This window comes from Mirounga leonina, unplaced genomic scaffold, assembly GCF_011800145.1.
Source record: "Mirounga leonina isolate KUSES-001 unplaced genomic scaffold, KU_Mleo_1.0 Mir_150, whole genome shotgun sequence".
NCBI lineage: Eukaryota > Metazoa > Chordata > Mammalia > Carnivora > Phocidae > Mirounga > Mirounga leonina.
Genome location: NW_023270374.1, coordinates 24,198,164 through 24,338,888, shown reverse-complemented (window position 1 = coordinate 24,338,888; position 140,725 = coordinate 24,198,164). Strand labels below are relative to the sequence as shown.

The 140,725-nt window shown below is 47.7% G+C and overlaps 5 protein-coding genes and 1 pseudogene across 10 annotated transcripts in view; 2 read left to right on the top strand and 4 right to left on the bottom strand.

Moving 5' to 3' along the window:
* The window catches only part of CSNK2A1 (casein kinase 2 alpha 1), a 53,354-nt gene extending 7,886 nt beyond the window's left edge, over positions 1–45,468 (top strand). Inside the window, exons 2-13 of one of the 3 annotated variants that reach the window (XM_035006095.1) lie at positions 19,596–19,805; positions 21,922–22,033; positions 26,646–26,747; positions 27,262–27,312; positions 29,047–29,106; positions 30,583–30,666; positions 34,750–34,860; positions 35,795–35,896; positions 37,480–37,580; positions 38,399–38,547; positions 39,974–40,060; positions 42,027–45,468. In XM_035006095.1, coding sequence (XP_034861986.1) covers positions 19,705–19,805; positions 21,922–22,033; positions 26,646–26,747; positions 27,262–27,312; positions 29,047–29,106; positions 30,583–30,666; positions 34,750–34,860; positions 35,795–35,896; positions 37,480–37,580; positions 38,399–38,547; positions 39,974–40,060; positions 42,027–42,142 — 1,176 coding nt within the window. In that variant the 5' untranslated portion in view covers positions 19,596–19,704 and the 3' untranslated portion in view covers positions 42,143–45,468. Of the gene's footprint in view, positions 1–19,595; positions 19,806–21,921; positions 22,034–26,645; positions 26,748–27,261; positions 27,313–29,046; positions 29,107–30,582; positions 30,667–34,749; positions 34,861–35,794; positions 36,646–37,479; positions 37,581–38,398; positions 38,548–39,973; positions 40,061–42,026 lie in introns of those variants that run through there. The other 2 variants (XM_035006096.1, XM_035006097.1) reach the window with 2 other exon arrangements.
* Positions 45,469–54,030: 8,562 nt separating this feature from the next.
* TBC1D20 (TBC1 domain family member 20) lies at positions 54,031–69,651 on the top strand. Its single transcript, XM_035006094.1, has 8 exons — positions 54,031–54,237; positions 60,694–60,879; positions 63,143–63,223; positions 65,179–65,365; positions 65,538–65,639; positions 66,575–66,716; positions 67,686–67,873; positions 68,148–69,651. Exons 1-8 carry the CDS (start codon positions 54,168–54,170, stop codon positions 68,401–68,403), a joined length of 1,212 nt encoding a protein of 403 aa, XP_034861985.1. The 5' UTR covers positions 54,031–54,167; the 3' UTR covers positions 68,404–69,651.
* A 4,601-nt stretch (positions 69,652–74,252) lies between these two features.
* RBCK1 (RANBP2-type and C3HC4-type zinc finger containing 1) lies at positions 74,253–91,636 on the bottom strand. 4 transcript variants are annotated; one of them, XM_035006091.1, is made up of 14 exons: positions 91,585–91,636; positions 90,881–90,970; positions 89,630–89,774; positions 84,289–84,382; positions 83,955–84,153; positions 82,656–82,777; positions 82,350–82,523; positions 81,027–81,187; positions 79,898–80,009; positions 77,220–77,399; positions 76,388–76,486; positions 75,936–76,079; positions 75,358–75,542; positions 74,638–74,948 (listed from the first exon to the last, which is right to left on the bottom strand). In XM_035006091.1, exons 2-14 carry the CDS (start codon positions 90,900–90,902, stop codon positions 74,909–74,911), a joined length of 1,677 nt encoding a protein of 558 aa, XP_034861982.1. In that variant the 5' UTR covers positions 90,903–90,970; positions 91,585–91,636; the 3' UTR covers positions 74,638–74,908. The 4 variants fall into 4 exon arrangements, 3 of the variants coding, with proteins under 3 accessions (XP_034861984.1, XP_034861982.1, XP_034861983.1); XM_035006092.1 differs by lacking the exon at positions 91,585–91,636 and adding an exon at positions 91,472–91,570; XR_004679454.1 differs by lacking the exons at positions 75,358–75,542; positions 91,585–91,636 and adding an exon at positions 75,580–75,759 and having other exon boundaries at positions 74,890–74,948; positions 90,881–91,389.
* Positions 91,637–101,284: 9,648 nt separating this feature from the next.
* On the bottom strand, positions 101,285–113,013 carry TRIB3 (tribbles pseudokinase 3). The gene is made up of 4 exons (XM_035006090.1): positions 112,825–113,013; positions 110,724–111,008; positions 107,275–107,567; positions 101,285–102,541 (listed from the first exon to the last, which is right to left on the bottom strand). Exons 1-4 carry the CDS (start codon positions 112,894–112,896, stop codon positions 102,049–102,051), a joined length of 1,143 nt encoding a protein of 380 aa, XP_034861981.1. The 5' UTR covers positions 112,897–113,013; the 3' UTR covers positions 101,285–102,048.
* Positions 113,014–128,615: 15,602 nt separating this feature from the next.
* LOC118011043 lies at positions 128,616–130,852 on the bottom strand (annotated as a pseudogene).
* Positions 130,853–133,264: 2,412 nt separating this feature from the next.
* On the bottom strand, positions 133,265–136,006 carry NRSN2 (neurensin 2). The gene is made up of 2 exons (XM_035005679.1): positions 135,821–136,006; positions 133,265–133,690 (listed from the first exon to the last, which is right to left on the bottom strand). Exons 1-2 carry the CDS (start codon positions 136,004–136,006, stop codon positions 133,265–133,267), a joined length of 612 nt encoding a protein of 203 aa, XP_034861570.1.
* Between the last annotated feature and the right edge of the window lie 4,719 nt (positions 136,007–140,725).

Here is a 140,725-nt window from a genome sequence, read left to right as displayed (position 1 = left end):
TTTATTTTATTTTTATTTATTTATTTGACAGAGAGAGACACAGCAAGAGAGGGAACACAAGCAGGGGGAGTGGGAGAGGGAGAAGCAGGCTCCCGGCCGAGCAGGGAGCCCGATGCAGGGCTCGATTCCAGGACGCTGGGATCATGACCTGAACCGAAGGCAGACGCTTAACGACTGAGCCACCTAGGTGCCCCCCATGGACAATTTATTAACCTTCAGTTTCTTCATCTGTAAAATGAGGATAGTAGTAGTACTTGCCTCAGAGTGTTCTTGTGAGGATTAATAACTAAAGCACCAGCTAATGTTTTCTCAGGGTTACTGTGAGGGTGAAAATTTCATTTTATAAAATGCTGGGTGCCTGACTCACATGAATTCTTTCTCTTTGCTGTAGTGGAGACAATGTGTTCTTTGCAGTGCTGCTACTCTTTACTCTATTTTCATTATCTGCTGCCAGGAGTTCTTATTTTTTAATGAGCCCTTTTGATCTGTACTTCCTGTTTCTGGTGTGTCCTGCTGGGTGAGTGTGAGCTACTGAATTGGTGCTGGGTAGGGGTGGGTCGGTATATAAGTTACACCCAGTGTAGATTGCCTCAGTTGCTCAACTACAGTGTACCTTGCCAGAGTGGTTATCTAGTCTTGGTGAATCTAAGGTTCTCTTCTAGATAGCAAAGTGAATCTTCCCATCTCAGACTCAGGGAAAGTTCAAGGTTTGCTCCCCAAGAGCCGTGTGGACCTGGATCAGAGGTCTTATTCCCAGTGGTTCTTTGATCATAGTTTACTGGTGCTTGGTTATTATGTGTTAGGAATATGTTTGAAGAAGTTTTTCCTGTATTAACATTTTTATGTCCTATTCTCTCAGGTAATCCACTAACTTTCTTGTTTGCTCGTATTCTTAAATCAGACACCCTGTAGGCGGAGCATGAACCTATCTTTATCAGTACTTTAAAGTGATAAAGCATTCTTTGTATTTATGACTATATAGACTGAATACAAATAATCATCTGCTTTGAAATCGGTCTCCCATCTTTTTTTTTTTTTTTTAATCTTATTTACTTATTTGAGGGAGAGAGCACAAGCGGGTTTGGGGGGGTGCTGAGGGAGAGGGAGAAGCAGACTCCCCGCTGAGCAGGGAGCCCACACAGGACTCTATCTGAAGACCCTGAGATCATGACCTGAGCTGAAGGCAGATGCTTATGCAACTGAGCCACCCAGTTGCCTTGGTCTTCCATCTTTTAAAACCTAATTTTTAGGGCGCCTGGGTGGCTCAGTTGGTTAAGCGACTGCCTTCAGCTCAGGTCATGATCCCAGGGTCCTGGGATCAAGCCCCACATCTGGCTATCTGCTCAGCGGGAAGCCTGCTTCTCCCTCTCCCACTCCCTCTGCTTGTGTTCCCTCTTTTGCTGTGTCTCTCTCTGTCAGATAAATAAATAAAATATTTTTTAAAATGAAAAATAAATAAATAAAATGGGAGTTTACATTTCCTCCCATGCCTGGTTTATAAGAGGCATTCAAATGGAAAGCAGTAGTTATTACATACATAAATGCTGGATTATACTTTAGATTACTCTAGATCTCAAGTGAAGTTTTTGGTCTTTGTGTTCCAGAGGGTCATGGCCAGTGGAATTAAGTTTTAGATTATGACTTTATTTTGATTGTGTTGCCTGATAAAATGATACACAGATGAAGTCTTCTTTGCCCATGATTTATTATATTCTGTATTATTGGAGACAATACTAGACTTCAGACTTCTGTCAGGCGTTTGAGGGAGAGCTGTGTTATTTCAAGTCAAACTGCTTGGCTTTCTTTATAATACTTCCCTTCATTGGAAGACCTCCAACTGTTCTTGTTATTTACGTAACATTGACCCTTTGATTCCTTTTCTGGCTTAAAGGTAGAGAAATGAAATTCACACAGAGAGCCCAAATGCTAATGTTTTTTGTTATTCCATACTTACTTGTTTTATGGTAAAGCTTGAGTGTATTGCCTTTTAAAACAGGACTGTTGTAAATTTTGTAGATGGAAGTAAAGGCAGGAGGCCCAGTAATGTGTTTGGGTTGTAATGTCTTAAATATTCTGCAGGTTTATGTAAGCAATAATTTTGTGAGTTAATCAGGTTTATTGTGAATATTTATATTGCAAATTTGGACCCTTAACAGGACCAGAAGAAACTTACACTGTTGGGCTTTAAACGGGTAGTTCTCTGGCTTATTCAGTGTGTACTTGGAGTCTTGGGATTTGAAGGTCAGAGTTGGTTAAGGGGTCAAGGATCTAATTGTTAACCTTTTAACCTGTATATTTTTCCCCAATTTAAAAATAAAACACCATGACTTACATGGCATTAGTTTGATAGGTGAGAGAGAATATTGTTCATGACCTTGAGACAAAAAAGTAGAATCATTATAAAGTGGAGGGAGAAAGGTGATTTCACTTAATATTACATTCATGTTTTTCCGTTAACCTGTTTTCTTTTGGCTTATTCTTCCAAGTTAGGGTTGCGAGGCTTAGTTTGTATTTGTTGTTTGGTTTTTTTGTGTGTGTCAATTACGTCCATCCAAATAGATGGTCTCTCAGAGGAAATCATTGTTCATTAATGGTATATCTGGACTAGAAGGCTCAAAAGATGATTACATGCATATCCCTTGAAACAAGGGGAGTTATGAAATAGGTTTTTCAATCTACTGCACGGATTTTAGCAATTTCAGCTTGTGATCTCTGTATGTTATTTAAACCAGGATTTTTCAGCCAATGTCCTACATCAGCGGGAGTTACAGATGGGCTAAGGTACTGGTCCCCTCAACCCTCTAGCCATTTGTGCAGGCTACAGGGCATCCAAGCCAATGACCTTGGGTCCAAAAGTCTTGATCACTCATCCCAGTATACCATACAAATACTATTTTCTCTTGGTGTTTGACTTTTAAGAAGGCAGTAAGCACTGATTTAGAAAGTTTGGTAACTTTTTTTTAAACATTTTTAAGATGCAAAAGGCCACAAATCTTAAAATAATCTTGGCTTTATTTAGAAAAGACCATTTTAAAGTATCTCTCAGACCCTCAAGTAATTTTCTTTCCACATATAATTTGAGAGATATATTTTAGGGGCGTGTGGCTGGCTTAGTCAGGAGAACATGTGACTCTTATCTCAGGATTATAAATTTGAGTCCCATGTTGGATATGGAGATTGCTTGAAAATAAAATCCTTTAAAAAAAAGAGAGATACTTTAAAAAGTAAGACTATAGGGGCATGTGGGTGGCTCGGTGCTTTAAGTGTCTAGCTCTTGATTTCAACTCAGGTCATGATCTCAGGGTCGTGAGATGGAGCTCTGGGCTCAGCGTGGAGTCCACTTAAGATTATCTCTCCCTCCCCCATCTCCCCGCCCACTTGCGCACGCTCACTCTCTTTCAATAAATAAAATCTTCAAAAAAAATAAGACTATAAACAATTCAAATTTAGACACTTGTGAAGAAATTCAGGTTATTTTTTTTTTTACAGTGAAGCAAAAACTAAAGTACCCATGCTTAAAACTGTTGTCTTCACCTGAGTGACTCTGAATGCCACTGTATCTTTTCTGTAGCTGACATTTTGTTAATCATTTGTCAAGCTTCCTTCTCATGCTAGAACATAAATTGAAGCCTAGGATACATTGTCTTCCTCTATCCCTTCAGGAAAGAGAAATTTAATTGTTTAATATTTGTTTGAGAAACAAATTGTTTAATATTGTTTGAGAGGCTGCCTGGGTGGCTCAGTTGGTTAAGCAGCTGCCTTCAGCTCAGGTCATGATCCCAGAGTCCTGGGATCAAGTCCCACATCGGGCTCCCTGCTTCACGGGAAGCCTGCTTCTCCCTCTGACCCTACCCCCTCTTGTGCTCTCTCTCTCTTTCTCTCAAATAAATAAAAATCTTTAAAAAAAATATATTGTTTGAGAAATTTAATTAATATTTATGTAAATTATCAAGTTAACCTTTTAAGATGGATATTTTACAATGTTAAAAATGGGATTTTTAATTCAGCTGGGGTTTACAGATTCCTCTCGGTCTGTTAACAGAAGCTACAGACCTTTTCTTCAAAAAATGTACCTGCACAGGCCATTTTGTATATATTTACAGGGAGTTTCATGGACCCCTGATCTCATTGTTGGACTCCATTTTCAATGCTATAATTTATGTAGCCCAAATAATGATTTCCCCTTTTCATTATTTTCAGTACTGTAACATTTGCCTGATTTATCATTTGTCCCAGTATTATTCTTTCAGCAAACAATTCTGGACCATATGCATCTTCTGTGATAGGCTCCTGAGGGTACAGAGGCACTGTTCTCTACCCTTGGAATTTTGTCTAGCTAGAGAGACGGATATGTGACAGTACAGTGACCGTGCTAGATGGAAGGAGTAAACAAAGAGTGTTGTTGGAGTGCAGAGGAAGGGTCTTGACCGTTAAGAGTTTTTCTGTAAATCCATGTTTGTCTGCATTTCTTAATTGGCAAAAGGTATATTGTGAATTCTAAATAGTCTTAAATTGAGAACTTAAATGTGCTTGCCACTGCATGTAATGCTGGATATTTTCTTTGCCCATATTTCCCCCATTTACCTTTGTAAGGTATGTAGTATTAATTAATTAATTTTCTAATCTTACATATGTATTTAGTATAGAGCAGGGATTGCTAACCCAAATACCTACAGGAGTCAGACCAGTAAGATAAATGAACAGCCAGGTTTACCTATAGCATCTCCATTGGGTGGGTTCTAGAGCCCCATTGTTGGATAACACAGGTTAGCCGATTCAAACGATTTTTATCAGTGTAGGAATACAGAATTATTGTTACCTGACAGACCTACCTACTTTTTCTTCTTTTGATAAATTGAAGGTTAATTTTTTTTGTTTTTAGTGTTGGCAGCTAAGTCACACTTAAATATTTATAAGGAAAACTTTTAATACATAATTTAGCTTGATAGCTGATTCACTTTAAGATTTATTTATTTATTTTAGAGCAAGAGCGAGTGTGCACACGTGAGTTGGGGGAGAGGGAGAGGGGAAGCGGACTCCATGCTGAGCGGGGAGTCCAGCTCGGGCTTGATCTTACAGCCCTGAGATTGTGACCTGAGCCGAAACCAAGAGTTAGACACTGAACCGACTGCACAACTCAGAGGCCGTAAGCTGATTCACTTTTTAAAAACACTGTGAAAAACTTGTACATGAATGTTCATAGCAGCATTGTTCATAGTGGCCAAAGAGAGGAAACCGCAAATGTTTTATCAACTGATGGATAAACAAAATGTAGTATAGCCATCCAGTGGATTTAGCTATATAAAGGAATGAACTACCATGACAGAAACTACAACATGGACGAACCTTGAAAACATACTAAATGTTGGGGCACATGGGTGGCTCAGTTGGTTAAGCGACTGCCTTCGGCTCAGGTCATGATCCTGGAGTTCCGGGATCGAGTCCCGCATCGGGCTCCCTGCTCGGCAGGGAGTCTGCTTCTCCCTCTGACCCTCCTCCCTCTCATGCTCTCTGTCTCTCATTCTCTGTCTCTCAAGTAAATAAATAAAAAATCTTTAAAAAAAAAAAAAAACATACTAAATGAAAGAAACCAGACACACAAAGTCACATTGTGTGATTGATTCCATTTATATGAAATGTCCAGGATAGGCAAATCCATAGATAGAAAACACATTGGCAGGGGGAGGTGGAGCATTACGAATGGCTGCTATGGAGTATTGGGTTTCTTTTTTTTTTTTCTTAAGATTTTATTTATTTATTTTTGAGAGAGAGAGAGAATGAGAGACAGAGAGTATGAGAGGGAGGAGGGTCAGAGGGAGAAGCAGACTCCCCGCCGAGCAGGGAGCCCGATGCGGGACTCGATCCCGGGACTCCAGGATCATGACCTGAGCCGAAGGCAGTCGCTTAACCAACTGAGCCACCCAGGCGCCCTGGGTTTCTTTTCAATGTGATAGAAATGTTCTAGAATCAGATAGTGGTGATGGTTGCATGTTGTGAATATACTAAAAACCACTAAGTTGTGCACTTGAAAAGAGTGAATTTTAGGTCATGTGGATTTTATATGAGTTTTTAAAATTGAAAAAAAAAATACTATTGTGAGCCAAATGGGACATTGTTTGCTGTAGAACAGAATGAGTAGGCTGCGAATCTAGACAATAAATCACCACCTCTCTGTGACCTTACAGAGATTACTCCAATTTGCCTTCTGTAAAATGGGGAAGATAATACCTATGTCTTGGACTTGTTAAGTTTAAAAGTGGTAAATACAAATCCTAAGAAGCAGTCATTGACCCTCCATAGGCTTTCATGTATCATTAGAGTTGGAAGTCAGCCAGTGTTTGCTGCCCTAAGTTCCAGCCTGTTTTCTATTGTTGGCAAGTTTAGAACAACCGACCCTGTTGTTTACTGCTTATTGGTCACCTACAGGAAGTATGGTTGTCTCCTGTGTAACCTCCATGACAGTAAAGAGTAGGAGAGGGTATTAATCCTTATATTCTGCAGTTTCCTCATTATAATCCGATAAGTTAAATGACAGAGCCAAGGTCATACTTCGTCTCAGTGGTTCCAGTGTTCCCATTCTTTCTATAACCTCCTGGTGCTTTATAAATCCAGGCTTTATGTCTTTCAGTAATAACTTTCTGTGGCTCTGTCATGGATTGTCAGGCACTGTGCTGTACACATGGGTAAATCACATAGCCTCCTAAAAGCTTGTGGCTCCAGGGGCACCTGGGTGGCTCAGTCGGGTAAGTGTCTGCCTTCAGCTCAGGTTCATGATGTCTGGGTCGTGGGATGGAGCCCCGTGGTGGGCTCCCTACTCAGTGGGGAGTCTGTTTCTCCCTCTCCCTCTGTACTCCCACTCATGCTCTTCGTCTCTCTCTCTCAAATAAATAAACAAATAAATAAAACGAAGCTTGTGGCTCCAAAGAAACATCTCTCACACACATTGACTGGTTTCGTATCTCATTGGGAAATAATAGTATCACTGTTTTACCTCTTGTGTTGGTGATGGATGTGCTTTACATGTAAGACCAAAGAACATCTTTAAAATTAGCTGCAGATCAAAAATACCATCGTACAGCCAAAGTGCTTTTCTTGATTTTGAACATGAGTAGGTCTGTATGCAAGCCAGATTGATTTTTACCAAAATATTGTATATTATTACCTTAAAAGTCTGTCAGACATTTATGGAACACATCCCTGTGCTAGGCACTGTGATAAATACAGGGCATATACCAAGAGAAATAAATTACGGTTTAGCTCCTTGAGTTTATAATCTATTGAGGAGAGAGAATGGCATAAACAAAACAATTGATAATGTAATGAGTACATGGGAGTGCTTTGGTCCCATAGAGGAGCACTTGGCTTATTTTGGAGAGGTATAGAAAGGCTTTATCATGGATGTAAAACTGGGCTAATTCTTGAAGGGTGAGTAAAGTTTCCCCTAGCAAGATTATTGGAGGTCATAAAATTAAAGTCACAGAGAAGGAAAAGCATGGTCAGTACTCCTTTGCTTAATGTTTTAAAAGTTTAAAACTTTTTGAAGTGTTAGAAATGTTAATCTGTACGGTAGAAAGACATTAGAATAGAGCAGAGGCTGTAAATTGATACCCAATCACAGTACTGATTGAACTGGTTATGGGACTACTCAGGTTTTCATTTCTTCTTATGTTAGTTTTGGTAAATCATTCCTCTAGGAATGTCAAATTTACTGGCATGAAGTTAATTGTGTTATCCTGTGTTTAATTATCCTATGTTTTAGGATACAGCATATGATCATTTCCCCCTTAAAGTTTTTATTTTTAAAATTAATGTAAGTAAAATTGGTTCCTTTTTGTGTGCACAGTTCAGTGGATTTTAACACACACAAGAGATTCAGGTAACCACCATCACAACCAAGACAGTGCAATTGTATCACCTCCTTCATGTACCCTCATAGTCACACCCAGCCTCCCACCCCTATTCTCTGGCAGCCACTATTCTCTTCTCAGTTACTATAGTTTTATCTTTTCAGAAATGTTATATAAGTGGCATCAAACAATATATATTATTTTGAAACTGACTTTTTTTAAACAGCAGGTTGCTTTTGAGATTCATTGAAGTTGAATCAATGGTTAGTTCCTTTTTATTGCTGAGTAGTAGCATTCCATTGTATGGATGGACCACAGTTTATCCATTTAGTTAACATTCTTTGGTGATTATTAATAGAGCTGCTGTAAATATACATGTGTGGGCTTTTATGAACATCTATGAGTGGGATTGCTGGTTCATGTGAAAAATGTAACTTCATAAGAAACTGCGGAATTGTTTTCCAGAACAGTTATACCATGTTGCATTCCCATCAGCATGTGTGAGAGTGTTCAATTGTTCCACATCCTCTCTAGCACCAAGTATTTTCAGTATTTAACTTTTAATTTTTAAGTAATTTTAGATTAACAGAAGAGTTGTGTAGAGTCCTTATATGCTCTTCACCCAGTTTCCCCTAGTGTTAACACTTCACATAACCATAATACTTGATTGAAACTAAGAAATAAACACTAATACAATACTGTTAACTAAACTAAAATGGACTTTATTTGGATTTTACCAGTTAGGTGCTTTTTCTGTTCCAGGATCCAATCCAGGATACCACATTACATTAGTCACCATGTCTCCTTAGTCTCCTCCACTCTGTGATAATTTTTCAGTCTTTCCTTGATTTTCAAGACTGACACTTTTGGAGAAGACTGGTGAGATTATAGAATGCCCTTCAATTTAGGTTTGACTGATGTTTTCTCATGATTAGATTGTGGTTATGAATTTTTGAGAATACCACAGGTGACATGTCTTTCTCATCAGATTGCATCAAGGGTATATGATGTCAATGTAATTTATCTTTAGTGATGTTTAGGTTGTGTTTGCCAGGTTTCTCCACTCTAAAATTATTTCTCCCTTTACATACTTACTCATTAGAAGGGCTTTCCTAAGTCCAACCCGATTTGAAGGGGAAGAACATTAAGTTCCACCTCCTCGAGGGAGGCATACCAAATAATTTGTGGACTATGTTAAACCACCAGAGTAATTAATGAGGATTGGAGGAGATTCTTAGAAGCTATGCAGATAATTCTTGTTTCTCCTAAAAGTTTTATTCACCAAGTTTAGCATCTGTCAGTGGATCTTGGCTACAGCAATTACTGTTGCTGGTCTAACGGAAATTTTCTCTTTCTTTCTGCATGTATATGTAAGTTGGAATTCTTATGTAGGGAAGATTTTCAGAATTTAATTATTTAGTGTCGACTCACGGATATTTATTTTACCTTTAGGGTCACAATCTAATTCCATCATTATTACTCGGATTGTTCAAGCTTTGGCAATTGATGCTCTTTACAGTTGGCTCCCATGTCCTTTTGACTACAAGATTTGCCAGGCTATCTTGTATTTTTCCTGCCCCATTCTAGAATCAGCCATTTCTCCAAGGAGCTGTCATTCCTTTCATTGGAGAAAATTACTGAGAAGCCAGGATGTGGGCACTGGTTATTGTCATTGCTACTCGTTGACACTGTTTCTGGGTGCTCTCAGTGGACAGAGCTAGGAATTTGCATTCAGTAATATTCACTCTTCGTTGTGTACAGTTCTGTGGGTTTTGACAATGCTTAGAGTAACAAATCCACCTCTACAGTATTATACAGAACATTTCATTGCCGTGGGGCAATCACTCATCTGTTCTCTGTCTTTATGGTTTGCCTTTTCTAGAATGTCCTATAAATGGAAGTATACAATATGTAGCTTGTTGTTGTTTTTAAAGATTTTATTTTTAAGAAATCTCTACATCCAATGTGGGGCTTGAACTTAAAACCCCAAGATCAAGAGTCATGGTTTACCAACTGAGCCAGCCAGGCAGCCCATTATGTAGCTTTTTGGATCTGTCTTCTTCACTCAAAGAAATATATTTAAGATTGATCCATGTTGTTCAAATCAGTTGTTTGTTTTCCATTGGGTGCTTGTACCACCATTTGTGTATCCATTCACCTGTTGTACATCTTGATTGTATCAATTTTTTTTTTTTTTGCAATTACGAATAAAGCTGCTATCAACATTCACATATCGGTTTTTGTGTGAACATTGGTTTTCAGTTCACTTGAAAAAAATACCTAAGAGTGGGAATGCTGGTTTGATTGGTAAGTGTATGTTTAACTTTATAAGAAACAGCCAAACTTTTCCAAGATGGCTATATATACACCATGTTGCATTCCCATCAGGAATGAGTTTCTGTTACTCTGCATCCTCAGTATTCTGAGTTTTTATTTTTTAATTTTTAACCATTTTAGTAGATCTGTAGTGTATCTCATTTTTAAGATTTTATTTATTTATGAGAGAGAGCTAGCGTGTGCACACGCACACACGCACACACAAGCAGTGGGGGCGGCAGGCAGAGGGAGAAGCAGACTCCTTGCTGAGCAGGGAGCCCAATGCGGGGCTCGATCCCAGGACCCTGGGATCATGACCTGAGCCGAAAACAGATGCTTAACCAACTGAGCCACCCAGGCATCCCATCATGTTTATTTTAGTTTGACTTTCCCTAATGACTAACAATATTGTGCATCTTTTCATAGGCTTATCCACAGATCTTCTTTTGCAAAGTGTCTGTTCAGATCTCTTGCCTGTTAATTAATTGGGTTTTCTTATTGTTGAGTTCTTTCTTACACATTTAAGTCTTTTATCATATATGTGATTTACAAATATATTTTCCCGATCTGTGGTTTATTTTTCATTCTCTTAACAGTGTTTTTCACAGAGAAGAAATACTTTAATTAATGCTTTATGATGAAGTTCAGTTTATCAATTTTTGTTTTTATGGATTATGCTTTTGGCATTATGTTTTACGACCTCTGCCTAATCCTAATTCCAGGTCCCCAGATCACAAGATTTTCTTCTAAAGGTTTGAAAATGTTATATTTTATATTTAGATCCACCATTCATTCATTACTAATTGTTTCTTTTTTAGGTGTGTGAGGTTTAAGGTGAAGTACTTGATTTTGCATATGGATGTGCAAATGTTCCAAAACCTTTTACAGAAAAGATTACCCTTTCTCCATTGAACTGCCTTTGTCCTGTTGTCAAAAATCAGGCCATGTTTCTAAGGATCTGTCTCTGTATTCCCCATTCTGTTCCACTGATCTATGTTTTATCCCTTTGCCAATACCACACTGTTTTAATAACTGTGGCTTTGTAATAAATAACTTAAAATTAGTGTGATTCCTCCAGCGTTATTTTTCTTTTTCAAAACTGTTTTGATTATTCTAGTTCATTTGGATCTTTTTTTTTTAATCTAGTCTGACAGTCTTTATCTTTACCTGGATAATTTATTTCATTGATATTGAATATAATTAGCCATTATGTTCTTTTTTTTTTTTTTAAAGATTTTATTTATTTATATGACAGAGACAGCGAGAACAGGAACACAAGCAGGGGGAGTGGGAGAGGGAGAAGTAGGCTTCCCGCGGAGCAGGGAGCCCGATGTGGGACTCGATCCCAGGACCCTGGGATCATGACCTGAGCCGAAGGCAGACGCTTAACGACTGAGCCACCCAGGCGCCCAGCCATTATGTTCTTATGTTCTGGGGTTTTTTCTTTTTTTCTTACCCTTTTTAGGGTTCTTTTTATCATTCCATTTTCCCCCTCTTTATAGTTTTGAAATACATGGTATTTTTGTTTTATAAGTAGATAGCATCATAGATGATATAAGTTGGAGCCATAATTTACCAAAGTCTAATATTAATGGTCGATGTTTGCTTGAACTTTTCCATACATTTTTCTTATTTTGCTCTTTTTTTCTTCTTTCAACACAAACCTTCCAAATGGGATTATTGTTCTTTATCTTCTTTATTTAGAGATATTTGCTGGATATAGAATTATAATTTGGCAAATTTTTTTCCTTAGCACACTGCAGGTATTAAACTGTCTTCAAGTTTCATTGTTGCTTTTGGAAAATCAGCTGTTATGAGTTGCTTCTTTGAATGTAGTCTCACTTCTCTACTTGCTTTTCAGCTTCTCTGCTTTGATTTTTCTGCTGTTTTATTATTCTGTGTTGTGGATTTCTTTTTATTTATCTTTGGAATTTGTTGGCATCTGGAATGTGGTTGTGTTTGATTGCTTCTGGGAAATTTTCAGCTGTTATACCTCTTTCAAATATTGCCTTTGCCCTGTCCCATTTTCTCCTTTTCTTGTAGTCCTGATCAAAAGTATATCAAACCATTTCACAGTTTCTTTTTAAAAGTTCTGTTTTGTTCTTTTTACTTTTTGAAATCTAGAGTATCCTGTACCTGCATATGTTCTTAAAGCTTATCTCTCATTTCTGTAAGCACAGTCAGCATGGTTGTTTGGAGTTTTGAGTTTGATAAGATCAGAAGTCTCTGTAGGACTTTTCTTTTTCCTGCCAGTTCTCAGTCTTGTAGTCTTTTCCTTCAGTACCTAGTTATCTTTGATTACAGGTTGCATATTATATTTGAAAAATTATTTGTAGGAATCATTTGAGGCCCATAATAAGGTACTTTTTTTCCACAGAGAGCTTATTCATGTTAGTGATCTGGACATTACAGGTCCAGGGACCACCTTAAAACAAGCTTCATATCTCATACTCCCTCCATAGGGATGTAATTCTTTCCTGGCTCTTCCACTTTCTATTCACTCCCACCCTAAGGTTGTAACCCTCTGAAATCAGCTTATTATGAAGGTCTCCTTTTAGGCTCCTCCCCTTGTGAGGGTCCTGTGCTTTGATTTCCGTCAGGACAGAATTCTAATTTTCAGGGATCAACAAATACCCTTTGGGCTTCCTTCCTTGCTTCCTTCCTTCTTTGGGTTCTCATTTTCTTCGCTGTAGGCTATAACTGTTTTTCTGTTTTATTTAAGACAGAGAAAATGAGAATGTGTATATGTGTGTGAGAGTGAGTGTCTGTGTGTTTAATCTGTTCTGTAGCTGTTCTCAGTGGAAAGATTGACCCAAATAACCTACCCCACCATTACTGAAAACAGGAAAATTACCTGCTAAAATCTTGGTTTCTTACTTTGAAAACTGAGAAGCTCCAGTTACACTTTCATGGATCTACACCCCCTAGCTCTTTGTCCTTTCTAGGCATTTTGCTTTGTGACCTCTGTAGTAGAACTTGTCTGTATGAGTGGAGAAAGGAAGAGAATGAGATCTAAATTGCAATGGTTATGAGTTAATAATTTTTTTTAAGGCACACATTAATAACAGTCGAGTAGAGTGTACTAGTATTATCCAAATCCGATATAAAAGGGTTTTGCTGATCTGATGTACTTCTTAACGGGATGACGAGTTGTGCCAGCCTTTGGTAATTTTAAGGTATAATGTTACAGGTCTTTAAAATTCTTTTTTTTTTTTTTTTAAGATTTTATTCATTTATTTGAGAGAGAATGAGATAGAGCATGAGAGGGGGGAGGGTGAGAGGGAGAAGCAGACTCCCCGCTGAGCAGGGAGCCTGATGCGGGACTCGATCCCGGGATTCCAGGATCATGACCCGAGCCGAAGGCAGTCGCTTAACCAACTGAGCCACCCAGGCGCCCAGGTCTTTAAAATTCTTAACTTGTTTAAAGTCTTATGCTTTACAATTTCTTGTTTTACTGTTTTTCATCTGAATAGTTCCTATGCATCCTTCAAAATTAAGCTTTGATGTTATTTTTTTCCTGGCAGCTTTCCCCAAACATTGGGGTACTCCATTAATATTTATTGAATGAATGATGGTGGGTGGGTGACTTAAATTCCCTTCAGTGCCTGCAGAGCACCCTGACTTAATTCTTTCAAGCACTGATCACTTGAGATTGTGATGGACTGTTTTCTTTGTCAAGGGCAGAAATGGTTTCTCTTTATTCTCCAGGGCCTAGAGAAAGAATCTCTTCCTGGCAATCGGCACACATTTTCTGGTACATAATAATTGTTTAATAAATGCTTACTGAGTGAACATTCTGCTTTTGATTTGAAAGGAAGAGAGAATGAGGGATTAAGGGCAACTGTGGACACATGAAACAAGTAATTCAGATAGTATTAACTACTGTTTTTTTGTGTTCATTTGGCCTTCTAGGCAGTGCCACTTTGAAAGGGGGAAAGGTGGGGCACCTGGCTGGCTCAGTCTGTGGAGTGTGAGTCTCGGTCTCGGGGCTGTGGGTTCGAGCCCCACATTGGGTGTAGAGATTACTTAAAAATAAAAATCTTTCTTAAAAGAGAAATAAAGGGGAAAAGGCAAGTTTCTATGATTTGTCTTTGCTTTCACAAGGTGCAAGTATAGGTATGTTCTCTCTGAGTTTGTTCTATAAATTCTGTTTCTCTTGCCAGTTTATGCTACCTGATTGCTAGGAAGAATTCATTCTCTGCAGCAGTGCTGAGAAGGTGTTGTTTTCCTTATACAACTGCTTTTCCTCTGAACAAGCAGTCTTAAATCATGCAGTCTGTGCAATGTAAGCAAATTCCTCATTCTTGAGAAATCTTTGCCCTGTCTGGATTATGAGATGTTGTTCATTCACTGTGGTTGATCTAGGGATGGAAGGGTTTTTGTGGGTTTGTTTGTTTGTTTTTTAAGATAGAGACCCTAATAAACATTAGGGTTAAAAGAACTAATATAACTGTATTAACGTTTGAAATCAGACTTAACTTTTTAAATTTAAAGTTCGAGAATAATCTTTTCCGGTTCCACTAGGTAATTCATCTATAAAAATACATTGGCACAAATGATTAATCAGACATGCAGTTTTCTGGTATTGGACCATTTACTAAGCCTCTAATTTTCTTTTGAGTTGCTAGATTGAAAAACAGAAATACGGAGTAGAAGAGATTAGAGGGGGAGATTTGTTGAGGGCAAGAGGAGTTTTTATTGAAATTAATTAGTTCTATATTCCATTTATGTTGATAAATGTGATTTTGGCAGTATCCATTTTAACCTTATGGTTAGATGGAGTTTTCATTTCCTTGCATTTTATTAAAGAATAGGTCAAACAGAACTGTGTAACTGGCTTTGGTTGTAGGTGTGGTCTGACTTTAGTAGGGAAAATATTATTGACAAAATTTTTCAGTTGATTAATTGGCTTCTGTTAGGCTAAGCATTGAAGAAACAAAATATAGCCATGTCTTCACAGTAAGCCTGAAGGCTTTTTTGGGTAGAGGTAGTCATATGAAATCATTAACCTCCTTTTATGCAATTACATGAGAGCAGTAAGGATGAAGTTAGGTCACTTAAAGTGGAAATTATTGGGAAAGTTAATACTTTTTCTGTAAGTCAGATTTTCTTAAGGTATGCTTGTATTATAAACACTAAATAGGAAAATTGACCTTCAGGATATCTAGGACTCAAGACACCTTACCTAATTTCTAAATAAGCTGTTTATAAAAATTGCTAAAATAAGGTTTCTCCAGTATTCTCTTAGTTTTAACTCTTGTGGGGAGAAAAAGACAAATCTTAACTGTGGCCCTGTTATTTAACAGAGGAAGCTATAATGCTGGGAGAGAATGTGTGTGCAAAGGGGACACCTACTCCAGAACCCTTGAGTTGGTCTTCTGGTTCTCCTAGCTGCATACCACATGGCCATAATAGGGGCCCCTACCTTTTGGAGGCAAACTTGATTTTCATTTCATTTTTTGAAAATAAACAAACCTTGATTTGATCAACAAATAATATTTAGTGAACACCCTGCAAGATGCAGAGCCTTGAACTGGGTACTGTAAAGGCAAAAGATAAATCGGACATGGATCTTGACCTCAGAGAGCTAAATTTAAGGAAATAAGGAAATTAAGATTTGAAGACTGCTGTATATGAGATACAAAGTGGTAAGTTCAATAGCAATGAAAACACTTGAACCTTGTAGGCCAGCCACCTTGGCTTTGAATCCCAAATCTCTCCTGGATATTCATGGCCAAGCTACTGAACTTATTTAGGGTTTTTCTTATTTGTAGATGAAGGAAAGAAATGTCTACCTCATAGAACTGGACGGTTAGACATTTAAAGCTGAGAGGCTCTTTTAGCTCCAGACTTGCAATATCTAATTGCTTATTCAGTATCCATTTTAATGTCTCATCCATTTTAACCTAAGTCCAAAACCTGACCTATGAGCTATCTTCCAGAAGTTTTCTATCCCCATGAGTGGTATCAAAAGCCCTTCTAGGGGCGCCTGGGTGTCTCAGTTTGGTAAGTGTCCCGACTCTTGATTTTGGTTCAGGTCATGATCTCAGGGTCGTGGGATTGGGCCCTGCAGGGGGCAGTCTGCTTCTCTCCTCCCTCTACCCCCCCACCCCGCTTTCATGTTTGCTCACTCTCGCGTGCACGCGCTCTCTAAAATAAATAATTTTTTTTTTTAATCTCTCTAGTCAGAAATCTGAAAGTCACCTCCCAGTTCTTACCCCATTATCCAGTCCACCTGGAGCTATTGATTTTATACCATAAATTTTGTTCCTCAAATTTGTGCACTTATCTCCATTGCTACCACCGTAGGTCAGGCTTTCATCATCGCTCTTGCATATGCTACTGTTAACAGCCTTCTTCCTCCCTCAATCTATTCTGCTTGTCCCACACCCAGCCAGAGGGAACTTTTCTGCTTAAAACTCAATGAGTTACCGTTATCCTTAATTGCAGATAAAACCTTAAAGGCATATTTGTCTCACGTTTGTTCTGCCTTTTATTCCCAAGACCTAGCATAGTATTTTTTCATAGTAGATGCTCATGTATTTAAGGGATGGACAAAGGAAGTAATGTATGAAAGAACCAGCCAATAATTGAGAAATTTTAGACCATCCTTTTCTTTCACGTTAGGCTGTATATGAATATACATACACATTTACAGAGGTTGCAAGTGAAATTCTATTTCTGAATAAAATAATGTTTATCTTTGATGATTTCCCTTTCTTGTCTTTTTGCATCCCCCTCTTTATCCCCAGCCTATCACTCTCCCCGATCCCTCTTTGCACCATGTTATTTATCTGAGATTACTGAAGTACAGTTAAAGAACTCTAGCATTTTTTCTCCCTATGTAATGAAGGCCAACCATTTGACATTCATGTGAACAACTCTCTTATTATAAACAGATTGTTTGGTATGCATGTTAGTAGAGTGAAGCACCTCTTCAGGTGCTGCAAAACTTGCTAGTAGTCCTCCCAATGGGGAATCAAGTCCACCAGTTCATAAATTAGGTCCCAGCTGATGAGGCACAAAGCTGCCAGGGTCAGTCAAACAAGTACTTGAGAATCTCAGGAGTTTCATTAGTGAATAGTCTTGCTCTGCTCTTCACAGAGAATGCCAAGGCCTTAAGAAAGCAGAGGAACGCTGGGTGATAGCTTGATAGATACACAAACTAGTAAATAGGAGTTGGGGAATGTTTTCCATGTGACTCAGGTGATTTCCAGGAAAAAATAAAGTCTCATTTTATGATGTCATATCCACCCATGATTTGGCCCTCCAAGGCTGGGAGTTACAGCTCCTTTAATTTTTGTATTTATTTAAAGAAAATATGGTTAAATTGGTAAATTTTATGTTTTACCACAGTTTTTATGAATGTTTCAGCAAAAATGAGAGTGGTACAAAGAACATCTGTATCCCTTTTACTCAGATTTACCTATTATAATTTTTTTTAAAGATTTTATTAATTCATTTGAGACAGAGAGCAGGAACTGGGGTGGAGGAGGGACGGGGGAAGAGGGAGAAGCAGACTCCCCACTGAGCAGGGAGCCCAATGGGGCTCAGTCCCAGGATCCCTGAAATCATGACCTGAGCAGAGGGCCTGTGCTTAACCGACTGAGCCACCCAGGCGCCCCTACTATTTTAATATTTTTATTTTACCCCATTTGCTTGTGAGTGTACTCTTGTGTACACCTAATCTACCATCTAAATGTTCTGTCATTTGATCCGATAGTATTTGTGTGTGGGTGTGTGTGGTGTTTTGTGTTTTGGTTTTGGTTTTTAAAGGCAATAGGTTTTTTTGGTAAAGATTTTATTTGCGAGAGCGCATGCGTGCTCATGCACCAGCTGGTGGGGGCGGCAGAGGGGGAGGGAGAAGCGCGCTCCCCGCTGAGCCGGGATTCCCTACGCGGGGCTCGATCCCAGGATGATGGGACCATGACCTGAGCCGAACGCAGCCGCTCAACCCCCTGAGCCGCCCAGGCGCCCCTAAAGGAGGTAGAAGTTGACTGAATACACTGCAAAGTAGCAGCAGGCCGGACAGCGGAGGAGAGGCTGTCTGCCGCAGGGCAGGGGGTGTGGTAGTGCTGCTGCTTATATCCTTTACCCCCCGCTCCAGTACAGCCTACAGCCTAGGAATAGGACAGTGTATAGTCATGTCTCTTCTGTCTTGCCTGCCTTTTTTATGTTTTATAATATTGACATTTTTCAGTACAGTGTATTCCCCCCTCTTTTTTTTTTTTTTAAGATTTTATTTTATTTATTTGACAGAGAGAGAGAGCAGGAACCACAAGCAGGGGGAGTGGGAGAGGGAGAAGCAGGCTTCCCGCCGAGCAGGGAGCCCGATGTGGGACTCTATCCCAGGACCCTGGGATCACGACCTGAGCCGAAGGCAGACGCTCAACGACTGAGCCACCCAGGCGCCCTCCCCCCCTCTTTTTTTATAGAAGCTTCCTCGTTTTCTGTTTGTCCAGTGTTTCCTTGTAATTAAGTTGAGGTTACACAGTCTGGGCCAGAAAACTGCATAGGTGATGTGTTCTCAGGTTATGAAATCTGAAGACGCAATACATTTTTAATTAAATGCAGAGTAAAGGGAATCAACAAATGCTATAGGAATCGTTGAAAGGAGATAAATAGATTGGAACGGTCAGGAAGACATCACAGTTTACCAATTAGGTAGATTTAGTTTACTGATTTGGTAGAAAGCATGTTTCTAAATAAAATTCACCACTTTTCCTTCCGTGTCAAATTTTGCATTAGGTAATGCAATATGTATTACTGTCTTCTACCAGTTTTTATTAAGCTTACTCCTGTATTAAACAAATCAAGAGGAAATTATTTGTTTTTAAATTTAATGAAATTGTCTTTCAAATGGTAATTAAGGATCTGCTGATTATTATGCAAGGTTCCCCAAGTGATTTGGATCAATATAAAAAGACAGTAAACTTTAATGTATGAGAACAAGTCTTTATTCCCTTCCTGGTTTCATCAACCATTAGAGTCAGCCTGACGGTTTGTACTCCTGGCTTTGCCACTATTCTAGAGCCTTTTAATACTCCTCCTTGAGCTATAGAAAGCTGTTCTTGCCAGTAATTTCTGTAGATTGTGTAAATGGTAGTAATGTTGATGGGTCTCTCCTTGATGCCATTTTTCCCTTCCAAGCTATCTTATAAAGAACGTCCAGACTTTAGATAGGGAGGTAACAAGCCACTTTGCAGAGTACAATTAGGGCCAATTTAATTTTAAGTAAGTTTCTTGGGTTTATTATTATTTTCTTTCCAAGTTATAGGAAACACTGTGGTTAACACATTTGGGACCTAGTCATTGGTTAACAGGTAGAAGAGCCAGAGGTATATTTGAGGCCATTATTGTAAGATGATTTTTTTTCTTCTCATATGCTTTTAAAAAATAATTCCTTGGCCTTTATGCACTTTGTGTTCGCAGTTTAAAGAAAACAGGTCTGAAACAAGGTCTTACCCCCAGCTGCTTCTGAACACAGTGACCACCAGATCTCCAAACATCAAGTCCACCTTCGTTCGCCAACCTGTCTGACATGTCGGGACCCGTGCCAAGCAGGGCCAGAGTTTACACAGATGTTAATACACACAGACCCCGAGAGTACTGGGATTATGAGTCACACGTGGTGGAGTGGGGGTAATTGTTTCCTTTTACTTCACTGTCCTCACTCAAAGGGCTGACTCTTGTGGATTTGTTGAGTAATTTCTATCAGGAATCCTTCCTGACTGTGCATTTATAAACTTCAAGATTGAAACCTGATTTGTGTTTACTTCTGCAGTGGAGAAGCAAGGTATTGCTTTGGCAAATTAAGAGTTTTGATGGGTTTACCATGTAAAAATTATTTCCGTCTCTTACTCTTTCCTTGGACTTATATATTCTGGATAAAAGGCTGGTAACAAAGAGTTAGCTCTTAGCTTATCTCAGCTAAGGGCTTCACAGTTAGGTGAGAATTAATACTTGAGAGACTTTAAAAACACCAAACTCTTACATAAAATATCTTTGCGGTCAGAGAATGTTGTCCCATGATGATACTGAAGGATGAAACAGATCTCCACAAAGACGTCCTCTGTATGATAGAATTAAAATTAAACCCTTGTCAGCATTTGCCCTTATCATGAGGCTAGCCATTTGTAACACGGAATTCAACCCAAATTCCATTTTGAACAGTTGCAGTTTACCTTAACAGCTGTGTTTGCCCCTCATTCTCTATGCAGTCTCTTTTGGATGTTTGCATCTCTTGTCCCAACGTGTATGTAGTTAATTGATCAGGTCATACTTATTGTGATAAAAGCTTTTTGACATGAAATACAAAGAAAGCATTTGAAAACACACAAAGCTACAGCTCCCATATGCTATATTTTAAGTCTGTTCACATGTACATAACCTGCAAGTGGTTAAAGGTAGTCTCCCAAAATTGGCATAAGGATGTACTGTCAGCCTGATGGGACCAGGATTTTTAACAGTAAGTGCACTGCCTCTGCACAGAGAGGCACGGTGTGCTTCAGAGATACCATCAAGAACCAGTGGTATCGATAAATGTCATAATTGATATTCTGACAATTCCCCTCATATCCCAGGCTTCGGACTCTAGGAATACCTGTGTTTTGCTAAGGAAATTTCAACCACTCTCTTCAAATTGAGTGCTTTGCACTTAGTTGTGCTTAAGTAACACTCAACAACCCTTTTGAGTTTTGGGCATGGTGCTGTTTGCTTGCTTGCATTTGTTATCTGTGCCCACCCCACAGAATTCAACCAGAACTAAGAGCTTCCTTTCCCTTGACCTGCCTTAATACATTGTCCATTGTCCTTAGTACCTTTTGCCTTATCTGTTCATTCACTTTCTTTTTAGCTGCTTGAGGAAAATGGATGGCTAATTTGTTATTTGGATTTTCAGTGTCTCCAGCAGGAGTAAATAGAATTTAGACCTTATGAAAGGGACCATGTTTGTCATTCTTGAAAGCAAAGTCATCTAAGTTGTATTCAGAGGCAGGGAGAAAATGTTGACATTTCCCTCATTTTTACCTCTGATGATGCTAGTAATCCCGGGATATGGGTAAAAGTGAGGAAGGGACACCTTATTATGGTTCATGATCTGTGGTGTGATTTGCAAACTCCACTACATGGACTGTTCTCAGGGTTTGCCTTGGAGGGCAAGTGGGAGGTCAAGCCTGTATGTTGAAAGCCATATGTACATACACCTGTCAACCACTGCACAGTTTCTCAAATGTTGGAATAAGTTGGACACCAGTAGCTTCGTGTCCTTTTCAGCATTGATTTCTGTACAGTATTTGCTTTTTATCACAGCAGCAGCTAAAAACCCTGCAAAAAGGCCCATTAAAAATGTGCTGCTTCCAAAGTGCGCCTGAATTGAAATATTCTTGCAATACTTATTGACTTTCTGCTGGGCCAGGCAGGAGAGGACAGGAATATATAAAAATTATTCTCTAAGGGAAAGCTGTTTGTTATTGGACACAAACACAGCAAACCCTAATAAAAGCTAGGTATGTATGGTATGCCAGTAGAAATATAAACAATTTGGTATTTGAAAGAATAATTGAAAGGCTTACATTTTTGTAATTCTAGGACTTGGAACACACATTTTTAATTAATGGCCCAATTTTTAAAGTACAGAGATTATTTGAAGTACCTTTCATTTCTTTTACTCCTCCTGGTAGTAGTTTTTTAAAGTTAATTAGTGCCCTATAGTTTGAATTTTTAAAATCATTGTGACTTTGAGTCTTTCTGTTTACAGTAATCAAGATGACTACCAGCTGGTTCGAAAATTAGGCCGGGGTAAATACAGTGAAGTATTTGAAGCTATCAACATCACAAATAATGAAAAAGTTGTTGTTAAAATTCTCAAGGTGAGTATAAAAAGAGAGAGATTATAATTTCAGAGATATTTGGAATTTAGATTTTTTTAAGTAATAGTACTTAAAAATTTTTTAAAAATACCTTTTTAAAAGTAGCATTTGAAAGGGTTTTTGGAGTGCTTCACCACCTTTATTATAGCCTATGAAATTGTTGGAAGAGGTTCTCTTTATTTGACAGATCAGGAAACTGAAGCAAGATAAGTGATTTGACTCAAGTCATACAGCTAGATTTTGATAGAGGGAGGGAGTAAGGGTTCAATCTTCTCTCTTCCAGGTCTTGCCTAATACTAATTTCCTAGATTTTTAGTTACAGTCCATCCTTTTGTTTTCAAGAAGTTGTTACTTCTTCTGTGTAAGGATAAGGAGTCAGAAATGCAGGCCTTTAAATAGCAGGCAGATACCATCAATGCAGCTAGTCTGATGTACGTGCCCATATTGGAGGATGTGAGTGATGGGTAGACTGCAGCATGTGCTCCAGCGCCGGCTGATAATTGCTTCGCAGTAGTGAAGTCTAGTGTTACTGGATACTCTTTGCAAAAAGAAAGTAGAAATTTATATTTATATATAAATTACCCTGATTGTTAAATGTTGGCTCAGGAGTTTTTAAAAATGCTCTACAGGCCAGGTTTGGCCAATAGGCTACCAATATGCAACTTGTAAGTTAATTTTAACTGTACTGTGCAATATCAGATGCCAGGAACTTAGCATATAGTTCCTTGCCATGGGAACTTTTATATATTTGACACTGAGAAGCAGAGGTTCCCAGACTTTCTCAATTGATAGCCACCCATATTGTTTCAGTAAGCTTTAAGTAGCTAAGTCCAAATAACAAAGTGTTTATTTTAGCTTGGGTGCCATTTAAAATGCTATATACATAGATTGAAAGAAAGATGTCATTTTATTCTTATATAACCATAATTGATTAGTATTGGGATATGTACATACACCTGTCAACCACTGCACAGTTTCTCAAATGTTGGAATAAGTTGGACACCAGTAGCTTCATGTCCTTTTCAACATTGATTTCTGTACAGTATTTGCTTTTTATCACAGCAGCAGCTAAAAACCCAGCTTCACAAAAATGCGTCATCAAAAGGGATGTAGTGCAATCTAATGTTGAAACTGTGAACGATCTCAGGCTGGTAGTATACTCTGTATCTGGCAGATACTGGGTATTGATCGATTTTTCCCTCAAAAATTAAAAATTTCACAGAGCCCCCATGAATTTGCTATGGTGCCATGGCACACCTTATGGGAAACAGATAGTTTAAGTATTTCTATCTGTCTTACACACGTAGAAAGAGAAGCAGGCTGGATATCAGAACATGTGGATTCTAATCCATACTCTAAAAATAATTAACCTTGGTAGTCCTTTTAACTATCTAAGATGTTTGCTCATCTGTGCAAATGAGATAATCTTGCTTTCCCTGTCTTTCTCAGAGTTGATATGAGGATCAAATAAAAAATTATATATAGAAATAACACTTTGGAGGGGCACCTGGGTGGCTCAGTTGGTTAAGCGACTGCCTTCGGCTCAGGTCATGATCCTGGAGTCCCGGGATGGAGTCCCGCATCGGGCTCCCTGCTCAGCAGGGAATCTGCTTCTCCCTCTGGCCCTCCCCCTCTCATGCTCTCTGTCTCCCATTCTCTCTCTCAGATAAATAAATAAAAACCTTTAAAAAAAAGAAAAAGAAATAACGCTTTGGAGGCAGAACTTCTTTGTAACTGTAGGATGATACTTACATGGAAAGGGATATGATAAAGTGATAGGTTATCTAGAGTCATATAAAAGGCACGAACAGTAGGTTTCACAGTTCAGAAGAAGGTGGTGGTTAGGAAAAGGTCCCAGGAGCTGTTTTCAGGTCCTGAATGGAAGGAGGATTTGGATAGGTGTGGGTGGGAGTGGAGAAGGGGGGAGTGTGATTTAGAATGCACAAGATAAGAAAAGAGGAAGAAACAAGTGAGAAATGTTTCATGTGGAAGGTGTCAAGTGACCATACACGGGAGGTGAACTTGGAAAGGGAGATTAAATTGGTGGTCACCTAGAAAATATCATCTCTGCATTTTGAGTGGGGGCTGGGAGTTGAAAAGACTTTTTTCAGCTCAGTCTTTTTCTAACTGTACTGTATATTTTACTGTAATTATATAGATGATTATAAGTATAGATGAAGTTCATTCATAAACTGTATTTAAAGTTTTTAATCTCTCCCACCTATTTAAGACAGAATAGTTGTGTTGATCACATTAAATTAGGGTTTAAGTCACCTGCCTGGTCTATCACAAACCAGCTTTGTAAGTTTATAGATTTTAAGGAGGAAAGTTTCATAAACCAGTAGCTTTTTGCCAAAAACTGGCAGTTGGGAAATAGTGATTTAGTAGAAAACAGGCTAGATTGATGGGTTAGTCCCTGGAAGGTAGAAAGATCTCCCAGATACTCTAGCAGATGATAAAGATCTGATAGTTGAAGCAAAAAGAGAAAACTTCCAGTCAGCCTGCTTCCCAGTCAGAGTGTATTGAGTTCTAATAGCAAGGCTAAGAGCTGTGGATTGAATTAAATGTGGTCTGTGGGAGTCTTATTAGTAACAGTTTCCATTTATTGTCTAATTTGAATTGGCCCCTATTCTAACTGTGGTATTTACATTACAACAGTTCTTCAAGGCAAGTGTAAATTCAGAAACATTTAAGTGCTTTTCCCAAAGCTGCATAGCTACATAGCCAGATTTTGAGGATGGTCTGTATCCAAGACTTGCTTGCTTGTGTCTGTATCACATGCTTAGGACTTAAGGCAAGGTTACAAGAGTTTACGATACGGTTTGGTAGTTCCTAGACCTGGAGTATCAAACCTAGGAAGTATCTAAGAATTGCTCTCTAGCTGCAATCTCAAGATTCTGATTCAGCAGTTCTAGGTGGGACCTAGGAAACTGTATATTTAAAAATCCAGGTGACTGTTGATCATGAAGTTTAGTAACCACTAATGTTGATGAAGAGATGATACATACTTAAAACAATTTCTAAGAATCATATGCAGTGTATCAGTAGTCTGAGGTGACTGACACCCTAGGAAAGACCTACATACATGGTCCAGGGTAGCAGACATGGGCCACATGGGGCTACTGAGCATTTGAAATGTGGCTAGTGCAAATTGACATATGCTATGAGGATAAAATATACTCAATTTCAAAGGCTTAGTACAAAAAATATATATATAAAATTGCTTATTAGTAATTTTTTATATTTACATGTTGAAATGGTAAGATTTGGGATACGTTTTTGTTAAATATATTGAAATTTGTCTGTTTCTTTTCACTTTTTTAATGTGGTTACTAGAACATTTAAATTAAAATACACATGTGTGGGGCGCCTGGGTGGCTCAGTCGTTAGGCATCTGCCTTCAGCTCAGGTCATGATCCCAGGGTCCTGGGATCGAGCCCCGCGTCGGGCTCCCTGCTCAGTGGGTAGCCTGCTTCTTCCTCTCCCACTCTCCCTGCTTGTGCTCCCTCTCTGTGTCTCTGTCAAATAAATAAAATCTTTAAAAAAAAAAAAATAATAATAATAATAAAATAAAATACACATGTGGCTTGCATTGTATTTCTTTTAGACTAGCACTACCCGAGCTATTTAGAAGGAAGGCTTTGTGGAGGAAGTGCAGTTGGACCAAAGCCCTCTTCAGAAAAATGAAAAGGATGTCTGTATGAGAACAGATGTAAAAATGATGGATGAGGATGAAGGAACATGGAAAATATACTCAAGGGGCTCTGCAGAGTGGTCTTTTTAAAATGGAGGGAGGGGGGTTCATTTATAGGAATATTGGTGATAAAGCTAGACAGATATTAAGGGTTATATCCCAGCCATATTCAGATATATGTACTCCTGTTGATCATTTTTACCCATAATGAAAGGCTTAGGGAACTTATGTAATTTGCTGTTGGCACACAGCCAGCAGGTAATGACAGTGTGATTCACCTTACACAGTCTGACTCCACAGCCAGCATTTAACCCACAGTTACGCTGCACAAAGATGGTTTGGCCATCCTTGCTGTTGGGCCTGACTTCCTTTAAGATTTTATTTATTTATTATATTTTAGCGGGGGAGAGAGAGAATCCCAGCAGACTCTGCGGTTTGCATGGAGCCCAATGTGGGGCTCAATCTCACAACTCAGATCATGACCCGAGTCAAAACCAAGAGTCAGAGGTTCAACCAGCTGAGCCACCCAGGCGCCCCTAGGGTGTTTATAGACTTAGAGGAAGGAGTGGAAAGAGCCCATTCTTCATCCTAATTGACAAAGAGATTTTTATAAGCTAGATCTTAGTGTTACCATTTACATTCCTAGTTTGTATAGTTTTAAAAAGTTAACGTGCTAAGATTGACAACTGGAATTAAATGCTAGTTCTGCAGAGGTCTGGTCTTTGGGATGAAGACTTTTTTTTCAATTCTGCATTTGCTAAGTACCGCAGAATACCTGGCACAGGGCTTGAAGGGGATTCAGAGATGAGACTGGCACATGTCCTTCCTTCAAAGAGTTCATAAGTAAGCCATTTATGTATTACTTTACGTATTGAAATACTCTGAACTAATTTCACTAATACACTTTCATCCTTTTAGCCGGTAAAGAAGAAGAAAATCAAGCGTGAAATAAAGATTTTGGAGAATTTACGAGGCGGTCCCAATATCATCACACTGGCAGACATTGTAAAAGACCCTGTGGTGAGTATAGTAGGCGCTGGCAAGGCCCACCAGGGCTGAGCTGGTGTTTGACCCAGAGCACAACTGCCCTCTTTATTTTCCCCCCTCGACCGTTAAGTCCTGCTTTAAAAGTGCTTAATCAGTTATACCATTTAACTAGCTTGGGTCTTTCTTTCAAAGAGACCTCCACCCACAGACTATTTCTTATTCTTCTAGGCTAAGAGACTGATAGCACTGGAAACTGAAATGTGTTAATCCATTTTGCAAACTCAGGTCCGATGCCGATGGGCGATGGGCGCATTGTCGGGCTGCCTACAGCCTGGTGAGACTTCAGCTCCATGTCTTCTGTTTGAAATCCATCCCAAAAATGACCCAAGTGTGGTGATGATCAGAGCGGGGAGGGCTTGTAGCAGTAGAGGGTTTCCTACTACTGAGGCAAGGACTACCAAATTCACCATGTAGTATCCGCAAACATTGTGCCCACTAAAGCTGCCAGGGTTGTTGCTAATGTGTGTTTTCTTTTTCTTTCCCCTAGTCACGAACCCCTGCCTTGGTTTTTGAACACGTAAACAACACAGACTTCAAGGTATAATATATAACCAACCATTTCAAGGTGTTGGGTTTTTAGACCACATAGAAAGCCTTTTAGTGATGTTACTGTTAGAAGAGCTTCCTTCTGACTTGCTTAAAAATAGCTTTTCATCCTTACAGTGCTAACTATTAAGGTAGAGAAACTCCTGTACAAGCAGTGTCCACTTCCCACATCTTGATATTTTGCTCTTCCGTTCGTTTTGCGCTCTTTTTAATTACCAATACATTTACTTCTCACCACCTCTACAATTCATTTAACAGTTTCTGCAGACATCAAACCTAATAAAAGGCCACAGCACATGTTCAGTCAGGACCTGGCTGTAGGGCATTTCACTTTAAAACAACTGTATTCAAGAAGGAAGGTATTGGGCGCCTGGGTGGCTCAGTCGTTAAGTGTCTGCCTTCGGCTCAGGTCATGATCTCAGAGTTCTGGGATCGAGCCCCGCATAGGGCTCCTCGCTCTGCGGGAGGCCTGCTTCTCCCTCTCCCACTCCCCCTGCTTGTGTTCCCTCTCTCGCTGTGTCTATCTCTGTCAAATGAATAAATAAAATCTTTAAAAAAAAAAGAAGGAAGGTATTTTGTATGTACAAGCAAGGACTGCTTATACCTTGGGACTCCTCAGAAACTCTGGGCTATAGATCTTAAAAGGGGGTGGGTAGAGAAGGGTGGTGTAAATTCTGGTATAATACAAACCTCTACAATAGATGTCTGACTTCCATCCCATCCAGTGGCCTATTTATTTCAAATAGTTCTTAACACCAAACAGGTGTACAGCACAGGAATATGGGCACTCTCTTGGGTTATAAGCTGTAAAGGTATTTGACTTGGCTTCTGCACCAGTCCAGTATTAAGAATGTTACATATCAATAAATGGGTGAATTCTTTGCTGAGAGAAGGAAAAAGAACTATTTTAGAATCAGAACAATAACTTCAAGGAAAACTGTCAGAGGATATCACTAACCACTTAATGATATGTAGATGTAAAAAAAATCTGCAACTTTTTGGAACCAGGAAAGGATATATGACAGTTGTTTGGAGTTTACTTTCAAATTGGGACAGGAATAATTCTGTTAAATTGACAGATTTGTCAGCAAGCCATCTTGCATACCCACTGCTGATCCACAGTGCCTATAACTATGTAAGCCAAAAATGGGTTAGTTCCCTACTAAGGAGGTTGTATATTTGCCAAAATGCCTTGTATGAGAAGGTCTAGAGATAAGTGAAAAGCAGACTATAGCAAGTGTATAACATCAATGCATGTTGCATATATAAATTGAAATCCAGCAGTGGATTATAGCTTGAGCAATACAAGTTTAAGTAAGTCTTCACTTCTACATATAAAGACCCAAAGTATCTCCTTTAAAAAGCAAATTTTCTGGGGTGCCTGGGTGGCTCAGTCGTTAAGTGTCTGCCTTCAGCTCAGGTCATCATCCCAGGGTCCTGGGATTGAGCCCCGCATCGGGCTCCCTGCTCGGCAGGAAGCCTGCTTCTCCCTCTCCCACTCCCTCTGCTTGTGTTCCCTCTCTCGCTCTGTCTCTCTGTCAAATAAATAAAATCTTAAAAAAATAAAAAGCAAATTTTCTGTTGGAGAAGTAGAGACCAGTGAACAGACAGATCTTGGAACAGTGGCAAAGGAGCCAAGCCTTGGTTTGAATCACTACAAAGATGAGAAATTGCCTTCCTATCAGTATTATTTTCATGGCTCAAATGTTGCGTTTGTCTTTAACAGCAATTGTACCAGACGTTAACAGACTATGATATTCGATTTTACATGTATGAGATTCTGAAGGTAAGGGAACCTGGAATACTAAATATCTTTAGTTTGATCTTCCTTTTGTTAAATAGTCCAATTAACTGTGGAAAAGCCAGTGAGTTACTTTTGAAAAGTATGTTGAAAGAAGGGGCCTCCTCATAAAAGGTCTTAGTAAGTTAATAGCATCAGAGCCCGTGTGGTAAGGTAAGCATTATGGAATAGAGTCCAGTAGGAATGTAATTTAGAATGCTTTGGAAACGGCATTTAGAAGTGAGCTGGGACCCCTTTAAAAAGTATTTGTTATCTCTGTCGTGCTCCTGTGAAAGTTACAATTAAATTGTCAAAACTTACAAAAATAACTTTTGATATGCTAGCTTCTGGTATACTTTACTTAAAATTCAACAAGTGAAACTGTAAACTAACTCAGCCCTCAAAGGGTCATTATCCTAAGGGTTATGTAAATCTCTCCTTAAGAGATTGCTGACTTAGAGTGGACTTTGATTTCTCAAGTGGGATCACCAATTATCTTGCTCCTAATAAGCATTAAGATCAGCTTTATAGATGAAAAATTGCTACAAGGTGGCTAAAGTTTCTTACCAAATGACGGTTGCTATAAAGCCTGCATTTGAACCTTATAGTGCCCTAAAGAGACCATGCCAACAGAGATATTTGATTTTTCCGTTGGCTTATGCAGTATTGTGGCAAGCAGGACCTCACAAAGTTAAGGATACACTTGTCTAACCTTGGGAACCATAAGAACCCAGGTTGCCCTTCAGGAAGGACAAGAACTTGGCCAGTGACATCAGCTGGCTTGAAGGCTGGGATTAGCAAACTCCAAAGGTTATGGTGCTCAGTTCACCCTAGTTTCAGATTGGACATGGTTTTCAAATCAGATTTGATGTCATAAATAAGGTACAGGGGACAAACAGTAAAATTTTTGTCTTTGTGGGCCATAGGGTCTTTCTCACACTACTCATATCTGCTGTGGTAACAGAGAAGCAGCCAGAGACGATATGTAAACAAATAGGTATGGCTGTGTTACAATAAGACATTATTCACAAAAACAGGCAGCAGGCCATATTTGGCCCATGGGCTGTGGTTTGCCATCCTCTATTGTGGACTCTTAGCTGCTAGAGAATTATTGTTCTTCAAATGAGAGGTTTATAGGACAGACCAGTTTTCTTCTGAGGGGCCTGTGTTTGTGAAAATAATCCAGCCTTTGGGTAAGGGGGGAGAGATTGGAAGTAATGCTATTGGTATACACTTTGGGTGTTTTTGAACAGAAAGGAAGTTGAAACAACAGTGTAGGAACAGAACTTGAAGTTCAGAGGCTGTGAGTTTGCTTGACTATGGAATCTTGAACAGGTGTCTGAAGAATAGGGTGGGAGTGATTGTCCTAACCTTGACTCCCAGGGGTGAGGCTAGAAGGAAAACTATGGAGGAAAAAGATGACTTTAAGAAAATCACTTTTCAGCAGGCTAACTCTTTCTTTCTTACCTGCTCCTCCTACAGGCCCTGGATTATTGTCACAGCATGGGAATTATGCACAGAGATGTGAAGCCCCATAATGTTATGATTGATCATGAGCACAGAAAGGTAAAGTGATAGACTGCCAAGTGTTACTTATTTGTATGATAAAGTTATCAGCCCATCTTCAACATCTGTCACAGTCATTGTTACCTACTAAGCACTTGATAAATGTTTGGTAAGTGAATGAACTCATTAATGAATCAGAATGTTGAAATCAATATTCATATTCCTAAGAATACTATCAAGAAGGAAACATTTGGGGCCCCTGGGTGACTCAGTCAGTAGAGCATTCAGCTGTTGGTCTCGGGGTTATGAGTTCAGACCCCATGTTGGGCATAGAGATTACTTTGGGAAAAAAAAGGGGGAAGGAAACCGATTAATGGGCAAAACATTAGCTTTGGGCAAGAGAGCTGGCTTCTGGTTTCATTTATTAAATAACTAGTCTCTTGAGGAAACTCCTTTCTCATTTGCTTCCTTTTTCTTACTTGTAAAATGTAAATTGGTTTGTGTGCCACTAGATTATTGTGAGAATTAACTATACACAGTTGTAATACAGATAAAATACTCAGAAAATGCTGCTGCTTAGTTGCAAGTGTCATGAGGTCCCTGAACTCTACAGATGCTTTTAATAGAGCTGCACTGACCACATGGCTTTATAGTCAGTTTTTTAAGGTGACCAGGCCCACCTTTTGTAGGCAGTGATGGCTATCCGTTGTAGACTTTGGAGACATAGTTGATTTATTCATCAGCTAATAATTCTTTTAGATTCACACTATGTAATAGGTATTGTTCTAGAGGCTGGAGATGTAGGTGTGAGACAAATAGACAAAAAAATTCTTGTCCATAGGAAACTTGCATTTGTGGGAGGCTGGTGGGATAGAAAGTTAAAAGTGATGTGGAAGAGGGACGCCTGGGTGGCTCAGTCAGTTAAGTGTCTGCCTTCTTCCCAGGTCATGATCCCAGGGTCCTGGGATCAAACCCCATGTCGGGCTCCGTGCTCAGTGGGGAGTCCCCTCTCCCTCTGCCCCTCCCCAGCTCTTGTACGTGTGCGTGCTTTCTTGCACACTCTCTCTCAAATAAAATCTTTTTATAAAAAAAGTGATGTGGAAGAGAAATAAATCATGAATAGGGAACGGTGGAGGGTATTGCGGTTTTAAACAAGGTTGTAAAGGGAAGGTTTCATTGGGAAGGTGACATTTTAACGACACTTGGAGGGAGCCAGCCATGTAATCACAAAAACAAATGTGTCCCAGATAGAAGAAATTGCAGGTGCAAAGGCCCTGAGGCAAGAATGTGCCTGGCATGTTGGAACAGATAGAGCTGGAAAGCATGAACAGGTGAGAGAGGAACAAAATGAGATCAAAGAGGTAAAGAGAACCAGATCATGTAAAACCTTAAAGATCATTGTCAGGCCTTTTCTCTGAAGATGCAGAGCTTTTTTGCAGGGTTCGAGCAGAAGATTGACATAGTCTCACATTTTAAAAAATTCATTACGTATCTGTTAGAACGATTAAAATAAAAAGTGGCAATACCACATACTGGCAAGAATGCAGAGAAACTTGATCTCATGCATTGCTGGTGGGAACATGGAGTGGCACAGCCATTTTGAAAAATGCCAGATTGGGGCACCTGGGTGGCTCAGTCGGTTAGGTGTCTGCCTTTGGCCCTGGTCATGATCTCAGGTCCTGGGATCAAGCTCCACATCGGGTGCCCTGCTCAGCGGGGAGTCTGCTTCTCCTCCTCTATCCCTCCCCCGACTTGCAAGCGCGCGCTCTCTCTAATAAATCTTTAAAGAGAAAAAAAGAAAGAACGAACTAGTGATAATGCACAGCTTGCTGGATTTCATGCTGAGGGGAAAAAAGCAATCATAAAAAGTTACACTGAGTCCATTTTCAAAATGACAAAATTGGAGGTTGAGAACAGAGGGGTTGCCCCAGGGATTAGGAAGTGAAGGGGAAGGGATAGCACAAGGGACATCTGTGGTGATGAAATAGTTCTGTATCTTCTGGAAGTTCTGTGAGTCTACGCATTGATAAAGTTGCAAAGAACTGCACGCCTTCATGCATGTAAAACTGGAAAATAAGGTCTGTCTGAATTGTGCCAATATTGATTACCTGGTTTTAATGTACTGTAATTAGGCAGCATGTTACCATTAGGGGAAGTTGGGTGGAGGATATACAGAACATCTCCAACTTTGTGTGAATTTATAATCATTTTTAAATGAAAAGCTTCTGCTCTGTAGAGAAGAACAGAGGAAGAGGACAGGGGTGAATGCAAGGAGACCAGTTAGGAAAAAAGGCTATTGCAGTAAGTCAGATAGGAGGTGGTGATGGCAGAATGTGGTAGAGCCAATTGACAGATTTGCAGTACAGTGTATGGGAAAGAATCCAGGGTGGAAATGTTTTACCTGAATGACAGCATGAATAGAATTACCTTTAACTGGGAGGGGAGAGGCTGAGTGAAGCAGGTTTGCAGGGAATAATCAAAGGTTTGGTTTTGGAGAGCCTCAGTGGCTCAGTCGGTTAAGCGACTGACTTCAGGTCAGGTCATGATCTCGGGGTCCTGAGGTTAAGCCCCTAGTCGGCTTCCAGCTCTATGGGGCGTCTGCTTCTCCCTCTCCCTCTGCTTGTTCTCTGTCTCTCTCTCTCTCTCTCTCTCTCTCTCTCTCTCAAAGAAATAAAAATCTTAAACAAAAAAATTGAGTTTTGATATGTCTGTTAGGTGATTGCAAGAGTCAGCTGGCAGGAGGCATGGGCCAGAGTTTAGGTGGAAAAGGCTGAGGTGCTGTGAAGCCACAGACCAGAAGTGGTCATGCTGGTAAGAAAAGAGGGTCAGAAAGAGCTCTGCAGCCCTAATGTTAAGGGGGTAAGAAGAACAAGCTACAAAGGTTATGCTTTCTTTTGTACCTTTTGTTACATTTCTCTTCATTACTGAAACAAGGAAAACACTGTATGTACCTAGTTAACAGTGAACTTACAGAGATGGTGCCAGAGTGTCAGGCGCTGCTCAGGCCCTACTGCTCATACTTCAGATCATTGTGCTTTGCACAGTGGGCAGATAAGGTTGCCTCTTGGGCTTGCCTACTTCTTTTTTTATTTTGTGGATACATTTTGATAGGAGCTGTTTATGTGGCTTTTCCCTTCATTCACTCAGCAAATTCTTCTTAGGATTTTACTCATTCATTCATTCATTCATTCATTCATTCATTCATTTATGAGAGAGAGCTGGGCGAGGAGCTGAAGGAGAGGGACAAGCAGACTCCGTTCTGAGCGTGGAGCCTGATGCAGGGCCCGATCCTACAACCCTGAGACCATGACCCAAGCCAAAATCAAGAGTTGGATGTCCAGCAGGCTGAGCTACCTAGGCACCCCACAAATATTTTTTTCTGCATACTGGGCATTATGTTGAATTGTAAAAATTGCAGAAGTGAATTATACAGTCTTTTCCCTCAAGGAGCTTACAGTGCATAATTGAAAAAGAAAGGTGGAAAACAAATATACAATAAAAGAGTTGTAGATTCTATTAAAGAAATATATTTGAGGTTCAGGGGGCTAAAGGCAAGGATTAGTTCTACTTGGATAATTTAGAAAAGATTTCATTGAAGGGCTAACTTGAATATCTCAAAAGATGGGGATATGTTCAGTTAGGAGTCTAGGTTAGACAATGGAAGACACTCTAGTCAGAGGAACAGTTTGAGAAATTGTGCAGAATTATAAAATGGGATGGTGTTTTTTAGGAACTATAAATCTCACTGGAGCACAGGAACTAGATCATGGAGAACCCTGTATGCCAAGCCAAGAAGTTTGATTTTTTTTTTTTTTTTTAAGATTTTATTTGAGAGAGAGCACGAGCATAAGTGGGGGGAGACAGAGGGAGAAGCAGGCTCCCCACAGAGCAGGGAGCCCAATGTGGGGCTCAATCCCAGGACCCTGGGGTCATGACCTGAGCTGAAGGCAGACGCTTAACCCACTGAGCCACCCAGGCGCCCCAAGAAGTTCGATTTTCATCCTAAATGCACTAGGTAGTCACTGGAAATGTTTGAGTAAGAGAGTGACATGGCTGGTATTTTTAAGAGTACTCTGATGACAATGTGAGGGGTAGCTTGAAAGAGAAAATTACTCATGATTTATTCTTTTTTTTTTCTTTCAGCTACGACTAATAGACTGGGGTTTGGCTGAATTTTACCATCCTGGCCAAGAATATAATGTCAGAGTTGCTTCCCGATACTTCAAAGGTCCTGAGCTACTTGTAGACTATCAGGTGAGAAAAGAAGGGCAGATAAAATTTCAGTCCTGTGTTTTTCACTTAATTTGTGAAAAATGTCATTTTGTGCTTTTGAGTAGGCTATTTATGCACATACATGGCTGTCCCTTTCATGAGTGTAAAATATGAATTACTTCAGTTCATCCATCATAACTTGTTATTTTTATTGTCATAATATCAGGAGAGTAAGACTAGATCATTTGATCTAACTGAAGAAAAGATACACCAAAGATACTTTTTCTAATCAGAAATTCCAGAGCTAGTTTGAGAATTGTGAGCTAGGTTTAACCAACGTTAAGGTAAACTCAAAAATGTTCTCTTACGATTTTCCTAAATTGTATTCTAAAGACCTTCTGCTTACCAAAAAAAGGAAAAAAAACCCTCCTTCTCCTCACAGAAACAAAGTCCTTGGGAGTACCTTTCATGACTGGTCCTCCCAGGTGTTATTATCAGATACCTTACAAAGCTCAGACTCTGTCCTAGAAATTTCTTTTCTGGAATCCTGAGACTATAAGCCTGAATTCAAAAAACATTTTGTGCATAAAAATATTCTATACAACATTATTTATAATGGTGATGAAAAACAAAACACAGTCTTATTATAGGATAAAGATTAAATTTTGAAACATTTATGCATTATAATAATGCTACACCTTAAAAGTTTTCCATGGGCTGTAACAATTTGGGACCTTCTTAGGTAAGTGGAAAAGCAATTCCAAATAGTATACAGATTGTTTTGAAACAGGGTGGGGGCATAGAAAAAAAGACTGAAAATACATGAAGGTGTTACTGGTTTTTGGATTTTGAGTCCGTGGAGTTGTGTGTGTGTATATATATTTTTTTTTTTTAAGAGTAAAGAGCAATTTTTATTTTGAGAAGATACTTCATTCTTATTTTATATATGATAACTGACTTTTTTACTTTAATGCAGATGTACGATTATAGTTTGGATATGTGGAGCTTGGGTTGTATGCTGGCAAGTATGATCTTCCGGAAGGAGCCATTTTTCCATGGACATGATAATTATGATCAGGTGATAATGTTGTTCCCATTAGGGAACCTACTGGGCTAACTTAGTGATGGCCAGATCTGCCTACCCATTAGAAAACTACTGTGGATCTTGTTAAAATACAGATGACCGGCCCCCACTTGAGATCTGTTGATTCAGAATCTCTTAGGGTAGGCCCCTAGAATAATTTTCAATTTATCACTTCTTCAGCCAAACTGACACTGATTTTCAGATTGGTGTTTTGGGAGCTACCACTTCAGCCTTTTGAAATCAAGAGTTTTTTCTCCTAGCCTTCTTAATGTGCAGTGCTTGCTTTATTGTGAATACACATGTGAATTGTTTATAAAACATATATACAAATAAAAGTAGTTTAAGAAATGGAATATTACCTTAGAATCTCCTAGTGGTGAGCTTTCGTTAGAGCTATTTCCTCCAACATGTTGGGAATGTTTCCTCCAATATACTGGTTTATATGTGGTATTTCTATGATCCTTTTGTCTCTTTTTATGGATTAAGTTGATGTTTGTCAGTAGAAATATAGATGGTGTTTTTTTATACTAGCTTCACTTCCCCTTGAAGATCAAGGGGCCATTTCATTCAAGAGAACCTGGAATGATTCTAGGACCATGTGGAAGGTACTGTTGCCTTGTTTGAGCACAATGCCCATTTTTAATGAGTCAAAGAATACCACCTGAATTCAGTTAAAATCAGTAACTCTATTGTCAGGACCATGCAGGATTGAGGAATACAGCAAAAAAAGAGAAGAATAGTCCCTTCTCTCACATGGTTCATAGTCTATCCAGTAAGGGAAAAAACATGTAAGGCAATAAGTTGCAGTCATAAATGTCAGAGTAGAGTTGTAGACCAGGTACAAAAGGCAGTTAGTGGGAGTGAGTGGTCTGAATGTACAAGAGCATATTCCCAAAAGAAGTGACACCTCGGTTGGGTTGTGAGGTGGGGGAAATAAAGCTTGACCAGGGAGACATTTCAAGGGGAAGGAACAAGGTTATAAGACAATTTGCTTTTTTCCTGACACCTTCATATTGAGTAATAATTAGGGAATTTTATATGGAAATCCCTTCCTGCCATGCACAAATTTTTTTTTTTAAGATTGTATTTATTTATTTGACAGAGAGTGAGAGAGGGAACACAAGCAGGGAGTGTGTGAGAAGGAGAAGCAGGCTTCCTGCCAAGCAGGGAGTGTGATGTGGGGCTTGATCCCAGGACCCTGGGATCATGACCTGAGCTGAAGGCCCCCATTTAATGACTGAGCCACCCAGGCGCCCCACAAAATTTTTTTTTTTAAGATTTTATTTATTAGAGAGAGATCACAAGCAGTGGGGAGAGGTAGAGGAAGAATTAGACGCCTCGCCGAGCAGGGATCCAATGCGGGACTCAATCCCAGGACTCTGGGATCATGACCTGAGCTGAAGGCAGACGCTTAACCAACTGAGCCACCCAGGCACCCAGAAATTTTAAATAAATTGTGACAAGTTCACATTCATACCTTTAACCATGGCATCCTTTTCTGTTAATTCACTTATGGCTGGTTGACTTAATTATGTAATGTGTTTGTGGTGTGGGTTTTTGTCTCTTTTCGATCCTAGTTGGTGAGGATAGCCAAGGTTCTGGGGACAGAAGATTTATATGACTATATTGACAAATACAACATTGAATTAGATCCACGTTTCAACGATATCTTGGGCAGGTAAGTCATAAAATCTGTGCTTCTGTCCTTAAGCACTTGGATGTAAACAAATACTTCGGATCCTCAAAATAGATTACATTCTCTTTGCCAACACTGCAAGTGTGTCATTGGTCTGGTGATGCAGGGTGTTGCATGGGTAGGCCTGTAGTAAAAGCATTGAACTGAATGGCCCATTTCCCAGATTCACTTACCAGGAGTCTGAGTGTAGAGAGTATGGTTGGCAGATTCTGTCAGTGAACGAATTGTAGGTGTCAGGAGAAGAGTACAATTGAGTCAAAAATCAAAATCTCTTGATTTAGCTTGTTTCTCCAAATGACAAAACCCTAAGAGTAATAGAAAAAGGAAATGCATTCTTCAAGACTGATTTGCCAACAGTCGACTCTGACAATAGGAACTTAGACAAAATACAAATTCATTAACCACTTAACTGGAGAAGGTGGACTTGCCTGATGAAAGGGCTTTTGCCGACCAAGTGGTAGAGATGTCAGGAATTTTTGTGGGGGTGGGGAAGAGGCCCGATTAACCCAGCACCTGACCTCTTTGCTACACAGGAGCACTTAATCCTGTAAAGTAACCTGAATTACGTTTTGTAGTATCGTGAGGACCCAGATTTCTCTTTTCTGCAACACTGCTATTTCCAGTCTCTCCAATTTGTTTTGTTGTCTCCCTAGTGGCAGAGTGGTACAAGACCTACTCTCTTGAGCTTTGATCTTTTTTTGCTAGTGGCTGGGCTACTAGCCACTAAAGAAAATGTAGAAGTGAAATGTTGGGCTTCTGTGCCCCTCAGTCTATTTCTCATTCCCCCTTTGGCTCTACAGACACTCCCGTAAGCGATGGGAACGCTTTGTCCACAGCGAAAACCAGCACCTTGTCAGCCCTGAGGCCTTGGATTTCTTGGACAAGCTGCTGCGATACGACCACCAGTCACGGCTTACCGCAAGAGAGGCCATGGAGCACCCCTATTTCTGTGAGTCCAGCTGTCCAGTCCACAAAGCTTGTGCAGGCCCACCCAGCTGACTCTACAAGGCAGGGGAGAATATGTGTTGTGAAGAAAGCTCTGGGCCCAACAGAATTGAAATCCCAGCTGCCCTTAGTGATGGCAACTGTCTTGCAGAATTGTTGGGAGGCTTCTAGTTCTCTAACAGAGTGTCTGCCACATGGTGACTCCCAAGTAAACTGCTTTTCTTCCCATGTGGTGACGCTTTTTGAGTCTGGAGTGGTTGGATTAGAACAGCAGCCCTTTGTCTGACCTTGTCTGGTACTCATTCATTGGAGAAAGCCAGGGAGGCTTGAACATCTTATCATATGAACACCATGACCTAGGTTTGTGAGCATAGCTAACTGCGCTGTCCTGGGTGAAAATGCCAGTTAGTCCCACACCATCCTCACAGTGATGTTAGCCTCAATGTTGGATCGCTCCTTGGGGAGTGGTGAGATGGTTTTGTAGTGAATTGATTACAATCTTGCCCAGTCTTCTGTACCTGAAGCAAACTGACAGGGTGATTGAAGTGGAGAATGAAGTCTGATCATAGCATCAACCTGCACAAACCTGTAGCTTTGGCCAGTTGTGCACCATGCTTGACAGCTGAGTTGTGGACTGCAGTAAAAGCAGTTCAGTCTGATAATATATTACTGTCTTGGCTGGGTTAGATTGTATTGTCTCATTAAAACCTAACAAGATCAGGGCAAGAGCCTTCACCATGAATTAGACAAGTAATATAAAATGGCTCAGTCGTTGGGCATCTGCCTTCAGCTCAGGTCATGATCCCAGAGTCCTGGGATCGAGCCCTGCATCGGGTTCTCTGCTCGGCGGGAGGCCTGCTTCTCCCTCTCCCACTCCCCCTGCTTGTGTTCCCTCTCTCACTGCCAAATAAATAAAATCCTAAAAAAAAAAAAACCTAACAAGATCATTTTTGTTTTAAATTAGCTCTGCTCTGGATAATCACCACATCTTCCTCCAATTTGGTTTAAGAGTTGGCTTCTTTTTTTTTTTTTTTAACACATTTCTTCTTTTTTTTTATTTTTAAAGATTTTATTTATTTATTCATGAGAGACAGAGAGAGACAGAGAGGCAGAGGGAGAAGCAGGCTCCCAAGGAGCAGGGAGCCCAATGCGGGACTCGATCCCAGGACCCTGAGATCATGACCTGAGCCGAAGGCAGACGCTTAACCATCTGAGCCACCCAGGCGCCCTAAGAGTTGGCTTCTATCACAGTTTGACAGGAAGGGTAGTTTTATTTTATATTACTTGTCTAATTCATGGTGAAGGCTCTTGCCACCTTCTGTTCTTTTGGAATAATATAGACTATAAATAAAATAACAAAGATTGAGGATGGCTGCTTTGAGGCCCAGACCATTACCTTCAACAGAACCTACCCTTTTTGTCTTTTCTAGATACTGTTGTGAAGGACCAGGCTCGAATGGGCTCATCTAGCATGCCGGGGGGCAGTACGCCTGTGAGCAGCGCCAGTATGATGTCAGGTCAGCTCACTGCTAACTCTCCTGGGGGGACAAAAGTAGAAGTCAGTTGTTATTCTTAGGTTTGCTCCCTCTCTGTGGCCTGGTTTCTTGTGGTCCTTCTCTTTTCCAATATGATTATCTTCCTGACAGTACTGGCCTGCGTGGTCTCCTCACCAGGCTTCAGCATGTTTGACACCTGGTATACTTCAGTGACACTGCGTATGGTATCAACAGTCTCTTCTAGGCCAGAGTCCCAAAAATTTTTTACAGAGGGACTTCAGAGTCCCAACAAACCATGAAGAGTAAAAAGAGATCCTTTCATCTCATAGTTTAGAGTGACAGTAGTTGCATGATCCTCACAAACAAGATTAAGAAATTAGGGGTGGGGGTAAAGGTGGGGTTTATACATAGGCATAAGAATCGTTCTCCAGAGCATCTGTAATGTGCCTAGTAAATTGTAAAGGCTTATATGATATTATTTCTCATTATTGTTGAGTCATCGTGAATTAAGAGCGAGTTTTTGTATAGAGTACACAATTTTGTAAAAGAAACCATAGGCTCAACCCCTAGGAGTTATACATGTAGGCAACATCCATGCTGGTGTACTTGTGGTAGTGAGAACATTTACTCAGACACCCTCAAAGAACTGTCACAATTGTTTTTTGTTGTTGTTGTTTTGTTTTGTTTTGTTTTTGTTTTTTTAAGAACTAGCTACCTTCTAGAACTTATCCTCTAGGTATCTTGCCTATGGGCAAAATGATATATATCCAGGGCTGCTAATTGTAGCCTTATTTGTAATAGCAAAGCATTGAAAACAGCTCCCAGTGGGAAACTGGTTAAATCAATTATGGGACATCCTTTCAGTGGAAAGCTGTATAGCTAGAGAAAAGAATGAGCGTTTCATGTTCTTTTTTAGCTTCAACTCCAAAATAATAATGTGAAATGAAAAGAGCCAAATGCAGAACCATGTCCAAGACCAGGGCAAAAATATATAATTATATAATCACATTCTTATATATGACTTTTATATGCACATTCTTATAAAGTTATATTCATGTATATGCATAAAATATTTCTGGAAGGATACACCCCAAAAACGGTACCATAAGTTGGCCAAGCAAAAGGGCAAGAGAAATTTTTTACTGTACACTCTTCTGAACCTTTGGTATTTTGTACCTGTTTAAAAAAATACATATATAACAATTTGAAAATTAACTGGGTAATTGAGGGGGGCAGATTGAGGGTAATCCTGGTCATTAGATGAGTAGAAAAAAACAAATGGCAGTAACTTCTAAAACACTATTTTAGCGTTTCCTCACTGAAAATGACTTTTGATAATTCTGAAAGCTGCCAGCTTAACTAGGCAGCATGATCTAAGAATGCATGAGCTTTGGCTCCAGCCTTGTGCTCTTCATTCAGTAGGGCCATGACTAGCCATATGTGACTATTTAAATTAATTAAAATGGAATAAAATTTAAAACACGGCTCCTTGGTTGCACTAGCCATATTGCAATTTCTCAGTAGCCACGTGTGGGTAGTGACCACTTTGTTAACAGAGGTTACAGAGCAGAAAGTTTGGTTGGATAGTTCTGCCCTAGACAGGCGTCAGTTTTAATTCAAGCATAGTTGCCACTTACTTAGCTGTGTGCTTTGTATAGACTTCTTAAACTCTCCAAGCTTGGATTTCTTTACCTGTCTCCTAAATTGATTAGAAATTAATTTTAATTTGAAATTAGATTTAATCTGTAAAAATCTGGGTGAGTAGAGGCCTTCAGAAAAAGAACGAGTGGAGTTGCTGGCTTGTCTCAGTCAGAAGAGCCTGCAACTCTTGATCTTTGGGGTTGTAAGTTTGAGCCGCATGTTGGGTGTAGAGATTACAGAGAGAAAAAATAACTGTTGTGTCACTTTTGAAATAGGTATTATGTAAAACTGGTGACTAAGATTTCCATGGTTGGTATCTGGCTCACTATTAGCTGTTTTCTTTTAGGGATTTCTTCAGTGCCAACCCCTTCACCCCTCGGACCTCTGGCAGGCTCACCAGTGATTGCTGCGGCCAACCCCCTTGGGATGCCTGTTCCAGCTGCCGCAGGCGCTCAGCAGTAATGGCCCCTTCTGTCTCCTGATGCCTGAGCAGAGGTGGGGGCGTCCGCGCTCTCCTTGATGCAGCTTGCGCCTGGCGGGGAGGGGTGAAATACTTCAGAAGCACCGTGTCTGAACCGTTGCTTGTGGATTTATAGTAGTTCAGTCATAAAGAAAAATTATAATAGGCTGATTTTCTTTTTTTTTTTTTTCCTTCTTTTTTTTAACTCGAACTTTTCATAACTCAGGGGATTCCCTGAAAAATTACCTGCAGGTGGAATATTTCACGGACAAAATCTTTCCCCCCTTTCAAATTGAGTTTCTCATCACTAAAGAACAAAGATGAACCAGCCTCAATCCTGGCTGCTGCATTTGGGTGGAGATATCTTCCCATGTCCACCATTGCTCCCCCACCATCCCACACTATGGGGGGTTTATATCTCGTGCTCTTCTCCAGAGATTACAAAAAGGTTGTAGCTTCTTCAAGGGAGGTGGGAAGGAAGGAGGAAGGGAGGGCCCAAGCTACAAGAGCAGTGTACTGCTGGTCACTTTTCTCACACTACTCCAAGTACTTCAGTGGGGTTGTCCTGGTGAATCTAGTGGAAATATGTCTTAGTTTCATTGAGATGCTGAAAATCTACCCAAAGTGCAGACAGGTCCTGAAAACTTCTGTTCAGTATGAATCATGTCTTATTGACCTAACCCTAAATCCAGCTCACTTCTACTTTTAATTTCAGTTCAGTTTAAGATTATAATACCTTCCCTCCCAGGCTCCTTACCTTGGTCCTCTCCCCTATCATCTCCCCATGTGCTCTATAGCTGGTGGGAGGGGGAGGAAAAATCTTTCAGTTTTGACTTGGCCATTTTGAATTCAGTTAGTTACTGGGCTTAACTTATTGCTTTTTACAAAAGAAAAACATTGTCTATATAGGTTTCATGCTAGCAACTCTTTAAGAGCTAATGGAAGATGTGGCCACACCGAGTTTCATCTTAAGCTTTCTACCTTCTTTTCTTCCTTTCTTCCCCTTCCTTCATATGCCATCCAGTGAGAAGACCTGCCCCTCAGTCTTGTAAATGTATCTGAGAGGTAGGAGCAGAGCCACTATCTCCAGTGAAACTGAAATGGTAGACCTGTAATTGTGGGAAAACTATAAACTCTCTTGTTACAGCCCTGCCACCCCTTGCTGTGTGTATATATATAATACTTTGTCCTTCATATGTGAAAGATCCAGTGTTGGAATTCTTTGGTGTAAATAAACGTTTGGTTTTATTTATCAAGGTTAGATTTAAGTTCCCTGTGTAAAGGTCTCGCTGGGTGGGTGTCTCACGTTCACATCTGAGGGGCCTGCAACCCTGTACCGTGGAGGCTTCCCAAGGCCCCCATTTTTATACACCCCCCTCATTTGACCCATGGTACCGGGCAGGGCAGAGAGGCCTTAAAAAAGCACCACAAGCCAAAGCGTCTCTGGGGATTAAGGATCCTTTGCCATAAAACTCATTTTGTGTCTCAGCAGTGCAGGGATTGGGGATGGAAAAGTCGCCAGTTTTTGTGTGTTTGTGTGTGTGTAAAGTGGATTTTCCACTGTAATCCAACCACCTAAGTTTATCAGGTGCTTCACTGAGGAAGCCTAGTTTTTTAAGCACAATAGCAAAACCATCAGCTCTGTATTTTCTCCTGTTCTTTCATTACAGTAGCTGCTTGTGGGAACTAGGAAAAATTCTTCCAACATATTTGAAGGCCTAAAGTCTTAGTTCCCCTTTCTCCTACCTTTATAGATCATAAGCCTTTCTTGCCTGGGCGCCATAGACAAGCATAATTGTTTCACGAGTTGAATTTAATGAACTTATCTAACTTTATAACCCATCTTGGCTCTAGTAACTTGATCAAGGTGGTGGCTTTCATGAATATAACGGTAAACTTTAGAGGAAGCTAAAGCCTCCTTTTATAATGCTTCTCAACCATAGGGAAAACATTCTGTGTGGCAGGGTGATTTTCTTTCTTGTGGCCACTTAACAGTGGATATTTATTGTTCTTGACCCTTTTATGCCCTAGAATGCTGTGGGGGTTACCATGTTGAATTTGTGCAGAAGCTAAAAGCACCGGATGTGCCAGAGATGCAATTTGTGATTACGTTTGCACTGGATTGTGATTTGAACAGGACACTTAGGACTAATGAATTCTTTCTTTTGAGGTGGGGAGGAGGGTTGTAAATCGAGACTTCACATCCCACCCTTATAGCTCAGAGAATCTAGTTGTGGCTGAGGTTGATGTGGGGAGCTGCAGACAGCTGGACCTCCTAAAAACGCATCAGACCTTGCAAGAGACGGAAGGTGAATGCAGAGGACTCTGAAATGCCACCCAAGAGCCTTTTAAAATAAATAGAAGTTTTTAAAATGCTACTTAAGGAGTCACTGCAGAAGCATGAAAAAAAGAAGACCCAGTTGGGCGGGTGGGTGGGGGGCAAGGGTTTACAGAGTAACAACTTCTGTGTTGTTGTAAATTACCTCATCTGTATACCTTGTATTGGGACACTTTATTTCTCAGCACTACCTGTGTCTGCATTGATTAGATGGCAGGAAATGGAATGCCAATATAAGACAGTTGTGTTGGCAATTACTCTGAAAGGTTTTTTAAGTATTTTTTAACTTTGTTTGAAGTGGCCCCCCCCCCTTTTTTTTAAGTTTGAAGTCAGAAGTTCCCCCTCGCCCCCTTGATTTATTGGTTGTAATTGTATTGTAATTGGTATAACTAAAACATAACTGTGCTGGGAAGAAGTTGTGCCATGAAGGTCTTTAATTTTTTTTAAATAAAAACATTTAAACAAATGAAATGTCCCTGCAGCCTGAGCAATATGCTTCTCCATCCGACACCGTGTGTGATAGATGGCTTAGCTTTCGTGTGCTTTGAATTTAATTTTGGGTTAATGGAGATGTGAAATGGGATGGATTAAGATTGGTTGAGGGTCTGGAAGTTTTTGACCTCAAGAGTCAGTGAAGAGAGCATGATGTTGTTGCTAAACAGGATTGGTTTCATTCCTGCCCTTGTCACTTACTGGGCTACTTGGCAAGTTACTTAACTTGTGAGTCTGTTTCATCATCTATAAAATGGGGCCACTGCTTTCTTGGGATTGAATGAGAGTAAATGTCAAGTATCTGGCACCTGCTACACTCTTGATAAACCTAATTCCCCTGGTATGGAGGATTGGTTCTGGGTCCTGGCTTTGCAAGTGATACACAGTACGATCCATTCTCTGGACCTCCTCGTCCTCTGTGTGCTCAGTCAGGGTGAGGTTCCGGGTGAGGTGTCTTCTGAGTTCCTTTTCAGCTCTAACACTGATTTAGAAAGTTTGGTGCTTAAATAAAAAGGTCCACAGAGACGGCTTTGTTCAATTGCAGAAAAGATTGGTGTTGAGTGAATGGTAGTAAGCCCTGTGGACGGTCAGCCTTGGAGATACCTGCGCCCTGGAGGTAACTTGCAGAGTCCTGACTTCAGTTCTGGAGAGCTTATAGGAACATATTTGGCAGCTTAAACAGAAACTATTCAAAGGGCTGGTAAAAGAGGTGAAAAAGTTTACTTGCTTATCAGTGCCAAATGAGTCAATTCTGCAAGATTATATACTTGAGTTGCCATTTGATCATTCTCATTTAACCACAATTTTTAAAAATTGAAATCAGGAAATGCTGTTATATCAGACTTCTAGTTTATTTTAAATCTTCACTGCATACTATTTTATGACATCCACTTGTTATTAATATTGGGAGTTGAGACATGGTTTAGGTAAGAGGAACTATTGTGTAATCTCTAACCCTAACTTTTCATGAACTTTAATTTTATTTCCATTTTATACATGAGGCAGGAAGACTAAATTGCTAGAGTGGGCCTGTTAGAGACAGAGGAATCTATTTTGTAAAATTGTCTTCGGGGTATGGCTAATTACCATAGTCCTAAAATAGTCGAGAAAATTGGAGATTGGTTGACAGATTGGGGAATTTTCATTTCCTCTCAGTCTTTAAATTTCATCTTGCCTCACCTGTTGTCAAGTGTGGTTATAATTAGAACTGACCATTTGAACATCTCTTGAAGAATCTAGTTTTTTTTACCACAGCCTATAGATTCCCACCAGCAGATTCTCTCCCAAGATTAGGGTTGGGTTGAATATTTGCTCAGCCATCAGTCTGCCCCCAGCTGGTGATCTCCCTTGTGCCTCAACTCCAGTGACTGTGGCTGATTTTCCTCATGGGACATGCTTGCTAGAGAGGCTGTCTTCCCCAGGGCCTTTTCCTGCTTGAGGAAAAAGTTAACCAAAAGGCTTTGAAGTAAAGTAGTCCCTGGTTCCCTCCTCAAAAAACAAGTCTAAAAACCTTGATTCAAGCAGATATTCACCCTATCTCAAGTCCCCTCAGCCTGCTTTCCCCCACTGCCATCACTACCCCCTTTCCCCTGTCTTGTAACACCTAAGCTTTTTATTGTATTATTGTCTCTCCCCGCCTACATGTAAGCACCCTGCTGACCTTATATATCTTACTAATCTGTGCATCCTCATAAAAACCTTTTTTTTTTTAAAAAGTGCACCAATATCCCTCAGGATTGAAGAGGATTGAATAGAGTAGCACATGGAAAATGCCTAGCACCATACCAGGCGCATAACAGATGCTCAGTCAAAGGTAATTACATCTCCACTCCCACCTCACCTTCCCACATCCCCCCACAGTAAGTAATGGAAGTATGTATTATTGCATAAGGAGCATCTCAAGGTCAGAAGACTCTTGCCCTTAAGTTTGCAGCTGTAATTATAAGCCATGGGTCAGACTGAAAATGTTTATTTAATGGGCGCTTGGTGAAATAGAAGTGGCTGAAGACTAAGCAATGATCCTGACCAATTTAGTAGACTTTGATGCTAACAGCCCCGCTTTCCACCACTTGTGTATAATAATATAAAATTCAGACTATTCTCAAAGTAAAATAGATGTATAGAGGGTGTCACAAGATAGTCTGGCTCTGGAGTCAAGGTATTCAAGTACTATTTCTAGATTTTGTACCTTACTATGATTCTGTGCTAAATTGAACCACTTCAGAGAAGTAACCTAGAAGAACTGCAAATGTCCTGGTTCTAAACAGAGTTCTGTCTGGGTGTGTGGTTTGGGGTCAGTTACTTAACCTCTCCGAGGCTATAACACACCCATGAGCCTACTGCCCAGGTTAAGCCCCCTTTGCCCTTTATTTCCTGATCATATCCTCTTCTCTTCCTCCCTGCCCCAGATGTTCTAATACTTTCTTCATCTGTAAAATTGGGGTCTAAATACTTGTTTCCATAGGGTAGTGGTTCACATTCGATGATAAGTGTTTGGAAAGTGCCTGGCACACACTACAATTGGACTAAATGCTCATTTCCATTGTACAGTTGTGCAGATTCATGTGCAGAAAGCGAATGTCACGTGTATAGGGATGCCATAAGTTGGTGCATTCATTCCTACAATTTCACAGCAGATGATGGTAAAGTGTCTCCTTGAAGAAAAAAAAAATCCATCCATTAAATGTGACCGATTTTCAACGATGAAAGTCGTTTGTAATTTACATGAAGGCCAACATTGCCTTGTCTGTTCCCACCCCATTTCACTAATTCCCTCTAAGATTATCACTCTATCTCCTTTGAATTTTTAATTTATCTACTGAAAACTATTCTTGCCCTGTAGCAAATTACAGTGTGGATTTGCCTCCCTGTGGCTGTAATCACCAGGGATTCTTAGTGGTCTCAGTGTTAATGCTTCCAGATGGGAGCTAATAAAATGGCCAGTCCTTTTCTTGGAGAAGTTCCTGAGGGGATTGAGTATTTCTCACTCAGCTTCATTCTTGCATCACCTGCTTTGACAGAATTTTCTTGCCTTCTCTAAAGAAGAAAAAGGAAAAGCAACGGCAGCTGGTAAGTGGTTTCCTGATCCCACCCTGTGAGTCAGTCTCAGCTACAGATAAACATTTGTAGAATTACCTAAAAAGGAAGGAGGAGGACATTGCTTTTTTCTGTGTGAACAGTTCCGGGAACTCCACAGTGAATTTCCTGTGAAGAAGCTTACATACCCACAGTTCTCCACACTCTGATGCACACCTTCTTCTGTTCCCCATTCACCCACTCAGCTCCATCCCCCTCAGCCCAGGGTTCCTTACACACTCACCTTATTGACTGGTCTTTCCAGAGTTCATTTGTTTATATCAGATGCCCTTCAACAAACAGTAGTAGGTGTTCATGAGCCCAGCCCTGTGCTAAACAATGGAGATTGGAAGAGATGAGACATAAACCCATGGGGAAACGTGTTCTTATCAAATAGAAAAGTGAGAAACAAAACTATGTATATGGGGAACTGTGTTTCTAAAAAGAGTTACTGGAAAAATCAGATTGCCAGTCAACATGGTAGACTAAGCAGGTGGCCACCTACCTCCTGCTCTAAATACATAAGGATGCTGGCTAAAATAACAATTTACTTTAAATAAATAGCCAATTTCAAAGAAATGGAAGTTCCCAGGTGGCAGAAAGAAGAATTCATTCTGAAGGTAAGTGGATATCAAAGTCACAGTGACCCCCCCCACCCCCCACCCAAGACACTGGGCATGGATACAGATGGGCCATAGAGGCTAGGGGCTAGAGTTTGAATGCCCCTAGGGAGATGGGAGATAGCCTCAGGGCCTTTCAAGGTAGAAACTGAAATAGGCTGCCTCCAAGAAAAATTGGAAGAAAACTACATGTTAACTGTAGTTGCCTCTGGGAGGTGAGGTTAAGATAAATGTCACAGGGGCGCCTGGGTGGCTCAGTCAGAGTGTCCGCCTTTGGCTCGGGTCACGATCCCACAGTCCTGGGATCAATCCCCAGCGTTGGGCTCCCTGCTCAATGGGGAGCCTGCTGCTTTGCTCCCTCTGCTGCTCCCCCTGCTTCTGCTCTCTCATTCTCTCTCAAATAAATAAAATCTTGAAAGAAAAAAAATGTCACAAAAACTCAGTTTGCGGGAAGGAATCCTAAGCTCTTGGGGCAGAGAGAATTGGGTCAAGGAAGCCTTCCCAGAGGAAGGGCTGCTAGAGCTGGTTAGGGAAGAGGCCCAGCCTTAGCACGGTTGAGCCACCAGGGCCTGCACCTGGGATCAGAACCCATGTCTCCTGGCTCAGTTCTGCTTCCTGCCTTTGCATAGCTGTGCTGCCAAGATTCTCTGTCCAGGTTTCTAGCCAGTCATTACAGATTTTTTCTTTCTCTCTTTGGCTCTCTGGGCCTTTCACCAAAAACACTTCTGCCTCACACAAATCTCTAGGTCAACTGTAACCGTAGTTCAACTGTCTAAACTGGATTCAGCCAAACAGCTCTGCTTTAGGTTGAGGCTGGGCTGGGCTCCTGTGTTGATTGGACTCCAGTTTGTTCCCTGTGGTTCCTTCTGGGACCCGTGCTGAAGTTGGAGCAGCTGCCCAGGGTTGTCGGAGCACAAGAGGCCAAATGAAATCACACAAGCAAAGACATAGTTGAAGAAATAAAGGTTGGGAATTTTCTAAAATTAAGGACAGTAAGCCGTAGATCCAAGACGCTCAAAGAACACCAAACAAAATATATGTATACACATACTAGGCATATCAAAAATGCTAAAACAACAAAAAAATGCTGAAACAGAATCTTAAAGACCAGCCCAGAGAAAAAATGACGACCTACAGAGGAAGCAAAAAATTACCAAATGATGCAAGTCAGAAGACTGGAGTGACCAGCACTGAAAGAAGAAAACCTGTCAACCCAGAGTCCCACACCCAGTGAAAATATCTTTGAAAATGAAGGGGAAATAAAGTCTTCAGAAGAAAAAGAAAAACTGAGGGAATACATTGCCAGAAGACCTCTGTTTCAACTAGAAATATTAAAGGAAGTTCTTTAGGCAGAAGGAATGTGAAACCAGACAGAAATGTGGGTCTACAACAAAATTAAGAGTGCTGGAAATGGAATAAATGGAAGTAAAATTTAAAATTTAATTGCTTTAAAATAAGTCTACAGAGGTCAGCAAATCCTCTGTAAAGGAGCATGTAAATAATTTTAAGTTTTGCATGTCCTATGATCTCTTGTAAGCACTCTACTGCTGTGGAACGAAATCAGTCGTAGGCAATAGGTGTATCAGCATGGCTGTGTTCCAATAAAGCTTTATAGACTCTTAAGATTTGAATTTCACATAATTTTTATGTCCTACAAGTTAACTCTTTTGGCCTTCCCCCCCCCCAATCATTTAAAACTGTTAAAGCCATTCTTGGCTCATGAGCCATCCTTTAGATTGTGTAACTATAGCATATGTAAAAATAAAAAATATGTATACAGGGAATGGTGGTATATCTGTACAATGAAATACTGAGCAATAAAAGGAATACACTTGTACATGCATTAACGTGGATTAACTTTAAAATAATTATGCTGAGTGAAAGCCAGACAAAAAAGCCTACATACTGTTTGAGTCCGTCCATATAAAATTCTAGAAAATGCAAACTAATCTCTGGTGACAGAATGTAGTTAAGTTGTTCTCTACAAGTGCAGGGTGGGGATTGGGGGTGGGAGAAGGGGAAGAGAAGGGATTTAAGAATAAAGTGTAATAGGGGCACCTGGGTGGCTCAGTCGTTGGGTGTCCGACTTTGGCTCAGTTCATGATCCCGGGGTCCTGGGATCGAGCCCCGCATCGGGCTCCCTGCTCAGCGGGGAGCCCGCTTCTCCCTCTCCCTCTGCTGCCGCTCCCCTACTTGTGCTCTCTCTCTGTGTCAAATAAAACCTTAAAAAAAAAAAAGTGTAATAAAAAAAGTGTATGACAAACCGCGTGAAGAACAGAAGAGAAAATGGGAATCCACTATTATAAGGTCTTTATGCTGTACATGAAGCAGGATGTTCTTTGAAGGCAAACTGGTTAAAAATGCGTTAGGAATCCTAGGGGAATCACTAAAATTAGGCTCTCCACCTCTTTCTCAAACTCAGCCCAAGTTTTGTACAGAGTTCTGCCTCTGGCCCAATGGTGGAGCATGAGACTCATGCCAAACCAATCAGCACATAGTGGCCACATGATTGGTTCAGGCTGAGGCAGGTGACAGAACCAGTGGGATATGTCAAGGCTTTTCTTGGAAATGCCAGGACAAAGACAATTCAACTGTATTTCACAGAGTCAGATGTAGAAAGTACTTGAGACCTGGCACTGACAGAGCCTTGTTATGAACCAAGACCTGTGGGTGAACAGTCAACAGGAAGAGGTGGGCAGCTGAGAGAAGGGAGAGAGGATGCAGAAGGGCAAGAACTTTTCAGTTATGTGAGCCAATGAAGCTTTTTGCCTGAGCTTGTTTGGGCGTGTGTGATTTTCAGTCACCTGCTGTGTAACAAAATACCACAAATTTATCTTGCCCCAGCTCACACATCGAAGTGTAGGTTAGCTGGGTCCTTTGCCCTGGGTCTCACCAGTCTGAAATCAAGCTGTCAGCCAAGACTCTGATCTCAACTGAGGCTCAGGGTCCTCTTCCAAGCTTACTGTTGGCCAAATTCAGTTCCTTGTGTAGGACTGAAGCCCTCCACACCTGGAGGCTGCTCCACATTCCCTGTCGTGTAGCCCTCTCCACAACATGGAAGTTTAAAGGTGAACAGGAGAATGTGCTGCTTTGAATTTGTCCTACAGGTAAGGCTTGCACCTTCTTTTAAAGGACTTCCCTGATTTAAGTCCACCCAGACCAATTTTCCTTCTGACTACTTCAAAGTCAACTGATAGGGAGATTCGTTATGTCTGCATAATCCCTTTACCTTTGCCGTGTAACATAATAACGAGAGCGAAATCCCATCATATTCACAAGTTCTGCCCACACACGAAGGGATTATACAGCCATGTACACCATGGAGTGGGAATCTTGGGGACCATTTTAAAATTCTGCCTACCACAGAGACCCGATGCCCTTTTGCCTTACACTCAGTCATGAATCAGTTTCTGGAATTTTCCATGTTTTACTAGACTTCAAGTTTGACCTCTTTTCTCTTGGCTTTACAATTGCCTGGTTACTTGTCTCTCTTCCCCCATTAGATGCTGACAACTGAATGAGTATTCGTCATCTCCAGCTCACAACCTGGCACAGGTCTGGTGCTCCAAACTGTTGTATGGATAAGTGGAGGTGATTCTTATGTTGGGCATGAGGATTAATCTAGATGACTTCAAAGACCACATTGATTGTGAATATTCTTTAATTCCACCCTGCTGACTGCATACTGTGCAAACGAGTATGGTTTAAGAGGTCCTACCTGACCTGCCCCACGCACACTTCTCTGCCCTCACTACTGTCAAAGTCCCACTTTTTCATTACTGTCTGTGCTGTAAGAACACTAAATCACTTCATTTCTAGACTACGGTTTGCTTTTTTAGTTTCACAACAGTGCCTGTGCTGTTTCCTTAGCCTAGAGGGCTCTTCCCTACATCAACTGACTTAATGCTGCTACCCATCATTTCTATTAACTTAGAAATCACTACCCCAGAAAAAAATTTTAAAAATAAATCACTACCCCAGGACTTTTTTCTTCATCACCCTCTCCTGCTTCTCTGTGTGTGGTTGATGCCCCCCCTTCTTCTTCCCCCTTTCCTAGAATTTGTCACCTCTTGTAAGTTGAATCCATCTCCCCTACCAACCTGAGCTGTCCTGGAGAGGATCATTATGTTGGGTTCCAGCACTGGCCTGCTCTGGGTATGGACCATGAATAGTTGAACAAACAAAAGGGTTAAATAATCTCTATTTTGTGATTCGGGGTCTTCAAGATATTCATACTTCCTGGTGTCCTGGGCCCCCTGGCAAGCCAGCCTAGCAGGCCCTAGCTCACCTATAGGTTCCAAGCCCGGGCCACAGGGCAATGGGTATTGTCCATCACAACGTTCGAATGATAGGCTAGTTTCTGTTGGCCTGGGAAGGCTTTCTTAAAATTCCCATCTGCCACCTAGTACACCTTTAAAAGAGAGAGTGCATGGAGAATTATGAGGCGAAATGACTGGCATTCCTGGTCATGCTGTCCTTAGAGCTTCATGGTGATGAACTGTAATTAGACAATATGCTGTTCAGAGATGGGGTACCAACCTAGGACAAGAACTTGTTATCTCCACTGGGACAGCTTGTTCCAGTTGCTGAGCATTTCACAGTAGCTTTTCCCTCTCCCTTTTCCTGGAGAGCTAGCCGCTCCCTTGTTTTACAGAGGGTGAGAGTTGGCCCAAACCTTGCAAGGACCTAGAGTTGTGATGGGGAGGAGAGCAGGTCACTGTCTCATCAGTACCGCAGGCAAGAATGGAGCTGTGTCCCTGTGCCCCACACTCCATTATGAATCTCAGCTTCTAGGCTTTTCTAAGTTCAAAGACCTGATAAGATAGGTGCTCATTTTGGGTGAGTGGCCAGTTTTGTACCACTCGAAGGGGTACGGCTCACATAACGGTCTATGTGAAAGGCATTTTCTGGCCTTGAGCAGTGCACAACCTGCGGAGCTGTATGCAATGGTTCTACTGAACCCTGAAGTCGCCAAGTATGACGACAGGAGCTCGTGTGAGGAGTTGAGATGGTGGTAAAACTCTTGGTAAACAAAAATAATAGTTCCTAATTGTGGAGCAGTTACTATATGCTTCTAAATGTTCTAGGCACTTTCCCAATAATTCCGTGAGTTCAGTACTTTTATCATCATCAGTATCATTTTACAGATAAGAAAAGCAAAAGAAATGTCAAAATCTGGTCCTGAACACACTTAACTCAAGCGTGCCCGCCAGGCTCTATAGTTCACACAGAGCTCCCTGGCGCGCTGCCCGCGCTCCTCCTCTGGCCTCTTAGAGCGCCTGCGCGTGTGTCCCCGCGACCGCCTTCCGCCTGGCCTAGCGGCCGGTCACGTGCCGGCGCGGGGGCGGGGGCCCGCGCGGGACGCCTGCGCGCCTGCGCGCCGCGGGCCGACCGATTCTACCCTGTCCGGCAGAGCCGGCTGTGGGTCCCGCGGCCATAGCCGCGTCTTCTTTCAGCTGTGCCACCAGCCGGGGCTCGGGCCCGGGCCCGGGCCCCCGGGACATGGCCCTCCGGAGTGCGCAGGGCGACGGCCCCACCTCCAGCCGCTGGGACGGTGGCGCGGAGAAGACAGGTACGGAAGCCGGCGGGGGCGCCGAGGGACGACCTTCGGGGACGGCCCGAGGGGCAGGGGCGGCTCTGCGGGGGGTAGGCAGAGGACAGCTGTCGGAAGAGCGGCCCCGGGCGCAGGCGGCGTCCGGCGGGTGGGGGGGCCGCGGGCTGGGGGGCCCCCGAGGGACCGCGCGGGGTGTGCCCAGCGCCGCGGGCTGAGGTCGGGACGGCGGGAGAGGAGAAGGGTGGTGGGCCCGGTCACGTCTGAAAGGGAAGCGATCCTGGAGTTGGGGAGTCAGCGAATGCTGAGACCAGAGGAACTCTGCTGGCGGACTCGCGTCCCCGGTGCAAAGGGCTGGCGGGGGATCTGGTCCGGCTTCGTCACGTCTGGGGAGAACTGGGTCTCCCGGAGAACTGAGGCCGAGCCTCGGCCCGAGGCTGTCTGGCCACGTCCGCACACTCCTGGTGCCTCCTCCCTAGTTGTAAGGCCCGTTTCCCAAACTTCATCTCTCGCCGGCTTAATTGACGCGGTGTACGTGCTCCACTTCTTTCTTTTAATTGCCGTAAAAATCCAGCCTTTTAAAATGTACAGTTCACTGGTTCTTAGCACATTTACAGTGTTGTGCAATCATAGCCACTGTCTGATTCCAGAACATTTCTAATTCCAAAAGGAAACCCCCCATCACTCCCCATTACTCCCCATTCTCCAGTCTCCGCAGCTCCTGGCAACCACTAATCTACTTTTTGTCTCGATCCTGTGCCACCTAATTTAACGTTACTTAACTGTGTAGTAGAAAGCGATTCTCCCAAATTTTTATAGTTGCATACTAAGCAGTAATTTCTATGAAATCATCGTTTCATTGTGCAGTGTTTTTGAATGTTCTACATACAATTAAAACATGGCACTTAGAATTATTAATGTTTACTCTGTACCAAGGAAAATAATCCTTTCCCCCTCAGATTAAGGTAGCTTTCCCATTTGTCCGTCCCCTGATGGGTGCTGCCCATAATAGAGCCAGCCACATATGCAACCCACATTTTTGGTGAAGCACCTGGTGTCCACATCTTGTTTCTCTGCGCTGATTTTCTGTTATCTTCCTTTCCTCCTGTTCGCTCCTCATATTACTTCTTTGGGCACTTCGGCCTTATAACCCTTTGCTAGTGTGTTTGTATGACATCTGTCCTCACGGCATAGTGCCCCAAGCAGTATGGTTTTGTGACCTGTTGTAGTGTGGCTGTGCCTAGGTTGGGAGACTTTAACCCAGTTTCCTTGGTTTTGCTTCTCTGGAAGGAATTTAGAGATGAGAGTTTTTGTTCTGCTTTTAATCATATTGGAGAATTGTTGGCAAAGTTACTAATACTGGAATCCCTCCTTTGTAGACTTTATTATCAGATTGGTTTACTCTCGAGAATATTTTTCTTTATTGTTGGGGTAAAGCAGTTGTTTTGTTTTGTTTTGTTTTAAGTAGGCTCCACGGAGCCCAACAGGGGCCTCGAACTCACCACCCTGAGATCAAGACCTGAACTGATACCAAGAGTCGGATGCTTAACTGACTGAGCCACCCAGGCGCCCCAAGCAGTTTTTCTTAATACATGCTTGTCTTCATGTTTCAGGTAGTTAATGGATCTCTGCTAATTTGGATACTGTTTGTTGAAACTAATTCGGACTTCCAGAAACAGAGGTTACTTTGTTTTATTTTGTTTTTAGTAGGAACCTTACTTGAGTGTGGTAAGGTTTTCCTCTCCCACTGTCTTTATCTGGTACAGGTATGAAGTTTAAACATAAAATTTTAAGTTAATTTCCAGTGTCAGCATTAGAAGTTCAAGGGATGGGACAGGAAGTGTCTGTTTGGGGGAATCTGTCTCCCCTCTGGCTGGGTCTTCCATTGTTTTGATTTAGGCTGAGTGGACGTTAATTTTACTGTTTTCCTGAGCATCCCAAGAATAGGTCTATGATTTTTCTCTTTCTGAGATGAAACTAGTTGTTCAGCTGGGACTCTGCTAACCTTTTCTTCCTTGTTGTATAGGCCTACTGTTGTCCTTACCACTCTATAATTTGTACATCTCTGGTGCACTGGAGTTTTCTGTTTTCTCCTCCTTTTTTCCATCACAGTGAGAGCCTATATATTAGGGGCAATAAATTTTTGTTGAAGCGGGGAATGGCACACATAGGCGTGCCTTCCTCATCTGCCAGTACCATTCAGTCACCAGATCGTGGGGTTGATAGCGGAGCCTAAACAGACAGCAGCTCAAGTCCACATTTGAGCAGTATCCTGCTTTGGGAAGTACCAGTAGCTTTAGAAAGAGGCCACAGAGTCTACACATCTATTTAGAGTTTTGCAGTGAGCCTGTCCCTAACAGTAGTGTGGGGGAAAATAATGTCATTTACTGTAGGCCACTTTTTCCAGGAACAGTGGCTAAGCTAAATTATTTCTCTTACTCTGCACATATTTGTTGAGTTCCCACAAAGTGCCAAAAACGAGAAGATAGTAGTAAATTTTGAAATGCACGATTAAAAACAGAATAGGAGCATAGTGTTAGGAGAAATAAGTATGGGAGCTGTGGTTTGAGTTCAGAATTAGTTAAAATTCTGGCAGATTATCTGCCAAAGCATAATGGAAATCCAGCTGATTGCAAACAGTGTTATTTCCCGCAAGATACTAGCAACAGTTTTCCTTTCCCCCAGATTGCCGAATAGCTTACTTGGGAAGAGGGGTGGGGTGGATATATGTCTAAACAATTCGAGGAAATATTTCCACACTCTTAGCAAGTAGGTTAATAAGATTTCTAAATGTCAGCTTACCTCAAGCAATATTCAGTATTATCATTCTAAGTGTTCTTAATTTTTGATGTGTAGAAAGTACAAGGACACTCTGAATTTATTTATTTATTTATTTTTAAAATTTTTATTTATTTATTTGACAGAGAGCACAAGCAGGGGGAGCAGCAGAGGGAGAGGGAGAAGCAGGCTCCGCACTGAGCAGAGAGTCCAATGCGGGGCTCGATCCCAGGACCCTGGGATCATGACCTGAGCCGAAGGTAGACGCTTAACCAACTAAGCCACCTAGACACCCCAAAATTTAAGAATAAAAAAATATATAAATAAAATACTTTGCTTTTTCTTTCTTTGCTGGAAATTAATCCAGTTCCTGCCATATTTTGTCTCAGCCTATGTTGTTACATAAAAAGTGTTTTCTTCTACATGTCTGCAGTCCCTCTCTGAACACATACAGCCTTCTCTTCCAAAGGATGGGCCTTTGATCCAAAGTTTATTTTTTTTTATTTTATTTATTTGAGAGAGAGAAAGCGGGAGAGCGTGCACATGAGTGGGGTGAGGGGCAGAGGGAGAGGAATAAGCAGACTCCCCGTTGAGCAGGGAGCCCAACATGGGGGTCGGTCCCAGGACTCCAGGATCATGACCTGAGCCAAAGGCAGATGCTTAACTGACTGAGCCACCCAGGAGCCCGTGATCGAGCTTAAAATTCCTTCCTTGGGGCGCCTGGGTGGCTCAGTTGGTTAAGCGACTGCCTTCGGCTCAGGTCATGATCCTGGAGTCCCAGGATCGAGTCCCGCATCGGGCTCCCTGCTCAGCAGGGAGTCTGCTTCTCCCTCTGACCCTCCTCCCTCTCATGCTCTCTGTCTCTCATTCTCTCTCTCTCAAATAAATAAATAAAATCTTAAAAAAAATAAAATAAATAAATAAAATTCCTTCCTTGACTTCCTCTTTTTCTTTTTTTAAAATATTTTATTTTTAAGTCATCTCTACACCCAGTGTGGGGCTCGAACCCACAACCCCGAGGTCAGGAATCACAGGTTCCACTGATTGAGCCAGCCAGGAGCCCCACCTTGTCTTCTTCTTGAGTGCAGGATAAAACCAAAATTCTTACTGCCCACAGTTCCTGCATCCATCCAGGTTCTGTTTTCTCTCTTTCCCTAACACTTCAGCCTCACAGAATTTTTCTGTTTTCTGGACGCGTTATTTCTTTCATGTGACAAGGCTTTCCACACACTCTTTCCTCTGCCTGGAATGCTTCCTTCAACAGTCTTCCATGTGGAAGTTTGCTTTAAGAAGAATAGGGGCAGAATAGGGGCGCCTGGGTAGCGCAGTCGGTTAAGCGTCTGCCTTCAGATCAGGTCATGATCCCAGGGTCCTGGGACGGAGCCCCGCGTCAGACTCCCTGCTCAGCAGGGAGCCTGCTTCTCCCTCTCCCTCCCCCTCTGCCTCTCTCTCTCTCAAATAAATGAAACCTTAAAAAAATTTTTTTTAACTAAAAAAAGGTGGCAGAATATATTTTCATTGAAGCCTTTCTTGATTGCCCCAGAAGTAGTCATTCTTCCCTCTGGATTTTCATGATTTTTCATGATTCTGTTATATAATAATGTGTCCCTCGCTAATGTGACTCTCTCAAAGGCTGAGGTGTCATATTCATCTTTCTGTCCCCAGTGTAGTACTTACTACGAGTAGCAGCTCATTCAATGATGGATTGATAAATGAATGGATAGACTAATGAGCGGGTGGGTGGAAGGAAGGAAGGAAGGACACACTCAAGCCAAGAGCTTGACGCATCTTGGAGCACCTGGGTGGCTCATTCAGTTAAGCAGTGGACTCTTGATTTTGGCTCAGGTCGGGCTCCACGCTCAGTGGGGAGTCTGCTTGAGATTCTCTTTCTCCCCCCCGACCCCCCGCCCATGCACATGCTCTGAATCAATCAATCAATCAATCTTTAAGAACTTTAAGCACATTATAAACAAACGTTAGACTAGTTAGGTGCTATGCTAGCAGAGGGAATTGAGACCTGATTTTTCATGATCTCTAGGTAGAGTTACCATTTAATTTAGCATCCAAGGTGGGACATTTCTGAGAGTGCAGGTAGCAGGAGGGGTTTACTATGAGTAATTATGCCGGGACTATAGACGTAAACCAGGAATCTCTCCGACAAACTGGAACAGATGGTCACCCTACTAGGTTACCAGGGAAAATAACAGTCTAACCAGGAGAACAGGTTTACCTGGGTGAAGAGTCCCCTGTGTTGTATTCCTGTCTGCACCTCCAGGTGCATGTGACTCCAAGCCAGTGATGCCTCTGTTTGTATGGTTTGTATGTCACAGTTGTCACAGGTAACCAGGATCATTAGGACCAACTTCCGTGGTGTTAATAATGTGCGTCTTTGTCACGGAAACAATTTGTAGACTGTTGTCTCAAAATAGGGTGTTATTGAGGAAGGCTGCTTAGGGACCCTTCTAAAGCTTACCCTTCCTTCCAGTGTTACCTTCCATTTACCTGTAGGGTCTTGCACCTTGTATATGCTACATAACTATTTCTTAAATGAGTCTGTTTACTGTTAGATGAAAGGGCCTTGTGTTTCTTGGATCCAAGCCTTTCTTTTGCTCTCTGCCCCGCCCCTTGCCTCTTGAAATCCCCTCTTCCTTTAGAAATTGCACTCTTCAGTAAGGCCTTCTCAAGTTAGCCTGACCTACCACGGCCTCTTTGAGCTCTTGGTGTCTGCACATCCATTTTTGGGGGGCAATTATACTACACTGTTTTGTAACATCTCTTTGGTATTGCCTTGTTTAACTTTTATTGTGTTTGCTGTTCCTAAAGTTAGATATTCTGCATTGAACTGTGAAAGCATATTACCGCATTATTTTCGATAGAAAAATTACAATAAGATACACATCAACCACAGACTGTCAGCCAATTTTCTAAAAAGGAATTTAAACACAGTAAAATGCCAGTGTATAAATCACAAACTATCACATAAGGATGTAAGATGCTTAAAACATTACTTTCTGCTCACACACGATTAACATGGTGGTCAAGAAACAGTTGCTCTGTGTGCACGATCATGCCTCTCTTACCACCAGCCACACTGGGGACCCAAGTACACCCTTTGATATTCTACTTTTGAAAATATCTCTATGTAGGGGTGCCTTGCTGGCTCAGTTGATAGAGCATGCAACTCTTGATCTCTAGGTCATGAGTCCAGGCCCCACATTGGGCATGGAGCCTACTTTAAAAAAAAAAAAAGAAAGAAAAAATATCTCTGTAATTCTGATATGTTACCAGCTGTATTAGCATGTAACTGGAGAATTTTTTCTCATGTGGTCTTATTTTAAAAGTATTAAATTTTGGTGACATGTATATAAACAACAGGAAAAAATTATTATATAAAGACATATATATGTTCTGTGAAGTTAGTTATTAAGAAAGAACAAGCATTCTGTTCTATTCCAAAACTTTAATAGTGTTAGATATGCCTGAATTCACTGAGTGTTTATTATAATTGTAATTCCTTGCTTGTTACTTATATGGTATATCTCCTTAGTGTTTTGCACATGATGCACTAATGACTTATCTGTAGGTCAACATTAAAAATACCTACTTGTACCTCAAACCAAATAAGGAGATTGAGCCCTGCACAGAAAATGAGCACATGCTGAATATGTGCCTGATGCCTTTTCCCCCTTTGTTTTGCAGACTTTAATGCCAAAAGGAAAAAGAAAGTGTCAGAGATACACCAGGCTCTGAACAGTGACCCCACCGATGTGGCTGCCCTTAGACGTATGGCTATCAGTGAAGGAGGGCTCCTGACTGATGAGATCAGGCAGAAAGTGTGGCCCAAGCTCCTCAATGTCAACACCAGTGACCCACCTCCTATATCAGGTAATGGTGGGGTGTGGTTGTGAGGGAAATTTGTCTAGGACGCAAGGATAGAAGAATTCCAGGTGGCGCCTGGGTGGCTCAGTTGGTTGGGCGTCTGCTTTCGGCTCAAATCATGGTCTCGGGGTCCTAAGATCAAGCCCCGCCTCGGGCTCCCTGCTCAGTGGGGAGTCTGCCTCTCCCTCTCCCTCTGCCACTTCCCCTGCTTATGCTCTCTTGCTCTCTCTCACTCTCTCTCAAATGAATAAATAAAATCTTAAAAAAGAAAGAATTCCAGGATCTTTGATTTTTATGCTCATTTTAAGCCAATAGTAGATGAGCAAATCTAAAGCATTTTAGGACATGTTTGGGCACCCTCTGAAACTGATAAGTAGAATTTTCTTCAAAAAATGAAATGAGGGCGCCTGGGTGGCTCAGTTGGTTAAGCAACTGCCTTCGGCTCAGGTCATGATCCTGGAGTCCCAGGATCGAGTCCCGCATCGGGCTCCCTGCTCAGCAGGGAGTCTGCTTCTCCCTGTGACCCTCCCCCCTCTCATGCTCTCTCTATCTCATTCTCTCTCTCAAATAAATAAATAAAATCTTTAAAAAAAAAAATGAAATGAGCTTTTATTAGATTGATAGGTAGCTTTTATTGACTAGGTAGGGGAGTTTATTATTCTAGTTTCTATATTCACTTAGAGGTGGGTTACAGGAATCTGTATTTTAACAGGCAAATGAACTCAATTTGGTGCAGATGAACTCATTTTGAGAAACACTAGGCCATGGGGAGAGAGAATACCTCTCTGGTCCTTAAGCAAAACAAAACAAAACTTTTTTATTGGGAAATACTAAGATCGTTTTGAATTCTAAAGTTCTGCAACAGTATGAAAAGCTGTTACTGTGGCACCTGGGTGGCTCGGTCGGTTGGGTGTTCGACTCTTGATTTCAGCTCGGGTCTTGATCTTGCGGTCGTGGGATTGAGCCCCACGTGGGGCTCTGCGCTCAGTGGAGAGTCTGCTTGAGATTCTCTCTCCCTCACTCTCTGCCCCTCCTCCACACGTGTACACTTGCGTGTTCTCTCTCTTTCTCTCTAAAATAAATACATAAATCTTGAAAAGAAAAGCTGTTACTTTACTAATTTGCAAGCCCCATGAAGTAAAAGCAGTTCCTTGGAATATAGTACAAAATACAAAAAAGTACTGCAGAACAATGAATCCACTTGGTCATTCATTCACTCAACAAACATCGATCGCTCTTCTGCTATGTATGGCCAAAGTCCAGGTGCTCGAGATCCTTTCACTCGTGTGGCAGGTATTAGTTGTGCTCCTGTCCTGTGCCAGGTGCTAGAGGCAGGTCACGCGGCCTCTGCTGCTAAAAAGCCCACGGCGCCGAGGTGCAGTCGAGTAGGTGGTAAGTTGCCGCTTGTTACTATCTTTGAAACCGGCTGCCTCGGAGCAGTCAGCTTTCGGTTGGAAGGAAAAGACGTCGCCACATTCACGCTCTAAACCCTGAGATGATATTCTTCTGTCAGATTCCAGACGTCCCAGATCTTTACAAGATGAAGTCTGTGTGTAGGGAAGTGTTACACGTGCTCCTCTGGTAGCTTCAGATTGGGGTTGGGATGGAAATGCGCACTTGTTATATTGCCTTGGCTGGGGTTGAGGGAGATGGGTGCTTGTTCCATTTACAACAGCTGGAGACTGCCTCCTTACTTTCACACTGTGTTGGACTTAGCTGAACACAGGCTCCTATTTGCAGTGTCTTAGGTTTTAAATTTCAGGGTCAAGAGAGGTTAGGTTCTTCTTTGTGTGAGTTTATCTTAATGCTCCTTCCTGAACAGCTCAGTGCTCCCGAGGCTGCAGAGATGTCCGGGTTTTCCAGTGATCTGTGCTTTCCACATTCATGATCTTATTTGATCAGCGTAGTAACGTATGGAAGGAGATAACCCCATTTTACTGATGTGCACGTTGAAATTCAGAGCAGTCCCCCAGTGACATGCAGGAGCAGCTTCCAGTAGGTCCCTGGCTTCCTGACTTCTCTGCTGCTCCTTCTGCCTCACCCTGAACACTGCGTGTCCCTCCTCTTACGGTCACAGTGACTCGAATGAAACAGCACGTTTGGAACTAAACTGGGGATTCTTCTCCAAATGTTGTGTCTTGTGTCATGTCCTCTTCAGGAGAAACCTGAAGGATGTCCTCCGGGCCTCTGATGTCATACCAGAACGTTTTTGCCCCCGATCTGGCTTCCCAGACATTCCTGCAGTAACATGTTCCTTTTCCTCCCACAGGGAAGAACCTACGGCAGGGAAGCAAGGACTACCAGCAAGTGCTGCTGGACGTCAGGCGGTCTTTGCGGCGGTTCCCGCCTGGTGAGAAGCTCTCCGGGTCCCGCCACCTGGGAGTTCCCGGCCCTGCTGCTTCCAGCCCGGCCCACGGCGTGACCTCGAAGGGGCCCCTGCCTCATCAGGGGCCCTTTGTACGCTCAGTCACGTTCACACCCCCACTGTGAAAGCCTGAGCCCAGAGTAATTTCTCTTGGCCTAGAGGTGCTGAATGAAAAACCTAGAGGCTTTCCCCGCTTCATGGCCACCAGAGCGACTTCCTAGGGACCATTCGAGCCATCGTCTGGCTTTAAAGAGCAGATAGGTTTACAAGGGGGCACTAAGAAGAAGTATTCATATCTTCATTTGATTAGATGTATAAATAGGGATCTTACCTATGCCTCCTTTGGGTCCCTGGACTGGAAGGGAAGGAGGCCATTCCCTGCATGTTTTAAAGGGTCTGTTTGGAAATCGCTTCCCATTCCAGGAAGCATGAGAAGAATGACCAACTGTTGTCTCCCTGTTCACAGTGAAGGAAGCTGGGCAACAAACCTCGTGTTTATGATCCATTTCTCTTCCTTTGGCAGCCTCGCCTTTGTTTAGGTCCACAAAGACAGGAGAATTGCTAAAGAGGACAAGAGCCTCTAAACCCGTTGCCTCACTCTTCTGAAACCATGCTCTGGCTTGGATTTTGCCTCTTAAATCTTGCTTGCTCCCCTGCTCGTGATTCCTGTGTAGCCGGTAGCCTGCCCCCTTGCTTTTGATAAAAACGTCTGCCCATGGCCCAGTCCCCTTTCCCTGTCCTGCCGGTTTGGATGAGAGCACGCAGGCAGGTGCCCTCGTTTCCCCCTAGGTAACCTGCTTTTCCTCTGACCCCTTTCTGCCTCTGCCGTTTATGGAATGTCGGTCTGTGAGGTTCTTTGTGTGGGCTGCACTTTCCATGTGGTTTCATATTCTGCTTACATCCGTGTTCTTTTGAGCTCAGCTAACCTCTCTTACTCTGAAAATTCAAACAGAGTTTCGTCTTGTTCTCTCACCACTTTGATTACTTTCCCTAACCATAGTAGTTACTTCATTTTCTTTTTATTGGGTCTTTTAGAATAAGCCTTTTTGAGAAGGGGTTTCCAGATATATCTTGGATCAAGATATATTCCTGTGATACTTCGTTTGGTTTAGAGGAGAACATGCAACTCTTAAATTTTTTATTTTTATATAATTTCTCATACCTATAGAAAAAGTTGCAAAAATAGGACAGATAATTCCCCAGATGCCTTTTACGCAGATTTCCTATATTATATGTTAATGTTTTACTATATTTGCTTTAGTATTCTTTGTCTCTCTCCTACACACACACATATGCTTTTTTTTCTGAATTATTTAAGAATCAATACAGACGTGGTGTCCCTTTACCCCTAAATATTTCAGGGTGTGGTTCCGAAAACCAAGGCTCTTACGTAATCACACGGCACTCAGTAAATCAGCAGCACCCTGAAAACTAGTGCTGCTAGCGTGGAGATTTTATTCAGGTCTCACCCTTCAACGGCAGTAACATCCTTTAGAGGAAAAAAGCAATACGAACGCAAAGCAGTTCCCATTCAGTCATCCTACCTCATCAGCCTCCTTGACCCTGGAGTAGTTCCTTTGTGTTTTATGACTCCATTATTTTTATAAAATTCCCCTCGGTGTGGGTTGCCGAGCATGTAGGTGCTCCCCGGCAGTGACCCCGGGGCACGTCCCGGCCACCGCAGGAGAGGCGCGGGGGGTCCGGCCATGTCAGCTGTGGCCACTGGGCTGAGAAGGGGTCGGCGGGCTCCCCCCGCCGTAAGGCTGACTGCTCCGAGTAGCGTCAGTGGTGTGGGGATTTTAATACGTGTTGCCAAACTGTTCATAACTCATTCTTTTTATTAAACACTTGGCAAATCTTTTGCTGACTGTCTTTGCCCCTCCTCGTTAGCAGTCTCCTCAGTGTGTTCAGGGGCATCTCCCCTCGTCTTCCCTCCCTAGGCATGCCGGAGAAACAGAGAGAGGGGCTTCAGGAAGAGCTGATCGACATCATCCTCCTCATCTTGGAGCGCAACCCTCAGCTGCACTACTACCAGGGCTACCACGACATCGTGGTCACGTTTCTGCTGGTGGTAGGCGAGAAGCTGACGCCGTCGCTGGTAGAAAAATTGTCTACCCACCACCTCAGGTACCAGCGCAGAGGAATACAAGAGGATGTGGGATCGCTCCTCAAGCTCCCCTGGGCACCACTCCTTGTCCCGTTTGCTAGTCTGTTTCCAGTGGCGGGAACCCTGTTCTACCCACTCGGCCCTGATCTGAGCATTTGGTCTGACCGAGCTCATTGAATTGTCTCCGTCCAGGGATTTCATGGATCCAACGATGGACAACACCAAGCATATATTAAACTATCTGATGCCCATCATTGACCAGGTGAATCCAGAGCTCCATGACTTCATGCAGAGGTATGTGTGCGTCTCCATTTATGTGCACACTTGCACACGCGCACCCGCACCCCTTTGACTTTCTCCTGGCCCTGGTCTCTTCCTCACAATCCGGCTCAATCTCACCACCATCGTATGTTGACTGGCGGTAAGTTCTTCCAGGTTGTCCTTTCTGTTCGCCAGCAAGCTGGATAATTCAGTTCTGTACGGCCTGGGAGCACTTTCTTGGGTACTGTGCTCTTGTGGGATACGAGAGATGTACAGCGCATGCCCTTGAGGAGGTTACATCTGGTGGGGAGGGCTGGGGAGGTGAGTATGCCGAGGTGGACTTAGGTTATTGCTTCAAGAAAAGGACATGCTGCGGTAGGATCCTGAGTCGAGAAGGACAGGGCCATCCGTGGGTGGTTTTATTCTCCAGGTTCCAAGGAGAAGAAATATTTCTTTGCAAATCTTACATAATTTTTTTTCTCTTCTGTGTAATTGGAAATGAGTCCTTGGCCAACGCCTCACCCCCCCCCTTTTTTTTTAATGTCCATGTCTTAAGATGTTTCGATCGTCTCACGTCAACTGAACAATTAATACAGTTGTGTCTTTAAGCCTGAGAATATGCGCCTGTGTCTGCCAAAAGTGTGTATGACTTTTTCAGAAAGAAAACCATGGTATTGTTCCTTGAAAAGAGCTACTTCTTCTTCCTGTTACTGACATCGGTTAGCCGTTAGGACGGCAGCCGGCGAGATAGGGTAACCAGGACCCCATCGTAGTATTAGTGTCATGATGGTGGGTATGTTTTAAGGACTTTGTATTCGGTGAGAAGATGCTGAATTCCTAGGGGGCTGAATTTTCCAGACAGTGTATTTCCCAAATTCTTCTTAAAAGCACCAAGGACAAAGATGTCCCATGGAGCAGAGAGGGACAGCCCGTCAGGGAACCTAACGTCTGGATTTCCTTGCTCCTAGTGCCGAGGTGGGAACCATCTTTGCCCTCAGCTGGCTCATCACCTGGTTTGGGCATGTCCTGTCTGACTTCAGGCACGTCGTGCGGTTATACGACTTCTTCCTGGCCTGCCACCCGCTGATGCCCATTTACTTTGCAGCCGTGGTAGGTACAGACCACAAGCCAGCAGCTAGGTTCCCCATCACCCATCCCAGCTCAATCGTTTTCCCTCAAGGGAGACCTGGTGATTATGGAAAGATGGGAAGAGCATTTCCCAGACTGGTGCCCCTGGTCACCGCTCTGTGCAGTGTGAATGGGAGTGTTACAGGGAAAGAAAAGGCTCTGTGTAAAAATAGGATTGGGAAGTGCTTGGTTAAACTAAGTTAAAGAGATCTGTTTCCTGCGTGATTCTTCTGAACCTTTAAAATGCTCATGTGCATAACGAATTGTCCGTGTTCCTCTTGACATCCCCCGGAACTAGTACAGACTGCCAGCTCCAGGCTGGGGAGGGACGGGGTGCGGTATGATGACAGGGGGGACACTGGCAGGGCTTGATGGGGTTCCTGTTCCGTGGAGGTGCCTTCACTGCTCTTGAAAGGGGAGCAAGATGGTTCTTTCTACTGCTCTGAACCATTTTTTTCTGTGTGGGAGCTCCAGGAGTCTCCCTGTGAGCCCTTTCCTTTTCTTCCTCCTAAAAGAACCTCCTTCATTTCGTTGGTCTGCCTTCCGCATCCTGGGGTGGAAGTCTGCCTGTAGCAGGAAGGGCCAGCCCCCTGGGAAAAGCATACATACGTTATTCCTTCCTAGATGGATACAAGAGTCTGCTGTCTGTTACCAATTTAAATTCATCTCTAAGGAGGGGCGCCTGGGTGGCTCAGTTGGTTGGGCCACTGCCTTCGGCTCAGGTCATGATCCTGGAGTCCCGGGATCGAGTCCCGCATCGGGCTTCCTGCTCAGCAAGGGGCCTGCTTCTCCCTCTAACCCTCCCCCCTCTCATGTACTCTCTCTCTCTCATTCTCGCTCTCTCAAATAAATAAATCTTTGAAAAAAAAAAAAATTCATCTCTAAGGAGAATGAAGGGCGGCGAAGGCCCTGCTTGTCCGGTGTCTGATGCAAGGCCTTGCTCCCCCACAGATCGTGTTGTATCGAGAGCAGGAAGTCCTGGATTGTGACTGTGACATGGCCTCGGTCCACCACCTGTTGTCCCAGATCCCTCAGGACCTGCCCTATGAGACCCTGATCAGCAGAGCCGGAGACCTGTTTGTTCAGTTTCCCCCATCTGAACTTGCTCGGGAGGCATCTGCCCAGCAGCAGGCCGAGAAGTGAGTGAGGTGGAGGCTCTGGTTGAGCTGGGGGTGTCTGTGGGTGAGCAGAAGTGGTGGAGGATTGTGCCTGCCAGCACCGGGCCGGAGGATGTTTCCAGAGATCTAAGCTCAGGCCAGCGGAATCCCTGCCGTGGTCTTCACAGGTCTTTATGTAGAAGAGCCTTGTGAGCAGTGGATGGCTCTGCCCTCAGCCTCTGTGGTAGTCCCGTTTTTCTGTCTCTTCTTTCATAGCATTTCCTTCTTCTGTCTCCCCCCGCCCCCCGCCCCGCAGGACGGCCGCCTCTACCTTCAAAGACTTTGAGCTGGCATCAGCCCAGCAGAGACCTGACGCGGTGCTGCGACAGCGGTTCCGGGGACTCCTGCGACCTGAGGAGCGAACGAAAGACGTCCTGACCAAACCAAGGACCAACCGCTTCATGAAGCTGGCGGTGATGGGGCTGACGGTGGCACTTGGAGCGGCCGCCCTGGCTGTGGTGAAAAGTGCCCTGGAGTGGGCCCCCAAGTTCCAGCTGCAGCTGTTCCCCTAAATGCCGGGGAGGGCGCTGCCTCCTCCATGACGTTGAGGTCTCACCCTTCCATGGAAGGGTTGGGAGGGGGTGGAATTTCCTTTATTAAAAGGGTTTCTGTCGAGGGTTTTCTAGTCCTGCCAGCCCCCGCCCTGCCTGCCCGTGGTTTGCCTTCACCTCAGAGCCCACTGGCCCCTGAGAGCTGCGCTCGGAGGCCGAGCCGGCCCGCGGGCCTCCTCTCCCTCCCCGCCGCCGTCGCCCCGCGCTCCCCGCTGCTGCCTCTCGCGCCAGGGGTTTCTTGAGCTGCCCACGGCCCTGGGAACCCTCCGAGCCTGGTTACCGGGGACCTTCTTAGCTGCCCCGTAGCAAGTAAGCTGGGCCACCACGGGCCCTCCTCGCGGCGCCTCCCGTTCCGTCTGCTGCCACTGGCCCGAGGAGGAACGAGCTGCTGCCGTGGGCGTTAGACCTTGGAACCGAGGCGAGGGACAGAGGCTGCTAGCCGGGCGCAAGATCGGCCCCTCGAGAGCAGCTCCGTTAGCTGGTCAGAAATCAGACAGACGTGAACTAGGTTACTAGGTAAATCCTATTTTCAGCCTAGGAATCACTTGGGCGTTTCCAGTCAAACAGGAAGGAATGTGAGGTTGTAGGGCCCAGATGTAAACTGGTTTTGCCTGCCTTCTTTCTTTCTCCTCCCTGTTCTCTCCCACAAGCCACATGATGTTGCTTTTAAAGGACATTTTATTACTCTTTTTAGAATTACATATACCCAACATGTAAAGTACCCTCACTCTAAAAATGATAGTTCCTTCACGGGAAGAACAGTCCTCATCAGCAAGATGAGCTTCTAAGACCCTGAAGTTTCCTTTCTCCTCGATTGTTGAACGTCTCACTTGAGCTAGAGCTGCTGTGTGTTTTCAGCCCCACACTTCCAGAGCGCCCACGGGCCCGCTCTCCTGCCTTCCTCTTCTCCTCAGACCACTCTTCTCCTCCCAAGTAGGCACCCACTCACTCCTACCTTGGCTTCGTTGGGGGGATTCAGTTTATCTCCTCAGCTGTTGGTCTTTCCCTCCTGGTTGGAAATGTCACTGGAGACTTGTCAGCAACCAGAAGGGACACACCAGCCTGAAGAGTATGGGAGAAGCTGAAAACAGCCAGCTCCCACCCCAAGCTTCTAGAGGACTCTCCAAGCCTTCGGGGACAAGACGGATCATTCAGTCCTTCTGGACTTCTTTTCCTGTAAGCAAAACCAAGTTTGTTTGAGATTAACTCTGGCTTGAAAAAAAAGTGCCTTTTGCTGCTTTAAAGAATTGAAGTGTAGAGTATGAAGCAGCCATGTACTTTCATTTTCCTGTCTCTCGGGCACTGTTCTCTTGGCAGTTGTTTTCTTAAAGTGAACGTGCCAGAAGTCCTGTCCCTTAGCATACCGAGACCGCAGAGTGGGGGGCACTCAGTACGCCAGGCGGCCGGCAGGCCCAGGGCAGTGAGGGGTGTCTACGCCGAGTCACGTGAAGTGACACTAAGCACTTTAAAAACAAAAGGTTCAAGCGATGGGTCATTCTCTGTAGCAGGAGTCCCACTTGGGGTAAGTGTAATGGGGATGGATTAATCTAGACAGTGATGGAGGCATGAAGACAAAGGAAATTCTTCCAGGACCCAGTCCCAGGCTTCTCCCTGGGCAAGCTTGTCCCTTGCCGCCTTTACAGATGCACAGCTCCCCACCGCAGCGCTAGGGCCTGTCTGTAAATAGTGAAGGAAGTGATGGGCAAGAGAGACGGAGGGGCACAGGATCAGGGTCCCAGGGCCACAGGCTTTGGAGCCCAGAAAGCAAGTGGACAGGCTTCTGTTGTAGCCTGAGGAGGGGGTTCATTTGGTTTGTAGCTTTGCTGACATCGGGATTCTCCCTGCCAATGAGAAGAAGGCATTATCCTTTTACCTTCAGGTGGTTTACTATTCTGTAAAGAATATATGTAAATATTTTGTACAGAACCCTGTATAAAATAAACAGCCATATGTGGTTACTAATCAGTCTCCTGACATTCTGTCCTTGAGCTCCCCCACGTCCCACTCCTGGCCTGGGACTGTGCTGGAGTCTAGGGACTCTTGGTTGGCCTGGACTTACGTGGAGAGCTTGGGGAACACCTGCAGTCCTGTTTCTACTTCACCTGCAAGAGGTATGACCTACCCACTCCAGGTGCTGCCCGGGGGCACTGGCCCCAGTTAAGCAGCGCAAGTGACGTGGGACATTCGTCGGGGGGGATCTTGCCTGTTTTCCACATACTTCTGGGGATGCCTTAGGCTCTAAAGGTGGACATTTGGTTTGGGAACCTAATCAGAGTCTGATGTGAATGCAACTTTATCTCCACATGTAATTTCCATCCCCAGAGGAGCTGTTGAGAGCTGTTCTTGCCAAGCTCTTTCCACACCTCTTAACACTGCCAGCCATTGGGTAGTGGGAGCCCAGAGCAGTGCCTTGAGCATGGGGCCATCTTGGAGGCAAGAATCCGTGTTGTCTGGGACATGTTTTGATGCTTCCCTGGCCCAGAGGGGGGGTGTGAGGGCGCCCAAGCCGGACAGGCATCACTCAGCTCTTGGACCGTGTCCCGCCACCCTAGGCCAGTGCCCCCCGCCCCCCGTGCTGCTGCCCCCTGGCCTGACACTCCTGGAGTCCACAGGGCTGGCCAGAACACCGCCCTGCCTCCGGGAGCTCACACACCAGAGAGTTGCACCGAACAAGCAGGTTGTTCTGAGTGGCAAAATTGGTGGTCGTTTTGTCGAGTTGATGGTTGACTGTGGAGAAGAGTTTTGGTAATTAGAACGCTGAAGGAAGTGATACGATAAATACTTGAGTTTTGTCCCCAGTTGCCCTAACAGCCTGGGAATTTCCTGATGGGAGATCTTTTGTTGTTCACAATGATTCCCTTTTGATTCCAGGTGAGTTTATGCTAATGCGGTGACAAGGTAGGGCCACTGGAAAGTTCCGGGAATGGGCCGGTCAGCAGAAAGAGCAAGTGATTGGAGGGTGGGACTTCCAGCCCCTCCCACTGACCCCCGGGGAGGGGAGGGGATCCTGGGGAGCCATCCTTACACAACACAAACTGGATTCAGAGATCTCACAAAGCTTCTGGGTGAACACCTCAAGGTGCTGGGAGGGTGATGCTCCCAGAGAAGGCTTGGGGGCACCGCACCTCCCTCCCCCACGCCTTGCCCTATGCATCTCTTCCATTTTACTGTTCGCAGAGTTGTATCCTTTATAATCCGTAAACGTGAGTAAAGTTGTTCTGAGTTCTGTGAGCCCTTCTAGCCAAGTACTGAACCTGAGGGGGTGTCGTGGAAACCCCTGAATTTGTGGTTGGCCGGGCAGAAATGTGGGCAGCCTGGGCACCCCATTTGTGGCCGGCATCTGAGGTGGGGCAGGCTCATGGAACTGAGCCCTTTAACCTGTGCGGTCTGATGCTACTTCCAGGTAGTTATGTCAGAAGTGAGTTGAATTGTTGGGCCGGGAGCTGTTGGAGAATTGGGGCAGTGGAGTCAGAAAATGCCACATGATATGCAAGGTGGAGGGGAAATTGTGTGAAAACAGCTGAATAAAAAGTGGGCGCATCTTGTAGAGAAACGGAGTGGGTCGTGCTGGCGCGAGGGGACCTGCGGTTGCGGCCCTGGAGAAGGGGGTTGCTTTTGCCAAATGCAACCAAGAAGTGAAGGGGCCTGAGGCTCAGCCTGGCTTGATCGTGTCTTTCCCCTGCCCTGCGCCCCTCGCCCCCTCACCCCCATCCTTCTGCAGTGTCTCCCGCTGCCTTTCTCCCTGTCCTTACAAAGGCCCTCTCTTGCTGGTGGTCTCCCCCTGATTGACCGATGGTTGGCATTTGCCCAGCAGCCTTTGTGGGCCAGCAAGGCTGTGGGCTCGCCTCCAACTTGCTGCTTTTGAAGTGAGTGGCTTTCGTGCCAGCCCCCGACACGAGAGGAAGACGTGTCCCCTTCGGCAGGGGCTGGGCGGCCTGCCCTCCAGGGCCGCGGCTGCTCCCATCAGAGCCGCGGGCTTCCACTCGCCGTCCCCCGCCCCAGCAGAGAGACTGGCACCCAAGTCCGCCGGGACCTCCGGCTGCTGGCTCAGGTAGGTGGCTCCAGTCCAAAGGCCGTGGGGTTCGGTTTCAAGTCTGCCCCAGTGCGTTGGCACTGGGCTCTCAGCGGTCTGGGCCCCCGGCAATGGGCTGACCTCTTGGGAGGGGGAGGCACCTCCACTCGACCCGCAGCAGGGAGCACTCGAGGCCCGGCCCCCTTGGGTCCTTCGCCTACTGGCACGCAAGTATGGTGCTGGACGCGGAGCCTGGGACAGCCCGCACCCCTCCACTGGTACTCAGGACCCTCCGCTTGGCTGCAGCAGCCCCCGGCCTGTCCTGTCTCCACTGTTGATACAGCCATGGCTAAAGAAATACTCCATTAATACCTCAATGCTATGGGGCAGAGAATGGTACAAGGCCCCGGGAAAGGCGAGAGCGTGGGGCGTACTGGGGGTGAGGAGGACTGGGCTGAACCGAGAGCCACAGTCCAGACCCCAGCCCAGCCCCGCCCTGTGGAAATGAGCACCCAGGGTTACAAGTGTTGTCTCTTTCAAGAGAAGCTGGGCGTCTAGGTTTTAATGCAGTATCTCTCGATTTAAAATCGTTGGCAACCAAGTTTCTAAAATATTGGGGGGGGGGCCCCTGGGTGGCTCAGTCGTTAAGCCTCAGGTCATGATCCCAGGATCCTGGCATCGAGGCCCGCATCAGGCTCCCTGCTCAGCAGGAAGCCTGCTTCTCCCTCTCCCACTCCCCCTGCTTGTGTTCCCTCTCTGTGTCTCTCTCTGTCAAATAAATAAAATCTTAAAAAAAATAAAAATACTGGGGAGACTGGTTACAGCCTGTACTAAGAGAACAGGTCTCTGCTTAGCTCTTGTGCTCAGGCCCCTGAGGGCTGCGAGACACTGGCCCCGGCGGGGGGGGTGGGGGGGGTGGGTGGAGCTGGGGACAGAACACCTCCCGCCCCCACTGGGCCCCATCTCACTCTGCTGCAGCCCCACTCTCCTCCCCGGCAGGGGCTCTGTCGGACCCTTTCTTCCTCCCAGGGCAGCGAGGCCGGCAGAGCACAAGACCCTCACTCATGTTCTCAGAGGACTCTGCTCCCAGTGCCTGGGGTCAACGCTTGAGTCTCGTCATTCGGGGACAGGGGGGCAATGCCTGTCCAGGGACCGGAACGTGCCCTGCCCCAGCCCCCAGCCCCAGCCAAAGCCACACGCCCCAACTTCTGGAGCCTGGAATCCAGGCAGGCCTTGAAGGGCAGAGAGGCCCTCCGCCTGTCGTGACGGTGATCCACATGGAAGCTCAGATGACGTTTTCACCATCAAGTACTGGATCTCAATGGGAAAGGGGTTTGGTCAGAGAAGGCAGCAAAACTTCCATCTCTTTCCTCTCTGACCAGCACAGACTGACACCAAAACTGTGCCATCTTGCCTGAGGTATTAAAATGGGGATGGCCAGCCCCGCCCCTCAACTGCAGCAGCTTCAAGTGTTCCTGAAAGATCGCTGTCCTCCAACCCTGGACGCCCACCGAGGGGCCACAAGTCTGCAGCAAGGCTGCCCTACCGTCCTTGCCCCCCCACCCAAGGCCCCACCTGCAGACCCGCTTCCTGCCTGACCCGAGAGCACGCAGCCCCTCAAGGGGGCACAGGGGTGCCTCGACAGGGGCAAGGATCCCAGTGCAGGTCATACCCTCGCTCCACCATTGCCAGGGGCTACCCCACCCTGCCTCGGTGCCCACGGAGCTCGCCATCCTGCCCGCGTGCAGGGTCCCAGCCCGTGACGCTTTCACGCCCCCTCACGACATCACACGCATCCTTTCCTGGAAAGCCATTTTAATTAGCTTACACAGGCAGCAAAGAGGGAGACATGGAAGCTGAACCTGATACGCTGTGCTTTAGACACCGCCAGGTCTCCCCCTGGCTCCGAATGGGCTTAGCAGCAGCTGTCTAACAAACCGCAGGCCTCCGACAGCAAAGACAGAGGAGAGTCAGCCCCAGAGAGCCGATGGAGAAGCGGTGGGCTCTGGGTGCTCAGCATTCAGCAGACGAGGGCGGTGGAAGGGGGAGAGCATGGACTCACACGGGGCTCTCAGAGGCTCCATCCAGCAGGGCTGTGTTTAAGTCTGGGTCAGGCAGAGGGAAGGGCCGCAGAGAAGAGCTGAGAGGTCTGGCCGGCAAGCCCCAGAGGAAGGGCAAAGGCCCTGGGGCAGATGCAACCATGAACAACACCGACCGCAAGCTTAGGGCCCCCTGCAACACCACTTGAAAACAAAGCCATCCGCACAGCTCGGGGGCCTTGGTCTCTACAAGGCCTGTCTCAGCCACACGCAAAGGCATCTCCCGGGGGAGAAACCAGAGCCAAAGCACCAGCCCTGTCCCACAGCAGCGTGGGGATGTGGGGCTGTCAGCGTGGGGACCAGGCCATCCTCAGCTAGTGGCAGTTCTGACAGCTGGGGTGACAAGGAATCCCATTCACCCGGCAACGGCAGCCCCCACTGGTGTCTCCTGGGCCCTGGAGGATGGGGAGGAGAGAAGGTCATGACAGCGAAGACAGTGCCCTCCCTCCAGCACACCCTCAAAGCGCTGCACGCCCCCACTCCGGGCCTCTGCTCGGGCCGGTCCTCCTGCTACGAACGGCCCCCTCGGCCTCAGCTACCTGATGGAGGCAGTCAGTAAGACCTTTCTGGGCTCCCACAGCACCCCCAATTACATGGTCTCAGTCTACGCTCCCCTGGACCCAGAGCAGGCAAAGGATGTGACGGATCTTTGCATATCCTGGGTGGGCCCCGCACCCGGGCCCCGGAGACAGGGTGGCTCCCTCTGCCTCCGTCTGTCCTGGTGTCCACCTGGACGGAAGGACGAGCCCCCGTCTCCAGGGACAGACTCCTAACAAAGACGGCCGCCTTCCGTGCAGCGCTCACCCCAGACAGCCCGCGGAGCACCTCCCTTGCACGGTTTCAGCTGACTCAGGAGAAGGCGGGAGAGGCCCTGCCACCGTCTCGGCCAGTGTCCCCACGTTACAGATGAGCAGCCTAACCCCACGGCCACGGTGCACCCGCCGGCGACCCGCTCGCCTCTGACCCCAGACCGACTCCTCAGCGCTGCCCTGGGCGGGGGGGTGGGGGTGGGGGTCGGTCGGCCACCTTTTTCCGTAAAGGGCCGGTTCCTTCAGGCTTCTGGGGCCATATGGTCTCGGCCTTCGTGGGCCGAATGCGGCCGCAGACAGGACACAACGGATGTACCGGGCTGTGCTCGCAGAACACGCTACTTAGGGACAGGACACTTGGATTTCGTATCACTTTCACAGCTCACAAGACAGTCTCCTGTTCTTGGTATTTTTCAAACATTTAAAAAATGTAAAAAACGTTCTTACTTTACCAGCTAGACGAATACAGGCGGTGGCCGGATCTCGGCCCAGGGGCTGTCCCCCGTTCTCTGGCAAGGCCGCCGGGGCACCTCCCCGCAGCACCCCCAAGCCTCTGCTCTCCAGAGGACTCACCCCGGGTCCCCAGCGCGGGCCCTTGGTGACCCAGCAGATTTCCGTGTGGCACACAGTGCAGCGGATCCAGTCACAGCCGTCCTTCTTCTGCACCACGATCCGGCACTGCGGGCAGTGCATGGCCTCGCCCTGCTGCAGCATCGACTGGGGCGGGGGCGGGGGGGCTTCAGCGCCCGCCCCCGGGCCCCCACCCCCTGCAGAGGGAAGCCGGCTCTCCCCTCTGGAGTCGCGGGCTCACTCTCCTCCGCGCCTCCACCAGGCCTCGCTCTTCCTAACTGCTCGCCACCCGCCCACTTGTCCTAACTAGCTCCCATCTCTGGATGGCGATGACACGAGAACGGGGTGACAGCGTTCAGGGCTGCCTGAACCACAGCCCTCTCTGAGAAGCCCCCCACCCGCAGAGAGCTCCCAGAGCTCCAATCTCCAGGCCCTCAGCCCCGACCCTGCCTCACCCTGAGCATCTCCGTTGTCTGCCGGGCGGCCACGTCGTTCTGAGCCCGCAGGGCCAGGTCATCCTGGTACTCCTTGCAGTTCATCTGCTCGTGGATGGCCTGAGGCGGGGTGAGGGGCTCGAGGTGAGAAGGTTCCTCGAGGGGTTAAGAGGCTGAGAGACGTGAGGGGCACTGAATGTCTCTAGATGAGGTCATGGACAGGGCCTCGCTTTATAAACCAAGCACCTATTTTAGGGAAGGGGACAAGGAGGCCAGGGAGGGAAGGCCAGGGTTGTCCCATATGATGATAATACCACCCACGTATGCTGAGTCCTGAGGGCAGAGAAATCCCTACACCCCCTCTCCCCACGACTGCAGCCCCTCCGTCCCTGGCTAGACTCTGCCCCAATCACAGGCCCAATGCTCCAAGACTGAGCTATCACTTAGGCTGTGACCGGGCGCGGACCTGTCTACTCGCCCGAGACCAGTCTCTTCAGTGGTCAAGTGCTGAGAGGATGAGGGGAGGGAGCGGCCTGAGGTCAGGGTCCGGCAAGACTCCATCTGGGGCCAGGGTTGAGCTCGGCCTGTGACTGGGACTGGGGTTCAGTTAGAGGCCAGGGTCAGGGCTCAGTACTGGGCCGAGGCTCAGTCTAGGTTGAGGTTCCATCAAGGGCCAGGGCTTGGTCCAAGGCTTAGACTCAGTATGGGGCCCAGGCCAGGCCCCATCACGGACATGCAGCTATCTGTCCTGACAGGCTAGTGTCACAGCTCCTTTCCCAGGAGAACAGGCACTGAACTGCAGTGAGCTCCTGGCAGGACGAGGGGGATGGACGGCACGGGTCCCTGTCCCCACCTTACAGAGCAGGCAGTTGACGTGGAAGCACACCGGGCAGGTAAACTCGTTGACATCATCCTCAAAGAAGCACCATCCCTTGCAGTCCGGGGTCTTGCAGTGGTAGCTGAAGGCGCTGCGGTTTTCCGCGATGGAGACACCCAGGTCCAGAAACCGCTGGTAATCCTCGGGGGGCAGCAGCTGCCAAAAGGCCCCAACCCGGTTTGCTCGGGGTTCAGAACAGCCGATGAGGGCCCTCCCTGCCCCCACATATCCTCCATAAAGGCCAGCCTAGCTCCGGCTCTTTACTTCGCACCACCCTCGGTGTTTAAAAACTCCACTCAAAAGTGGATTAAAAGTTCTAGAGATGGATGGTGGTGATGGTTGCACAACAATGTCAGTGTACCTAATGCCACTGTACACTTAGAAGTAGTGAAAATGAAAAAAAAAGAAAAATGGTAAATTTTGTCATGTGTACATTTAAGGAAAAAATGAACAAAAATAATAACTGGCAGTGCTGGGGAAGATGTGGTTAAACCAGTATTCCGGTACATCACACTCTGAGAAAGCAACGTGGCAGCTGTATTTCAACAAAATTTCTCTGACCCATTGGGACTCACTCCACTTCCACGAGTTTATCCTAAGCATATAATACATAAGAAGAGACACCACGCAAAACATTCCTTGAAGCATTCATTACAAACTGAGGAACGGGAATTATTACAAGAAGAGGTATAAGCACGATAGATGCCATAAGATTTATGATAATCCTTAGAAAAATTCTATGGCAAAAGAGCAAAAGTTGTTGTATCCATGCTGGTAACAATGAAGAAAAAATCATGCCTACTTTCTATATCTGAATTGGGTGGTGGTTACAAGAGTTGTATTTGCCAAAACTCACCCAACCGCATGCTTATAAGGGTGCATTTTACTGCATGCCAAGTTTCCCTTAGCAAACTTGATTTAAAAAGGAATAAAGTCACGTCTGCCCACAGACACCAAGGGAAACAGGAAAATGCAGTCAGGGATTCCCTGGGATGGCAGGGTTGTGGGTGACTTTTCTCTTTGATTCCAGTTCTATGTGGTTTAGGCATGTGTTTTGTAAAGATAAGCTCCACTGCATTACTCTGCTGATCCCTGCCCCCTTCTCCCTCTGCCACACCTGACCTTCTCTGAGTCTTGGGTCAACCCCTAAGGGCTCTGGGGAAGCATGGGCCCTGCAGCCCCTTGGCAGGAACTCTGGTCCCATCACAATGCCCTTGGTAGGGATGGACCTCAAGGAAAAACCTCTGGGTAATCACCATGGGTGCCAGATGGAATGACTGACTCCATGTCTGGGAGCTTTCCAGGCCGCAGTGAGAAGGCCTTAGCAACCCCCTGGAGCCGCCCTTCCCTGATGCCCCACAGACAACAGATAAAAGGGGCTGTTCTTGGTGTAGGTGAAGTTCCCCAAGCTCTACCCTTTCTGCACCCCCCCGCCCTTTTCAGCTGAGGTAGACCCCCTGGGCTCCAGGAAATACTAGGAGCAGTCAAGGAGGTTCGCAGAAGCAGGATCCTAAGGGAGAGGCAGGAGGAACAGAGGTCTTGGGGATGTGCCTGTGGGGTCTCCCATGTGGACCTCAGCCACCTTTGACCCTGCCTCATGTTTTGGCCTGGGAATCCCAAGATGCCCATTTCTGAGAAGGCCCTTCCCCACAGTTTAAAAACCATGAATGAAGCCCAACAGTCAATTTTCCAGGTGGGGAAATGGAGACTCACAGAAGGGTGAGAACTTGGAAATAATACTGATAATAATAACAGTGAATGCGCACGCCTGGACGCCTACAGCACTGGAATGGACTGCTGGAGGGATGGCCCCATTTATTCATGTCTCCCTGACGCCACACCCTTGGGTGGTCCCCTCTCACAGGGACTCTGGGCTTGAGCATGCTCAGTGGGAGGGCAGCGAGGGAACGAAGAGAGGAGGTACTCCTGCACTGAAGCCCCCTGCTGGCTGCTCTTGGAACCTGAGGACCATCGGCCCGGGAGCAGGCCTGGCCTGCTTGACCCAGCCAGAGAGCAAAGTGGAAAGAGGCCCAGCCGCCCACCACACGCCCCCCCGCCCCGCCCACCACTGCAGGTAAGACCATCCTGAATCAGTCCAGGACAGCTGACCCACCAGCTAAACCCACCTGAGGCCAGCCAGGCCCAGCAGGAGCTAGAAAAATCAGGAGCTACAAGAATTGTCTGGCTAAGCCCAACCCCAATGACTAACTTGCAGATTCATGAACTAAATAAACAGTGTTGTCTGAAGACACTATGTCTGGAAAACTTGTTACGCAGCAAAAGCAAACTGATACAAGGGCTCACCCACCGTGTGTCAAGCACTATTCTAGAATCTTTACACACACTCTTCTCCTATATTCTTCACAGCCTTTGAAGAAACTAACTTCGACCCTCACTGAGATGAGAAAAGCAAGGCATGGGTTGAGTATCTGACTTGGGGTCACCGGGGCCAATGGGCCCAGTTTCCCCACTCCTAACGCCTCTGCTGTCTTTTCTTCACTACGGTGGTTTCTTTACCAGCTACATGCCCCAAGTCCCGACCTCTTCACTGCTTGGCCCCCGGCATCCCACGCGGAAGGGTCTGGATAAATGTGTGCTGTCTGAGATGTGCCGGCTCAGGGCGTGCCCCTCCCTCCCCCGCTCCCAGGCCTTACCGCCCGGATCTCTCTCTCCAGCAGCTTGCCTGAGCACGAGTAGGTGTTGTCAATGAAGGGGCAGGAGACCTCGGCCTCCTGGCTGTTGCGGATGGTGCCCTGCAGACACTCCCTGGAGGGGGAGTGGGGTGAGGGGTGGAGGTTAGGGTCATCTGAAGCCCATCTGACTCCTCACGTGGTGAGGCCTGACCCCAGGGAGGCTTTTCCTCAGTACCTACCTTCCTATCCCTCCCACAAAGCCATCAGCAAGGCCTCCACCTCTGTCTACCCCGCCACTACCCCCACTGCTCTGGTCTAGGCCCCCATCACTTTCACTGGGATCCCTGTGTCCACCTGTCCCCAGCAGCCTCCCACCCCGACCTGCCCAGAACAAACCTGCACCCCTCACTACGGCTCACAAGAACCCCAGGGACAGGTCCTCCCTAACACCTCTCTGTCCATCCCTCTGCTCTGGCCACACCGACCCCTGCTTGCCGCAGATGGGCCAGGCACACCCCTGCACCAGACCTTCTGGTCTCTGTTCCAAGTGCTACCTCCTGTGGGGCTTCCCTGACCCCCTCCTGAAGCAGAGCCCCTGGGTTTTCTTTCCTCATAATTCACCGGGACTTAGATCTGACACAATTTACAATTATACGAGTCATGATTTGATTACCAGCAGCCTCTCCACTGCAAGGTAAGCTCCAGGAGGCAGGAACAGCTTTTGTGTTCACCCCTGGATCCCTAGGCCTAGCGCGGTGCCTGGCACCCAGAGGCCACTCAAGAAACACCTGCTGTGATGAAGGAGGACCCCGTTTCCAGAGCCCAGGGCTGGCAGCCTGCCCACCAGCCAGGCAGCGAGCGGGCTCGGCTCAGGCTGCCAGGGACTGGGCCTCAATGCCCTCGGAGGGGCCCGCGCGCACGGCGGCTTGAGGGCCGGAACCAGAATGCCTGAGCAGTGTGGCCGCGAGGAGGCGGCAGGCCTCTCTGCACCTCCCACGCCTCCTTGGCAAAATGCGGCGACGGCGCCTACTCGCAGGTTTTTGCGGGCATCTGATGAGATGTAAGCGCACGGCCCCCCCCACTCTCAGCCCTCCGGTAACTGGCGGCTGCGAGACACGCGGCCCTGCTGGGGTGGGGGCGGGGGCCGCACCTGCAGAAGGCGTGCAGACACTCACGCAGCACCACGGCATCGCCGGGCGCCAGCACCAAGTAGCACACGGGGCACTCGGTGGGCTCGGTGTTCAGCACCAGGCTCCTCTGATCCAGCTGGACGTGCTGCAGGTAGTTCCCCTCCTGCTGCTGCTGCTTCCGCTGGGCACACGGGGCGGGGCCGCGGGGCGGGTCAGGGTCTCAGGGGAGGGGCAGACCACGAAGGGGGCGGGACCAGGCCAGACCCCGGAGGCGGGGCAAAGCTGGCGGAGAGTCAGGATCCCTGGGGGGGGTGGGGGTGGCCTGGCCGTAGGCAGGAGACGAGATGCTGGGAAGGGTGGGGCCAGCGCGAGGCCAGGAGGCGAGGGGGGAAGCCACGGGCGGGAGGCGGGCCAGGCTGGGGCAGGTCGGGGCTGCAACCGGGGGTCAAGCCACGCGAGGGAGTGATGGCGGTAGGGAAAGGAAGGGGGTTAAAGGTCTGAGGGGGTAGTCTGGGATAACAGGGCTCACATCCCTGCCAAGAAGCAGGGCACGGCTGGGCAGGGGGTGGGGTCGGAGCCGGTCAAGGTCACAGAGTGGGTCAGGGGTATGGAGGTGGTGATAAAGCTAGGGAGCAAGGCAAGACGGGAGAGGACGGGGTCTGGGCCAAGACTAGGTAAGACCACAAATGAGGTCATGGCTGGGGCGGGGCAAGGACAGCACTGGATCCCAGGGGAATGCAGGTGAGGGTTGGGGGGCATCCGATCAGAATGGGGAACACTCAGGATCTGGTATCTGTGTAATCAGAGCTTGTGTCAGGATGGGGGGACAGAGCTATGGGAGGGGCAGGACAGAGGGCGGGGTCAACCTCGCAGGGAGAGGTGAAAGGCTGGGTCCAGGCTCATAGGAAGTCAGGGATGAATCACAACAGGGAGGGAGGGGGTCAGGAATAGTAGGGTCCAGGGTAAGGTGACGTCTGAGTGGAGCAGGAGCTAGGTCACAGGCGGATAAGGAGGAGGTGGACAAAAGCACGGTCAGAGCTAGGGTACCGGAGTCACAGCCAGGGGAGTTGTCCGCACAGTGGGTGTGGGAGTCAAAGCTAGGGGCGGAGCCACAGCCCCAGTGGGGGCGGGGCATGTGATCACAGCCAGGGAGCAGGGTCTCAGCACCTAACACCTCCAGGAGAGGGCGAGTCACAGTCAAGTGCAGAGTCAGCACCAGCGGTGGGCTCAGGAGGGGGCAAGGCGGCAACGCGGAAGGAGCGGCAATGCGGAGGTGCCTCCCTTCCAGTCCTACGCCTCCCCGCCCGGTCTGCGCGTGTTTGTCCCGGGACTTCCGCGCCCACCTGCTGGTACTGGCGCAGCGCCTCCTCCTCGCCCGCCAGGCGCGCTCTCTCCTCCTCGTCGGGCTGGTACGAGGCAGGGACCTGGTAGGCCTCAGGCCGCGCCCGGCAGCACATCTCGCAGCCGGGTCTCGTGGGCTTGTTAATGAAGGTGCAGCCGGGGCACTGCCAGCCCACCTGGGAGCAGAGTCGGGGAGTGGGGGTTGAGCACGGCGCGGGGAGTCGGGCGGGGGCGGGGCCCGGGAGCGCGGAGGCGGAGTCGGGGGTGGGGCGCGCGGTCACCAGCACGCGGAGGCGGGGGCGGCTTACCGGCGGGGGTTCGGGCGTGGCGTCGGGCTGGCCCCGCCCCGCCTCCTGGGGGACTCCGGGCTTCGTGGGGCCAGGCTCCAGAGGGCACCGGGGCTGCAGCGTGAGGTCCTTGAAGCCCAGATCTAGGGAGGAGGGTTTAGGGGGTGGCAGATCCAGCAGCCCACTTCGTGCACACTCTGAGCCAGCCAGGCACCCTGCGGCCCCTCCACGCCCCCCGCACCGCTCCCTCCTCCCTGGGGGAGTCTCCAGCTCGGTTCCCCAGGTGAGCCTAGACCTGGCTGAATGTCCGGCTCCTACAGGGTCAGGGGCCCTCCTCCACGCGTGAGTGCTCCTGCGAGCCCCCGCTTAAAAACCCGGGCCTAAAAACCGGCCTCCTATGCTCCTTATGTCATACACCTAGAGGCCCAATCACTTCTGAGATGCTCCTGACAAATACTGAATCTGCATCCATTCACGAGGGGATATCGGACAGAAAAAAAACCCAAAAAAACAAAACTGGCCGGACTCTTCAAATATCAGGAAAGTCAAAGTAAGACTGAGGACACCAAAGATTGAAAGACCCCGAGAGACATGAGGCCACTGCCAGGTGTCTGGCCACAAAGGACATTCGTGCAACAACTGGTAAAATCTGGGTAACATCTGTGGATTAGATAATAGTATTTCATCATTGTTAATTTCCTAAATTTGGTAGTTGTATGTTTACCACATGTAAGAAAATGACCCCTTTTCCAAAAACATGAACACTGAAGTATTTAGGCCAGAGGGACATCATGTCTGCAACTTCACAACAGTTCAGAAAAAAATTATTTAGACATATATAAATAATTATATAGAGAGAATGACAAAGCAAAGTAATTGTGGTGAAGTGTTAGTATTTTGGGGAATCCACATGAAAGGTACTTGGGAATTTGTTATACAATTCTTTGTACAATGTTGCAACTTTTCTATAAGTCTGACATACTTTCAGATGATAAGCAAAAAATTTAGAATAAACGCTATTATTGTCATCATCATATCCAATGTACAGATTTAGAAACCGAGGAACAGAGACTGGAAGGGACGTGCCCGACGTCGTCCAGCTGATGAATGCCGGAGCCAGGACTGAACTCAGCCCCCCTCCTCCCCCAGACCAGCTGCTCTCAGAATGGCTCTGAAATGGCTCCCTCCGGGGTGCCCTTTGTCCTCTCTTCCCCACTATGGATAAGGTCCTCCTGGTGACAGCTCCTGACCAAAAGCCACGGGCTCTGCTCCCTCTCACCCTGCGATCTCAGGTGAGTCCCATGGCGCTCAGAGCCTTACCTTCCAGCATCCGCAGCTGCCTCTCCCGCTGCAGCTCCTGAGGGTTCAGTGAGGTGTTGCAGGCTGACAGCAGATAGAGGTAGGCACTGTCCCCATTCCGCCGCACCCCGTGGGAGTGCAGGGTCTCTTGGTCCCGGGCCAGCCGCTGCCCAATCACCCACTGCTGCAGGACGGGCGGAAAGCCGTAGTCCAGGAATACCTGGGGGCGGGGGGGACGGGGTACGGAGAGCAGGAGAGTGAAAAGGGAGGATCAGAGTAAAGAGAGGTAGAAGCAAAATGGGAAGCATGTGCCCTGATGTTTCCCTTTAGTGTGGCCCCACCCCTGCCAACTCACCATGTCCTTGAGGGAAGCCACGGTCATGTCAGGGCGCACGGTGAGCCAGATGCTGACCGTGTACATCTGAGCATCCTCCACGCTCACCCACAGCCTGCGGAGAAGGTCACAGGTCCAACCCCGGCCACCAGCTATTGGCACGGACGTGTCTGCACACTTGTGCACGCGTATGCATGTGTACAGACCCAAAGGCACACGCCCACACCCCGCCCCCCCCGGGGTAGAGGCCTTTCCTGGATTCCCACAGCACTGGGCTTCCTTCTTGATCAGAACCCACCGCGTAAGCCCCTGCAACGGCTTGGCACTGCTCTGAGAATCAGATCCACGCTCACCGTGGCACACCAAGGCCTCTGCGATCGGCCCCTCCCCGCTCTGCAGCCTCCTCTCATTCTGTCCTTTGGTCCTTAGCCAAGCCACCAACAGTTGTTATGTACTATATGCCAAGACACGTCAAAGCACGTCATAGGTTTTAGCTCATTTAATGCTCTCCACGAACCCATGAGGCAGCTACTGCGGTCACCGCTGCTTTATGGGTAAAAGCCCGAGGCACAGCCAGGTCACACTGACTCTACTGAGTAAGCACTGAATGACTGTGAGACGCAGGATTCCAAGCCGGTGTCATTCCAGACAAACACCAGCCTTCTCAAGGACCCTTCAACGTTTCTGGAAGATTAAAAGCATGAAAAGGAAGGGCTGAGATAAAAAACAAGAACAAAAACAAAACAAAACAGAACTGATCCCAAAGGAAACAGAAAAATCAGAATGCAGAACAAGAAGAGCAAGGAACAATCAACAAATGAGGACAAGCTCCTGGAAATGTACAACGTGACTCCTGACTAACCTAACCTTCAGCTCCAACTACAAGTTCACAAGAAAAACTGGAGATCCGAAATGACAGGCTGAGACAGCAATTAAGAAATCCAGAATGTGGGAAAATTCTGGAAGTCCAAGACCCGGTTTCTTAAATTAATGGCATAAAAAGAGAGGGAGAATAAAAAGGACGATATTAAGAAATGTTACGTAGGGGGCGCCTGGGTGGCTCAGTTGGTTAAGCGACTGCCTTCGGCTCAGGTCATGATCCTGGAGTCCCGGGATCGAGTCCCGCGTCGGGCTCTCTGCTTGGCAGGGAGTCTGCTTCTCCCTCTGACCCTCCCCCTCTCATGCTCTCTCTCTCTCTCTCTCTCTCTCATTCTCTCTCTCAAATAAATAAATAAAATCTTTAAAAAAAAAAAAGTAAAAAGAAATGTTACGTAGGGGTGCCTGGGTGGCTGTCGTTAAGCGTCTGCCTTCGGCTCAGGTCATGGTCCCAGGGTCCTGGGATCGAGCCCTGCATCGAGCTCCCTGCTCGGCGGGAAGCCTGCTTCTCCCTCTGCCACTCCCCCTGCCTGTGTTCCCTCTCTCGCTGTGTCTCTCTCTGTCAAATAAATAAATAAAATCTTTAAAAAAAAAAAAAAAGAAAGAAACGTTACGTGTAGATCTCCTTTGGCTCCTGTCGGGAACAAACCTACTATAAAAATTGTTAGTGAGATAATCAGGGAAATTTTAATATAAACAGTATTAGAGGATTTTAAGGAATTATTACTAATAATTCCTTAATTATTGTTAGGTGTGATAATGAATCCAAGTTCATAAACAAGCCACAGGGAGGTAATGTACAGCACGGTGACTATAGTTAACAATACTGTGTTGTATATCTAAATATTGTTGAGAATAAGTCTTAAAACCTCTTATCACAAGAAAAAATAGGGGTGCCTGGCTGGCTCAGTCAGTAGAGCATGTAACTCTTTTTTTTTTTTTAAGACTTTCTTTATTTATTTGACAGAGAGAGAGCGCAAGCAGGGGGAGCGGCAGGCAGAGGGAGAGGGAGAAGCAGGCTCCCCGCCGAGCAAGGAGCCCGCCTGAGATCATGACCTGAGCCAAAGGCAGACTGAGCCACCCAGGCGCCCCTAGAACATGTGACTCTTGATCTTGGGGTGGTGAGTTGAAGACCCATGTTGGGTGCAGAGATTACTTAAAAATAATAATAATCTGTAAGTATGTGAGGCAATGGACGTTAACTTATTGTGGTCATCACTGCACGATACACACGTACCAAATCATTATGGCGTCCATCTAAAATGATTCTGAGCCTCCACTTCCAACGTGTGGACGGGAGGAGGGGAGCTCCTCACACAGCCCCCAGCGATTCTCGGGCACCAGTAGGGCGTCCTACATTGCAACTCAATTCTGATCCCATCCGCCCAGAGACAGCAGCTGCGTCCACAGGTTGAGGGCTCAGCCCGATGAGCCTGCCCCTCCCCCCATGCCAATCACAAGCCCGGGTTGTCAGCTGCGCTGTCCCATCAGCTATAGAGTTGGGGGTTCCAACAGCCCACTCCTCGGGTTCAATTAATTTGCTAGAGCAGTTCCTAGAACTCGAACATTTTACTTACTAGATCACTGGTTTATTATAAAAGGATATAATTCAGGAACAGCCAGATGGAAGAGACACACAGGGCGAGGTATATGGGAAGGGGTGAGGAGCTTCCATACCCTCTTGGACTGTACCGTTCCCCCCAAATCTCCATGTGTTCATCAACCCAGGAGCTCTCTGAACCCTGTCCTTTTCAGTTTTTATGAAGATTTCATTACATAGGCATGATTGGTTAAACCACTGCCACTGGGGACTGATGCAACCTCAGCCCCTGTCCCCTCCCAAGAGGTCAGAGGGATGGGACTGAAAGTTCCAACCCGCTAATCACCGGGGTTGGTTGCTCTGGTGACTAGCCCCTATTCTTAGGTGATCTGGGGACATTCCAAAAGTCACCTCATTCACATAACGAAAGGCACCTCACATTCTCATCACTTACAAAGTTCCAAGGAAAGGACAAAGACCAAATATGTATTCCTTATTATAAATCACAGTATCACATCCCCTTAAACTAATACAATGTTATATGTCAGCGATATCTCAGTAAAACTGGGGGAAAAAAAATGTCCATGTAAACGGTGGACACAAATGTTCCCGGCAGCAGCATTACTCGTATTAGCTGAAAAGTGGAAAAAAATCAAATGTCCATCAAATGATTAATAGATAGAGAAAATATGGTATATCCATACAGTGGATTATTATTCAGCAACAAAAAGAAATGAAGTTCTGGGGCACCTGGGTGGCTTAGTCGGTAAGCATCCGACTCTTGATCTCAGGGTCGTGAGTTCAAGCCCTGCACTGGGCTCCACGTTTAGGGGAGCCTACTTAAAAAAATAACAATAAATAAACAAAAATAAAAGGAATAAAGTTCTGATACATGCTACAACACGGATGAATTGAGAAAACATTATGCTAAGTGAAAGAAGCCAGACACAAAAGGCCACATGTTGTATGATTCCATTTATATGAAATATCCAGACTAGGCACAACCCTGGAGATAAGTAGATTAGTGGCTGCCTAAGGCTGCGGTTGCGGAAAGGCAGGGAGATGAGGAGTGACTACTAATAAGCACAGACCTGGGTTCTGCAGGGGGTGATAAAAACGGTCTATAAGTGGGGCGCCTGGGTGGCTCAGTCGGTTAAGCGTCTGCCTTCAGCTCAGGTCATGATCCCAGGGTCCTGGGATCGAGCCCCGCATCGGGCTCTCTGCTCAGCATGGAGTCTGCTTCTCCCTCTCCCTCTGCCCCTCCCCCTGCTCCTGCTCTCGCTCTCAAATAAATAAATAAAATCTTAAAAAAAAAAAAGTTCTATAATTGATTGTGGTGATGGTTGCACAACTCTGAATATACTAAAAGCCTTGAACTATACACTTTAAAGATTTTATTTTTATTTATTTGAGAGAGAGAGAATGAGAGACAGAGAGCATGAGAGGGAGGAGGGTCAGAAGGAGAAGCAGACTCCCTGCCGAGCAGGGAGCCCCACGCGGGACTCGATCCCGGGACTCTAGGATCATGACCTGAGCCGAAGGCAGTCGCCTAACCAACTGAGCCACCCAGGCGCCCGAACTATACACTTTAAATTATTGAACTGTATGGTACATCAACTCTATCTCAATGAAACCATTAAAAAATCAAATGGGATCCACCAGGATCACTGAAAATCACAACTATGAAACTACTGTCTTACTATGTACGCAGCAGCAAAAAAGCAGCAGGAAAAAGACAAACCCCGCCATTTATTGAGTGACTGATATGTGCGAGGCACAGTGCTAAGCATTACAACATCAAGCTTAAGTCTCCTGGAGAAAGACTAACAGTATCCATCCTCCCTTGCTTCTCTTGCTAACAGAACCCCTGAATTCTAGTTGGATACCTGGTCACATTTCACAGCCTCCCTTCAAGCTGAGTGTGGCTGTGAGAATAAGTTCTGGTCCGCAGGAACTTAGTGGAAAAAGTGTGCAACTTTCTGAGCTGTGTGCTCTTAAGTGTGGGAGGGGGTGTCCTTCTTCCCTTCTGTAGAGGCCGCTTTGGGGCAACAAGCTGGAGCAATGGAAACTTGATCAAGGCAAAAGGGCCCACAGCAACCACCAAAGCTGAATGCAAATAGGCTCATTAAGCGACCCACCTCAAAATATGCATAGCCCTAGTTCACAATGGCTTACTTACACCAGACAGTTACCAATAAAGGGAAAATTCCGTCAGTTCCCAGTCCCCTACTTCCCTACTCTGCCCTTTAACTCAGCCCCCTACCCAGCCTCATTGAAGACAGTTGGTTCTGCTGTCCCGCCCACCGCTCCCCTGCAGTGTATTCAATAAACTTCTGTCTCCTTTGTTCGGCCTAGGGTGAATTCTTTCACCTCCTGGGGCCGCCAGCTCCCACCTGGTTGGGTGGCCCCATATTTGGCCCTCCCCCCAAATATGGGGCCACCTTTCTCCTTACTGCCACCTTTCTCCTTACTGCTGACAAGAATGCTGATGTGATGGCTGGAGCTGGAATAGCCATTTTGGACGATGAAGCAAACCTCAGAATGGAGTCCATGAATGACAGAAAAACAGGACAGAAGCATGAGTCTCTGAGGACTACAGGAAGCACAGCCTCCACATCTAGACTGCCTGCCGTCAAACTTATTTATGCCACTGTTATTAGGTTTTTTCTGTTACATGAGGACTAACATTCTAATACATCTTCTAACCACCCTATGAGATAACTTACTATTATTGCCCCATTTTAAAAATTTAAAAAACCCTGAAGCTCCGAGAGGTGAAGTGACTTGCCATAGATCTCACAGTTGATTAGTGCCAGAGCTTGGGTTTGAACCTAGGTCCCTGACACCAGAACCTGCCACTAAACATAACTGTTCTATAGGCAAGAATATATTGTGGTCCGCTGCAGTTCGGGAAACCCTAAGTCTGGCCACCCATGCACTCCTTACCTGATGTCCTGTGTTGGGGAGACCTCGGGCTTTAGTCGCACACTCAGGGGCACCCGTTGCTCTGCCAGCCAGATGGCACACTGCACTGCCACCTTTTCATCCCCACCTGCCACTGCCCGGCTGAGTCTCAGGGCCATCTCCTCAGCTGAAATCCAGCACAGTGGAAGCAGGTTAGCACAGGGTTTATCTTTCAGGAGCTGGGGGTGAGGGAGGTGGTGATCCCTTGTACATGGTGCTTCCTCTGTCTTCCTGGTGAACTCCTACATATCCTTCAGTACCCAGCTTAAAATTCCCTTTGTCTGAGGGGCCTTCTCTGAAACTCCCCATTCCCCCTCCCTGTTCATTTGGTTCTATTTTTCCTTCATATTCCCAGGTCCCCATACTTCCATTCACTTATCTGACAAGCATTTATTGAGCTCCTACTGTGTACCAACCACTGCCGTAGAAACTGGAATTCAGCAGTGAATAAGATAAACAGGGTCCCTCTCCTCATGGACCTCCCAGCCCAGTAAGGAGACAGACAACAGAAAAAAATTCAGATTGTGATCCATGCTGGCAAGGAAATAAACAGGGTAAGATCAGGGAAGGCCTCTAGGAGGAGGTGACGCTGAAGCTGAGACCAGAAGGAGAAGCTACATATGTCCAGACCCAGTTAGGAAAGAGTACACCAGGTGGAGAGAAAGGTAAGGGCAAAGGCCTTGAGCAAGAAATGGTTAGATGAGAACAGAGAGAAGCCAGTGGAGCTCCATCAGAATGAACAAGGGGGTGAATGGGGTAAGACTATGAAGTCAATAAAGCCCAAAGGGCCTTGTGGGCTAACCAAGGGCTCTGGCTTCTGTTTTAAGAACACAGAGGAGCACCTGGTGGGGGGATTTAAGCAGGGTGATGACATGACTTGACATGGTCTACAATGCTGAGTGGAGGAAGCAAGACGGGAGGCAAGGGCCCCTGATATTCAGGTCAATTGAGATCTGTCTCCCCCACCAGCCTGCGAGGTCTCCTGTGCCCTCCAGGAGCTCCCTACCCCATCGCAGCAGAGTTGGCTCACGGTGGCCTCGGGGGCATCCCATAATTGAATGAAAAGCTTCTGGCAGCAACCAGGCCCCAAAGAAGGAAACTGAGGGGCAGGTGGGTAGAGGAAGGACACTGTTAAAGCTCCCTCTCCCGGGTCCTTCTGGGGAGCGGAGGCCGGGTCCTGCCGGGGCCCACTTCCTAACGGAAGTTTCCCAGCCGCCTCCAGGGGGTGCCCACCTTTCTTGGTCTTCTCGTCCATCTGGCTTGGTTGCGCCCATCCCCCCGAGCGGGGGCAGCAGCTCCGGAGAAATGCTATCCCTGGGTCACCTGGCAGAGGGCGGACGACCACAAGCAACTCAGCCCCCACCGGTGGCCTCCAACGCGGCCCGGGCCCTCTTTGTGCCTTGGTGTCCCCAGCGGCAACCGGGTAACATCCCAAGCACCGGGACCGGGTATGGGAAGCGGCCGGGACCTCGCGTGGGAGGTGAAAGGGCAGGCGGCACAGAGCCAAGCCCACAACGCGCGACAGAGGAAACGGGACAGGCCTGGGGCGGGGATGAGAGTGACGCCGCACAGCCGGGCGCTGTTTAGCCCCCGGGGAGGGGCCCCACTTTTCGCTGCTGGGAGCGCCCCTGGCGCCCAGGATTACAGCCACACTCTCTCCCCTCCGGGGTGGCCTCAGACAGTGGGGAAGGGAGGAGAGCAAGCTACAGCGGAAGGGAAAGTGAAAGTGGAGGCCCCGGAAGTGGGGCCGCAGACGGTCGGGACATCCGGACACCCCCCGCCCCCACACACCGCCCGGCCCACCCAGGGGCGGCTGCCACCTACGCAGTCCCCGGCGGTCCCCGCCCTGCTCCGGATCACGGCGGTCCGGGTGCTCAATGACCTTGACCGGAGTGACCCCTGTTGGGCTGACCTCAGACTCCCCGACCCTCACTTACCGGCCCTGCCGCGCCCGCAGCGCCGCGGGAAGGGGCGGGGCCCGGATCGGAGGGGCGGAGCCCGGATGGGGGCGGGGCCGGGGCTGCCGGGGCGGGGATTGGGCGGTATTGGGGTGGGGCGCAGCGCGGAGCCACCCCGGCTCAGCCTCCGCGGACACCCCCGCACACCTGAGGGTGAGCCGCATCCTCGGCTCTGTTTGCTAAAGACCAGCGGAAGCTCTGGCCTCACCTGACGGCTTCTCCTTTTGGCCCCAGCAGTCCATTTTCCACCTGCTGCCGGAGGGTCCATAGAATGTCAATCAAACCACTGCTCAACACGCTCGCAGTAGTTCCCAACACTCTCATGGCAAAGTAAAAGCCAAGGTCCTCCCCACGGCCTGCAAACTGCCTCTCCTCCTTCTCTGACTACTGTTAAACCTAAAATATAAAACAGCCAGTTATTTTCCCAGCAAAATGGGTTTATTCAGGAATAGCCAAGAATTGCAATTTGGGACATTCAAGCTATGAAAAACCATGGGCAAGTCAAACAAAGCAAAGGAACATTATTTTACTGAGAAGGAGGAAACTGGGAGGGGTGCTTTGAGCCAAAATCCATTGGAGAAAATCAAGAGTTCAGGGTGATGACAGGCTCTTCTCATTGGCGGAGTTACAGAGGTAGTGGATTTCTTGTAGGGGATGCAATGCACATTTTTCCCTGTCGGGGCCTGTAGTTGATACTTTCCTGTTGAGGACTCTTTGTTGGGGTGTGTAACTGACAATTCCTCCTGTAAGGGACCTCCAGGGGTACCTGTCAGACCTCCCCTTCCTGGCCTCCCTACTCCATTTTAGTGAGGTCTCCCTTGATTACTTGGCTCCCTCCACTCAAGCCCATTGGCCTCCTAAGTCCTACAACAAGGCAGACACACTCCACCTCAGGGCCTTTGCATATGCCATAACCCAAATATCCTTATAGCTTGCTCTCTCCCTTTAGTTTGGTCTTTACCCTAGAGTCTTCCCCGTCCACTGTATCTGAAATTTCACATACCCACATACATCCAGCATTTCATATCCTCCTTCCTGGCTTCATTTTTTTTTTTTCTACAGCATATGTTACAATCTAATGGCATATTTTACTTATTTATCTTGTTTTTTTGTTTTGTTTTGTTTTGTTGTTGTTGTTGTTGTTTTGTCCGTTTCCCTCTTCTAGAGGCCAGGACTCTTGTCTATTTTGCTCACTGCTGTGTTCCTGGTGTCTAGAATAGTTCCTAACATAATAGATCCTCAAGGATTATATCTTAAACGAATGAAGGAATCTCTGACTTTTCATCTAGGGTCACTTACCTTTCGCCTGAAATGCACCCCTTAACACAGAGGTTCTCAACCTGGGCTGTACATTTGAATCATCTGTAGAGCTTTTAAAAATCCTGATGCCTAGGCCACATCTCAGATCAACTGATTCAGCATCTCGGGCTGGGCCCAGGCATCAGGAATTTACATTGCTCTCTGCTATTTATAATAAGAGGTCAAGTTTGAGAGCCGCTGTTTTAAAACTCCTTGTAGGAAGAGACTTCTGGTGACAAATTTTCTTGGTCTTTGAAGTCTTAGTTAGAGCTCAGCCTTGATAGACATTTTCACTGGGAGAATCCAGCTGGCATTTCACCTTGAAAATAGCACTCCTGGGGCGCCTGGGTGGCTCAGTTGTTAGGTGTCTGCCTTCGGCTCAGGTCATGATCCCAGGGTCCTGGGATCGAGCCCCACATCGGGCTCCCTGCTCGGCGGGAAGCCTGCTTCTCCCTCTCCCACTCCCCCTGCTTGTGTTCCCTCTCTCACTGTCTCTCTCTGTCAAATAAATAAATAAAATCTTAAAAAAAGAAAATAGCACTCCTTCGTCTTCCAGCTTCTATGGCTGCTACTGAAACATCACCACCTGTCGGTCTAACTGCTGTTTTTTCTTTCAACAGCCTTATTGACATATAATTGATATACTATAAGAGCATCTATTTAAAGTGTACGGTTTAATGGTTTTTAGTACATTTGCAGACTTATATATACAACCGTCACCACAATCTAATTTTAGAACATTTTTATCACCCCTAGAGAAGCCCTGTACCCATTAGCAGACACCCCCCACCTGGTATCCTCCAACCCCGTGGCATTAATCTACTTTTGGTCTCTATAGATTTTCCTATTCCTATATTAATTAAATCTTACGATATGTGTTCCTTAGTGACTGGCTTCTTTCATTTAGCATCATGTTTTTGAGGTTCATCCACGTTGTACTGCTGTCCTTTAGAGAGTAATCTCGCTGGTTTTTTCCTCTGAGTGCTTTTAAGATTTTTTCTTTGTCTTTTTGCATTTTCACTATGATGTGTCTATGTGTGAAAATTTAGAGTCTCTCTCTCTCTCTTTTTTTAACATAATCTCTACGCTCAACGTGGGGCTCAAACTCATGACCCTGAGATCAAGAGTCACATGCTCTACAGACTGAGCCAGCCAGGTGCCCCTATAGAGTCTCTTGAATCTGTGGTTGATGTTGGATTTCTATCTCACTATTCCCTCTTTCGCCACATCTAATCTGTGGTTTAACCCAGATTTTGAAGATTTTTTTTGAAGATTTTTTTTTTTTTATTTGAGAGAGAGAGAGAACATGAGCAGAGAGAGGGGCAGAGGGAGAGGGAGAAGCAGACTCCCTGCTAAGCAGGGAGCCCGACGCGGTCTCCATCCCAGGACCCCCAGACCACGACCCAAGCTGAAGGCAGACACTTAATCGACTGAGCCACCCAGGCGCCCCCGCACCAAGACTTTGAATTTTTTATTTTGGTTATTGTATTTTTTATTTTAGAAGTTCTGTTGGGTTTTCAGATCTGTTGTCACTTGATAAAGTTTCTATACTTTGGCCATAGTTTCAAGCTTGTTATTTATTTCAGGGCAGTACACATTTTTCTTTTATAATCTGTGTCTGATAATATTGCCATCTGAACTCTGAGTATCTGTTTCTGCTGGTTTTCATTGGTTTTCACTTCTGTTGCCTTGTTTTCCTCTGGTGACCCTGCCGGTTTATGATGATCATGGTTCCTTCAGCCCTGAGGTTACCTGCACAAATTTGGATTGAGGGCAGTTATTTTCTTTCAGCAGTGCTGGTCCTCGCCTCAGCCCTTCAAGGGCAGAGCCAGCATTCACTTCGGACATCCTTCATCCCAGCAGGTAGACTCTTCAGTCATTCAAACCTGGTTCAGTCCCACCGTTCGCTCTCTGTGTGCCCTGGACAAGATTCCCGCGCTCTGGGCCTCGGCTTCCCCCTCCGTGCAATGGTAATCACGATGGCCCCTCCCTCGTAGGGCTGTTTTGAGGATCCGTGTCAGTTATGGCTTATTGATATCTAATGAGTACCCCAAAATTCAGTGGCTTAGAACAGCAATAAACATGTAGATCTCACACAGTTTCTGGGGGTTAGGAATTCAGGAGCAGCTTCTTCAGTGGTTTTGGCTCAAAATCTCTCAGAGGTTGTAGTGAAGATGTTGGTTGAGGCTTCAGTCATCCAAAGGCTTGACTGGGGTGGAGGATCAGCTTTCAAGAAAGCTGCTCACGGGGCACCTGGGTGGCTCAGTTGGTTAAGCAACTGCCTTCGGCTCAGGTCATGATCCTGGAGTCCCGGGATCGAGTCCCGCATCGGGCTCCCTGCTCGGCGGGGAGTCTGCTTCTCCCTCTGACCCTCCCCCCTCTCATGTGCTCTCTCTCTCTCTCTCATTCTCTCTCTTTCAAATAAATAAATAAAATCTTTTAAAAAAAGAAAGAAAGAAAGAAAGGGGCGCCTGGGTGGCTCAGTTGGTTGGGCGACTGCCTTCGGCTCAGGTCATGATCCTGGAGTCCCGGGATCGAGTCCTGCATCGGGCTCCCTGCTCAGCGGGGAGTCTGCTTCTCCCTCTGACCCTCCCCCCTCTCATGCTCCCTCTCTCTCTCTCTCATTCTCTCTCTCAAATAAATAAATAAATAAAATCTTAAAAAAAGAAAGAAAGAAAGAAAGCTGTTCACACACCTGGTGGGTGCTGGTTTGCAGGATGTCTAAGTTTCTTGCCACGTATGCCTCTCCATCAGTCTACTTGAGTGTCTTTGAAACATGGCAGCTGGCTTTCCCAAGAGCAGATGATTCAGGAGAGCAAGGCAGGAGCCATGATATATTGTATGGCCGAGGCTTACTCCTTCGGACGGACAGTGATTCCCACGACTGGCGAGGGCGAGGTGACCCCTGTGTGGGAGTGAGGCACCGCCGCGACCCTGGGCCACGAGTTTGGGAATCTAACACGGATGCACCATGGTGCCACATCCAGCTTTGTGGCCGTCAAGCGTCGCACCTTCCCGCACACTTAGGCAGCGGCTTCCCCAGTGTGCAGTGCCACACTCGGGCACCATCCTGGGCATTGTGCCACCATTTGTAGTGTTTTATCTTGTCCACACGTGGGGGACCCAGGAGTTTGAGAAATCCAAGGGCAAGAATCCAGCTGCTTATGAAAATGACAAATGGGCTACTCATCTGGGTGATGGTTCTGTGGTTCTATCTCAGAGATAGACTCTCTGAGAGAAGAGTCTACATTGTTGTGTTGTGTTGTGTTGTGTTGAAGACATAATACACTTCTTTTTTTTTTTTAAAGATTTTATTTATTTATTCATGAGAGACAGAGAGAGAGAGGCAGAGGGAGAAGCAGGCTCCCAAGGAGCAGGAAGCCCGATGCGGGACTCGATCCCAGGACCCTGAGATCATGACCTGAGCCGAAGGCAGATGCTTAACCATCTGAGCCACCCAGGCGCCCGACATAATACACTTCTTATGGACTGAAAAAAAAGTCATATTTTTTCATTTTCACAATATCCTATTTGTTACACCCGTCAACCCAGCTCAGGGTAGGAGTGAACTACACAAGGGCCTGGATACCACGTGTCAGGATCATAGGGGCCATGTCAGAGGCTGGCCCTCGCATGTCAAATGAGATAGTGCATACAAAGTGCTTAGAACCATGCCTGGCACGTGATGTATCCTCTGTAAATATTAACCATCCCTAACAAGTGTCCTGCTTTGTTCTGGCCATGTAGGGTCTGCGTAGCCACCACTTTCATTTAGTCATTCAATAAACATTTAATTGAGCAGCTCTGTGTGCCAGGCACTGTTCTAGGAGCGGGGGAGACCATTATGAACAAAACATAGCCCCTGGCCTTCTGTACCTCCCACAAACAACAGAGATAGAATGTCCTGCCAGGTGGTGCTATGTGAAGAAAAAAAAAGCCAGTTAAGGAGAGAGGTAAAGCCGGTAGAACAGTCATCGTGGCTCAGATCTGAGCCCTGAGAGAGCCCTCTCGGACCTCTGAGTCCCTCTTGGCATCCAAGCAGGTGGAACTTATATACCCATTTTATACCTGGGCTGGGGTCTAACAAGCTCAGAGAAGAGCTGAAATGAGCTTGAGTTCCCCAAGGAGTCAGAATTTCTCCAAATACAGAGGTTCTCCAAATGGATGCTCAGTAACATCACCCAGGAGCTTGTTAAGATGCACAGCCCCTATGAGGAATTCTTAATCACAGGAAAGAAACTGAGGGTTGCTGGAGTGGGGGGTGGGGTGGGAGGGATGGGATGGCTGGGTGATAGACATTGGGGAGGGTATGTGCTATGGTGACCGCTGTGAATTGTGCAAGATTCAACAGAATCACAGATCTGTACCTCTGAAACAAATAATGCAATATATGTTAAGAAAAAAAAAAAGAAGAAGAAGGTAGCAGGAGGGGAAGAATGAAGGGGGGGAATCGGAGGGGTAGACGAACCATGAGAGACAATGGACTCTGAAAAACAAACTGAGGGTTCTAGAGGGGAGGGGGGTGGGAGGATGGGTTAGCCTGGTGATGGGTATTGAGGAGGGCACATTCTGCATGGAGCACTGGGTGTTATGCACAAACAATGAATCATGGAACACTACATCTAAAACTAATGATGTAATGTATGGGGATTAACATAAGAATAAAAAAAAAAAAAAAGATGCACAGCCCCACACAGTCTGACTCACAGGTCAGGAGAGGTCAGGGATCGGCCTTGTAAACAAGCATCCCAGGGGACTGACCAACCACATCTAGACTCTGTTCTTCCGGCTGCAGAGGTACAGGGGAGGGCTGGCCCGGTCTTACAGAGTCTCCAGGTCCAGCCTCAAAGGTGGGGTGGGGCTTAGCCACACAGAGAGGAGCGGAACAGGCTGGGGCCGAGAGACACCAAGCAATTTGTCCAGGGACACACAGCCCGCAGGGTCAGTTTTGGGTACACAGTGGTCAACTTATTTGATCAAGTATATCTCGTGCTGTCTATTAAAATAAATAAGTAAATAAAAAGCCATAAATTATTTTCAGCTCCTCCCATCAAGAGGGAGGATCTTTTTTCCCACCTCCTGAATGTGACTGTGTGACATGCTTTGGCCAATGGGACATTTGCTGATGTGACACCAGCGTAGCGTGCACGTTGGCGTCTGTCCTCTCTTATTGCTTTTTTGAAAGCCAAGACCACCACATGAGGGGGCCCGGCCTAAGCCTGTTGGAGGCTGAGACCTTGTGGAACAGAGGTGAGCCACCCAGCCCAGCCTCCTTAAAGCCTGCTGACTGACAGACTGACGGACGACACACAGCCAGGGGTGAGCCTGTGTGCCCTTCCAGCGGGCCCAAACTGCTGACCCAGAGAAGCAGGGACCGCTAAGTTTTGGTGTTTGTAATGCAGCAAAGCCTAGTTACTGGGGGAGAGAAATTTTCTCCCCTCCTTTGGGGCAAATTATACTTAATCATGGTCATTAACCCTAACTGCCCAACAGACAAACCCCGAATCACAAAGACCTCACCCAGGAAACTTCATGTCTTGCTCACTAAAACCCAGTGTAGATGTGGTGGTCCTCCTCCGTCTTGTAGCTAAGGGAACCGTGGCCTCAAGATGGCTGTGTTAGGAATGAGAGGGTGGAGGTCCACCAGCTCACAGTGGCCTCAGCCCAGAAGGGATCTCCCCCAGAGGGCACTTCTACACACACACCATTGGTCAGAATTAATCACGTGAGTGTAAGCGGGGGAAGGCAGGTAAGGGAGCACCTGGAATACGTGGTGACGCTCACCTTAGCCACAAAGAACTTACTTAACACAGAGGTAATTAGTTTCTTTCTCTCTTTCTTTCTTTCTTTAAGATTTTATTTATTTGAGAGAAAGAGAGAGAGAGAGGGAGAAGCAGACCCCTGCCGAGCAGACCCCCCCCAACCACGTGGGGCTGGATCCCAGGACCCTGAGATCACGACATGAGCAGAAAGCAGCCCCTTAACCAACTGAGCCACCCAGGTGCCCTGGTAATTAGCTTCTTAATTTGTATGGTTACCTGTTTAACATCTGGCTTCTCTCTTAGACTGAATCCCTGAGCGGAGGGACCACGTTTGTGTCCATCTGGCACCATGCCTGCCTGTAGCCATCATTCAAAATAGCGGTTGAATTGCTAAAGCGAATAAATAATCGGGCAGACCACAATATTATCTTTTGTGTTTAGCTCCCAGTTATAGAGAAAAACCCCAATTAAATTTCCTATAGTCCTCTCACTTGTAGTAATATATATGTATTACATTGGATATTGTAAAAGTTTTACAATGATCATTATATGAATATAAGTAGAACATGAAAGTCCCCACTAATTGCGTCAGGGGTTTGGCCACATGCATTACTTGGTGAGAGTCGATTCTGCATTTTTCTGTGCCAGTTTTCATGCAGCTGCCTCTGAGCCGCCTTGTCAAAAGTTCCTGCTTCAGGGGGCACCTGGATGGCTCAGTGGTTAAGCCGCTGCCTTCAGCTCAGGTCATGATCTCGGAGTCCTGGGATCGAGCCCTGCATCGGGCTCCCTGCTCAATGGGGAGCCTGCTTCTCCCTCTCCCTCTGCCCCTCCGCTCATGCACTCTCTCTCTCTCTCTCAAATAAATACATAAAATCTTAAAAAAAGAAAAAAGTTCCTGGTTCAAAGCAAAACCAGGAAACCAGGTGAGTTTCTCTGTTATGTGGTGTGGGCCGAGTCTTCTGCTCTCTAAACCACTTTTTTTACCTATAAAATGACAAACGTATTTACCTTCTAGGGTTGCCGTGAGAATTAAACGAGTCCCTCTGTGTAAGGTAGATAAAAGGTTGGCACAGTACCTGCCACTTGGCACCCCCATTTTAGAGTTTGTGTCCCTCCCCCTCACTCCACTGGTACCTGCGAGAACACTCAGCTTGTGAGGGAACTGGGGCTGTTAATTTGTCCACACAAATTGTTCCAACTGTCTGTTGGAAGCCAGTGGGGGAAGAAGAAAGCTTGGGGCCCTGTCCCCGGCCATCCTGGGTACAGAGAGAGGAGGCTGACTTGTCCCTATCAGTTAGCTTTTGCTGTGCAACAAAACACCCCAAAACTCAGTGGCTTAAAACAAAGATCCCTTTATTTAGCTCATGATTCCGAGGCAAGGCTTCTGGTCTCGGCCAGCCTGACTGATCGGTGCATTTGCAGACTGGTGGCTGGATGATCTAGAACGGTCGCCCTCACCTGTCTACAGCCAGCCATAACTTTGACCAGGACACCTCAGTTCTCGCGCCTTCTCCCACTACCTCCTCCCAGAATTTGCCTTTGCTCAGGTGACAACCCCTCCCACACGGAGCCTGAACCTCAGGGAGGCTGCACCCCCCGCCGCCGGAGGATTGGCCTGGTTAATTAGTGTACCCGCATTTCCCTGCTGGTGATTGGTCAGGAGAGGACATGTGACCCAGCCCTGGCCAATGAAATCTGTGGGAAAGTCAGCTAGGAGGGCTTCTGGGAAAGCTTTCGCCATCCCAAGAAAGAGCTCTGGGGGTAAAAGCAACAGCTGACTCTTATTGAGGGTTTAAGTGCTTTACAGGAAATAACTCATTCAACTGTCGTGAGTTGGGCACTGTTTCGCTCATTGTACAGATGAGTAAGCTGAGTAGTTAAGACACTTGAGGGAGGGGCGCCTGGGTGGCTCAGTCGTTAAGCGTCTACCTTCGGCTCGGGTCGTGATCCCAGGGTCCTGGGATCGAGCCCCGCATCGGGCTCCCTGCTCCGCGGGAAGCCTGCTTCTCCCTCTCCCACTTCCCCTGCTTGTGTTCCCTCTCACTGTGTCTCTCTCTGTCAAATAAATAAAATCATAAAAAAAAAAAAAAAAGACACTTGAGGGTCAGCTAGTGAGTGTGGGAGCCAAGACATCGTTCCAGGCAGCGTGACTCCAGAGGACTGAGTCCTCTGGTGCTACAGTACCACCCTCCTGCTTCCTCTGGTCACGGATCTCTCTTCTGTTGACACCTGGGACCTCTGTGGCCATTGTGTCAGTCGTCACTAGGGACAACAGAGCAGAGCGAGAATGAGCCCGGGGAGCCAGTCCTTGCTGACGGCTGAGGGCGGAACCAACCAGCCCAGAAGCCCGTTCCACCTCTTGACTTCTTGGCTTTGTGTGAAATTTCCTTCTTTTGAAAGCCACTTTGGCCCAGGGTTTCAGTTACTTGCAGCCAAAAAGTACCCTCCCAGAGACACCAGTGCCTCCCGAAGGAACAGACGGCGAGCGCAAGACCTGCTGGGCTGCAGGGAATCTGTTCTCACAAACCACAAGCCTCTGGCCTCGCCATGGACAAGGAGAACTGCTGAGATGGGGAGGAGAGGAGAGAACAAATGTCCAGGAGACATTAAAATATCTCATAACTCCTTTATTAGGCAAAAGGTAAAAATACATTCTTACGGCATCCAAAACCCACAGTGTTGATCCAAAACCCAGAATAGGGCTTGAGACTTTCCAGGAGGCCAGGAGGAAGAGCCCGCCTCCTCCAACCTCAACTCTGGTGCTCAGGCCAGCGGGGGACAGCCGTGGACCCTCGTTCCAAACTGGCCTTGAGTTAGATGACGATCAGCCGCATGGTTTGAACCCGCAAGCCTCCAGCCTGAATCCTTGGCTCGGGCCTGGATGGAGAAGACAGAGCTGCTGGGTGCACAGTTCCCAGCACGGCCTGGGCTCTGGGGTCCTGAGTTGTGAGGGGGAGGCCTGGAGGCTTTGGCACAGGGATTTGTGAGAGGGACTGTCCAGGGTCAGAAGTGCCTGGGCACCAGCATGAGTGGATGTTGACACTTGTATTGGGAGGGCCCCGTGCGGACACACCTGCAGGCATGGAAAAGTGTGGTGAGCTCTGAGAGCGGGAGATTTGTCTTCTGCTCACTGCTGTGTTCCCGACGCCTAGAACAGGGCTTGGCACACGGTGAACTCCCAAGAAGCATGTGTTAAATGCACAAGCCTGTGTGCACAGGTATGAGGAGCCACACAGGTGTGCATACAGCCCACTCCATACATGCCTCTTCCTTTCTCCCTTCTAGAAGGCACTAAGGTTCGGCTCGGTGCAAAAAAGGCCGGAGAGAGCTTGGAGATACCCCAAACTCAGTCCACTGTTTGCAGCTGAGAGTCGAGGACTCCCTAGCCATACAGACCCGCTTCTGCTTCCCCCTCCTCTTCCTCAGCTTCCTCCAACCGCGGCCCTTCGGGGACCACCTGGTCAGCCGCCCAGAGGTGGGATCGGGATGGAGCTGAGGGGATCGGGTTGTCCCGCAGCCAGGGGTGCAGCAGGATGCCCGCGGCCGTGAGCCGCTCAGCTGGCTCCCGTCGAAGGAGGCAGCGGACCAGGCAGCGGGCGGGAGCCGAGAGGCCCTCAGGCAGGGCAAAGGCACCGCGGCGGATCTTGCCAAAGAGCAGGGCAGGCTCTGAGTCTTGGAAGGGGTAGCGGCCCGCCAGCATGGTGAAGAGCGCGACGCCCAGGCTCCACACATCGGCTGCCTTGCCCGAGTAGGAGGCCCTGGAGCTGAGGATCTCCGGTCCCACATAGGCTGGGCACACGTGTTTGTCCCACAGGGAGTCGTCCGGCCCGGTCAGCACGCAGGCGTCCTCCAGGTTCTCTAGCACCAGCTTTGTCCTGTGGCAGGGAGACAGACAGAGGGGTCAGCTCCCATGGGGACCCCCATGCCACCACCCTCTGCTCTCACCCTTAATGGCACCCATGTCGTGAGCGACTGCTGGCATCTGGCAGGACTGAGCCAGTCCTGTGAGACTGGTTGGTTGATCACATTTTACACACGAGGAGGCCCAGGCTCAGAGACGTTAAGTTATTTCTCAAGGCCACAGAACAACTGGGTTTGAACTAGGACTCTGAGAGGAGCACATTTCCCAACAGTCCCTCGAGGAGGGGCTGAGGGGGCCAAGGGCACTAAGCCTCTCTTAAACCAGAGGCAAACTTAGGGTCCAGGCAGGTAATAAAGTGAGAGAAATAGGAAGTGGGGACCATGCCAAACACCTCAGCACAAACACTGCCTAAAAAGGGCACTGCTGGGGCACCTGGGTGGCTCAGTCGTTAAGCGTCTGCCTTCAGCTCAGGTCATGATCCCAGGGTCCTGGGATGGAGCCCCACATCGGGCTCCCTGCTTGGCGGGAAGCCTGCTTCTCCCTCTCCCACTCCCCCTGCTTGTGTTCCCTCTTCGCTGTGTCTTTCTGTGTCAAAAAAATAAATAAAATATTAAAAAAAAAAAAAAGGGCACTGCTAACAACATTACAGTCAATGTTCTGGAGTGTCCATGGGGCACCTGACCCAGAGCTAAGCTCATTATCTGCTGTATCTCATCATTTTACAGCCACAGGGCACAGGGCTGGGATGTGAACCCCAGCTCTCACCCACCCAGAGCCACTGCTATGAACCCCTCACTGTTCCCAAGTGGCTCCACATTCCCATTTTTCCCCAAGAGAAACCAGAAACCATATGTTAATGAAAAATCCCAGTTTTTGAAATGTTGGCAGCCAATTTCAATTAAAAACAAATGAACACGGGGCGCCTGGGTGGTTCAGTCAGTGAAGCGTCTGCCTTCCGTTCAGGTCATGGTCCCAGGGTCCTGGGATCGAGCCCCGCATCGGGCTCCCTGCTCGGCAGGAAGCCTGCTTCTCCCTCTCCCACTCCCCCTGCTTGTGTTCCCTCTCTCGCTGTGTCTCTCTCTGTCAAATAAATAAATAAAATCTTAAAAACAAAAAAACAAATGAACATGTACGTGGGACCAAAAAAAAAAATATGTGTGTGAGGCCCACCATATGCAACTTCCGCTTTAAACAATTCCCACAGAGCACTCCAGGTTACTTTAATAATAACCTTTCTGTTACCAATGCCATTTTTTTTTATTACCACTGCTATTAAAATTATTCTATGACACCACTTCTGGGGCGCCTGCTGGCATTTGAAAAAAATCAAGGCCCAGGCAGGTAAAGCCACTGTTAAAGCCAAAGAGCAGGTAAAAAGTAAAACCAAGATTCGAAGCCAGGTCTGTCTCCACCAGCCCTCTTCTACCAACAGTGCTTCTCAAACTATTGCCTTAAAAAGACATGAAGTACTTTCTCACCCTGGGAGGTCTGTGGGTGATGTAACTCATCCTAAGTTCACAATTATTTGAAGCTGGGTATTAGCTTAAAAAATCATTATAAAATTTATATTCTACTTCTTACTAAAGGCATGTTCATTTTAGTATAAAATGTAGAAGGAGAGACGGAAATAGAAAATCACCGTTAGGCAAGCATCACAACAGTAACTGCTACAAGGAAGGTGGATGCCCTGTGAAAATCCCTGGGCAAATTTGAGGAGAAACAGTATTTACACACATGGCCTCGAAGCACCTGCCCAAGGTATGTATGTATGTATTTTTAAAGATTTTATGTTATTTATTTATTTGACAGAGAGACAGTGAGAGAGGGAACACAAGCAGGGGGAGTGGGAGAGGGAGAAGCAGGCTTCCCGCCGAGCAGGGAGCCCGACGTGGGGCTCGATCCCAGGACCCTGGGATCATGACCTCAGCCGAAGGCAGACGCTTAAGGACTGAGCCACCCAGGTGCCCCACGATTTTATTTTATTTTTATTTTAGAAAGAGAGAGCGTGAGCAGGGAGAGGGGTAGAGGGAGAGGGAGAGAGAGAGAGAAGAAGACACCCCACTGAGCACAGAGCCCAAGGTGCAGGTTCAGTCTCACAACCCTGAGATCATGACCTGAGCAGAAATCAAGAGTTGGAGGCTTAACCAACTAAGCCACTCAGGTGCCCCCCCCAAGGTATTTATTAATTACAAGGGGTAAATTAGGAACCTTACAGTGGAGAACCTTGGCAGACACCACCTTAACCAAATGACTGAGGTTAACAATCACAGGAACACATATCACCATCATGCATCTTCTGACACGGTGTGCTGAGAAGGACCTATCCCTCTTGTGGTATTCTTTTTTTTCTTTAAGATTTTATTTGTTTATTTGTTTATTTATTTGAGAGAGAGAGAGAGCACTCATGAGTTGGGGGAAAGGGAGAGGGAGAGAGAATCTCAAGCAGACTTGGCAATGAGCACAGACCCCACTTGGGGCTCCACGCACGGCTCCATCTCAAGACCCTGAGATCATGACCCAAGCCGAAACCAAGTGTCAGACGCCCAACTGACTGAGCCACCCAGGCACCCTTCCTGTTGGTACTGTTGCCAAAAATGCATAATCTCAGTCTAAGCATGAGAAAAACATCCATCAAATCCAAGTTGAGAGGCAATGTATAAAATAACTGACTGGTACTATTCAAAAGTGTCAAGGTCACGGTGGCATGGAAGTCGGAGTCTGGTAAGGAGTGTGTACAACTCACCTGCTGAATCAACTAGCCCTGAAAAGAAAATTTTGAAAAAAGAAAAAAAAACCAAAAACCAAAAAGTGTCAAGGTCAAGGAGGACAAGGAAAGACTAAGGGACTGTTTCAGACTGGAGCAGACTAAGGAGACAGGACAACTGAATGCAGGCTGGGATCCTGGACTGGATCCTGGACAGAAAATTGGTATTAGTGGGAAGCTAGTGAAATCGGAACCAATCCATGGTTTAGTGACTAGTACTAGACCAAGATTAATTTCTTAGTTTTTTGGGTTTGTTTTCGTTTTTTTTTTTTAAGAGAAAGAGAGAGAGGGAAAGTGAGCTTGAGCTGGGGGTGGGGCAGGGAGAGAGGGAGAGAGAATCCCAAGCAGACTCCCCACTGAGCATGGAGCCTGACGCAGGGCTCGATCTCACGACCCTGAGATTATGACCTGAGTGGAAACCAGAGTTGGTCACTTAGCCAACTGAGCCACCTAGGCTTAGTTTTGATAGTTGTTTTTTGGTTTTGATAGTTGTTCTGTGGCTATGTGAGAAGTTAACATTAAGGGAAGTGGGTGAAGGAGATATGAAAACTCTTTGCACTATTTTCACAACTTTTAGGAAAGTCTAAACGTATTTCAAAAGTTTAAAATGGGGACGCCTGGGTGGTTCAGTCGGTTAAGTGTCTGCCTTCCACTCAGGCCACGATCCCAAGGTTCCGGGATCAAGCCCCGCATCAGGCTCCTTGCTCAGTGGGGAGTCTGCTTCTCCCTCTGCTGCTGCTCCCCCTGCTTGTGCGCGCGCTCTCTCTCTCTCTGATAAATAAATAAACAAACAAACAAACAAATAAATAAATAAAATCTTTTAAAAAAAAGTTTGAAATGTGAATGGGTGGGGGGTGCCTGGCTGGCTCAGTTGAAAGAGCATGTGACTCTTGATCTTGGGGTCATGAGTTTGAGCCTCATGTTGGGTGCAGAGATCACTTAAAAAAATAAATTAAAATGTGCCGTGGGGTCGCCCTCCTTCCCCACCCCCCAACCCCACAAAAAATCTTGCAATGTAATCCATGTTCCTGATGGCTGTTCATGTGGACCTGACTGGCTTGCCTGCTCCTGGACACACCCCCCTCCTGCTCACCGATCCCCCCCACCCCACCCCCAGTCTGGGGGAGGGGAGAGAATGCCGGCTCCCCTCTCCGCTCCCTCCCTCCAACATCACCGATTCTGTTCCACAGAAAACGTTCCCATTGAGGAGCCTCAGGGCCCGTTGTGGCTTGTTGTCTGTGGCCCTGACATCTTGGAAACACCTTAACAGTCCACTTTTCTCCTACCAATGGGGAAACTGAGGTCCAGAGACCTTGAGTCACCCAGAGTCAGCAGGTAAGCCCAGCCAGGCCTCCCCCCTCTCAAGCTCAGGGTGGATGAGGACCTCTCTGGAGTCACATCTGGGTTCGCTTCCAGCTCTACTATTTAGCTGTGGCATCTTGAGGGTTACTTGACTTCTCTGGGCCGGTTTCCTCACCTGGCCTCTGGGAACAAGAAGAGTGCCTACCTCATCTTTGTCAGCATCCAGGCCGAGTCAGAGAGTGCAGCCAAGTTCTTCGTCACTGTCAGCTCTTACGACTGTCACAGAGACAACGCTCCAGCCCAGGGGCTTTCATTAGCCCCGAGTCAACCTTTTTTTTTTTAAAATATTTTATTTATTTATTTGAGAGAGAGAATGAGATAGAGAGAGCATGAGAGGGGGGAGGGTCAGAGAGAGAAGCAGACTCCCTGCCGAGCAGGGAGCCCAACATGGGACTCGATCCCGGGTCTCCAGGATCATGACCTGAGCCGAAGGCAGTCGCCCAACCAACTGAGTCACCCAGGCGCCCCCGAGTCAACCTTTTCCCGGGAACCAAGCAGAGGAGTCAGTCCCCGCTTCTCCATTTCTTTGTGTAAGTTGCTTTGCCTTCGTGGGCCTCAGTGTCCCCATCAGGGCCCATCTCTTAGGTATGTCTGCGAGGAGGGTCTCTGGCCACACTCACCTCTCGCGGTCGGTGAAGACAAAGCGCCGCAGCTTGAGATCGCGCAGGACCAGCCCGTGCTGGTGACAGTGCGCCACGGCGGCGGCCATCTGGCGGAAGAGCGCGGCGGCTTCGGGCTCCGGGAGGCGGCGGCGGCGGCGCACCAGGCTGTGCATGTCGCCGTGGGGCCGCGGGAAAAAGGTGTACAGGTGGCGGGGGCCTGCCACGACGTCGGCGGGCCGCGCCACGTGTCCTTGCGGGGGCAGCCGCGAGTAGGGCTCCAGCGCCGCCAGGGCCTCGCGGGCCGGGTACACCTGTGGGCGGGGCTTGGCATGAGCGCGGGCGCCGCCCGGTGGAGGGGGGGGGGGGGGGGGGGGGGGGGGGGGGGGTGGGGGGGTTGGGAACAGCCCCAGCCAAGCCTTTGGGCACTATTGTGCGCTAGGCACCGGGCCCGAGCCGCTCCCCCCTCACAAAGCTGGGAGGCCACACAGCCAGCGAGTGGCAGGGCTGAGATCTGAACCCATGCTCCGTCTGCGCTCTCAACTGCCACCTTATATGGCCTTAAACTTCAGATAACTGGGAAATAATAGGTAACCCAAATGAAAATAACCCCCAGGGCCCAGGGCCGGGTAAATCCAGAAGAGCAGAGAGCGCGCGCAGGTCACCTTATGCAGAGCATCGCCAGGCTCATAGCTCCCATTCCCTAGGATTCACTGCTTGCCAACCCCCCGCCCCCCGCCCCCCACCCTTGCCACCCACTCCAGGCGCAGGCACTGCATGGCAGGCCGCGGGTGCCAGCCATAGAGATCCAATCTGCCTGACAGCCATGGTCCCTGCCCTCCTGATGCCTACAGTCCAAACCAGCCAAAAACTAAATATTTCCCAATTCTGATAAGCATCGCAAAGGAACCAAGAAAGATGCTGGAATAGAGAATATTTTGGAAGGGGGCACCTAGGTGAAAAGGTGTGGTCTGAAAGGGGTTCTGGGGAAGTGACCTGAATGATTCAGAGATGCCCATGGGATAAGGTTTCCAGGGGGAGGATATGGGCAGTGCAAAGGCCCCGAGGCAACAAAGAGCTTGAGCTGCTCTAGAACACCAGCCCCAGATTAGTTCAGCTGGAGTAGGGTAAGAGAGGGAAGAGGGGCAGTGGTGAGAGGGCGAGGGTGTCAGAAAACGTGCTAGGGGCTTTATGGACTTTAGGTGGGAGCCTCGCCACAGCCCTGAAAGGTGTGTTCTGTTTTACTGCTGGTGAGACTGATGTTCAGAGAAGGAAGGGCACTTGTTGGAGGCCATACAGCCGATCAGAGGCAGAGCGGGGAGACTCACTTAGTTTGTCTGCCTTCAACCCTTCCCATGTTATGTTGGCTCTCCCACACAGAAAATAAACCAATAAAGCATATACATATTTAATTCATGAAAAAAATGTAAGCATGTCTTAAAACAACAAACACACACTTGGGTGGCATGGAAGAAAGAATCCAAAAAACAGAGACTACTTTTTTTTTTAAGTCAGGGCAAGCACATTCCTGCCTTCGTACATTTGCACTTGCCTGTCCTGCTTCCTGGATGCTCTTCCCTAGATACCCACAGGGCTGGCTCCCCCAGCTCAAACGTCACTGCTCAAATGTCGCCTCCTTGGAGAGTTCTTCCTGGACTAAAATCACCTGCTCCCCCATGGTCCCTGTCCCCCTCTCTCCCAGCTCCTAGCTTTCTCTCCAAAGCACTTATGATCACCTGGCACAGGATCACCCTTCCCTTGTGCCATATTTTACTTATTCCCTTGTTTACTGTCCAAGTCCTCCACTAGAGCATCAGCTTGATGAGAGCAGAACTCTATCTTGGAACCACAGCAGGGTGCATGGCACGTAGGGTGCTCAGTGAAGGTTTGTTGAATGAATGAATAGGTGATAATCTACAGACAGAATGCCGATCCCTCTACACACTGACCAGAAAAGGCGATGTGGAAACGGCAGGTCGGCCCTACGGCTCATGCTAGCATGAGGATAAGCATGTGCCAGGAGACCCCCCCAAATGTTTCTGAATAACTGGGGCTATGAGAAAGCATGGCGCTTCTGGTTTGAGCCGGCTTTGGTCATGCCACTCAGCATGGACTCCCCTCCCCAGTAGGAACAGAAGAAAACCTGTAATGTTGCAGGAAAAGGAGCCAGAGTTCAGGGATTCCTTAGAGCACTTGGGGCAGAGCACTGGGGACCTGCAGTGGGCAGCCCAGAGCCCAGGTAAAGCTGGTGGCTGGACACAGGTCTGCTTCTATCCCCCTGCCCACTGCACCCCCACCCCAGTAGGAGCCAGTTGCCAATGCTCCCGGGTGGAGGCTTAAGTCCACCTGCTTCTCTGTGCATTCCCAAGGGGACCCAGGCCCCCTTCTTCCCGTCCCCTGTGTAGCTGGGTCTCCTGTATCTTTCTTACCCCACCCACCAGAAGCAAACTGACCTGCTATGTCTGAAACACGTGTCCTAGCATGGGGCCACAGCCCTGGGCTCGGTCTCACCTCTGACACCCCCTGGCTCTGTGACCACAGTTTTATGAGCCTCAGTGTCCTCTATCTGCAAAATGGGCCAATAATAGTAACTACCTCATAGACTGGGTGAAGATTGGAAGAGATTACACACACTAAGCCATCAACATAGTACCTAGTGCATAGTAAATACCTATTATTATAGTTCTTCGTCTCTGCCTTTTTAGGATGTGACCTGCCAATGTCCCCTGGGCCTCACTTGCCCATTTCCTGATTTCTGCCAAGAACCCTGGACTTTGCCCTAGGAGCCAGGCCCGATACAGTGAGGTTTCGTGCTTGGCCCTTCCTTCTTGGCCTCGGTCTTTCCATCTGTGAAATGGTCACAGGCTAAGCCCAATGACCTCCAGGGTCCCAGGAGTTCTGATGTCTACCCCACCTCACCCTTCCCTTGTGCAAATATCTTCAGTGGCTCCCGCAGCCCAGGGCCAGCTCCTTTCTCATGCTTTCACAACCGGTGGCCACCGGCCCTCCCCTCCTGCCCCTCTCCAGTCTGGCCGGGGTGAAGTCCTTTGAACCCTCTGATGCCTCACATGCTCTTGCTCCTCAGGCCTCTGCACTGCGGCCTCCCCTGCCCGGATCTCCATTCTCCCATGTCTCCCTGGCTAACTCCTGCTCAGCTTTTCTGACACCTGCCTTGAATACACTGGAGGCTCCTGCTCTGTGCTCCCACGGCCCCTAGGCTCCACCCCTATGGCCTGTATCATACTATGGGCCTAAGCTGCGCATCCCCCAGGGCTGGGCCTGTCAGGTTTACCTCTCTGGCCTCAGCCCAGGCCAGAGCCTGACAGAGAGCTGGGGGCTCACTGACTGCTTCCCCAGTAAACACAGGAACAAAGTAACCCTAAGGACCCCTCCACCCTGACAGTCCTCTGGAGCCAAGGCCCTTTCCAGGCCCCTGTGATGCTGGAGGAGAGTGACCCCAGGGGACCCACCTTGCAGGTGTACTCCGTGCCTATGGGGCAGCGCAGGGCACGGTAGGCTCGGCCACCTTCCTCGGGCTCCAGGAGGACATAGGGCCCAAGCCGGGAGGCAGTGGTCACAGCGAGGGCCTGGGCTGGAGCAGGGGGTGGGATCAGGGGCAGCGGGCAAGGGGGCAGCTGGGGCCCACTTCGAGCTTGTTTCCGGGTGGGACATTCGGTGTCTAGGTCACTGTCCAACTCCAACCGCTTCCTCCTGGACGGGGCACCCATAGGAGCAGCCAGAGGGGTGACTTGCATCTACAAAGAAGGGGGGAAAGCACTGAAGGGAGGCTGCTTGGCGGCACCCCCCTTCCCTAGCTGTTATGGAGGGTGACTTGGCAGTGTGCATTAAACTGACAAATGCACTTACCCTTGACCAGGTGTCCCACTTCTGGAAATTTATCCTCCCATTAAAATGCTCACCAAAATATTAAACACAGGAAAAGCTGTTCAGGAGAGCCTTGTATCTAATAGCAAAAGGCGGGAAACACCCCCAAATGGCCATCAGCAGGGACCTGGTTAAACATCATGGTACAGCCACACGGCAGACTACAGTACGTGGACTGCCTTGGGAGGGAGACCCCACATTGAGTGAAAGGCCATAATCCCAAGGTGGTAAGAATGCAACAGCAGGTGGCTGTAGTCAGACATTCCTGGGTTCTAGTCCTGGCTCACACCCTTCCTGGCTGGGTAGCCCTGGGCAAGTCCTGCAGTCTTCCCCGGCCTCAGTTCCCTCACCTGTAAAGGGGGAGCAGGATGCAAAGCCCATAGGATTTTTACGATGATGAAATGAAAACGCAAATAATTTAGAGCGACCTGTTGCAGGGTGGATGTCAGCAAATCATTCATAGCCGAAGGCGCTTCAGAGTTCTCCTTGGGACTATCCCTGGGGTGGCCCTTCCAAGGCCACAGCAGCACTCCAGGCTCTGCTTTGGCTGGATCCATGCCTCAGAGGCTGGTAGGGCCTGGGATAAGCTCCCTGGGGCAGGTGGTTACCCTAACCGAGCAAGGGACTTCACAGGCCACACTGCGGGACTAGAATCTCCACGGTAGGATGGAGGCAGCCCCTCATATCTATTTCTCGCTGCCCCCGGACACCTCTGGGGGAAGAAGGGCCGGTCACACCAAACACACTCACAGAACCCAGAGCAGACAGCTGTACACACACCCCTCAAAACCACAGTTTGTCCAAGCCAGCCAGCTGAGACACCACATGGAGGGCAGAGAGGGGCACGCACATCATTAAGTGACACACGCCTCATCCTCCGTGGGCAAGTGTGCAGGCATGCACACACAAAGCCCTCGCACCCATCACGCTCCCCACTGCACGACCGACAGCAGGAAGGTCACCGGCACCGTCTGACACGAGCCCCATCCCCCTCGGCCGCCTCGCCCAGCCCTCCCCAGCCAGGCTCCCCCGGTGGGAGCGGAAGCGGCGGCCAGCGGGGGTCCCGAGGCAGAGGATCAGCGGAAACGGAGCGGCGGGAGGCGGAGAGGCAAGGCAAGGAGGCTGGGCCCCAGGGCTGCGAGACACCCCAGGGTCCGCAGGCACAAAACACACACGCGCACAGCACAACCTGCGACCCGCAGCCGCAGCGCCAGGGGCACACCTGCGGCGACGCTCCGTGCGCTCCGGGGTCCCGCACCCCGCATCCTCGCTTCCACTCGCCCTGCGCCCGCCCGCGTCCCCAGGGCACCCCAGCCCGGCCCCAGCCGTGTCCCCCGCTCGGCCGACACCGGCCACCAGGTACGCAGCCCTCCCCACAGCTCGCAGCGTCCGCCGAGACACATTCCCCCCCAACCCCGCAGGCTCACGCGGACCCCCAGGCTCACCCTACAGCGACACAGACACTACACAGAGTCCCCGGCGCCCCCCCCCCCCCGCAACAGGCCCCTCACACACACGCCTCCCCCGCCCCACACTCACCTCTCGGGGCGACACTCCCACACCTCTGTCCCCGCCTCCCTCCGCCCCCCGGATACCGCCGCCACCTTCGCGGGGGCGCACCCTCGCACCCCGCCCTCCACCCCCGCCCGCTCGCGGCTCCGGCCCCTCTCGGGCCCCGCTGGGTACCTGGGCCGGGCGTGCGGCAGGGGTCCTGAGTCGCCGGGGCACTCCCACGTGGCCGGGGGCCCGCTGCGACATGACCGAGCTCGGGACCCCGGCCCCCCGCAGCCGGACACGTGTGGAGCCGCCGGCGCTTCCGCCGCGAGTGTCTCCCGGCCCCAGCGCCGGCTCCGGCCCCGGCCCGGGTGATGCAAACCTGCGCTAATCGGCCACCGCCTGCGCGCGGGCCCGGGATTGCACCATCCCCCGGGCTCCGCCCCTGGGGCCACCGCCCCGGCGCGCCCCGCCCCGCCCCCCTCGCCTCACCTGACCTCCAGGGGTGCCTGGGCTCCACCTCCTCCCCGACCTGCCCCGCGCACACGCCCCCTACTGGCTCTCCCTATCACCTTGGAAAGAGCACTTTAACTTTTCTGAGCCTCAGTTTCCCCGTATGTGAAATGGGGAGAACATCCTCCCCTTTCAGGATGCGGAGGAGAAAAAGAGCAAACCGTGACGGTTTCCGCGTGCTTTCCTGTTCATAAAGAACCTTCCCACCATTGCTTTATTAACTTTAGGAAGACCCTCGGCAATCAGAAAGCCCCGCTCGCCCCATCCTACTAAGGGGTAGCCTGAGGCCCAGCGCTGGGAAAGCAGCCTGGGAGCTCTGCAAAGACTGCAGACTCAGGAGCTGACTCCGGACCCAGAAGAGCTAGTGTGGTGCCCTGGGGCTGCCTGAGGTCGGGCAGGCTTCACAGCGTTCATTGAGGCAGTGCAGCCTAATGGTTAAGAGTCAGTGCCTAAACCAGCCTAAGAGTGCACCCCCACCTTTGCACATACGCACTGTGCAACCTCAGGAAAGCTACTTCAAACCCTGCTGGGACTGAAGTTCCTCCTCTGTAAAATGGGCTTATAGGAGTCTCACTTCACAAGATGTTTGCTGGGACAAAATACTTAGAACTATGTGGCACATCCTAAGTGCTCAATAAATAGAATGGAGGCTCAGAGAGGGGAAGGCACCGATAACAGGATTTGCAGCCCAAGCCTAGGAGGCCCTGGGGCCACTTGCTATTTGGTGAAGCATCACTGTACAGCCCTCAGGGTCCAGCACCTTTCTGGGAAATCCCTTTTAGGTCTTGATGTCTGAATGCACCAGGGTCAAAAAATAACTCCTCCAGGCAGAGGTTGGATGAATCGTGGGTGGAGTTACCTTTGTTTCTCAGGTTCCAGAACCCCAGGGAGCAGCTCACCTGTGTCTCAGGACCTTCAGGGCTCATCAGGGTGTTCTGGGATCTCATTTAACCCTGGAGACTCCCCTGCCAGGGAGTGACTAATGAACTCATTTTCTACACCAGGACCTCTAGACTCAAGTGGAAAATCCCACAGCAGTAAGGGACAAAGAAAGGTGGGTTTGGTTGTTTTCTGAGCTTCTCTCTGAAGCCAAAACTGTGCTGGGTTTGCTCAGACATCCTTAGCTTTGTCCATGCTGTGTCAGACCCTGTTCTAAATGCTGGGGGCTCAACAGTGACAAGACTGACCCATCCCTGCCCTCACAGATCTCATAAATCAGTGGGAAGACAGACCATTAGCAAGAAAATAAAATCAATAACCAAGATCATTTAAAATTGATGTCATGTATTTTCTTTTTTTTTTTAAAGATTTTATTTATTTATTTGAGAGAGAGAGAATGAGAGACAGAGAGCACGAGAGGGAAGAGGGTCAGAGGGAGAAGCAGACCCCCCGCTGAGCAGGGAGCCCAATGTGGGACTCAATCCCGGGACTCCAGGATCACGACCTGAGCCGAAGGCAGTCGCTTAACCAACTGAGCCACCCAGGCGCCCGATGTCATGTATTTTCTTGAATAAAGAAATAAGATAGATTTGAATAGGATAGATTTGTCCTCTATCAGATATGAGTGAGGGGTGTCTATTTTCATGAGGGTTCATCAGGAAGGTGATGTTTAAACTAAGATCTTAAGGAAGAGATGGGTGAGAAGTGCAAAGATCTGAGGGGACACAGAAAAAGTAAGTGCAAAGGCCCCAAGGCACTTAAGGAACCATGAGATAGTCACTATGACCTCTATTCTACAGATGAGTGAAAGTAAGGGGCTTACCCAAGAGCACCCAGCTGGTAGTATGAAGCAGATTTGAGATTTGCTGGGGCAACTAACTCCGGTGGCCACACTGTTCAGGGGCATTTTGCAACCTTTGCACCCCAGTCGCCTTCACCTGGACTGGTGGATATGGCTTCTGGAACTGTACCCAGCGCATGGTCCCCCAGGTGTGGGGGTGAGCCTTGTCACAGTTGAGGGTGTCAAATCCCAGTTCTCTAGACCAACAGAACATAAAATATAAGTCACACTTGTAGTTTCAAATTTTCTAGTCAAGCATTAAAGAAGAACAAAAAGAAATTTATTTTTTTAAAAGATGTATTTATTTATTTGAGAGAGAGACAGCATGCGTGCACACGAGGGGGGGAGGGGCAGAGGGAGAGGGAGAAAGAGAATCTCAAGCTGACTTCCCGATAAGCGTGGAGCCCGACAGGGGGCTCGATCTCACAACCCTGAGGTCATGACATGATCTGAAATCAAGAATCAGACACTCAACCAGCTGAGCTACCCAGGCGTCCCTGGGTGAAATTAATTTGAATAATATATTCTATTTAATCCAATATATCTAGCATACTATCATTTCAACAAATAATAAAAAATTATTAATGAGATCATCTAATTTTTTTCCTTACTGATTTTTCAAAATCTGGTATTTTATACTTAGTTCAGAAAGAAATCAGCGTGGGAGCTAAATTGTCAGTGCTTAAAGTGAAATGTTATTCTACCAAAACAATTAAACTGTGTTTAACGGACAAAATGTTTCATCTGCATTAAAATTAAAAGTTCAATCACATGAAAAAATTGAGTTTCTTAGTCATACTAGCTCTATTTTAAACGCTCCGTAACTTTATGTAGTAAATGGTTACCTAATTGAGTAGCACAGCCCTAGACCACGATTTCCTGGCACATGATCCAGGGAGTGTAGCAAAGAAGTGAAGGGCCTATTGGGTTGATGGTATAGATGCTAAATAACCTTGAGCTTCAGTTTTATGCAACTATAAAATGGGATTAATTATACCCTTCCTTGCATTATAGTCCTAAGGATTAAATGCATTAAGGTATCCTCGAGTCAGATCACATTTCGTGGGTTCACATCTTACCACTTCCAAGGGATGAAATTTCAGGTAAATTCCTTAAGCTCTCTGTGCCTCAGTTTCCTCATCTGTAAAATGGAGATAATAATAGTACCTATTTCATTGGTTTGTCGTGAGGATCCGATGACTTAATATTTGTGAAGTGCCTGGAATATAAATGCTATATAAATATTTGTTTAAAAGTAAGAAAATAAATGGTGACCAACTCCCCTCCCCAGTAAAATGCAAAAATGTTCTCATTCCTAGAGAGAGAATTTGGCTCTCATGAATTTCCTTCTCTCCAGGCTTAGACATTGCACTACTCTGGTTTCTGAGCCAAGCAGGCTGCATGTCTATTTGCTGTAGTTCTGCTGGCCCTCAGCACTGGGGACTGCGGGGAGGAACTCAGGCTGTACTCCGAGAGAGGAGAGGCATGGGGGTCCAAGGACCCATGACAATAGCTCCTTGCCTCCTTCCTTTCTACCTGGCCTGGCCAGTGCTTCCCACATGCCTGAGAATCCACCACTGGTGTCCTTCATCTTTATAACTTCTCCCCCACAGAAGTCGAACAATGCCTTGGAAAGAAATGTGGTTGGATTCCAGGTCTGGCTAAAGCCATGGGTCCTGTGAGATGGTGGGCAGGTCATCTCCCCTTTGGGAGCCCTGCTGTTCTTCCCTGTAAAATAGGAAGGAAGAGTTGGATTAAGTCAGTGTTTTCCAAAATATAAAATGTACACCAATGGTAGGATGCCAGGTAGTTTTAGGGTCTCCAAACTATTAAATAACATGGAATCAGATCGTGATACGGGTATTTCCTTTTGATTTTCTTCCTGTTCCTCCAGTTACTAGGGAGAAAGTCTCATTTAACAGCTTCTATGTCTTTTTTTTTTTTTTTAAGATGTATTTATTTATTTAAGGTGGGGAGGAGGGGCAGAGGGAGAGGGAGAGAGAGTCCCAAGCAGACTCCATGGTGAGCCTAGAGCCTGATGCAGACCTCGATCTCACAACCCTGAGATCAGGACCCTGAGATCACCACCCAAGCTGAAACCAAGGGGCGCCTAATCCAGGCGCCCCAGCTTCTATGTCATTAATACCTTCCTTGTTAAGGGAGAAAAGCAGGGTCAGTTCAGAGCCTTCAGCAAGAGACAGGATTTAGGGGCGCCTGGGTGGTTCAGTTGGTTAAGCGACTGCCTTCAGCTCAGGTCATGATCCCAGGGTCCTGGGATCGAGTCCCGCGTTGGGCTCCCTGCTCTGCGGGGAGCCTGCTTCTCCCTCTCCCACTCACCCTGCTTGTGTTCCCTCTCTCGCTGTGTCTCTCTCTGTCAAATAAATAAATAAAATCTTTTAAAAAAAAGAGAGAGACAGGATTTAGCTACACTCTAAGAATCTTTTTTTGCTGTTCTTGTATTCAATAATTTTTTATTTTTTTGAATTTTTTTATTTTTTTATTTTTTGAGAGAGAGCTCACGCAGGGGGAGGGACAGAGGGAGAGGAAGAGCATCTCAAGCAGGCTCCATGCTCAGCGTAGAGCCCACTGTGGGCTTGATCTCGGGCCTCCGAGATCATGATCTGAGCTGAAATCAAGAGTCTGAGCCAAAATCAAGAGTCAATCAACCGACTGAGCCACCTGGGCGCCCCCTTGTATTCAATTTTATAGCCATTTCCTCTTTATGGAAAATGATGGCTTTCCATTTTAAGTGAGTGATTTAAATTTTCCATTTTAAATAAATTTCCCTACGTTTTTAAAAATGAGCTGATTGAAAGAAAAACACTACAGAACTCATAGTACAAATGGGTAGACAGATTTGGGCCAATGGATCTGGGAATGACAGTAGGTGATTCAAGAGTTGTAGTCCTCAGCTCAGGCTCCTCTTGGGGAGCCCTTATTAGGCGACTGGGCACCTCCTTCTTCTCTGGGGTCTCCCAGGGGCTTTGCAAAATCCTTCATCATCTGAATCTGGCTCAGGCCGGGCCCCAGGAAAGGCAGGAAGGCCAGTGCCTGGCACAGCATCAGCCCAACGGTGGCCCAGTGGCAGTTACAGCCCTGCTGGGTCATCCAGGCCTGTCCTCTGAGTATGGGAATGTGATTCTTTGCCCATGGATGGAGCGTGGCCCCATGTGGGTGCTTCCCTTGCATCATCTTACTGCATTCTCAGACTTCCCCGCCAGGTTCCTGTTTTCATGCCTGGAGGCAGATGAGGGAACTGGGGCTCAGAGAGTGACATCACTGGCCTAAGGAGTAAGTGGGGGCCGTGAGATTAGGAAGCAGCCAGTCTGGCTCAAAGTCTGGGTGGCCTTTGTCTACAGCTTTGTGCCACCTCCTTGACCTCTACTGGCTATCTGACACCGGGCAAGTCACTTAGCTGCTCTGAGACCCAGAGCCCTCATCTATGAAATGGAATTGACCTAGTATATCCTCCAGACAGGAGAGGGGTATCGAATGGCACATTGCCATTGGGCACTGTTACTGGATTAAATGGAGGGTTAACTGAGTTAATACCAAGTGCTCAGAAGAGTTCCTGGCCAGGGTAAGCACATGATGGTAAGTGGCTGACGAGGACCGAGGATGCCACCTCTCCACACGCCGCCCCCCACCCCCCCCGCCACCACCCCAACACATGCCTTGCGAGCTGGGGGTGGAGAGGTAGGGGCACATTTCCTGAGCATCCCCCCTATGGCAGGGCCTGGGCTGTATCCTGCAGCTGCTTCCTCATGCAACCCTGACCACGACCCTGTGAGCTGAGGGTGAATTTATGCTCTTTTCACACCTGAGAAAATCAGGTGTCACAGAGAAGTAACCTGCCCAGCGTCACACAGCAAGCCAGAGGGGTTTGAACCCAGGTGTGTGTGGTTCCAAAGCCCATGTCACTGACTGTTCCAGAATCATCCACTAGACTGATTGAAAGTTCCTAGGGAAGTCCCATGCCCTCCTCAAGGGCGAGGGGTCCTCTCTCCAACCTGTGGCGGGAGGAGCCAGAGACTGCAGGACGAAAGCTGGTTTCTGTTCTGACCTTGCCGCTGACAGCTGGGTGACCTTGGGCGGCCACCAGTCCTTCTCTGGGCTCAGCCACGTAATTACTGCTTTGTGTGTGTTGGAAGTGGGGCTCTGCGAACTTCCAGGGATCCTGATTCTCCCCCTTGCTTTCCCGCTGGGAGGAGGCAGCCCTAGATCCTCCTGCTCCCAATACTGGAGTTGTCGCTGAGTCATCTGGTCTCTGCCCTGCCTGCCTGCCTCCTGCTGGTCCTGAAGCCATCTGGGCCCGGGAAGGAAAGGGAAGGAAAGGGATTACGTGTGTTTGATTCAGGCGGCTGCCCAGCCCTTCTGTTTCTGGGAAAAGCTTGAGGAGTAAGAGAGGGTACTGAGGTGTTCAGCCAGCAGCCAGTTGCATCAGAAAGCCTTACGCAAGGTGCCCTCCTGGGTCAGGCACAGAACCCTGCCTCATAGCCCCTACCCCCACTCTGGTCCCCTGGGTGCCAGAATGAGGACTGCTGGGCCGTGTGGGGGACACTGAGCCAGGCCTGGGCCTCAGGGTGTGACTCGGGGAGGGTGAGGGAGAGGAGAAGAGGGTTTGGGCAGGTGCTGTTCATCCGTGTGGATGATGGAACTTTAGGCTGAAGGGAGTCCAGAACTAGCCCACCTACTCTGTCCGTCCCTGGAGAAAAACAAGACTAGGCCGGTGCCCTGGACACTGACTGAGCCCTGATCTTTGACTCTGGTCATAGACGGAGCCCTATTCCAGACTTTGGACTCTTACTGAACTCTGACCTGAAAACTTGGACATAGCCTGAGCCCGCATCATTGCTCACAGCCACAGCTAAATCCTGACCATGGCCCAAACCAAGCACTGATTTGGTCACTGCCTAGGCACCCACCTTTTCCCATCCTGACTTGGATGGGAAACAAATGCAGAAGAAAAATTATTAAATTTCCTTACTACCTACAGCCCATTGACAAGTCCTTGAAACAAGCAGAGTGACATTCCTCTAGGGACCCAGCTGCCTCGATGTTAATACTTTGCTAAGGGCAAAAGGCAATCCTACCCCGAACACCTCCCACCCCCACCCCAAGGATCCTGTAAGTCTACTTGAACATATAAAAATTCCTTTGGAAATTTCCTTTATCTCTAACCGCCCCCCTCCCAAGATACATGCTGGTTATCATCCCCCAAGCATATGGCCCACCGATATACATCTGAAGGGTCTCATGACTAAGGTTTTACTAGACTGTAATAAGTGACCTTTTCCTAACAACAGCTAGCCCCCTCCAGGTCCTGCAACCTTGCTTCCAAAATTCCTTAGAGACTTACACTATCCCTAACCCCCTCCCAACTTGAAAGTCTATAATGGGTCACTCCTCATGACCCCACTGCAGCTCCTTCTGCCCACGGGTCCTGTCCCTGTGCTTTCATGAAACCACCGGTTTGCACCAAAGACGTCTCAAGAATTCTTTCTTGGCCATCGGCTTCGAACCTTAAGGTCTTTCCTACATCACTGACCCTTGACCTAAATTCCAGTTCCACCTCATGATTAAATTACAATCCTGCAGGCAAACTTAGCTCTAATCTTTTACTCCTGACCCCAGCCCCCAGATAAACTCCAACTGGAGCGTGAGACCTGGTCTCTCAAGAACAGAGAGCTGTGCTTCGGCACAGACATCAAGAGCTTGGCACTTGCTGGCCTCCCTTCTGGCAGTCTTACCCCCTCCCAGGTTGAGGATGGCCAAAGGGCTGGATTGAACCAGAAACCCCACGGGGCTGTCCTCTGAGTAGCCCAAGACTGTGACTCAGCAGGGTGGGGGCAGGACAGGAGTCAGGCAGGGCCATGGGGGATGGGCTGGGGCGGGTGCTGTGTCAGTGTGGGGAGAGAGAGGACAATCTCTCTGAGGTTAGAGCTATAGGTGGGGTGTGGGGGAGACCCCAGGTCTGGAAATGGATGGTGCATGTGGCCAGCCAGGGCCATTAAAGTAAAGCAGCCAGCCCAAGTCCTGTCCACCTCCATCTACCCATTTGTTGCCCATTTTTCCATCCCTCATCCATCTCATTCTCTCAGAGCATCCTTTTTTCCCTTCATAATATACATTATAATTTGGAATTATAATTTGGAGCTGTATATGTATTTAATTATATGTAATCATATATTAATAATTTAATAAATATTAACAAACTGTTATAATTAATAAATATATTAATTATATATAATTACATATATATTTCGTATCTATGTCTATCTCTCCCATGAAGCTGTATGCTCCTTTAGGGCAGGCCCTCGTCGGTTTGGCTAACCAGTGTATGGTAAGTGCTCGGTGAATAGCAGCTGAATGGATTGAATCCTTCCACCGATGTATTCATCCCTCATCCTTCCATCTACTATTCACTCATAACACATTCCCCACTATCTGCCCCTTCAAATTTCTCCTACCCCCTCTCCATTCTTCCATCTACCCTCCAATCATCATCCATCCATCCACCTATCCATCAACTATATATCTTTCCAGCATCAATCAAATAATTTATATATTCATTCATTCATTCATTCATTCATTCATTCATTCATTCATTCATTCAACAAATATGTGTTGCATACCCACCTCTATGTCAGGCACTGTTCTAAAGCCTGGGGATACTGCAGTGAAGATAATAGACAAAAATGGTGCTTATATTCCAGTAGGAAGAAAGCATGCAAAAAATAATTAACATAAAAATACCTAAGGGTGGTGGGAGGATGGTTTAGCCTGGTGATGGGTATTGAGGAGGGCACGTTCTGCATGGAGCACTGGGTGTTATGCACAAACAATGAATCATGGAACACTACATCTAAAACTAATGATGTAATGTATAGGGATTAACATAACAATAAAAAAATAAAAAAAAAAATACCTAAACGGTAGGGCTGCTAGAAGGTGCCAGGGGAGAAGGTAAAGAAGGTCCAGAGGGTAACGTGGAGGCAGGCGGTGGTCGTAGTGAGTAAGGTGGTCCAGTGGATGCCGTGAGAAATGTCTGGAGGCAAGTTGCTCGGGCCAGGGAACGGCTTATGCAAAGGCTCCAAGGGGAAGCTTGACTGGTGTGCCGGGGCGAAGGTGGTCGGTGTGGCTAGAGAGGAACAGGTGAGGGGAGGTGGCGGTGGATGAGGTCAGAGAGCTAATAGAGACTCAGAGCATCTGGAGCTTTGAAGGCCTTGGAAAGACTCTGAGGAGAAAGGAGCAGCTCTTGCCATAATTCTGTTGGGAAACTCTGGTGGCTCAGAGCAGAGCAATGATGAAATGGGATTGGACTCTGGGTCTACATAAAAGGTGGAGACTGCAGGATTGCTGGGGTTTCAGATGTGGAGTGCAGGGGCATGAGAGGTGTCAAGGGTGCCTCCAAGGTTCCTGAGCCTGAACAATGGCACGTGTGGATCTGCCATTAGAGGAGAGGGGCCAGGTACTCCGAGGCAGACCAGAAGTTCAGCTTTGGTTGTGTTGAGTTTGAGATGTCATCCAGACATCCTCATGGAGATGCCAGGCAGACCATTGGATGTATTTGCTGGAGTTCAGGGGAGAGGACGGAGCTGAAGACGGAGATCTGGAGCCAGGGGCAGGACACTGGAGGAGAGAGTGGGGGACCAGGTCCTGGGCCCCCAGCAGGAAGGAGCGAGCCGGGAGGAAGGAGGACAGCCAGCAGGGTGTGGACTTTGGACGCCAAGTGAAGAGAGAAGGTGTACCAGGGAGCAGGGAGGGGTCAACTGTGTCAAAATCTGCTGATCGGTTGACAGATGAAGACCGAGAATTGAGTGTTGAGTTTTGAGACACGATGCCCTTGACAACTGTAGTTTCAGTGGGTGTGGGATGGGGTGAGCAGGTAGAAGTGTGATTTAAGAGAGAAGAGGAATTACAGACAATGAGTATAGACACTCTTTCAAAGACCTTTGCTGCAAAAAGGGAGCAAAACCAAAAACTGGGTGGTAGCTGTGGGGTGGGCTGCAGGGTCAAGTGAAGGCCATTATCTTAACGATCCATCCACCTACCACCCAACCATGACTCTATTCAGCTGCCAACTTCCATCTACCCATCCATCCACCATTCACCATGCCCCTGCCCGCATACCTTATTCCTTGTTGGTAAGCTAAGAAGTCTGTCCTGAATTCCTACAATGTACCAACTCCCATGCCAGGCACTGGGGTTGGGGGCTTCTAGGGCAAGAAATGGAGAACCCAGAATCTAGCACAAAGGAGGTACTCAGTTTAGGTGGATCAGATGAATTAAGAAGCAAGGAGCCCTGGCACCTACCTTCCAGGTGCTTGGTCTAGTAGGAGGACACAGAATGCCAGAGCTGGGGGCTTTGTCTGGGTATCGTATGATACAAACCAGAGAGAGCTTCCTTGGTGAGCCGTGAACACCCCCTCTGGGGAGGTGACCCAGCAGAGGTAAGAAGAGGCCAGGTATGGGCCGGGCAGGGACTCTGCTTCCGAGACCAAGAGTGGTCTCAACTCCCACTGCTTCCTCCATTCTCACCTCCCTTCCCCCTCCCAGGCATGCCCATGGGCTGGGCTGTCACTTCTCTATCATCTCCCTCCGGGTCTGCACCCCCACAGGCCACCCCAAAGTTCCTGCCCCTCCCTTGGGAAGCCCTTTCCCTCTTCCTGTCATTTGACCTTTCGTTGGCCCTGAGCTTCTGGAATGCTGGGCTAAGGAGACACCCAGCCCTCCTACTTGGCCCCACAAGACAGGGAGGAATATCAGAATCTTAGGCTCTCCGCTGCTGACACTTGGTGACAGTCAAGACCACACCCCCTCATTGTGGGGCAGCGTGCAGAGTGTGTGTAGTGTGTTAGGGTGTGCTGATGCATGTGTATGGCTGGGTATTGCACGGATGTGTGTCTCTGTGGCAGTCCGCAGTGAAGGAAAAAAAAGGCTTGGGTCTAGAACCAGGCCAGACCTAGGTTTGAATCCTTGTTTAGCCTCTAGCCAGCAGTGTGACCTTGGGCCAATCACTTGCCCTCTAAAAGCATCAGCTCCGGGTCTGTAAAGTTGGAATGACAATCAAGGAGCTGGTCCCCAGCCAGTCTTGCCTGCCTCCTTCCACCCCCACGCCGCCCCCCCATTCATGCTCTCTTTTTTTCTAGTCCTTGTACAAACCAAATTCGTCCTGCCTCAGGCCCTTTGTCCTTGTTGTTCCATCTGCCTGGAACTTTCCACATCTTCCCAGCTTCTTCCTCCTCCTTCAGGTCTCAGGTCAAATGTCACCTCCTCAGAGAGGCTCTGCCTAACCACTCATGAAGCGTCGTGCCCATCCCGGTCCCAGTGGTCTCTCTCTACTCCATAGCCCTGTCTTAATGTAGTCACAGCACCTGCCAAGGTTTGAAATGATCTCACTTACGTATTAAATTATTTATCATCTGCCCTCCTAACCCCACCAGAAAGGAAGAACCTGGAGGGCAGCAATGCCTCATCCTTCTGTCTAGCACAGAGCCAGGCCCCTACTGGGTGTTCAGTGAATTGTCTAAAGAATGAAAAGTGCTCAGCACAATGCTGACATATAATGAAAGCTCAGAATTGCTCGGTATGTTTATTATGTAAGTGCAAATGGCTGTCATTACTTATGGGGAATACAGAGTTTTGCTCAACAATTCTTCTAGCAAGTATTTGTTTGGTCCTCTGTGATGAAGAGTCATGGGAGAAACAGAAATATGAGACGCAGTGTCTGCTGTTAAGGAAGAGACCGGATCCTGGGAAGACAAAGACTTGGGGAAAGTAGTAAGGCTATTGAGATCATGACTTATTGCATTTCTCTAACAAGACTGGAAGTGGCTATCACCACTAAATTTTTTTATTTTTTACTGTTATTTTTAAAAGACTTTATTTATTCATTTGACAGAGAGAGACACAGCGAGAGAGGCAACACAAGCAGGGGAAGTGGGAGAGGGAGAAGCAGGCTTTCCGCAGAGCAGGGAGCCCGATGCGGGGCTCGATCCCAGGACTCTGGGATCATGACCTGAGCGGAAGGCAGACGCCTAATGACTGAGCCACCCAGGCGCCCCACCACTAGATTCTTTTAGCGAAGCCAGGGCTCGGAGAGTCACCCACCTGGTCTGAAGCACTTAGTTTAGCACAGTGCCTAAGCCCACAGCGGGGACTCAGTGGCCAAGGGCATCACACATCTGTTGGACTTCCCAGAGGCACTTCCAGTGCTCACAATGCAGGACACGTGCCTGGGCACCTCCCCCACGCCTGGGCACCCAGGCAGAGGCTCGGGGCTGCTCGCGTTCCTCACCACTCAGGGCTCCTGGTGGGGAGGTCCACATGCGGGGCCCCAGGGCTCTGTCTGCTGGGACGCCTTTACCCCTGAGCTCCAGGGTCTGGGCTGAGGGGGGCCTTTGTCCTGTGATTGGAAGGGACAGGATGGGGTTGGATGGAGGCCTGGGAGGGGAAGAACGAGGCCACGCTTGTGCTCGTGGGACACACGTACACACCAGGCTGTAGAGACGTTTGTGTGCCCATGCACACACACACACACACACACCTCTTGCACACTCTTCTCCCCGCAGACACGTGGATGACGGCTCGCACTGGCTGGGTCCTCCCAGTTCCCGGTCCGACCCGAGTCATTTGAGCTCCCTGAGCTTGGGAACAGCAGGCTCATTCCACCCCGTGCACCCAGCACCCACGGTGCCCAGCCCAGGGCAGGTGCTCAGGATCTGTGGAGAATAAATTCCCTCCCTTCCTCTTTCCATCTTACAGTTATTACCTGCCCCCTGCTCTCCATCCCCCTTCCCTCCGGGCCTCCAGGATCAGGCAACCGTGGGGCCCTGACCCCTCCCTCTGCACTCCCCCCTCCCTCACACAGCAAACACCTGCTGAGTGTGCATTCAATGCCACAGCCTGGCAGCTCTCCCCTGCCAAACCCGGCCAGTGGGCCAGCCCGGGCACAGGCCCGGTGGACAGCCTGTTTCCCTCCCTCCCTCTTCCTGCCTTGACCGAATGTCCGGGGCCAGATGCTTATGAAATCCCCTGGGTTCTTCCATCGCCAGGCTCCTGGTGGCCTGGTGCCCAGGGCTTGGCTTTGAGTCATGCACTCTGGGGCTTGGCAAGGCTGGGACAGGAAGCTCACAGCCCTTAGTGATGCCAACCCAGGCTGAGACTTGGAGTAGGGCCGGAGTCACGGGTCCCACCACTCCTCAGGCCAAGGGAGCACACCTGTGAACAGACACGTGGGCATGTGGCCTGTAACCGGACATGATGTGTCCAAGGTCACAGGGAATGTCAATGTGAAAATCCAGCCATGGCACGGTTCACTTTTGAACACGTCTTCCCTGTAGTGGAGATAGACACCACTGCCCGAGATTACAGGACCAGGGTTTGAATCCCGGCCATTCACTAGCTGTGGGACTTTGGGCAAGCCACTTCACTTCCGTGAGCCTTATCTTTACTTACACATAGTAGATGCTCAATAAATGTAGCGGTGAAAAAAAATCAGTAACAGTGTAAGTGCAAATACACACTGAGTGTATCAGCATGTCTACACACATACCGTTAAAATAATTTACACACCTGTTGGTGTGCACATGAATGGATACTGGTAAACACCCACACGGGAAACATGCTTATTCAAGGGCTTGTGCAGGGGCCCACCAATTCATATATGGATGCGTGTGTCTGTGAGTTCATTTGCACCGATTACTTTTTCCCAACAACGTACACCATTCTCAGGGTGGTTTTCCAGAGGGTTTTCTGAGCACTCGTCATAGGCAGGATAAACCAGTGTGTTTATCTGGGTAAACAGGATGCCTGGGTATCTATCCGATACCCATATGCCTGCCTGTGTCTGTGTGGATCTGCGTGAGGGGTCGTGAGTATGACTTCATGCCTTCTCAGGTTGATCAGTTGGCAGAATCGGGGGCATGGGTGTCATTTCTGCATCTGTAAACACCAGAGTTATGGGGTACTCTGGACCTGGACTGTTTGGGAGTTCAGATGTCACCTGAGTAGCCTTGGGCAAGAGGCTCACCTGCTGTGCTCAGGTTCCTTTACTGGGAGGTGGGGATCATGATCACCACGTTACGGTGGTGTGAGGACAAAGAGTTCGTTTCTGTGAAGTACTGAGTACGCAGCACATCACCTGGTCCTTCAGCTGCAGCCCCGGCCTTGATATGCCACCATCGTCCGTCTGCAGGACCTTCCTTCCCGTTAGGCTGTGATGGGGGGCGGCACCGCGTCCAAGTCCTCCATAATTATCACTTGTGCGTTGCCTGCTAATCTGAACCTCACATTTCTGCTCTGGCAGAACCCCAGCTAGCATCTATCGGGCACTCCTACGTGCCAAGCACTATGTGTAGCTCCTAGGTCTTCAAACTCTCAAGAGATGGGCATTCTTGTTGGCCCTATTTAAAAAAAAAAAAATTTAAATGATTAATTTCTTTATTTGTCAGAGAGAGAGAGAGAGCACAAGCAGGGGGAGCGGAAGAGGGAGAAGCAGACTTCCCGCGGAGCAGGGAGCCTGATGCGGGGCTCCATCCCAGGACCCTGGGATCATGACCTGAGCCGAAGGCAGATGCTTAACGGGCTGAGCCACCCAGGCGCCCCTTATTGGCACTATTTTAGGGGAAAAGACCCTGAGACTCAGAGGGGTGAGGGATCGCCTGGGCTCACACAGTGACTTGAACCCTGGCAGGCTGCGCCCCCTCTCAGCCTGCTCTCAATTTGGGACAAAGAGTCAGGCCATGAATGTTGCTGGTCGTCTGCCTCAGGGCTGGCTCTCTCACTGCCCCCTCCCCTAACACCTTCCCCATCTCTATCAATATGACTTCGCTTCTCTGTCTCGCCCTGGGGCATCTCAGCTCCCTGCCCTGACATAGCAGCCCCAGAGGCCGGACGGTGGCCTCAGATCATGCTTTCTTTGATCCAGTCAGGGGTGAGGTGGAGGAGCTCCTCTGAAGCTGGGCTTGAGAAGTCACCTCTTCCCCTGGGTGGGTAGGGATGGAGAGACTCAACGGGAGGGAGGGGCAGCCTCTCGGAGCTCAGGCTCTGGGAAAGAAAGGGGTGGAGCTGAAGGTGAACCTCCCTCCCCGAGACCATCAGCCCCCCCCCCCCCAGGTCAGCCCACCTCAGAGAGGAGGGAATGCTTGCAGCAGGAAACCCAGCTTCCCTCTGAGGGGGGGGAAGCGGTCAACTGGCTGAGCTGCCACCACCTCGAAGGAACACCAGAGGGCCCCCGAGGCAGCTATGGGCTCTGGTCTCTTCAGTTCAGTCCCCTGAGCGCCTCTTGGGTCTCCAGGAGCCACCAAGGCCCAAGGCCTTGCGTATTCTGCTGTTACAGGTGGAGCATCCTGCAAATGTCAATTAGGTTGGGTGACAGAGTCGTCCAAATCTGCCCTTACCGAATTTTCTGTCTACTTGTTTCCTCACTTATTGAAAGTATTACAATCCGAGCCACAGCCTGGAAACTCCCAGGGAAGTCAGCTGGGGTCGCTGTAGGGCTCCCCTCACTCCCTTGGTTCCTGGTCTGTCCTTTGTTTTTCTCAGATGGGAGGGTGACCCTGATTCCTGTTACTCCATCTTGACAAGAACAACTGTATTCTTACCTTTTTTTACTTAAAAATTTTTTTTTATTTTTTTATATTTTATTTTCTTTTATTTTAAACCAGAACATTTCTTGTGTGGCTCGTCACTGCAATCCTTCAGATGGACTGGAGGCTGCAACAGAGGTCCTCCTGGGCTGAGGTGTTGTTCCTTCACGGAATCCAGGCCTGAATCTGTGGTAAACCATTGTTAGGTGCCTCATCCGCCAGGTCCCAGTGGTATTTCGTCTCGTTACCTTGGCACCCCAGTTATACCTTCTCTTCTGCTTGGCAGGCTAGCCACACTTTGCCGCAGGTCGACTTCTGAAGGTGGTAGGCCTGAGAGACACAGCGGCGGGCAGCTTGACATGGGCATCTTACTGCGACGCTTTCCAAATGATGACGTCCCCTTGGTCGTCTCGCTAAAAAGTAATGTTAGATTTGTAGAAGAGTCGCAGAGACAGTAGAGAGAATTTGTATATACTCTTCAGCCGTGTCTGCTCACTGTCCTCCAATCAGTGACAGTTTCCTGGTCTTTCTTTGTCTTTTGTGACGTTGGCACTTCTGAAGAGGCTGCTCAGGTATTTTGGGGCGTGTCTTCACTTCAGCTTTCCCAAGGTCAGGCTGCTCTACATGGTACCACAAACTACGTGGCTTAAAACAACAAAAATGTATTGTGTCACAGCTTAGGAGGCTGGAAGTCTGAAATCAAGGAGTTGGCAAGGCCAAGGGAAGAAGACTTTCTTGCTTCTTCTAGCTTCTGGTTACAGGCAACCATTGGCAATCCCGGGCTTATAGCCACATCACTCCAGACTCTGCCTCTGTCTTCATGTGGCATCTGCCCTCTGTGTGTCTGGCATGTCCAAATCTCCCTTTCCCTTTCTTACTAGGGCCAGTTATTGGATTAGGGCCCATCTTAATCCAATGAGAACTCATCTTAACTTTATTATATATGCAAAGACCTTATTTCCAAATAAAGTCACATTCACAGACTCCAGGTGGACATGAACTTTGGCGAAACAATATTGAACCCAGTACACATCCCCCCTAGCCAAGTATGACAGGGAAACAGCCCCCTTTAACGTTCTTTAAGGATTCACGCGACAATTGGCCTTGGTGGGAATTAACTTTGGTTATTGGATTCTGCTTCTCTGAAAAGAGACACTCTGTGGGGACGGGGCTTTGTGGGGGCCTGGGATTTATTGGGGTTACAGACCAGGGTTGGCTTCCTCCATGGCAGCTGGGAAGGAAGGCTAATGCGACACGGATATTCTGGGGGTGGAGGCCTACCTCCACTTCCGGGGCCATTTTGTCAGTGTGAAATTCCATCCCTGGTCCTGCCCAGCTGTGGGCACTAACTCCGAGTGTCCGGGTCGGAGGTCACACAGGGCCACTCGTGAGTTGAAGTTGTCCCTGGGAATGTTTCTTCTTGCTCAGTGCTTAGTCAAGTTTTGAAACAGATACAAATGTTTAAAAAATGGATACATCTCATATACAAATTTGGATTCTAACTTCTCTGGAAAAAAAAAATCTGTTCACACTGTACTCACATTTCCACAGGGCAACAAACATTCCTAAATAGGTTTATGGGCATTTGGTATTGTCTCCCCAGGTCTGTGCCTTCAAACCAAGGGGCAATGCAATACCGTGGCGCAGGCTGTGGACTCAGGAGTTCGACTGCCTGCATTTGAACCCCAGCTCCACCCCTTGCTGCCTGTGCATCCTTGGGCAAGCTACTCAGTGTTCCCAAGCCTTACTGTCCTTATCTAGAAAACTACGATTGATTTATTCAACACATTTTTATCGAGCATCTACTCTGTCCCAGGCATTTTCTACTTGGGATATGTCAGTAAACAAAGGGAGCAAAAATTCTCATTCTTGCAGAGATCATACTGCGGCAGGGGTAGACAGATAACAAACACTAATATAACAAATATGTAAGTTATGTAGTATACTGAAAGGTGATAAATGCTATAGGAAAGCAAAAACCAAACTTCAAAGTGCACAGGGAATGGGTAGAGGGTTGTCGCATTTTAAAACAGGCTGCTCAGGGAAGGCCTTGCTGAAAGGGGGGCATTTGTGCAGACTTGAACGGAGTGAGGGGGGTGGCCAGGTAGTGAGCCAGGGAAAGTGTACCAGCAGAGGGAAGAGCTCTGCAAAGGCCCAATGCAAGAGCTGGCCTTGATGTTGGAGGAAAAACCGGGAGGCCGGTCTGGTGGAAGAGGAGATGGGAAGGGAGACAGTTGAGGTCACAGGGGTAGAGAGGAGAAGGGAGGGTCAGTAAATCACGTAAGGCCTTACAGCCACCGAGGATTTTGGTTTTACTGTGTGAGGTGGGAGCCATGGGACGTTCCGAACAGAGAAGGGCATGGCCTAACCTTGGTTATACCTGGATCTGCCTGGGTCTGCAAAGATTAGACTCATAGAGGGTGTGGGGGGAGCACAGAAGGGGAAAGCCAGGAGACCAGGGAGAGGCAATGGCGGCTCAGGCCAGGGAGAAGCTGTGAGGACAGAGAGAAGTGGCTGGGTCAGGCTGTATTTGCGAGGCTGGCTAGCCGCTGGGTGGGATTCAGAGCGTGAGGGAACACAGGAGCCAAGGGTCACTCCAAGGGTCTGGCTAGAGCCAGCACAGAGCTGGAACTGCCACCCTCTAAGGGGCTGGTGGTGCAGCAGGGGCAGGTCTGGAGCGGGGGGTTGCCAGGAACAGTTTGGGATAGTTGAGCCGGGACTCAACAGGTAGGTGAACATGGTTGGAAATACAAACCTGCCTTCTGGGAGCCAAATTTGGGAATAAGAGTCCCTACCTCCTAGATTGTTGTGAGGGTAAGTGAACGAATGTGTGTCTGTAAGGCACTGAGAACAGCACCTGGCCTCTGGTAAGTGCTCATAGGAGTTAGCTGCTCGAGTTGCCCTGGAAAAGATCCCAGCTTTGGCTCCAGCTCCCTCTGCCAGAGCTCCAGGCTTCATGGGCTTCATGTCCTCTCAGGGAGGGGGGCAGTAGGTTGTCAAGACGGTAGAGAAATTTCCTTCCCAACAAGTTAGCATTTTTTTTTAATTTTTTTCAAAGATTTTATTTATTTATTCGACAGAGAGAGAGAACACAGGCAGGGGGAGCAGTAGAAGGAGAGAGGCAAGCAGACCCCTCACTGAGCAAGGAGCCCAATTCGGGGCTCCATCCCTGGAGGCTGGGATCATGACCTCAGCCTAAGGCAGAGAGGAAACCGACAGTCACCCAGGCGCCCCCCCAACAAGTTAGCATTTAAATCCACCCCATTTCTCTGACCACTAGTTAACTCATCTGTAAAATGAAGATTATAGTCCCCTTTCTCAAAGAGTTACGGTGAGGAGCTAATGAGATATAGTGGATTTAAGTGCCCAGCACATGGTAGGAGCTCCTAACAGTCTTTTTTCCTCTCTACCCATGCCCCATGGTCAGGGAGAAAAGAAGAAAAGTCAGTATCCGTCCCAGCTGTTTATTGAAAGAGAAGGTAAGATGGAAGGGGTGCCGGATGGGGAAGGGGCGTGGGGAGAAAGGGCAGCAGTGCCTGCCTGGTGGGGGAGAACGGAGGATCTTCCCAGGAGACCCGTCCAGGCTGGAGGTGCGACCAAGGCGGGGAGGGGAGGGGAGGGGAGAGGGGAGGGGCGGGGGGGGGGGCGGTGTCGGCGCCTCTCTCCAGCAGTCTTGGAGCTCCCTCTAGTGGTAAGAGCGGAGATGGTGCGTCTGGCTGGGGAGACCGCAGGCTGGAGGTGCTGCTGCCCCCAGCAGGACACATTTGTTAGAGGGTAAGGTCAGGACCTGTAGGTGATGGTTTCTAAGGGAGTGGATTTTGAGGGGCGAAGACATCCCAGTACTCCTGCCCCTTGGCTCTGCATGTCCAAATTATCTTCTGAGCTACCTAGGACCATCAGGTCTCCAACCAGGCTCTCTGGACCAACTGTCTCCCACCCCTAGAGGTCCCCTGGAAGCCAGGAAAGTGTCCAGTAGGTTCCCTGTTCCAGCTGTAGAACAAGAGTTGGCCCAAGAGGAGGTGGGAGGTGTGGGTCCAAATTCCTGCAGACTGCCAACCTCCCTCAGCCACCTCGTTTGTAAACTGAGGCTAATAAGAGCCCATGATGGGCTGGCCTGAGGGGCTCTGATGCCAAAACGCACACAGAAAACATTCTGTAGGAGGTGACTGTTTTCGCACCATCCTGGAAGGGAAGTCCAAGTGAGTGCTTTTGACCCGTCCTCGAGGAAGGCATCTTGGAGCCGCTGATGGAGGAAGGGGTCAGGGGATGAGAAAGACTCCACTCCCCCTCCCCGCAACTGCCTGTGGAGAGTAATGCTTACAACTGGGGAGAATAGCAAAGCCATGGAACTCTAGAATCTGATCCAAACCCCTCGTAGTACGGAGACAGGAACTGATGGTCTGAAAGGAAAAGGGGCTTGCCCGGGGTCACACAGAGTAGAATAGGGATAGATTGAGGGGGATGTTTTCTGCTCCTGAAGGGTCTTGGGAAGGAGGAGTGGGTGGGAAGGTTTGGGAGGACTTGGGGAAAGTTGGCATCTTGGATGAGATGGGGCCCAATACTTGGGAAGGGGCACTGGGATTTGAGCTCCAGACTCTCTTGAGCTGGAGTTGGGTCTTCTGAGGGCATAGGTGGAAGGGGCCCCGCTAAAAGGGGGAAGTTAGGGAGACAATTGATGGCAGGGTGTGGTGGGACAGAGGAATGGTCCAGACCCCAGGTCTGATTCCTCCTCTGGCCTGTGGGCAGCTCAAGAGTCCCGCTTGGGCTGGATGGTCTGCACAGAGGATTGCCCGAAGGGGCTAGTAGGTGGTGAAAACCAACACTGGCCATTGGCATCGCGGAAGATGGGGGACAGCTGCTGCTCTGGTTCATCCCCGAAGATCTCCACGTGGCCATCAGCTTCGGTGTCCAAGGGTTCTGCCTTGGTGTCCGGGCTCAGCCAGCCAGTCATGGCCCAGAACAGGCAAATGGCCAGCAGGATCCCAGCCGCCATGCAGAGCGCTGTGCCTGCCAAGCGGCAGGTGCTCAGAGCCTGGTTGTAATCGGCTGCCCGCTGATCCAACACCAGGAATTCCCCCTCTCCGATGCCCTCCAGCTTGGGGGGCACTGCATAGCCAGTGGTCAGGGCTGCCACCCCAAGCAGCAGAAGCAGGGTCCCCGAAGACAGACTGATCTGGAGAGAGGCAGACAGATTGGGAGGTAGTCAGGGTCAGCCTGACTGGTGATCCCAACTGGACTTAAAGGTAATGCCTTGGTCTGACCTTAAGAGATGGGAATCACAGGGGAGTCACAGACACACCTCCCAGGATCGAACTGATGAGGGGCACACACTGTCACGTTCTATTTGGAATCTTGAGGCCCCTAGATCAATGTCCTTTGAAACTCCCACTTAGCAGTAGGTTTTTCCTGTCTACCTTGAGTTTCCCTCCATCATTATTTGGGTCCCATCTCATCTCTCTGTCCTGTCTGCCTTCTATCTCTCAGTCGGGATAACTCCTACACATCCCTCAGATCTCATCTCAAACCCCACCTCCTCAGGGAAGCCTTCCAGGATGCCCCTGGCCTGGGTCAGGTCCCCTGCTTTGCATTTGTACAAACACTGTGCACATTTGTTCTTCGGTGCGCTCACCTTGGTGCACATTCGAACATGTACTTCCGCTACTATGTAAGTGATATCTGCCTGCCCCACTGGAATGAGAGTCTGGAGAGCCATGAGGACAGACACTGTCTGTTTTGGGTCACCAGGTGTCTTCCTAGCATGGTGCTGGTACAGAGCAGTAGCTGAGTGAATGTTTGCAGAATGACTAAATGAACCATAGCTAGGAACTCCTAAAGGACAGGGACCACATCTTAAATTCTCTGTCCTCAAGAGCGTAGCACATTGCCTGGCAACTAGAAGATGCTCAAAGTTTTAAAAGACATACTCACTTTCTCCTGAGAGTCTTCCCTGATCACCCCAGGTACTGAGAACATTTCCTCTCCTGGCACCCTCTGATCATTTGGCCTGAAGTTGTGCATTTACTCTCTATATCTTGGCACTTTGCGTCCCCACTAGAGTGAAGCCCTTTGAAAGCCGAGGGGAAGGATCCTCTGCCTCAGTCTCCTTACAGTATTTGGCAAAGAGCTATGCCCATTGTAGGGTCTCAGCTTACTGTCACCTCCACCCTTTCCCTACACTCTGTGCCCTCACTGATCACTCTTCCTGGCTGTTAGAGACACTGACTGGCAACAGTACCCCAGTATATCATTTTGAAACCATGGTAAGATTTAACTGAGATGAAAAAAAAAAAAAAATTTAACTGAGATGAACTCCACTTCCTGCCAGTCAGTGTCTACTATCCCCCCTGGCCATAGTAATTAGTTCAGAGACGGGCAAGTGACCCAATCAGAGCCAAAGCAATGTTCGACAGGACTTCTGGAAATGAAATGGAAAGCAGTGTTTCTTTTCTGAAGGAAATACTGGAGGAAATTCTGATGTCCTGTGGTTGGTGTAGAGTGAAACGCTGTGGGTCAGCATGGTAGCAGCTACTTGGGGGAACATGTGCGTAGATCCTGAAGCTAAAGGGGCCACAAGGGTGGGGGCACCATGGGGAGCCTGAAGACTAAGAAATCTTGAACAGCTGGATTGAACTTTGCCTGAAGTTGCTCAACCTCTGGTCTTTTCAATAAAATGAGTGATATTTTCCCTTTCTTATTTAAACCCATTTGAAGTGTTTTTTTTTTATTTTTTTTAAGATTTTATTTTATTTATTTGACAGAGAAAAAGACAGCGAGAGAGGGAACACAAGCAGGGGGAGTGGGAGAGGGAGAAGCGGGCTTCCCACCGAGCAGGGAGCCCAATGCAGGGCTCGATCCCAGGACGCTGGTATCATGACCTGAGCCGAAGGCAGACACTTAACGACTGAGCCACCCAGGTGCCCTGAGGTTTTTTTTTAAGATTTTCTTTTTAGGTAATCTCTATCCCCAGTGTGGGGCTCAAACCTACAACCCCCAGATCAAGAGTTGCACGTTCTACCAACTGAGCCAGCCAGGTGCCCCAAATTTGTATGGTTTTGAATGACTTACCAAGAGTAGCCATTTGCCTTTTTTTTTTTTTAAGTAGGCTCCGGGGCCAATGTGGGGCTTGAACTCACAACCATGAGATCAAGAGTCACATGCTCTACCAGCTGAGTCAGCCAGGCCCCCCCAATTGGGTTTTTGTTGCTTGCACCTGCTATACCATCCCTCTTCTTCCTGTCCAATGATTCCATCTCCTCCCTGCAGGCACATGAAATCCCAGGAGTTGCTCCTCCTCTGGCCTTACCTTCCAGCACAGTGAGGGCCAGGGTCGGCGGGGACACAGGATGGGAGGCCCCTCAGGGTCATCGCTGAGGGCCGTACCTGCACAGTCTTCATAGAAGAGGTGCAGGTAGGAGCGGACCCCATACCATTTGCCTTCTTCCACATTGGGGCCGCGGCTACAGCTGCAGGAACGGTCACAGCCTGGCATTGCAGATCTCTGTGGGGGGAAGCAAGGTGCAGTGGAGAGAGGGAGGGATCTGTGAGACCCTCCCAGGCCCCCTGAATCTTTGTGCGTCATCCGCTTTTCCTCCCACTTTAGATAGCCCACGCTCGTAACACAGCCTGGCCTTCTAGATACTGGTCTGTCTTTCCTTACATACACTGTGAATGAGCCAAAGCACATGGGCGCTGAGGCCAGGGCTTAACAATTGTAGATGCCAGTAAATCTGCTTGTTTAATCTGGAGGCCACCCAGTGGCTGGGACTGTGGGTTCTGGGAGCCTGACTGTCTGGATCGGAATCCCAGATCTACCACCTCCTGGCTGTGTGACCTTAGACAAGTGCTTTCACCTCTCCAAAACTTGGGTTCCTTACCTGTAGGGCAGGTCTAATAATCACACCTGCTTCACACAGTTACTGTATCTGAGGCCAAGAAATGGTACCAGTTGTTATTACTATTACCGTAATTTCTTCACGATTATTTTTGTCCTGAACTTTTTGAGCCCCATATCTAGAGTAAGAGGTTCTTATCCCCATCTTTTCTCAAAATCTCCCCCTCTTTCAGGTATTCTTGGGGGTAACTGTCATGGCTGATACTTGTCTAATGAGGCCGAGCTCCCAAGGTGCAAGGCTCTAAAAAATCCCTCCCCAGGGCTGCCCCTCACAAGGCTATTGCCTCCATGTCCCAAGTCATCTTGACTTCAAAGGAGGTGAAAGCCAGGAGCCCTCTTAGGCTCAAGAGTGTTTAGATTTCTAGGGAAACCTATCTAAGAACCCCTCCTTTTTGAATAATACATTTTTTTTTATGGAGGGATACTTGACATATAACATCATATTCGTTTCAGGTGTAGAACATAATGACTCGGTATTTGTAATGATCACCATAATAAGTCTAGTTAACATCTGTCACCGTACCTAGTTACCAACAAATGTCTTTCCTTGTGAGAGAACTTTTAAGATCTACTCTCTTAGCAACGTTCAGATATGCAATACAGTATTATTAACTATAGTCACCATGTGATACATTATATCCTCATGACTTATTTATTTTATAACTGGAGTTTGTACCTTTGACCCCCTTCACACATTTTGCCCTGCCTCTGGCAACCACTAATCTTAAAAATCTCTCTTTTCACAGACGGGGACACTGAGGACCTGGTAATGGAAAGTACTTGTGTATCTACACACGGATAGGACTAAAACTAAAGTAGGGGATGAGGGAAAGGGTGGGTGTGGGGAGGGGGGGGCGTTTGTGCTGGGGAAGGACTGGGCTCCCGCATCAGCACCCCTGAGCAGCTTCAAACAAAATAAAGCAATGAGCGGGGCACCTGGGTGGCTCAGTCAGTTGAGCTTCCCACTCTTGATTTCAGCTCAGGTCATGATCTCAGGGTTGTGAGATTGAGCCCCCAAGCGCTCAGCATGCGGAGTCTGCTTGAGATTCTTTCTCTCCCTCTCCCTTTACCCCTCACGGGCTCTCTCTCTCACTAAATACATAAAATCTTTTTTAAAAAATGCTTCAGTGCTTACACTACAGGATAAGACAAATTTCTAGACCACCCCCCCCATTTCAATCAGATGTGGCTTTCAATTTCCTGCATAGAGAGACTCACCAGCACACACATACCCACACAGCACAGACAGACAGGCATATATACACACACACAAATCAAACAGAGACATACTACAGATTGATGCACATACACACACACCAGAGACACACACCAACACCAATACACAAACATGACAGAGACGTACCCAGACAGGCACTCATATACCACATAGAGACATATTCAGATAAACACACATAGCACAGAGAAACAGACACACAGACACACCACACACAAAGACACTCCACGGAGAAACACACACACACAGAGCCAAAGTGTGTGTTGGGGTGATTCTTTTTTTTTTTTTTTTAATTTTTAACTTTTTTTTTTTTTTTTTTAATTCATGAGAGATAGAGAGGCAGAGGCAGAGGGAGAAGCAGGCTCCCCGCGGAGCAGGGAGCCCGATGTGGGACTCGATCCCAGGACTCTGGGATCATGACCTGAGCTGAAGGCAGACGCTTAACCGACTGAGCCACCCAGGCGTCCCTGTTGGGGTGATTCTTGGAGGCCCCACGGATCCACACAAGCGCCTGAAGTGCACAACCCTCACCCACAACTCAGGAAAAAAGAGAAGAAAAGGAAAAGACCAACATATATATATGTTTTGGACAGAGAATGGAAAAAGGCAGAGACCAGAAACGAAAGAGAAGGAGGGAGCCGAGTGGTCCTGCGAGAGAGCAGGGATCTCCCCGGGAGGCGGGTGGGCGGGGCTCCGAGGGGTGTGGCCAGTGCGGGAACCGCCCCCGGCCGGGGCGCTTCAGAGGCCCGGGTGGGGAGAAGGAGTGGGGGCCCGGAGGCAGTCAGAGTCAAAGCAGCAACTATTAATTAAAGAGCCTAGGGGAGGGGGCAGGGAAGAGAGGCTCAGGAATTGCTGGTCTGGGTGAGCTCCTTCCCTGCAACTCACTGTCCCTCTCCCCCAAATATACCTAATCGCTCGATCTTGCTGGCACTGGAGAAGGAAGGTGACCTTGACGCCGCCTCCCCCTCGGCCTGGCCCCTCCTCCTCCCGTGTTAAGGTTGCAGGAAGGCGGTCTGGCGGTCAGGGGGAGGGAGAGAGAGGATGCTCCGGGCCCGGCGCGGGTACCTGGGACGTGGGTTGCCATAGGAACCGCTGGGGAGGTGTCCCTAGACTGGGGGGGGGGGCGGGGGGGGGGGGAGGAGCTCAGTGTGAAAGGAGCGGGTAGAGGAGGGGACTACAGGGTCCGAGGGGGGAGACTGCGGCGGGAGGAGTACGCGAAGGTGACAGGCACGAGGGCCTGAAGATGGATGGGAATCTCTTGCCTGCACGGCCTCACTCAGTTCTCCTTCCCAGACCCCCAGACCCGCCCACTCCAGTGTCCGGCGCTGCCGGGGCTGGGAGAAGGGGCACCCTCTTGGGGGGCGAGGCCAGCGAAATCGGGCCAATTCCTCCCACTCTCCACCGCACCACTGTTTCTGACCGGACCACCGGTTCCCTGGTCGAGATTAACCTCATCCTTTCCCCCAGGGGGAAACTGAGGCACGGAAGGGTGGGAATAGGTTTTTAGTAAAGAGATGGATAGGGGTCTTGTTTTCTGAAGCCTCTGCCCATCCTCTCAGCACTGAGACCGGGCTGGTGAGATCTCTGCCCCCCGCCACTTCTCTGGGACCTCACCTCCCGAATCCCGAGGCACACCAAGGCTTGGGCGCCGCTGTCCCGTCCGAGGCTGGACGTGGCCGCGCTGGGGATGCGGGCTGAGGTGGGGTTCCCCGACACCCGGGAGAAGGCGGGGTGGGGGTCGGGGCGCGCGTGGAGCAGGGCTGAGCTCACCTCTCTGCCTGCTGTCTCCGCCGAGCGGGAGCCAGAGCGAGAGCCGAGCAGAAGCTGGTTCTGTCGGCGCCTGCGCCGCAGTCGGGGGCGGGGGTGATACGGGTCTGGGAGGGGGGCACCCGCCCGCCCCAAGGGCTGGCTCTGCAGATTGCGGACCCCTGCAGGATGGAGAGCCCCTGTCTCCTTCCGGAGTTCTTTTCTCTCTCTGAGACCCCGGGCCGCTCGCTGAAACCCCATCGCCTCCCCAGAACTCACCCCCTCCTGCAGTCCCCCAAACTCCTGATCCGACTCTCCATCACTCCCTCAACCCCCCACCCCTCTGACTGAAGACCCTTGCCTTCACTGAGCCGTCATTTCCTCATTGTATCCTCAACCTCCTCTCCGGGTCCCCATTCCCTTCATGGAGCCCCTAACCATAAGTATACAAATGCTCATCTTGCTGAGCCCCACCTTCTCCACAGACTCCAGTCTCTCTCTCTCTCTCTCAGCCCTCACCCATGGCTGGGACCCTCTCTCTCTCAGGAGCCCCCTACTTCTTTTTTTTTTTTAAAGATTTTATTTATTTATTTGAGAGAGAGAGAGCACATGAGAGGGGGGAGGGTCAGAGGGAGAAGCAGACTCCCTGCCGAGCAGGGAGCCCGATGCGGGACTCGATCCCAGGACTCCAGGATCATGACCTGAGCCGAAGGCAGTCGCTTAACCAACTGAGCCACCCAGGCGCCCCAGGAGCCCCCTAATTCTTACTGAGGCCCTCACCTCTCACTGAGTCCCTCATCCTCTCTACATTCTCTTTCCCTCTTTGAGCCCCTGACCCTTGCTAAGGATCAGCCCCTTTTATCTTGAGAAGGGAGCTGAGGCTGGGGGGGAAGGGGTTGGGAGAGAAACTTCCTTCCTCCCTGGAAGGAGCATATGAGATAGCCTCCCTTGTTCTCTCTCCCAACATACCTCCAGTTCTGCCCTGGGCAGTGTGTGCCCGTGGCCCATCTCTCTGGAGAACCAGCCATTGCCAGACATCTGTGTCTATTTCATTCCTTGTCATGTGCCCACAGCCTTGGTTTTGTCTTACACTTGTTTTGTTGTGTGGTCTTAGGAAAGTCACTGCACTGCCCTGAGCTTCATCAAACACCATTGCACAAACATGCCTTCATGCCTTGAGCATCCATCCTGGCTCTCCATGTGCTGGGGGCTGGGGATACAGAGATGAATAAACTACAAGATGAGGCCAGATCTTTTTCATTCACTATTGTATCCCAGAGCATCAGGTAGTGCTCGGCATTGACTGGGCAGCTCAATCAATATTTACTGAACATAGA

Coding starts and splice junctions, on each gene's coding strand:
- TBC1D20 (XM_035006094.1), top strand. CDS start 54,168: ATGGCCCTCCGGAGTGCGCAGGGCGACGGCCCCACCTCCAGCCGCTGG. Junction 54,238..60,693: donor CGGTGGCGCGGAGAAGACAG/GTACGGAAGCCG, acceptor TTTGTTTTGCAG/ACTTTAATGCCAAAAGGAAA. Junction 67,874..68,147: donor GCCCAGCAGCAGGCCGAGAA/GTGAGTGAGGTG, acceptor CCCGCCCCGCAG/GACGGCCGCCTCTACCTTCA.
- RBCK1 (XM_035006091.1), bottom strand. CDS start 90,902: ATGGACGAGAAGACCAAGAAAG. Junction 81,188..82,349: donor CGCTGCGCCAGTACCAGCAG/GTGGGCGCGGAA, acceptor CCGTGTGCCCAG/CGGAAGCAGCAGCAGCAGGA. Junction 80,010..81,026: donor TGTCTGCACGCCTTCTGCAG/GTGCGGCCCCCG, acceptor CTCCCCCTCCAG/GGAGTGTCTGCAGGGCACCA.
- TRIB3 (XM_035006090.1), bottom strand. CDS start 112,896: ATGTCGCAGCGGGCCCCCGGCCACGTGGGAGTGCCCCGGCGACTCAGG. Junction 111,009..112,824: donor CTGCCGCACGCCCGGCCCAG/GTACCCAGCGGG, acceptor CCTTCTTTGTAG/ATGCAAGTCACCCCTCTGGC. Junction 107,568..110,723: donor GCACGGAGTACACCTGCAAG/GTGGGTCCCCTG, acceptor CCCCGCCCACAG/GTGTACCCGGCCCGCGAGGC.
- NRSN2 (XM_035005679.1), bottom strand. CDS start 136,006: ATGCCAGGCTGTGACCGTTCCTGCAGCTGTAGCCGCGGCCCCAATGTG. Junction 133,691..135,820: donor GGCCCTCACTGTGCTGGAAG/GTAAGGCCAGAG, acceptor GCCTCTCTCCAG/ATCAGTCTGTCTTCGGGGAC.